Source organism: Spinacia oleracea, chromosome 2, assembly GCF_020520425.1.
Source record: "Spinacia oleracea cultivar Varoflay chromosome 2, BTI_SOV_V1, whole genome shotgun sequence".
Classification (NCBI taxonomy): domain Eukaryota; kingdom Viridiplantae; phylum Streptophyta; class Magnoliopsida; order Caryophyllales; family Amaranthaceae; genus Spinacia; species Spinacia oleracea.
In genome coordinates, this window is record NC_079488.1 from 10,525,311 (window position 1) to 10,669,489 (window position 144,179).

General features: G+C 37.0%; 5 protein-coding genes across 5 annotated transcripts; 4 read left to right on the forward strand and 1 right to left on the reverse strand.

The window, feature by feature from the left end:
- Positions 1-20,199: 20,199 nt before the first annotated feature.
- LOC110804451 (uncharacterized) lies at positions 20,200-24,503 on the reverse strand. Its single transcript, XM_022010044.2, has 6 exons — positions 24,120-24,503; positions 22,780-24,002; positions 22,381-22,672; positions 21,615-22,121; positions 21,190-21,250; positions 20,200-20,534 (listed from the first exon to the last, which is right to left on the reverse strand). Exons 1-6 carry the CDS (start codon positions 24,501-24,503, stop codon positions 20,200-20,202), a joined length of 2,802 nt encoding a protein of 933 aa, XP_021865736.2.
- A 38,799-nt stretch (positions 24,504-63,302) lies between these two features.
- LOC110804447 (auxin-binding protein ABP19a-like) lies at positions 63,303-64,230 on the forward strand. The gene has a single exon (XM_022010039.2). It carries the CDS (start codon positions 63,391-63,393, stop codon positions 64,021-64,023), a length of 633 nt encoding a protein of 210 aa, XP_021865731.1. The 5' UTR covers positions 63,303-63,390; the 3' UTR covers positions 64,024-64,230.
- A 7,514-nt stretch (positions 64,231-71,744) lies between these two features.
- Positions 71,745-72,302, forward strand: LOC110804448 (uncharacterized). Its single transcript, XM_022010040.1, has one exon. It carries the CDS (start codon positions 71,745-71,747, stop codon positions 72,300-72,302), a length of 558 nt encoding a protein of 185 aa, XP_021865732.1.
- A 4,550-nt stretch (positions 72,303-76,852) lies between these two features.
- Positions 76,853-77,767, forward strand: LOC110804445 (auxin-binding protein ABP19b-like). The gene has a single exon (XM_022010038.2). The coding sequence runs from the start codon at positions 76,926-76,928 to the stop codon at positions 77,556-77,558; it is 633 nt and encodes a 210-aa protein (XP_021865730.1). The 5' UTR covers positions 76,853-76,925; the 3' UTR covers positions 77,559-77,767.
- A 20,803-nt stretch (positions 77,768-98,570) lies between these two features.
- Positions 98,571-110,066, forward strand: LOC110804443 (auxin-binding protein ABP19a-like). The gene is made up of 3 exons (XM_022010037.1): positions 98,571-98,751; positions 99,036-99,288; positions 109,868-110,066. The coding sequence occupies exons 1-3, from the start codon at positions 98,571-98,573 to the stop codon at positions 110,064-110,066; spliced, it is 633 nt and encodes a 210-aa protein (XP_021865729.1).
- The last annotated feature ends 34,113 nt before the right edge of the window (positions 110,067-144,179 follow it).

The window sequence follows — 144,179 nt, forward strand, 5'->3', positions numbered from 1 at the left end:
GTACACAAATAATTGTGAGTACATGTTAGTTTTGGTGAAACTCAACGATATAAGTAAGGAGTCCTTTTATGTCGTGGCAAAAATCGATAGGTTTACCTAATAAGTTCTTAGACGTCCCTATCAACCAAGAGTAGTTTCTAGACTATTAGCAAAAGGCTTTTGCTTACCTAAAAGATTTTAGAATTGAGTCTAAATACATAATGTGCTTAATTCTTCAATGGATTTTAGGGTCTTGGAATCATTTTATTCACACCTGCCGGAACACATAACTTGAATAAAATGCTTAATGAACATTGAATTATGCATGTATGCTAGAATTTAAGTTTTATTAAGAGAAACTGTGAATGGTTATTTATTTGTTTATTCTTTTCAATTGTAGTTTTAACTATGGAAAACAACAATCAAAATATCATCATGGGTTCTGAGCTTATGGTCAAGCTGAACCTTACAAATTTTCTTGAATGGGAAGCTAAGCTAGTTGAAATAGTCAGACTCAATGGACTTGAGTATGTACTGTTACATCCCATGCCAAGCTACTATGCCAGAGACATGACCCCTGAAAGATTTTTCGCCTGGGATGCGGATCTCAAAAAGGTTATGAGTCTCATGCTGAACAATATCCCTGATGAATGGGCTAGAAGATTTGTAGCTTATGAACCTTTTACGCTCATCAAGAATCCGAGGGATATCTGTCGTGGAAGCACGGAGGACAGGGACCTGAACGTCCATGAGTTGATTGAATCAATGTCTGGTCTAAAGGTTAGTTCTCCCAACAGGTGTTATAGGATGGAAGTCCAAGAAACACATGTTCAGCTCCTTCGCACTAAACAAAGGGTAGACGTCCCACTAAGGTTCCATGTGGATCTTATGCTTTCATATTTCGATCGCCTAAGTCTTCTAGGAACACCAATAAGCGAAAGGATGGCAGTCTCTATCTTGCTCAATTCACTGCACAGTGGGTTTGGTCGCTTCAAGCAACTATACCTAAGTGAACCAATTAAGAGAAGAAACAGTTGCAGAATGTGTTCACCTTGTCAGAAAGGCTGAGATAATACTGGACTGCGAAGCCAAAGATTTACTCAAGGCTAAAGGGAGACCGTTCAAGAAAAGTGGAAAGTCCAAGGGCAATGCTAAATCAAAGCAGGACAAGTCCACATCAAGCTGTCTCTATTGTGATGGAATAGGCCATTACAAAAGAGAATGTCCAAAGCTAAAGGAAGATCAGAAGAACGGAACAGTCGTTCCATATTCAGGTATTTTCGTTATAGACTGTATACTTGCTAATTCAACTTCTTGGGTATTAGATACAGGTTGTGGCTCACACTTATGTTCCAATCCACAGGGACTAAAAAGAAGTAGAAAGTTAAGCAAGGGTGAAGTCGACCTACGAGTGGGAAATGGAGCACGGATTGCTGCATTAGCTGTAGGAACTTATTATTTGTCGTTGCCCTCTGGGCTAGTTTTGGAACTGGAAGAGTGTTTCCATGTTCCAAGTCTTACTAAAAACATCATTTCTGTTTCTTGCTTAGATGCTAAGGGATTTTCCTTTTTAATAAAAGACAATAGTTGTTCGTTTTATTTTAAAGAGATGTTTTATGGATCTGCTAGATTAGTCAATGGACTTTATTTATTAGATCACGACAAACAAGTTTATAACATAAATACCAAAAAGGCCAAAAGGATGATTCAGATCTCACCTATCTGTGGCATTGTCGATTAGGCCATATTAACTTGAAACGCATGGAAAGACTTCAAAAGGAAGGAATTCTAGAACCATTTGACTTAGAGGATTATGGTAAGTGCGAATCATGTTTACTTGGCAAAATGACAAAGCAACCTTTCTCTAAAGTTGGAGAAAGAGCAACTGAACTATTGGGTTTAATCCATACAGATGTATGTGGACCAATGAGTACAAATGCTAGGGGTGGTTTCAGCTACTTTATCACTTTCACTGATGACTTCAGTAGATATGGTTATGTCTACCTAATGAAGCATAAGTCTGAATCCTTTGACAAATTCAAGGAATTTCAGAGTGAAGTAGAGAATCAATTAGGCAAGAAGATTAAAGCACTGCGGTCTGATAGAGGCGGTGAATATCTGAGCTATGAATTTGATGACCATCTGAAAGAATGTGGAATTCTATCAGAATTGACTCCTCCTAGAACACCACAATGGAACGGTGTGTCGGAACGGAGGAACAGAACCTTGCTAGACATGGTTAGGTCAATGATGGGTCAGGCCGAACTTCCAATAGAATTTTGGGGACATACACTAAATACAGCTGCACTCACTATCAATAGAGCTCCGTCTAAAGCTGTTGAAAAGACTCCATATGAGTTATGGTTTGGAAAGCCTCCAAATGTGTCTTTTCTTAAGATTTGGGGATGTGAAGTATACGTCAAACGATTAATTTCAGACAAACTTCATCCAAAATCTGACAAATGTATCCTTGTGGGCTATCCAAAGGAAACAAAGGGGTATTACTTCTACAATACATCTGAGAACAAGGTGTTTGTTGCTCGAGATGGTATCTTTTTGGAAAAGAATCACATTTCCAAAATGACAAGTGGGAGAAAAGTAGACCTCGAAGAAATTCGAGTCGAACAACAAACTCTAGAGAATGCTCAACATGACATTCAAGATGAAACTCAGAGATCTTTAGAAGTATCTGGTGAGGATCATGGTCAATCTAGAGATGTAACCCCGCGTAGATCGCAGAGATATAGATCTCAACCGGAAAGGTACTTAGGTATTTTGACGAACGAGAGCTATGACGTTCTATTACTTGAAATTGATGAACCTGCGACTTACAAACAAGCTATGACGAGCCCTAACTCCAAGCAATGGCAAGAAGCCATGCAATCTGAATTAGACTCCATGTCAGATTACCAAGTATGGGATTTGGTCGATTTGCCAGATGGCTACCAAGCCATGGGAAGCAAATGGGTTTTCAAACTGAAAAAAGGACAAGGATGGGAAACTTGAAGTTTTCAAAGCTAGATTGGTTGCAAAAGTTTACAGGCAAGTCCACGGTGTGGATTACGATGAAACCTTTTCACCAGTTGCAATGCTAAAGTCTATTCGAATAATGTTAGCAATCGCTGCATATTACGATTACGAAATATGGCAGATGGATGTCAAAACCTCTTTCTTAAACGACGTTTTAACAGAAACTGTGTTTATGACACAGCCTGAGGGTTTTGAGGATCCAAAGAATGCTAAAAAGGTATGCAAGCTAAAGAAATCAATCTACGGATTGAAGCAGGCATCCAGGAGCTGGAATATACGTTTTGATGAAGCAGTCAGTGACTTTGGTTTCATCAAGAACACAGACGAATCTTGTGTATACAAGAAGGTCAGTGGGAGCAAAATTGCTTTCCTAGTATTATATGTCGATGACATATTACTTATCGGAAATGACATTCCTATGTTGAACTCTGTCAAGATTTGGCTTGGGAAATGTTTTTCGATGAAGGATCTAGGAGAAGCACAGTACATATTGGGCATCAAGATTTACAGAGATAGATCTAAAAAGATGATTGGACTTAGTCAAAGAACTTATATCAATAAAGTACTTGATAGGTTCAAGATGGCAGATTCCAAGCGAGGCTACCTACCCATGTCTCATGGAATAACTCTAAGCAAGACTCAGTGCCCAAAAACACTTGATGAACGTAGACGAATGAATGGGATTCCATATGCATCATTGATTGGTTCAATAATGTATGCTATGATATATACACGCCCGGATGTTGCGTACACACTCAGTGCTATGAGCAGATACCAGTCAAACCCAGGAGAGGCACATTGGACTGCTGCCAAGAACATTCTGAAGTACCTGAAAAGGCACAAAGATGACTTCCTAGTCTATGGTGGAGATGATGAATTAATTATTAAAGGCTATACGGACGCAAGTTTCCAAACCGACAAAGATGATTTCAGATCACAGTCTGGGTTTGTCTTCTGCCTCAACGGAGGTGCAGTAAGCTGAAAAAGTGCTAAGCAAAGCACCATTGCGGATTCTACAACTGAAGCGGAGTACATTGCTGCACATGAAGCAGCAAAGGAAGCTATATGGCTAAGAAAGTTCATAGGTGAACTTGGTGTAGTCCCCTCCATTAAAGGACCAATAGCCCTGTATTGTGATAATAACGGAGCTATTGCACAGGCAAAGGAGCCTAGACACCACCAAAGAGTCAAGCATGTACTTCGTAGATTTCACCTTCTACGAGAGTTCGTTGAAAGAAAAGAAGTCGAGATAAGCAAGATTGGAACTGATGACAACATATCAGATCCATTGACTAAACCTCTGTCGTAGGCGAAGCACAACTCGCACACTGCAGCTATGGGAATCAAGCATATTGGAGAATGGCTTTGATGTCCTTGTTTAATGTTTTAAAGTTTTAGAGTTTAGTTCTTTGTAAAACATTATTGGTTAATCATTCACAATAAATGATGAGTCCCTTCAATTTAATTTGTGGTTTATTAAATGATGAGTCCCTTCAATTTGACGATATATTCAAGATAGACTGTCAGGACCAGTCCTGTGACTAAGAAATGTCTATCAAGTGAACTTGAATGTCAAAAGTTGAAAACGGTCCCTGGTCGGAGTTTTCTATAAAATTGGACGCATAGAAAACATTAGACGACTGGAATGCAAGATGACTAGTAGTTCTGTTTCTTGAACTATGTGGACATGGCAATGTCATAATCATTTGCATAGATACTTACTTTGGGAAGACTAGTATCGGACAGACCTATGAAACTTTACTATAAGAGATGAAAATCTGTCATAAGTAAATTTCATTAAAATTATTAGACACTAAATCCTCAATACCTGAGTGATTTGAGATTACTTGTTTGAGAACTGGTTGCTTTGACGTTGACCAACCGTCGCACCGTAAAAGGAGGCTATAAAGGCAACGCTCAGGTAATCACCTATCAAACGAAGTCTAATCTCAAGATCGCAAGATTGGGATTGTTCTCCCATAAATCGGGATGAGATGCTTAAAATTTGTACAAGGCCACTCGGAGAGCTAGAAACTGTGAAATGCATGGCCGTGCTCGGATGAATCATAGGCTATGATTATCTGTTTATTTGATCAGTTGAACTCTGAAACCGAGAAACACCTCTGGACATAATAAGGATGACAACTCTTACCTTATGTTCAAGAGCAAGCATCGAGCGACAAAGGAATTAGGTAATGCACACTTGTCCCCAAGGACAAGTGGGAGACTAAAGGAAATAATGCCCTTGGTCCAAGTATGCATATAATATTAATTCTAATAAATGCGGTTCAGTATTAATTAACAAGTTAATAATTCAGTGAGATCAAGTGAGCTGAATGCCTAGCTAGAGGCTGCTTCAGTTCAAGTGGAATTAATGATATTAATCCACAGCTTACTCTTGACTGAACCCGTAGGGTCACACAAATAGTACGTAAACGGATCAAGTATTTAATGGCATTAAATACTCCATCTATGGATATTCGGAATCGACGGATATTGGTTTCAGTGGGAGCTCAGATCGTCACAAGCAAGAAATGAATACTCCGGAAACGATGATATTACCGGAAACGGAAATATGGATCGTATCGGAAATATAAATATTATCCAAGTCGTAGATGTTGCCGGAAACGGAAACATGGTACGTATCGGAAAATATTAATGGAAATGGAAACATGGTACGTATCGGAAAATATTGATGGAAATGGAAACATGGTGCCCCTCGTGGGCTGCTGTGCGTGCGTGTGTGTGTTTGTGTGCTATACGAATCCTAAAGCTATCAGGTTTCGATATATGATTAAATTCCTAATCCTAAAAGGATAAATTAATTAAATAAGAGTTCTATTAGGATTCTAGTCTAATTAATTCGTATCCTAATAGGATTCCAGTTCCTTTTCCATACCTCTATAAATAGGTGCCTAGGGTCATAATTTATAGACACAATTGAAGTATTCTAAAGGTAAGATTTTGAAGAAAAATCAGTCATACACTTGCACCATATTAGCCGAAATTCCTATGCAACCTTAAGGGCGATTCTAGTTGGTCAAGCTTAAGGTGGATCCGGACGTGCTGTGGACTATCTACGGAGGGACGACACTTGGAGTCCTAAAGACTTGTTCTTGTTCGGTTCGGGAGCAGTTAGGGAGGGCACGCAACAAAGTGTATGCATCTAAACTATGCTAAATGATTATGTGTAAATAATATGCTTTCCTGGCTTTATGGTTTTTCCGCATGATTTATGTTTTGTCATATGAATTATAACCTAACAAAACAGTGACCAGTTGAACTCTGCTCATCCCCCAACCCCACCCACCCTAAAGGAATAAATAATAAAAACTTGCCTTTCATGTCAAAGCTTGGCTAGTTTCAGAATTCTCTCACTAGTAAAGGATAAAGAGTCAAAATCTTAGTCTACCTGACATGAAGAGACACATCATACACAGCCAGACTCCTACTATTCAGTATTAGAAAGCCTACAAGAAGCTTTTAGTTGCAAATATAGAAGACACTATAAAGGAATATAATCCACGACTCCTGTGCAGTATAGAGTTCTATCAATAGCTTAAAGCATGAACCAACTCCCCTGTGATCACCTTATATACAATGATCAGATTAACTTTGCACATGTCCCCTTTCTCCTTACAAAAGTTGGAAAAACCCCACCTACCATGTCGGTTATGAGGAGTGTGGTCACATATCATACCCTGGTTTTATACTAACAGACCAGAAAATGATTTGCTGAATAGGGAATGGATGAGAAAAAGAGGACTTTATAAAGTCCTTCTTGTACATGCACTGATTGAGATTATCTACCCCATTTGGTACTTAGAGTTATGGGCTTTAGGACTGCATGATTACTCTGCAATAGATGTTGCATTGTGCTTTTTTGGTTTCTTCTACACTTTTCAGCTTTAAACTCAGGGAACTGCAATGTCCCAATAGAAAACATTTTCTTATTGTTCAGAACTTTGATTAATTTTTGCGAAGTCAAACTGTTTTGTATTGCAGTATTGTCCAACATTAAACTACAGGACAATTGTTATTATTTTTTTGAAGGAAAGCCTAACAGGCTCACAAATTTTCATTAATAGAGAATCAGACACTAACAAAGAACTAGTACAAGCTGGGAATTCATCTTCCCAAACTTGTCTACCTATCTTCCATGGCATACAGTGAGCTAGCTCATGAGATACTCGATTGCCTTCTCTCTTAATAAAACTCCAAGAAACTACTTCTAGCATAGAACTAACATAAATAATGTCATCAACAATAAGGTGAAACTGAATTATTAAGTACTTATCATTTCAGTAATTTTGTAGGATAATTTTCTAAAATTCTCAAGCTCAAAACTGAATGTGGATGAGAAATGACAGATGAAGAGTATTTATGTTTCAATTTGGCTTAAGATATATTTTAGAGAAAATGGAGTAAACAACTTTCCCACATTTCACCTAAAATACAAGTACCTAAAATTTGTTAAGATAAAAAGGTATAACTGAAGTTACCTCGAGTTGAGAAAGTGATGTATCCTTTGCCATTGTTTCCCGAAGTTCTTCCTATAATATAGCACAAACAAGATTACTGGAACCCTCACTTTCAGTATTGTTAATCATGTATTCAAATATTAGTCTAATACACCCGCTTACTCTCCAGAATCAACATCATTGCAAAAAAAGAAAATTAAACAGCAACATACCTTTGTGACAACCTATTCTCAACAACACCCTCAGTCTTCTTGGTGTTGCCATTTCCAGTTGACATTGCAAGGCCATCAAACCCCTTCAACTTCTTTTATGAAACCTTTGTCGGAAATTTTAGTTGATTTAGCATTCGTGTCCATGCTCAAATGAGTAGCAATCTGCGACACGTTACTTTCAGAGCCATATTCAAATGACAAACCTCATGTGGCTCAATCAGGTACCAGCAAAGACCATATGATATATATGATAATCCTGAATTTACAGAAACATGACTGGAGAGGAACAAGAAGAAAAAAACACATGCCGAATGGAATGAGTTCAAGTCAGACTACTGAAGACCATATCGATAAATCCTGGCCTAGTAAATGTATGAGTTGATGTAATGCCGCTTTTGTCCCATCAGGGGCAGACACGTGCTATTCGGAATTTTCTATACAAGTTCATGTAGGAACAATGACTAGTAATGAACGAATAAACTTATCTTTAACCAAGTCGTGGCGTGTATGAACACTGCCCTAAAGTTGAATTTTCTCCGTTACTACACACGGCCTCTTGACAATCAACCTCCAGGGTTACACGACATCTATCTCGTTGGTGTAGTACAAAAAGATAGATTGAAAACGAAATTGAACGTTGCCAAAAATGAATCACAGAGTATGTGTTTGAGAGGAAAATTTTCGGAGAGAAAATTTTTCTGTCTTTTCTTTGTGAAGGAGGAAGCCAAAATAAATAACAGAAGGCTAAAGAATTATTTCGGGAATGATATAAATTCGGAAATCAATTAGAATCAATCAATGACTCAATTTCCGGAATAAAATCTGTAACCGTTATGGAAATTATTCGGTTACCAAAATACAACAACTAGCCGTTACACGGGATTGATTGACGGCAAAAAGGGCCCCACCCACACCCGCGAACGTGCGGCGCCACTCGCCCGAGCCCGGCCCGGCCCGCGCGCGCGCGCGCGTGTGCGGTGGCCTAGAGCCTCCTCTCAGGTCTTCTAACAAACCTATTAGTGGAGTGAGGATATATAAAGTGGGTAAAACTCTTATTTTTTGTCAATGTGGGACAAGCACAATTTTCATTCTTTTGAAGCATCACTACCTATATTTCCAAGAATCCCCCACATGATTCAAAAGAACAGGAAAAACTAGGAAGGAACGTTTTGGGCAACGGAGACTTTAGTTTTGAAAGTGTCAATGTCTTTTGGACTTGAATTAACACCCAACGCATACAAAAATATCTTACATTCGTTTTAGGTAGATTTCTCTTTGAACCTATCATGAAGTTAGTAAACTACTTTTGCGCGTTTCAACTTTTCTCAAATCAAGACTCGTTTTCGCAATTTGTAATTTTTTAGTGCCCCACAAAATACCCGGATTTTCATGAATGCTCTACTGGTCCTAAGCCTTAAGGACTCTCATAGGGGATTGGGCGTAACCCCCACATTCACATAGGTAAGTTCATCAAGTTTGTACTGTCACAAACAACCTTCTCAAGGCTATGAACTTATTAAGAGCCTTAGCTCAACCTTACGCATATGACAGTTAGAAAAATACTACATCACTTTTATTATTAGGAATGGTAGGAGTAACAAACATGAGTTCTTTTGTGATTTCGTTTGACCCATTGAACTTAGATTTCCTAAGATGGGTGTCCGCCACAATTTACTCCACAATAGGCTTTAAACCCATTCCTTGTGCTGACTCAAGCACCATTTTTCTACAAAGGCCTTTGGTGAGAGGATCTGCAATATTCCTCTCGGACTTTACATACTCGAGTGATATTACATTTTTTCTGATCAGATCTCTAACTATAGCATGCCTTAAGCGAATATGCCTTCACTTTCCATTATAGGCTTGATTTTTCGCTACCCCAATTGCAGCTTGTGAGTCACAATGCATTGAAACTGATGGAGCTGGTTTCCCCCACAATGGAATATCAGCAAGCAAACTCCTTATCCATTCAGCTTCCTGTCCTGCCAATTCTAAAGCAATAAACTCAGATTCCATAGTAGATTTGGCAATACAAGTTTGTTTAGATGATTTCCATGATATAGCTCCTCTAGCAAGAGTAAAAACATAGCCACTAGTAGATTGAATTTCATCACTATCCGACACCCAATTGGCATCACAATATCCCTCAAGAACACAAGGTGCTCTATGATAATGTAAACCCGAATTGATAGTGCCTTTCAAATACTTCAATAATCTAATCAATGCATTCCAGTGATCTTGATTAGGATTATGAGTATATCTACTCAATCTACTAACCGCATATGCTATATCAGGTCTAGTGTAGTTCATCAAAAACATCAAACTTCCAATAATCTTGGCATATTGTTCCTGTGATACAGAATTACCTTTGTTCTTTTTCAAATGAATACTAGAATCATATGGGGTTTGCACTGGAGTGCAGTCAAATTTACCAAATTTCTTTAAAATCTTTTCAATATAATGAGATTGGTTTAAAGACATCCCATATGAAGTTCTAGTAATCTTTATGCCAAGAATCACATCTGCCTCTCCTAAATCCTTCATCTCAAAACAAGAATTTAGGAAAGCCTTGGTTTCGTTCACTATGTCTATATTGGTACCAAAAATTAACATGTCATCCACGTATAGACATATGAAAACGCAACCAAGTTTTGAAAGTTTGGAATACACACAAGCATCAGAATCATTTACCTGAAAGCCATTAGAAATAATAGTTTGATGAAATTTGTCATACCATTGTTTAGGTGCTTGTTTTAATCCATACAATGATCTAATGAGCCTGCATACCTTATCTTCCTGTCCAGGAACAACACATCCCTCTGGTTGCTTCATATAAATTTCTTCATTCAAATCACCATTCAAAAAAGCAGTTTTTACATCCATTTGATGCACAACAAGATCATGAATGGATGCGAGTGCAATTAAGACTCTAATGGTGGCAACTTTAGTGACAGGAGAATATGTATCAAAATAGTCTACACCATGCTTTTGACGATGACCTCCTACCACAATCCTAGCTTTATACTTAATCAAAGATCCTTTTGGAGTGTTTCTTAGTAAAAATCCACTGACTACATAAGGGCTTGCAACCTCTAGGAAGATCAGACAAAATCCAAGTGTTATTACTCATGATAGACTCAATTTCACTATTTATGGCCTCTAACCAAAAACTTAAATCAATTGACCTCATAGCTTCTCCATAGGAACTAGGGTTTTCTTCTAAGAGAAATGCATCAACTTCTTGCTCGTCTAATAACTCTTTCTCAATTAGGAAGGCAGTAATAAAATCGGGTCCAAAGCTAGACTCAGTTCTAGTTCTTTTACTCCTTCTAGGTTCTAGAGTCTCACTAGATGATGCAATGTCATGATGCACAATGGAAGGTGGAGATGCAACAGGTAAGCATGCTTGAACATTAACTTTCATAGGAAAAATATGCTCAAAAAACTCTACATCCCTTGACTCACGAATTGGTCCAAAATCAGATGCATCCTTGAGAATGAATCTATATGCAGCACTGTTGGACGCATAACCTATAAAAATACCATCCACGGTTTTAGGTCCAATCTTACTCCTTTGGAAATCAGGAAGTCTATTTTTCCCAAACACCCCCACACTTTAACGTAACCCAAATTAGGCTTAAACCCTTTCCACAATTCATATGGGATTTTATCTAATTTCTTATGGGGAACACGGTTAAGCACATAGCAAGCAGAAAGAATTGCCTCACCCCACATGTTAGTAGGCATACCAGAACTTATAAGCATAGCATTCATCATATCCTTAAGTGTCCTATTTTTGCGTTCAGCTATTCCATTCTGTTTTGGGGTATAAGGAGCTGTAACCTCATGAATAATCCCATTAGCTTCACAAAATTTCTTTAAAGGAGTTCCATCATATTCACCACCTCTATCTGATCTAACTCTCTTTATTTTCAGGTCTAATTGGTTTTCAACCTCAGCCTTATAAATATGGAATTTCTCTTCTGCCTCATCTTTAGTACTCAATAAATAGACCTTACAATAACGAGAAAAATCATCTACAAAGGTAATATAATAACGTTTTCCTCCTCTACTCATGGAATTCTTAAAGTCGCCTAAGTCACTATGAATTAGTTCTAGTAGGGTAGAAGATCGACATACATTCTTATTAAAGGCTTTTTTCGGGTGCTTAGCTTCTACACAAACTTCACATTTGTCAAAAGAGGTATTACTAAAATCTGGAATAAGACTAAGTTGTTTGAGTCTCTTGACAGATGCAACATTTACATGACCTAGTCTAGAATGCCATAAAGAAACTGACTCAGCAATATAAACAGAAGCAGAAGAATTATTATTATCAGTCACAACATCAAGCACAAATAAACCCCCATTACAAAATCCCTTACCCACAAATTCACCATTTTTGGTAAGTACAACTTTATCAGATTCAAAAGTTAACTTGATACTTGCTTTGTTAAGTAAAGCACCAGAAATGAGGTTCTTGCGGATATCGGGTACATGCAAAACATTTTGCAAAGCAATAGTTTTTCCAGAAGTAAGCTTTAGAAAAACTTTTCCTTTTCCAAGTACACTCACAGTGCTTGAGTTGCCCATGAAGACACATTCTCCTTCAGAAACTTTTTCATAGTCTTGAAAATTTTCCTTGCTCGAACAAATGTGGCGAGTTGCTCCAGTATCAACAACCCATTCAGTCACGTTGCTCACCAGATTCACCTCGGACACAACAGCAGCAATGATGTCTTCAGTGAGATTAGCTTGAGGCTTGTTCTCCTTTGGCTTGTTCCCAGGTCCATGTCCTTGCCTGCATTCCCTAGCTGAATGACCATACTTACCGCAAGTATAGCAATTTCCTTTAAACTGCCTTTTCTCCTTGTTGTTGTTGTTCTGCCTTGTGCCATGGAACTGATTTGGACCCTTGCCTTTCGGTCCCTTATTATAACCTGCATTTCTTTTAGTTTCAACAAGATTAGCAGTAGAGGAAGAATGGTCAGTAGTTTTTCCCTTGGTTTGGATACGGTTCTGCTCTTCAATCTTAATGTGGGAAACGAGTTCTTGAAGGGTAAAGTCTTTTTGTTTGTGTTTCATGGAATGGACATAGGTTTGCCAAGAAGGGGGTAATTTCTCAAGGAGACAGTTGGCTTGGAAAAGCTCACAGATTTTCATACCCTCAGCAACAATATCAGCACATAAATGTTCATACTCATGAACTTGATCAAGGACAGGCTTATCATCAGTCATACGGAAATTTAACCAACGACTACAAGCATATTTCTTAGTACCAAAATCATCAGTTCCATACTTAGTTTTCAGAGCATCCCAAATTTCCATAGCATTCTTAGACTTACTATAAATCATATAAAGAGAAGCAGTCATGTAGTGCAACAACATCCCACGACAGGTTTTGTTATCTTTCTCAAAATCCCTAGTGGAATTTGCAGGGGCAGCAATAATAGTAAGACAATAATCTACCCCAATTTGACCCAAGAAAAACTCCATCTTATCAGACCACATCTTATAATTCTTCCCATCGAAAGGATCTAACTTAGACATATCAGGGATGAAAGGGTTGGGAAGCATGGCAGAAGTGAAAGGGATAGCAGTAGGGATATGACCAGCCATTGCAAAAATAAAACACGGAAGAAAAAATTCAACTTTAGATTGTAGGAACAATGACTAGTAATGAACGAATAAACTTATCTTTAACCAAGTCGTGGCGTGTATGAACACTACCCTAAAGTTGAATTTGCCCCGTTACGTACACACGGCCTCTTGACAATCAACCTCCAGGGTTACACGACATCTATCTCGTTGGTGTAGTACAAAAAGATAGATTGAAAACGAAATTGAACGTTGCCAAAAATGAATCAGAGAGTATGTGTTTGAGAGGAAAATTTTCGGAGAGCAAATTTTTCTGTCTTTTCTTTGTGAAGGAGGAAGCCAAAATAAATAACGGAAGGCTGAAGAATTATTTCGGGAAGGAAATAAATTTGGTAATCAATTAGAATCAATCAATGACTCAATTTCCAGAATAAAATCTGTAATCGTTATGGAAATTATTCGGTTACCAAAATACAACAACTAGCCGTTACACGGGATTGATTGGCGGCAAAAAGGGCCCCACCCACACCCGCGAATGAGCCACTCGCCCGAGCCCGGCCCGGCCCGGCCCACGCGCGCGGTGGCCTAGAGCCTCCTCTCAAGTCTTCTAACAAACCTATTAGTGGAGTGAGGATATATAAAGTGGGTAAAACTCTTATTTTTTGTCAATGTGGGACAAGCACAATTTTCATTCTTTTGAAGCATCACTACCTATACTTCTAACAGTTCATAGACGGGAAGTATTTACAATATTTTGAAGAATTATATTCTCAAGTCTTCGATCAAGAACCTCCCAAAGTCTTCTATATGGAGCCTACTAGAGGTTTTTTATTCACCACGTATCTAAATGCTTACAAAATATGAGTTGTAGTACATGACAAGCTTCTTTGAATTTAGTAGATGGGGCCATGAGGGATAGCATGAAAATAGACTACAATGTTTCATAACAACCATAATGTTCATAGTTAGAGTGCCATACCGTTGCATTCTTCATCACTCTTAACGGTCTAACCCTAACGTTCCTAACCCAACGAGCCTCACCTTGACACTATACAACAAAAGAGCTTCGTTTCTTCTCCCATTGCCTCTGCAAGCCAGATTAACTGGTATCGGAGTTGTCAAGAGCTGCAACAAACAATACAGATCAGATGTCATGTATGTCAAAATTACCTAAAAAGATATTTCTGAAACTTTAAACCCGTTAGGAACTTCAAATTGAGACACAAAACATTACTCAAGTGTGTATTTTAGCACTCTTCACACTCACAAGCCTATTTTCGCACTCTTTACAGTTTACACATCAAAGAATATTTGATATCTTCACTTATTATAGCGGAAGAGTTTCTAATATCCAGTTTCCACATGAGGAAGTTTAGACTTTACACTACTCTAGCTTCAAACAAGAACATATCAGCAAATAAACCCTTTTATTTCTTTCCATGGCAGATTGTCTATCAAAATTAAAATAATCATCAAAATTAGTCAAAACACAAACAAAGTAAATAATTTACTTGTTGAATCTTGTTTGAACTATGCGCATGCAATTCGAATAGATTAGGAGTTACAATACGCCTTCTTTCATAAGCCCAAAAAGGGAAGAGACTTTACAAGACATATTTCATCTATAAACATAGCAATCAAATGGCCAGAAATCGACAAAATTATTAAAACAACATAAATTCAATTACATAGATGAGATATAAAAAAATGAGATATAAAAAAAAACCATTCTTTGAGGTTTTGCTGCAATTAGTAGAAGGTACACCCGGTTGCGTGTAGCTCTACACGCAACCGGGTCAAAACTACGTCGTTTTGATAGTTTTTACCAAAAAAAAATTAAATTAATAACACGAAATTACTTTCCGGATATTTTGGTATCTTTTGGCATTTATTAGGATAGAATTTTTAAATTTAAAAAACTGCCAAATAAAAAGTCAATAGAAAAGGAAAAAGATTTAGAGAATCAATTAGAATCATCGTTGATGTCGTCAAAAGGGGAAAACCAAAATAAAGAACATCTTCATCTCCAAAAATCGCAAATTAGGCGACACAGTTGCTCAAATTCGTAAATTTCGTATGTGTTAATCTTCATTTATTCAAGTAAGTGTGTATTGATGTTCTTTTCATTTGTAATTTAATTGTTAATTTCATTTATTTTGACAGTTTTTGATAATTTTATCTATTATTAATTGGAATTTCATGGGTTTTCTTTACACCCAAGAACAGACGTGCATCTTAATCAATGGCAGACGTAGTGTTTATCAACCAGTAATTAGAATTTGTCCTATTTTGTGTTGATTTCCTTTTCCAATTGAACATGTGTTTTTCTTCCTAGTTATGTGCTTGTAGTTGTAAATATGTACTTTTATGTGAAGTAATGTTTTTTGGGTCATAGTTATGTGCTTGTAGTTGTAAATATGTACTTTTATGTGAAGTAAGATGTACTTTTATATATAGTAATGTGTTTTTGGTCTTAGTTATGTGCTTTTGGTTAAATGTATTTTTTTTTGTCCTATCATGTACTTTTACACCTTGAATGTATTTTTGTTTTACGATTTGTTTTTTTATATGCCTTTACACATGTATTGTATTTCTACTCCATATTAATTTAATACATGATACGAGAAATAAGGAGTACGAATAAACCGCAAATAAAACAATGTAAATTGTTAAAGATTTAAATGCAAATAAAAGTAACTGATTGTTTTTGTAAAGATTTGTTAAAATATTAATAGAATCCTTGACTTTTTTAATCAATAAAAATAACTGATTGTTTTTGTAAAGTAACCATGATATGCGTGGTTTTAGGGGGAAGTTAGTATGTGATTTTTATTTTTTTATTTTTTTTGGCAAAAAATATCAAAACGACGTAGTTTTAACCCGGTTGCGTGTAGAGCTACACGCAACCGGGTGCACCTAATATTTTGCGGTTTTGCTGAAATTGAGGGCTACTGCGATTCAAGAATTAGATTACCAAAGTAAAATTACTAGGATTCAAGAATTTGACAAGCAGATCTGAACCCAACTTCATCAATCAATTGAACCAAAAGCTTGAATCAACTACGATATCCTATTTTGAAAGGAAAGAGTCGCTGAAGTGTAGTGAAATAGATAGGAAAAATTGAAAAATACCGTACTGCGATCTGCTCGCATAAAACTGACAAAGAATTCCAGTTCAAGATTAATAGTGTCCTCATCCATGAAAATGCCATAGCTTGTGAAAGAAAAGGGGGGAAACAAGAGAGGCAGACATAATATGAATTTGAGAATCTACCAATTTAAGGCGAGCTTTAGGCGTCCTTCGGAAACAAGAAATTGCAATTCCAAACCTAAGAATTTTAGGTTAGAGATAAGTGAATCTTGTGCGCCCTTCGAGAAAATACAAGTCGCGCTACTGAAAATGAAAATAACGACAAACAGCTTTATTGTCTTTTAGTTTTTATTTACCTTGTTTACCAATCACGACGAACTTATTTCTTGGTCGTAAAATGGTACCGCGCTAATCCTTTTAACAAAAGAATATTGACTTGGTCGGTAGTATATTGTCGTTAAAAATGCATTTTTTAGTAGTGAAATAATTTACCACAATCAGCATAGGAATCAAGTCAGACTGCTGATTTTCAATCATATTTCAGATTTCCAACCATATTTCAGGTGCTGCTGATTTCCAATCATACTTTGTATTTACTTTTTGTGGGTGAATGATGCATTTCAACGTTGAATAATCTGATGATTTATTGACGTTTATAGGTCTAATTAAGTAAATCGAAACAGATGCATTTCATGGGAGTATCAATTCAGTTTATAGGTCTCTTTTAAGTAAATTGAAGCAGATGATTTCATAAGATTATACTTACATCTATCTCTTGTACCAATTTAGATTTTAGAGCCGCATCGACCTTTTTCCAGTTCTTTTATCCAACTGGATAGTAAGCCTCCATCTTTGCAAGGCTCCCAATGAACCTGACCAAGATCTGTCCACCTTTCCTAAGCGGTTGACACAAGTCATTGAATTCAACAAAGTACTTGATGCCGTTGTTACTCCAGACATCGATTGTCTGAATAGGACCACTGGCCACTCCAATATTACCCTTAGCATCTGCATAAAAAGAGTTCAGACATCTTTAAATAGCCCACGATTAAACCAATCATATAAACTGGTGATAGTCTATGTATACAATGATAATCTCTGCTTGCATTTAACGCGAGAGGTATAATTAGTTTTCTTGCTATCTGACAAGTAATCAGAAAAATGAAAAGAGAACGACTCACAACACCCATCCCAAATCAAAATTTTGCATTGCTTAAGATGTACCAATATCCTATTGCTGCAAAAGGTCCACGATCAAAAAGGAGGAGAAAATTACGAACAACAGAACGCACTGCACGCAGATTAACAAGGAACCAGTATAAAAACTGAAGTTGACAACATTAAGTCCTCAAATTGAGAATGAATAGAATTTAAATCATCAGTTGTTTAAACGCTAAATACACCATCATCAGATGTTAACCTATTTGCAACCTTTCAAAACAGTCACCTAGTCATTACTTTGTCAGAATCCAGCATCGCTTGAAGATGAAATCGGTAAACAAAATCTAGACAATTTCATGAGGCCAAAGAAAAAACGAATTCTGATCTGCAAGAGATTAAGTAAACTACAGGAACAGTAGTAGTCGAAACAACTGTTCAGAAAGGACTCCAAAATCCATCCACTATGCAGATCAAAATCATCTAGCACGAACCTTTCTGCAAATAAGGTTATCGGACAACAGAGTCAACTAACAACCTACTTGATCACCCATTATTCAATCACCGAGAAAGCAACTGTTTGACCATTAAAAACAAAACAAAGAACTCCTCCAGCTAAAATAATGAATAAGTCACCAAACTCCTTAGACCTCTTCACCCAACATAATTTTCCAGACAATTAACCTGATGTATTGGAGACCACTACACTAGCAAATGTTGGCATATAAATGAGCAACGCTGACACTTGTATATGGCACGGAGGACTCCCACTTGAATAAGCAGAAATGTAACAAGCAACACACCAATTCCCAATAGAAATATTTTACAGAAGCAGTCACAACAAATATAACCAACTTCGCATAAAATTTTAGCCGAGCAGAGAAAATCAACGATAACGACCTAGGAGATTCCACCTTTATAAATCATATAAGCAACAGAGTGTGAAGTCAGTAATATATCTGACTAACTAAATAAACGAAGAAGAGAAAATGTAAATTCCCAAAGGTTCAAAATAAAAAGATTCTGAAAGAAAATGAGTCCAAAATCTGTGGTAACATAACCAACTACACTCTGCAGGTCCAGTGTCCAAATGTACAAAAAAATCACCACAAAAAATGTTAGAAAAATCACCACAATGAACAGAAGACTTCTGAAGATACAGTCTTGGAACCATCAAAATCCACAAAATCTTAACCATGGAACAGTTGAACTCCTGAAGTTAAGAGGAATGATTTGTAAGAAGCCAAGAAGTAGAAGGAGCATCAGGAATCACAAAATCAAAATTAACTTGTCATAATGAAGGTCGGAGTTTCATAAGATGGGCATGTTGAAGACCAAGCCGCGAATTGTTCACAAATTCCGTAAGTGAAAGGACACAAAAGTTATAGATCAGATGCGATCACAACCTATAAGTCTGCTAAATAAAATTCTGGTGTTACGTTGCTACCTTATTTCTGTTTATTAGACAACTAAACCAGTTGGATACTGTGCATCATCCTGAATAGCTAAAATACTTTCTGGCATCTGTGCATATTGACAAAAGCAAGACAGATACTAAATACTCCTAACAGAGAAACAAGTTCCATCTATATGCTCTTAATCTTGACATACATACAGTTTGACATGATTTTTAGCGTTTGAACTTTTGACTTCTAGTGCCAAGCCTGTTTGTGTTTGTGCATATGGACATATATAGAAGCAAGTGATTCAATTCTACTCTTCCCTCAAATCTTTCCTTAAAACCTTTTTTAGAGTATCATTTTCTTATATAACTCATTGTTACTTTTTATGAACATTAATGTCTGATCGAGTTCTTGCGACCAACACTTTCCTTCAAGCAGTTTCTCTAATCTGATGTACAAGGTACAACCTATTTCTTCTTTGTTAGTTAAATTTTTTGTTTTACTCAGTGTTTGTATTTTTAATATTTGAATTTGGATCTTGCATATGGGAGCACTTCAATAATTAGCAAACAACAAGAGAATCAACTAATTAAGTAAGGAGGATTTTTAATGTTTACCACATAAATACGGAGTATGTTTTATATGAATTTAAATTGTTTTCTTTTTTGCCCCTGTGTTTCTTTTTTCTTTTGTTCACTTTATTTAAAAATCAAAATTCTTAATCTTGATTCATTCTTTCATACTACGTATCATTTAATATGGACTATTATTAACTTCTAAAAACATTACTCCATGATCGACATGAAAAAGGTTGGTCGTTTTTCGATGCAACTTATCCTTGAATAATGCATTACATAATACACATATGAAAAGGAAAGCTAGGCTGCTAATTCTAAAAGGATTATCATGAGATGCTTTGATTAAACTTTAAGATATAAGGACAAGGGCAACTATATCTAATGGTTAAAAATTGAACTTACCGGTGGTCATAACCTCTTCCTTGTCATCAAAATCTACATTATCACGCCATTCTGGATATTCCAGTAAGGACTTCGATTTTTTTGAGTTCCCTTTTGGTTCTTGAACACCTTCTGCAGGGTATTTCGGTGGTTTTGAAGGTGGGATACTAGGTTGAATATTAGGTGTGTTCTGACCGGAGGAAGGAGAAGGGTATTTCAATGGTTTTGAACGTGGGTTACTAGATTGAATACTAGGTGTTTTCTGACCGGAGGAAGGAGAAGGGTATTTCATTGGTTTTGAAGGAGGGATACTAGGTTGAATTGAAATCTTGGAAGTAATCTTAGGTGGAATTTTATTTCAGTTGATGCCTCGAGTGAATTTGATGTTGATCCAGTAGGTGGTGTTTTCCATATAGCTTGTTGTGCACTTTTTGCAGTACTCGGACATAGAGGTGCAACCATCGATGCAGTGGTACCTGGTGGAGAGAATGGTCCAAATCTAACAGACTTAGGCACCTCATATGGTTGTGATTGAGTAGCATGCTTTTTGGTTGGTTGTGATGCATCTTCACTCAAAGATGAGGTACGTGATGGTAGCGAATTTGATGCTGATCCAGTAGCATCTGTTTGACTCTAACCCTCTTGCAATAAGTCATCCTTACTATGTAGCAACTACAAGACAAGTCACAAAAAAAATAGAATATTAGCAAGCAAGGCAACTGAACTAATGAAAACAACTTAAATGGACAACTGAATGTAACTGAACTAATGGAAACAACTGAAATGAACAAATCAGAACAACGGAAATAATGGAAACAAATGAAATGAACTAATGAAAACAGCTGAAATGAACAAATGAACAAATCAAAACAACTGAACTAAATGAACTAGTGAACACAACTGATATTGCAGTGGAAGTAAACAGGCAGCAGGCAACAGGCACCTAAAATAACCAAGTTAATCTTGAAACCGAGGGAGTGAAAAAAACTGAACAGAACAAATGAACAACTGAATTGGACTCTTATCAATTTATCAACAGTCATTAGTCTGTCAGAATGAACAACTGAATTGGACTCGTATCAATTTATCAACTGCTTTCAACCTGGTAACTGAACAAAACTCCATGGCCCTGGAGCATAAAAGCCTCTCTTATAGAACGTAACCGGTAAACATAACTGAACATAACTCCATACCCATTGTATTAGTCTGATTTCCTAATTCTAGCTAATACAAATATCTGCTACCCTATTTTGTTTGGCTTTCTTTTCAGTCGAATACAATCAGCTAAACACAGAGATTCAAGACCCAAACAATCTTCTGTAGACAGTTTGCTAAAACCCTGAAATTGCAGTGGAATTAAGCAGGCAGCAGGCACCTCAAGTAACCCAATTACTCTTGAAATTGAGGGAGGCCATACAGGATAGATTTCCAAACACAAAGTCAGTTCTTGTAAAATAAAAGCGAGATGAAAAAGGCGACTTGACTCTCATTACTCAACGTACTGTTAGCAGCACAGGTTGAGGATACACATAAAATATTTTTGACTGACATCATTCATCAGATACACATTCTGTGAGATTTGAGGATTTAATTAAAAATTTGGCAACACAGCAGGAACCAATAACAATATCAGTATATAAACTATCATTTAGAAAAAAAATGAACTCTATAAACTATGACAAAAAATTCTATAAATCCAAAACACTATCATTTAGAAGCTCATCATCATTGTCATCATCAGGAATATCAAACAAGTCCCTAGGCTTAGTCTTAATAACACGAAGCCATCCTTTTTGTATCTCATCCTCAATGTAAAAAACTTGTTTTGCTTGAGAAGAGAAAATAAATGGATCATCATCCAAATTTGGACCAGTGTGCATCAACTTTGAGAAATTGACACGAACTCTACCACTCGAGTATGTTTTGACACCCCTCCGTACATCAACCCAGTCACATCGGAACATTAGAACTTTGAAAGAACCATAATAATCAAGTTCTAATATTTCATTAAGTTTTCCGTAATACTCTTGGCCATCATCTTCTACCATAATTCCGGAATTTTGAGTCTTTCGAGATCGCTCACGGTCCACGGTGTTAAACTTATAGCCATTGATAATAACACTTTTCATCCTTTTGCCGCGATTGCTTAAACCATAGGCCAAGGCTTTTCTCAATTTTCCTTCTTTTGTCCTATCATCTAGGTTATTGGCCTATAATTCGAAAAACATAAGTTTTAGATTGGTAAATATAAAAAATAAATAAGGAAATCCCAAATTTAAAAGCATATGACCTTGTTTAGCAACCAATCGGAAAATTCATTGATTATCCACCAACTTTCTTGAACTTCTTCAACTTGATTCTCTTGCCGTTTTTCTTGTAGGAAGGCCCTTTCGAAATAAAAAATTCGAGTTACTAACAGTAATGACCGATACGCTCTAAAATAACCCATGACGCTACTTACTCAAGCACCGGTTTCATCTCATCCGAATGAAGCAAAACATAACAATGTGCTTGCTTTAAACTTTTGTCATCAACACGGACATTCTTTTTCATCCCAACTACACGACCAGCAGAGCCATATAAATAGTTGTTGATGTCTGGAACACCATCTTCATTCCTTTTCGGTCTGTTGAATATGGTCTCTACACATTCTAAATATCTCGAACAAAATGCAATTGTTTCCCATAAAAGGTACCCTTCAGCTATGGATCCTTCTGGTTGCGCTTTATTGCTTACATGAGATTTCAAAAAGGCCAAATACCTTGAAATATAATGAACAGGATTGTGAACGTGAAAGAATAAGACAAGTATTGTGATGTATTATTATTTTAAAATGATTAAAAAAATATTGAAGTTTAAGATATTGACCTCTCCATGGGATACATCCACCTATAATGGACAGGTCCACCGAGTTTGACCTCCTCCGCTAGATGAATTAGTAGATGCACCATGATTGTGAAAAAAGGTTGCATAAACTCTTTCTCCATCTTACAAAGAGTCAACACAAGCTTCGACGGAATGGTATCTAATTCACTTCTTTCAATAGCAGTTGAACATATCTTCTTGAAAAAGTACGACAATTCATCGAGAAAATCAATTACTTTTGTAGCATTAGATGCTCTTAAAGCAACAGGAAGGATATCTTGCATGAGCATATGATTGTTGTGGCTTTTCAGATTAATAAGTTTTCGTTGCTTCAAATTCACACACCTTTGCAAATTAGATCCATGCCCATCAGGAACTTTAAGATTTTGTAGGACTGTAAGAAATCTTTCTTTCTCTTCTTTAGACATGGTGTATGCAGCCGGAGGCAAATAGACGTTAACACGACTTGGATGAGATTGAGGCCAAAGATGAGATTTTATGTTCAGTTTTTTAAGGGCCAATCTAGCATTCTTATCATCTCTACTCTTGCTCATATCTAAGAGAGTTCCTAAGAAATTGTCACATACATTCTTCTCAATGTGCATAACATCTAAGTTGTGTCTAAGAGGATTATGTTCCCAATATTCTAATTCAAAAAGCTTACTTTTCTTTTTCCGCAGAACACGATTAGACTCATCCTGATCATTATCATCATTATCATCATCATCATCATCAAGTTCATCATCTTCTAGTCTCCCTCTTTTTTTCCGAATAACTTTTGACTTTCCATACACATACTTAACTTTTTCTTGTTGCTTCAAAACTTCTGTCCCGCTTACACGAACCGGAGCAAGACCATGTTCCTCTGTCCCATCAAATTCATTTGTTTGAGAACGATAAGGATGGTCAACTGGTAACCATTTTCGACACCCAGGGTAGACAATTTTACCACCAAAACTATAATAATAAGTAGAATCAACACATGAAGGGCAAGCTTTATAACCTCTTGTACTCCAACCCGACAACATAGCATATGCTGGAAAGTCATTTATAGTGGAGTGTAAGGCTGCTCGCATCTTGAAATTTTTTCCGCTATAAGCATCAAAGGCATCTACACCTTCCCACAACAATTTTAACTCATGGATTAATGGTTGCAAGTACACATCAATATCCATACCAAGACCCTGTTTCCCCGGAATAAGCACAGACAAAATAAATGATGTCGACTTCATACAAAGCCACGGTGGCAAATTATAAGGAATCAGGATCATCAGCCATGTACTTTAACTAGTATTCATCAAACGATATGGATTAAAGCCATCACTTGCTAGACCCAATCTAACACTACGAGGATCTTTGGCGAATTCCTCATATCTTTTATCAAACATTTTCCAAGCTTCACCATCCGTCGGGTAAGTTATGATATTTCCATCCTTGCGGTCAAAATGCCATCTCATGTCCTCTGCTGTTTTAGATGACATGTAAAGTCTCTTTAGTCTAGGGATCAGAGGAAAGTACCACATCACTTTAGCTGGAACACCCTTCTTACATGTTCCTTTGTCTTTCACACTACTCTCACCCTCCTTTTCTTTCACATTCTTCCACCTTGATCTGTGGCAGATATGACACTCACTTTTTCCTGCAAATTCTCCCCAATATAACATGCAATCATTCGGACATGCATGGATTTTCTCGTAACCCAATCCCAAATCATTCATTATCTTCATGCCTTCATAATACGACGATGAAAACTCCTTAATATAAGGAAATGCGTCTAATAGAAGCTCAAGCAACTTATTAAATGATGCGGCAGACCAATGGAACATACACTTGAGGTGAAACAAGTGCAATAGAAACGACAGCTTTGAGAAAGTTGTACACCCCTCATATAGACCCTCATCAGAAGCTTCCCTAAGTCATTTATACTTCGCTTCTTCTTCATTGGTGTTGGTTGATGGAAATTCATCATCTTCCTCACATTCAAAATTTAACTCTTCATGCATGTCATACGAATATTCATCTTCAAAATTAGCTTCACTTAATGATGGGTCTTGGGGTTCGTTGGTGGGTTGTGGACTATTGTCAACCTTAAAAGCTGCTCTTAGTAACCCATTCATATCATCTCGACCAACTACATTTTCTTGATCATTATGGATCTCTAAGGTATTACTCTCTTCAACTCTACGATGGAAAATCCATTGCCTATAATTCTTATAAAAACCGTTAAATAAAATGTGTCCTCCTACCTCGCCTAAGTCAAACCATTTATTTAACTTGCATTTATTACACGGGCATCGAGTTTTTCCCTTTAGAAGAGTCTCCTTTGCAACCTCTAAAAATTCCATGCAACCATTATAATAACGGGTATCCCCTTTTCGTAAGTCAATCCAACTAGTATCCATGTCTAAGAAAAAAAACTATAATTATAAATAAACACACTTATAGAAAACAAAGAACCATTAAACCACATTAATCTGCAAATAATTAGCATCGCATTCTCGTTTAGTTTTTTGGGTGATCTGTACATAATATTTCTCTTATTTTCTCATAACATATAACGAACATACAAAACAAAAGTTGTTGACCATGGTTTTTAATTTTGCAACTATAATCTCTATATTTTTTTAAGTATTTTTCCCATGAGATAGGTTAACAAGTTGATATCATGATCATCAAGTATAAATTGTTTAGCAACTTTTCATAAAAGCAACAAGAACGACTAGTTAAACACCACAATTGAATCAACAAAACAAAAATAAATTAAATACTCAACGAACTGAAAATCAAGACACAAAATTATTCTGGCTATTCAGCTGATAATGTAGTTTACGGCTTAATTATTGCAAATGCGGCTGTTTTTATACTGTGGCGGGTTTTCCCTCAGGATTTTATGTACCGAAACTTTACAGCGAGTCTTTGTAAATGTTTGTTTGTTTGTTTGTGTTTCATATCGATTGACAGCACATGTGTATTGAATTTGAATGCTTTCCTATTTTGGTATTTTTAGCAGTTTCTTCTTTATGCATGTAGTTGCAACTTATATTTTTCTTCTTTTTATGTTGATATGCCCTGATTATAACTGCAATGTTCCTAATTAACTGTATTTTTTCGTGCTTTTTTTTACCCCTGCCGCGGCACCCAGATTTCAGTGGACAACTTTAAAAGTGAACGTATATACGCACTGCTTACTTCGGCATTTTGCCATGTGGACATTGGACATATTGGATCCAACATGCTTGGTCTCTACTTCTTTGGCAGCAGTGTAAGAGTGACTGCTCTATAGTCTTGTTAACAACATTGCCTCTTATTTAAGTTTGTGGAGTTGATTTCACTTAATTTTGTTCATTATGCTCTCACTGTAACATAGCTCTTTTCATTTAACAACTCCAACTTGCCATCTTCTTATTGCTGTCAATCTGCCATCTTTTCGTATTGAAAACATGGTTTCTTCTGACATGTTTCACTCAGCAGTAGTTTTAGGAAAATGGTTTAGATTACAAAATGAACTATTTCAAACTTGCTCAGTTGCACATACTTCTTTTTTCAAGGTTAGTAAGTCTGATATTCATGGGCCTTGATCGCATTTCCCCTCCCAATAAGTTCTCTATTAATATCATTTCCAGGTAAATTATTAAACTAGGACACAGGTTAGGGAGCACAAACATACAGCAGGACTAGGGAGCACAAACAGCAACCCAAAACAAAACAAACAAAAAAGCAAAGCTTAAAACACACCAAGCTGCAACAACATACACAGCCTGCACACAATAATAGAGCAGCAACAACCCTCACTCACACCAGTAAACCAACAGACCAGCAACAACGAACACAGAAGAAACTGCACCAACAAGAAGGAGACAGAAGCAGCAACACCAACTCAAAATGCATAAAACAAAATTATCTAAACTAAAAAGAATTTTCTATTTAGTTTTCACATAAGTCAGAAATAACACAAATTATAAATTATCAGATATATACCTTGCAAATTATATATATTGGCAAATTATATATTGGCAAATTAAATATTATCAGATACCTTGCAAATTAAACAAGCCCTGCGAAACTCTCAGCAAATTGAAAATTGAAAAAAAATTGAAAAATAATACAACAATCATAATTATACAACAATCATACTGAAATTTTCAAAGAAATTTGAAAGAACGGTAAAATTTGATGAAGAACAGGGTACATACGTTGGAAATTCAAGCCCACAACACGCAAAACTGATTAGTAACAACACGATTTTCCACCACTGTGACTCGTGAGAGGATGAAGATGAATAAATTAGAAAATTAAGAATTAATTGGAAATATTAGATTAAATTGACAAAAACGAAAAATAAAAGACTGAGCAGATTAATGGCGGAATTGGATTAAAGGTGGACGAACCTGAAGACAATGGCGAGAGGATTAATGGAGGAAGGAATGGCGATTATCAGAGAAGAAGAAGATGACTTAGGGTTTGAAAGTCGTGGGCTTGGAGGGATGAGTCGTGGAGTTAGGCAAGTCAGGCGGTTTCAAAAATAAATTTCTTTTTAGCGCGATTTGATTTCACAAAAATCTCAGCACGTGAGAAGCACGTGGATTAGGGACGTTTTCATCGACGCTTTAAAGCGTCGACAAAGTTTTGGACGGTTAAAAGCGTCGTGGCCACACGAGAATTTTTTCCCCCCCAAAATCACTGCCTTTGGCGTCGAAGACCAAGCGTCCAAAAAGGGCATTTTTTGTAGTAGTGCAAGGTAAAAGGGGCATTCAATTCATTCCAACCTACCTTAAAACTTCTTTGCTCTGCCTTCTCTCTATAATTTACTTCTCTCTGTAGCTTATACTTACTTAGGCATCAGAGGGAATATTCCTACGGGAATATTCTTGTTTCACAGGTTGCCAGGGGATCGTGTCAGCTCATACTTAATACCTCCATGGAACGCGTGACACGTCATCACCGTAAAAGATCCCACAACAGTACCTAATATACAAAGTGTTGCATGTACTATTCAAAATCTATCCTTTAATTAAACAAATGACAAGAGATGAGATAGAAACATGAGAGGCTCCTGTTTTCTAGAGAGAGAGTGAAAACCTAGATCTGTTTCACCATTTTTCCTGCTTTGCTTTGCCTTGCTCTAGTAGATTTGCACTGCAAATTAATCTCTTCGGCTTCCTCTCCCTTGTCCTCTATTTTTGTAATTTCCCAAACCAAGCCTTGCCCCAAATTTATTAGGGGTAATGATGAATCACCTTGCATTTATATTGGTGTCTCGGTTATATCGAAAATAGCTTTTCCTTCCCCGATCTTCGTCCTGCATTCCTCCGTAAGCTATTTGGTAGATCTAAGGGTGGAGAGTGATGCAAAGTCAATAGATCTTGGGTTTTCCAACAGCAATGATGGTTTTTGGAGTTAATCAAGTAGTTTAATCCACTGGGCTTTATTAAATTAGCTGCCTTAATTGGACCAATGGCGATGGAGATTGGTTGGTTAACCCAACACTGGTTCAATTGGAATTCAAAAGAAATCTTATCCTGGCTATTTTGGTGCAGGGAAGTATCTTTTCATGATTTTAATTGTTGTTTTACATTTACTCTGCTTCTTAATTGAATTTTTCGCGTTTTCTCAATGCATGCAATTTGTTTGTTTATAGTTTGCTATTTTCTATGTGATGATTATTATTGTGATGTTATTTTTATAGGTTAGAACTCTAGATCCTTCGTCTCTTAGGTGCCTTCCTCTTAATCTTTTGTGTCCCTAGGCTGCGTCCTTAAATCTTCTATGCTACGCCTTCTGGCACTATAAATATCGGCTTTGTCTGATCATTTTTCCCACGCTCAATTCTCCTCTTACTCTACGTATTTCCCTTTAATTTCTCTCCTATCTCTACTACCTCTACTCCTCTTGTGTTTTCATTCTCTTAATGTCAAAAAAACCTGTCAACAATAGCTATGCATCACTTCTTAAGAAGAACTCAACTTCACTTCCCGGTGAACTTGGACATACCAGCTTACCTGGGGATTCAAGTACTTCCAGCTTTATCAGAAACCCCTCCTCAAGCACCCTTCTCATGGGAAGTAGCAGTGTTGATCATGTTACAAATCCCTCACCTCAGGACGGTGCACATTGTACTGCACCAAATGTTCCTAGTGCAAGTAACGCCACCATAATTGTAGATGCTCCTAGGCTCAACCAAGATCAAGTCAAATTGATGGATGCTACATGTCTCTTTGGGAAAGCATGGGGTGAGTTTGTGCCCCATGCTGCTGTTATTGCTAGGATGAAGAAATATTGGCACTTCATTAGAAGCGAGGTAAGCTTTATATTTTTGGGAAATGGGTGCTTTTATCACTTTTTCTAATCCTCTTGACAAAGAAGAGGTCTGGAGCAACCTTCCTTGGTTTGTTCAATGCCTCAACTTTGTCTTGATTCCTTGGAGGACTTCTTTCAAAGCTCAATACCACTCTATCACTCATGTGGATCAATGGGTGAAAATTCCATTCCTCCCCTCTGGATACTGGACTTGGCATTACCTAAACCAAATTGTTAGTTGTGTTGGCCATCCTATTAAGCTTGATAGATTCTCCTCTTAAAATGCTGAAAAGGGGTCAATTTGCTAGAGTTTGCCTTAACCTCAACATCAGTAAGCCTGTGTCTAGGTCTATCTCTCTCAACTTTGGGTATGACATTCAAGAGTTCTTTATGTACTATGAAGGTGTCTGGGAAGTTTGTCCCCTGTGTGGGGACCCACAACACTTCTTGAATGCCTGTCCTAAATGTCCCCCACCTTGCCTTGAATTAGTTGTGACTCAACTGGATGATGCCAACTTGTCTCTAGATGCTGCTGGTGTAACTGCTGAAGTTGGGTCTACCCCTACTGATTGGGTGTCTGTGGTGCCAAGAAGAAAGGCTAAACCTAGGGCTTCTTCCAAAATAGATCCTTTGAAATTTCAGCCTTTCTCTCCTACTAGCAATGTCAAAACCCTGCACTCTTCTAAATCCAACCTAGGTCCTGGTCTTCCTGTGATCCCCCTTGCCAATAGCTTTCAAGGCTTTCAACAATTTCAGGTGTCTATTTAATTGTGATACTATCACCCTGAATCCTCCTACTGTCCAACCCTTTGAGGATATTCTCCCTGATTTTGATCCCAAGGACTTAACTCCATAGGGCATGGGGGATGTACAAAATGACCATGTCAATGATATGGAGCTTGAGATCTATGATGGTGAGGGTTATGATGATGAGGACCCAATGTTTGCAGATTGTACTCCACCTTCTGATACTAACAAATCTAAAAGCAAGAAGAGAGATGATGGTGATCTCTCTCCTTCATTTTCTGCTGAGTAATTTTGTTTTGTTGGCTTCACTTGCTTTCGGGGAGGGGGTGGTTTTGTGTAGTTTTTTAGCCAGTCTCAGCTGGTGTCTTATGCCTTTAGGGTTTCTTAGTTTTGTATCAGGTTTTTGGTCCCTTTGTAATTGTCACTACAGTCTTTATACTTTTAGTTTTTGTAAGACTGTAGTTAGTTGTACAACCTGGTACTTGATTATGTTAGTTTTTCTACTGCTTACTAGCTCTTCAAGTGTAGCCGTTATTAATGATATTATGATGTTATTTCTGATTTCAGTTTTGGAAGCCTCTCTTGACTTCTCTTTATCTTCTGCAATTAATGCTTTTATATTGTTTGTGATCCTTTTGGTCATGTGTATCAGTTTATGGTACCTGATGAACATTTGTCTTGCCTTGATCAGAGAATTGGTGAATCCTACCATCTATGTTTGGCTCCCAGGTAAATGGAGGTACCCAAGTTATGGGAAGCTCTTTGCTTGGTTGAAGCTAAAATTGGCTAGGACCTTCACCAGGTCTTGCACATATGATGTAGTAAAGAGCTCTAACTGCTTTTTTACTTGAGGGCTTTTGTTTCATTGTTCTTTGGAGTGCTTTTGTTACTCCAATTATTGTTGATGATATGTGCTATAATACTCTGAATAACATATCTTCTCGAAGAAATCTTTCTCTTGCAATACCTGGACTTTCTATGCTTAACAATCACTTATTTTTGTTACGTGGTCTCTACTGCAGGCTATTTATAATCTATGTTGTTGGAGCGGTCAAAGTTGACATTCTGGTCTCTTTGGGGGTTTATATTGGTGTCTCTCTGCAAATTAGTCAATGGGTGTACTTGGTCCTTTACTATTCATTCTTTCTCTGTAATCATTTATGAACTGGATTATTGGGTCACCAAACTTTTAATTTTTGTCTATGCTTTGTTCATCTTGTTAAGAACCAGACTTTTGATCCATTGTGAACTTAATGGCTAAGAGCCTGTTTTTACACCTTAAAGTTATGAAAATCCTTAGTTGGAATATTCAAGAAAGCAAAAAATTACAGGCCGTTGGTGATATAACTCACTATGTCACCAGTTTTCGACCTGATATTCTTTTTGTACTGGAAACTATGACATCAAATGCTACTAGTAAAATAGTTACAAAAGGATTTCGATTTCAAAAAATGTTAATAATAGAGCCGATAAATCATAGTAGGTGGATTTGGGTTTGTTGGAATAATGATAACATTCAAGTACTAAGTCATGTACTTACTGATAGATGCGCGCATTTGAAAGTTCTTTATAAACCTACCACTGAACAAATACTAGTGTTTGGAGCCTATTTAACAGCTCAAACCCAGAATATAGATGAATTTTGGGACGCAATGACGGTTTTTTATGATAATTTCACCATGCCATGGATTCTTTTGGGAGATTTCAGCGAGCTGTTATCTACAAATGATAAATAAGGGGGTAATCCTGTAACTGCGAATCAATGTCAACATTTCCTTAGTTTCCTGACAAACACAAGTGTCATGGACATTAGTTGTTTGCAACAATCCTATTCTTGGAAGCCCAACTCTCATATAGGACTATATCAACGTCTAGATAGAGCAGTAGCAAGTTATTCTTTCAATGACAAATTCCCCCCTTCAATTGTTAGATTTGGAACTTCTACGAAAATCTGATCATGCCCCTTATTTTTTTTATTTCAAATCTTCGTTGGAATCCCCAAATATACTTTTCCTTTTTCAAAACTCATGGACTCTGGAAGAGGGTCCTTTAAAGATTGTGCAAAACAAATGGAACACTAATATACAAGGAACATGATTGTTCAGAATAAGAGAAAAATTGGCGAGCATTAAAATCGATCTAAAATCTTGGGCAAAAGATAATGTACTTTCAAGACTAGGAATCTAGCAAGAAAATGCGGAGAAAATAGTAGATCTTGAATCTAAACTAATGGCACAACCTTTCAACCCCATCCTACAGAATCACTTACTTCGCATGCTCAAACAATGAGAATTCTTTTTTATTTATGGTCAACATACTTTGAAAAACTTAGCAAAGAAAAACTGGCTTTCTCAGGGGCATAGGAATGAAGGAAATAATTTCCTTGGTCCAAGTATGCATATAATATTAAGTCTAATAAATGCGGTTCAGTATTAATTAACAAGTTAATAATTCAGTGAGATCAAATGAGTTGAATGCCTAGCTAGAGGTCGCTTCAGTTCAAGTGGAATTAATTATATTAATCCACAGCTTACTCTTGACTGAACCCGTAGGGTCACACAAATAGTACGTAAACGGATCAAGTATTTAATGGCATTAAATACTCCATCTATGGATATTCGGAATCGACGGATCTTGGTTTCAGTGGGAGCTAAGATCGTCAAAGGCAAGAAATGAATACTCCGGAAACGATGATATTGCCGGAAACGGAAATATGGATCGTATCGGAAATATAAATATTATCCAAGTCGTAGATGTTGTCGGAAACGGAAACATAGTACGTATAGGAAAATATTATTGGAAATGGAAATATTGCCGGAATCGGAAATATTGCCGGAAACGGAAATATTGTCAGAATCGGAAATATTATCGAAATCAGAAAATAATTCCGGAAACGGAAATATTAAATATTTGTTCGAAACGGAAATTAATTCCGGAATCGGAAATATTAAATATTGTTCGTATCGGAAATGAATACCGGAATCGGGAATTTAATCGGAAGCGTATCGTACGAACTAGCATCGGAAGAGGCTCGCTAGACGAAGGCCTAGCACGAAGCCAGACCATCGCCCAACAAGCCAAGCGCAACACGCCAAGCCTCGACCAGGCCCAGCGCTAGGCCAGGCCCAGCCAAGGCCTATGGCGCTCGCGGAGCAGTCGTGGGCTGCGACATGGGCTGCGAGCAAGAGCAGCTCGCGTGGGTCGCGAGGCTTGCGCGGGCTGTGCTCGTGCTCGTGCTCGTGTGCGGTTGTGTGCAATACAAATCCTAAGGCTATTAGAATTTGTTCTATGATTAAATCCTAATCCTAATAAAGATAGAATTTGTTTAATAGAGTTTTAATAAGATTCTAATTAAATAAATTAGTATCCTAAGAGGATTATAATTCCTTTCCATAAACTCTATAAATAGGTGCCTAGGGTCACATATTTACATCGAGATTTGAAGTATTCAAAAGGTAAGATTTTCAAGCAAAAATCAGCCAAACACTTGCAACCCATATTAGCCGAAAATCCTAGAACTTTAAGGGCGATTCTAGTTGGTCAATCTTAAGGCGGATCCGGACGTGCTGTGGACTATCTACGGAGGGACGACACTTGGAGTCCTAAAGACTTGTTCTTGTTCGGTTCGGACGCAGCTAGGGAGGGCACGCTACAAAGTGTATGCATCTGAATTATGCTAAATGATTATGTGTAAATAATATGTTTCCTGGCTTTATCGTTTTTCCGCATGATTTATGTTTATTCATATGTATCATAACCTAACAGTGGTATCACGAGCCTCTTATTATTTTCATAATCTAAATTTTATGAACATGGTTAAATTTTACAAATTTGCAAAAAATTAAAAGGGGTGATTAATTTTCGTAATTGTTAATTAATTGCAAATTGCGTTTATTTAATTATATGTATGCAGTTTTTTGGCAGTTTCTTCGTTACTCATCCAAATTGAGTGATTTTTGTGTCAATTCCGCATGTAAAAGGCATTCTAAAATTTTTGACAAAATATGTATTTTTCGGCCGAACCCAGAATACCCAAATTCGAAGCCTAACTATGACTTTTCGGAGGTTTTAGTTTTTCGAACGCAAAAGTTTGTAAATTTAAGATGTTAAATTAAGTATTTGCGATTCTTGTTGATAAATCTTGAGTTTTTTTATTGACCTACAGTATATGTTTAACAATTATGAATGCCTAGACTTGTTAATTATACAACCTAATTTGTAATTATGATTAATTTGTTGAAATTCGAATAATTTAGAATTCATTTGTTTTTCATAATTAATTAATAATTTAATTAGGTATCCATGATTAAAATCCACCATAAAAATTGTTAATTTATGTTAAATTTTTAATTTTTATGACCTAGATTTGAATCCATGTTAATCGGAAATTAATTGATTAATAAATTTTCGATTTTTCGCCCTAAAATTATGAAATTAATATGATTTATTGATTTGTCGTTAATTTTAAATTAAAAAATATTAATTTTTTATATAATTCGCTCATAAAAGTTGCACGCACAAAGCAAAGGACGCTACGTGTTACCCTTAAGGGGTGTTGTATAGTGCGGGCATGCGACGACGAGCAAGGGAGCTCGTCGCCCATGCGGTACGAATGCAGCGAGCAACGAGCGTGGCATGCACAAGGCAATGGCTGCGTAGGGGTTGTGTGCTACGCGCATGGGGCGATGGGGCGATGGGCAAGCAAGTGCAGCGAGCGAGGCATGCACGCGTGGGCAGCGATGGATGCTGCGCCACAACGTGCGTTGCCTTGCCCAGCAGCACGCCAAGGCAGTAGCCAAGGCAGCGACAAGCGCAGCACAACGTGCACGCGAGCAGCGTTGGCTGGCCTGTCCAGCAAGCGTTGCCCAGCATCGCGCCAAGGCGATGGGCGAGTGGGCTGCGCGCAAGCGTGGCTCGCTGGGCCTGACGCATTGGTGCGTTGTTGCTTGGGCTTTGCGGTACTATCAATCGAGTGACAAGGGGTTTGTTGCTTGTTGGACTTGACGAGGTATGGGCGCAAGCCCATGGCCTTGTCTTGACCCGATTGGTTCGTTTTAATTTTAACTTGAATTTTCAGTTCGGAAATAATTTTAATTAACGTTAAAATTAAAAATTTAAATTGTTTTCTCGGGATTTAATTTTGATTATTATAATTATTATAAATTTTAATTTATACTAATTATTTTACTAAAATTAAACCTTGAATTAATTTAAGTTCGTTTAATTCAACTGAAATAAATTAAATTAATGGATTCGATTATAATTTTATATGAGCTTTAAATTTTAATTAAACTTGTATGTTTTCGGTTAGACTAGAAATACATTTTTATGTTTAAAATTAGTAAAGCATATAAAGTTATTGGTTTAAGTAGGAGCCTTTAGTCATAAACTCTTGATTAGGTCTACAAATCCTTTAAGGTTAAACAACTTGATTAGAATTAATAAGGACTGAATAATTGGTAGATTATTGGTGCCTTTAATTAATTGCTGCAAATATTTATGTGATGCATACAATGTGTTTTAACTAACCAATTATGTGGGCCATTTATGATAATGAATGGATGAATGGTATATATATTGTATATGTACTGTTTTGCAGGTTATGAAGTGACTAGTATGACCCAAATAGGATAGAAAATATGGTCTGCGTACCATTAATTTGAATGTAATTGGTCTAAAGCACCAAATTTGTTTTTCAATTCAAATATGGTCTGCGTACCATCAAATAGTTGTAATTAGTTTAATTATAGCTTATCCTATTTGAAGAAAAATGGCGCCTCCCACGGTGAAATTCAAGATGAAGTTTCCAATCCATTTTCAAGACGGACTTTGAAGTTGAAGCTTCAAAATGAAGTCGGGCCATACTAGATCACATTTATCTTATGCATGCTTTAAGTTATTTATTGCTTTTAAATATGTCTTAAATATGCATGAGATCAAAGCTTGATTATGTTGCATGATTAAGGATTTTAGTTCACTTACAATATAACCAACATAGTAAGAGCCTTAAATTCCAAACTTAAAAATTAAGTTAAAAGGTGTCATGTCAAAATAACACTTACTTGGATATCCTTTACATCGATCTTAGTAATAGGTTTCCGCCATAGCGAGGTGTTACTTATCGATACTAAAGGGGTAAGGCACACAAATAATTGTGAGTACATGTTAGTTTTGGTGAAACTCAACGATACATAATGTGCTTAATTCTTCAATGGTTTTAGGGTCTTGGAATCATTTTATTCACACCTGTCGGAACAATAAATTCGAATAAAATGCCAATAACTTGTTTGAATTGAATGATTGCTTTAATTTTCAAGTTATTATTCATGATAAATGTTTAGACTTTGCATGCTTCATTGTATGTTTTAATTATTGTTTATAATTAAATATCTTGCACTGCAGTAAATCCTTTTAGAAAGGTAACAGTAAATTTCCTCGATTGGTAGTGAATCCAAGAACGATTCACGGAAATGAGAGAAAGTGAGCAATTTAAAATGTACGTTTCTTATATCGACTTTTATGGTTGTTTTCGAATATCAAAATCGAATGGCAAACCAATTGGTGCTTGTGAATTCAAAATACACTGTAGGTTTGAGATCATAAAGCATTGAGTTTAAACGCTCAGCTTTATCAATGGTTAACAACCTAAAATCTTTTTCCCATTTAATTCTCGAATGAGTCTAGTCCCTAGACATTCGAATAGATTGATGCTTAGAGAACTTTAGAAGCTTCTGGTAAGATCATCTAGTTGAAACAGAATATTCCACATAAATGGTAAGAACTTTGTTGGAGTAACATTGGACATGTCTAAACAAAGTATAAAAGTCAACACTAGATAATTCAATTCTTAAGACTATAAGAAAGGGTACAAGAAATAAGAAAACAAAGGAACAAATGAAAGGAATTTATAATTCCGTTTCTACCTATTAGTTTATGTTTAAAGAGCAGTGACCTAGCAATCAAACTTCCTTGGTATCATATACCGCTTGAGGTTCTTACTTCGGTAATAACTCAAACAATGGAAGCTAGGATACACTAATGACCTACAAGTGGGAAATGAAGCATGGAAATGCTACATTAGTTGTAGGGTCATCTAGTTTGTTTTAAGTCCTTTCAAAGGCTGGAACTTAATGGCTATTTTGTTCCATAATCAGCATACCTAAACTTCTGTTTCAAATACATAAAGACTCACATTCAGAAGAACGAAAACAATTCTTGTTTGTTTGTTTATTTGAATGAAATGGTCATTTACGGGTTGAGTCAATATGCTTGATTAAAACAAACAACTCTTTAACAAAAAGAACTTTACTAGGTTCAAATCAATCTCTTGATTTGAGTTCCACAAATCTTTGGCATTGTTGCTTAGACCATATCAACAAGTTAACATTCATAAGCTCTATTTTGATGGACTTTTGAAAGTTTATTGATTTCTAGCAAGACAAGCTAGTCTTACTTGTTGAAAGTAACAAATTAAAAGATATGAACTATTGTTAGAACGCCTAGACGATAGAGTTCAAAGCTAAAGAAAGAGATTTTATGACTTTATTATTTCACCTATATTTGAGTGAATATTGGTTTATTTACTCAAAGTGATATAAGTTTGAATCTGTTTGGCTAGTTCAAAGATTCAGAAGTATAAAATCCACATGGCAAGAAATCATAAAGATCTAGGATAGATCATGTTGATGATTACTTGAGACCAAAAATGGTCATCAATGATTTTGTGTTGTAATTTCACGATCTAGCTCCATAAGATATGGCATATCTAAGTTGGAATGATCGAAGTCGATTAGTACTTGATTCGATCAATGATGGATCATAAAGACTTTTCCTATAATTTCTAAAACAAAATGCTCAACTACCACCAAACTAAACCAAATTTGTCAAAGCTATTGAAAAGTAATTTCAGAATATCTTTTCATAATATATCTAAAGAGTTCCTAAACTCAGTGGGAGCTTAGTGTTTTTTATTCAACAAACTAAGGCCCAAGTATAGATATATGTTTCATTGTGATTTATTCAAATGAGACATTCGTGGTATTATTTCTACCATGAATTTTTGAGAACATAATGTTTGTTTGCTCGAAATAATGTCCTTTTGGAGATTCGTTTCCAAAATGACAAGTTGGAGAAAATAGACCTCGAAAGTTTTCGAGGCGAATAACAAACATAAACAGACATTCCGGAGGCTTTTCGAGGTTCTTCAGAAAATCCGAACACTTATTCTTAAGGACTTTAGAAGTGGCTTTAAAGAATAGACATCTCTTAGAAGACTTTAAAAGTGCTTCAAGGAGAACAGAATATTCAAAGGACTTTCAAGTGACTATTGATATTCTATTTTTTGATGTTCTATATCCAAGTAGGCATAGAATTCAAGTCACTGAAACTATGAGATTCTTCTATTAGATAGTGAAGAAACATGGAGTTCAGGTCACTGAAGCTATGCGATTCTTCTATTAGATAGTAAAGAAACCTACAACTTGCAGTCAAACTATTATCATGTAGATTAATGAGTTTGTGACATGTAAGAAAGCTATGACGATACCCAGATTCCCTAAAATGGTTAGAGGCCATATATAGACTCAATGTTTTAGTTAGTTAAAGGCCATAAAACATAAATCAATGTTTTGATGACAAATTTGACATCTTGTTGATTTGCAAGAATAGTTTACACCTATGGGTTGCAAATTGGTTTTAAGGATAAAAACCATCAAACATGGAATTGTGTTCACACACAAAGCTAGATTAGTTGCTAAAAGGTTACAAGAAAATTCATGGCGTGGATTGTGTTGAAACCTCATGCAAAATCGTAATGCTCAAGTCTATAAATCAAGCAGTGATTGCATATTGGTACATATGGCAATTGGATGACAAAACGTATCCCTCAATCAAATGTTGGAAGAAACTATGTACATGGTATGTCATAGGATTTGTGGATCCAAATAAATTCTTGAAAAGGAAAGCTAGCTTATGAAATATAAGTACAGATTTAAGAAAGCAATTGGGAATTGGAACTGTATTTTAGTGAAGCTAATACGTATTTTAGTTTCATAAAATATACATCATTCTTATAGATGTATAAGAAGTTTAGTGGGAGTACATAAAAACTTAATTGGTCCTATGTGTATCACACACATATCTCTCTATTGTGAAATAACATTCAAATGCTAATGACTTAGATTTGAAATTATTCATCAATGATGGACCAAGGCGAAACTTAGTACATACTGGGTATTAAGATCTATTTACAAAGATCTTATAATATTGTTTTGGATTAAGTAATGGTATTTACTAAATCAAACACGAAAGACTCCTTAGGAGATATTCGACCCATGTGAATAAATCTAAGTAAAGAATGTTTGAATTATGTATAAGCGTTTACTAAGTTAAACATCAAAGGATCTAAATGAGATTCTTCATCTATATTATATGTCAAAGAATTTAGCTGGATTCAGTATCTACTGAAATTGAATGAGCTAAAGTTACATGAGTAGAATTCAATTGGGAATTATTCTGTAAACGAATTTATCATGTATGATATAATATAAGGATCGCCAAAATGTATCGTATGGCTTTAGGCATGACGAACACATACCAATCTCTATTGATCTAAGTGAAGATCAACTAGATTGAGATTAAGAAAAACTTATGGTACTTGAAAAGGTACATAGGAATAGTTCTTGATTCAAGGAAATAAAGATATGCTAAATATTGATGCTACACGCATAAACACTGGCAAAGGATCAAGCAAGACCCTTTGGAGTTAACCATTGGCAAGGACGAGCAATAGAGCATCGTGTTTTGAAATGGCAACATGGATTGGAGACCATGAGTTGTTGCGTGGGAAATTAAAATAATAATTTCTATGTTCTAAGATACAACTGGAAAGTCTTCCACATATCCATGAACTGCTTGGATAAGTAAATCCAAACAAAGCATCACTAGCAACCTATACAGTTGAAGTAAAAGTACTTATTGCCTAAGAAGCAATAAAACATGGTTGTTTATGTTAAAGAGTTCTTCACTTAACTTGGGTAGATCACATGTATGTTGACTTAATGGTTCTTCATTGCAAAAATGCGTAGAACCACTATCGAAGTAAGAAAGACTAGATCACATAATAAACAAACTCAAAAGATCTTATCATCATATCTCGAATATTATTCGATGAAAAGGATATTAAGATTGGCAAAGCATGATAACTAAACCTATGAAACAAGTGAGAGGCAACACTCACATTGTAGCACTGGAAATCAAGCATAGCTTTGAAATTCCATGAACTGTTTTAAAGATGGGTTTGAGGCCCATGGTTGTAAAACATTGGGGTTTAACATTTATCATATATGAAATCTATTTTCATATTCCATTTAATCTTGGTTTAGTATTAAATGATGAGTCCCGTCAAATTTGACGAAATATTCAAGATAGACTGTCAGGACCAGTTCTATGACTAAGAAATGTCTATCAAGTGAACTTGAATGTCAAAAGTTGAAAATGGTCCCTGGTCGGAGTTTTCTATAAAGATGGACGCATAGAAAACGTTAGACGACTAGAATGCAAGATGACTAGTAGTTCTGTTTCTTGAACTATGTGGACATGGCAATGTCATAATCATTTGCATAGATACTTACTTTGGGAATACTAGTATCGGACAGACCTATGAAACTTTACTGTAAGAGATGAAAATCAGTAATAAGTAAATTTCATTAAAATTATTAGACACTAAATCCTCAATACCTGAGTGATTTGAGATTACTTGTTTGAGAACTGGTTACTTTGACGTTGACCAACCGTCGCACCGTAAAAGGAGGCTATAAAGGCAACGCTCAGGTAATCACCTATCAAACGAAGTCTAATCTCAAGATCGCAAGATTGGGATTGTCCTCCCATAAATCGGGATGAGATGCTGAAAGTTGTACAAGGCCACTCGGAGAGCTAGAAACTGTAAAATGCATGGCCGTGCTCGGATGAATCATAGGCTATGATTATATGTTTATTTGATCAGTTGAACTCTGAAACCGAGAAACACCTCTGGACATAATAAGGATAACAACTCTTACCTTATGTTCAAGAGCAGGCATCAAGCGACAAAGGAATAAGGAAATGCACACTTGTCCCTAAGGACAAGTGGGAGACTAAAGGAAATAATGCCCTTGGTCAAAGTATGCATATAATATTAAGTCTAATAAATGCGGTTTAGTATTAATTAACAAGTTAATAATTTAGTGAGATCAAGTGAGTTGAATGCCTAGCTAGAGGCCGCTTCAGTTCAAGCGGAATTAATTATATTAATCCACAGCTTACTCTTGACTGAACCCGTAGGGTCACACAAATAGTACGTAAACGGATCAAGTATTTAATGGCATTAAATACTCCATCTATGGATATTCGGAATCGACAGATCTTGGTTTCAGTGGGAGCTAAGATCGTTAAAGGCAAGAACTGAATACTCCGGAAACGATGATATTGCCGGAAATGGAAATATGGATCGTATCGGAAATATAAATATTATCCAAGTCGTAGATGTTGCCGGAAACGGAAACATGGTACGTATCGGAAAATATTATTGGAAATGGAAATATTACCGGAATCGGAAATATTGCCGGAAACGGAAATATTGTCAGAATCGGAAATATTATCGAAATCGGAAAATAATTCCGGAAACAGAAATATTAAATATTTGTTCGAAACGGAAATTAATTCCGGAATCGGAAATATTAAATATTGTTCGTATCGGAAATGAATTCCGGAATCGGGAATTTAATCGGAAGCGTATCGTACGAATTAGCATCGGACGAGGCTCGCTAGACGAAGGCCTAGCACGAAGCCAGGCCATCGCCCAGGAAGCCAAGCGCAACACGCCAAGCCTCGACCAGGCCCAGCGCAAGGCCAGGCCCAACCAAGGCCTATGGCGCGCGCGGAGTAGTCGTGGGTTGCGACATGGGTTGCGAGCAAGAGCAGCTCGCGTGGGCCGCGAGGCTTGCGCGGGCTGTGCTCGTGCTCGTGCTCGTGTGCGGTTGTGTGCAATACAAATCCTAAGGCTAATTGAATTTGTTCTATGATTAAATCCTAATCCTAATAAAGATAGAATTTGTTTAATAGAGTTTTAATAAGATTCTAATTAAATAAATTAGTATCCTAATAGGATTATAATTCCTTTCCATAAACTTTATAAATAGGTGCCTAGGGTCACATATTTACATCGAGATTTGAAGTATTCAAAAGGTAAGATTTTCAAGCAAAAATCAGCCAAACACTTGCAACCCATATTAGCCGAAAATCCTAGAACCTTAAGGGCGATTCTAGTTGGTCAATCTTAAGGCGGATACGGACGTGCTGTGGACTATCTACGGAGGGACGACACTTGGAGTCCTAAAGACTTGTTCTTGTTCGGTTCGGGCGTAGCTAGGGAGGGCACGCTACAAAGTGTATGCATCTGAATTATGCTAAATGATTATGTGTAAATAATATGTTTCCTGGCTTTATGGTTTTTCCGCATGATTTATGTTTATTCATATGTATCATAACCTAACAAGGAATACAAGATTATTTCATCAACACTTAAAACAACAGTCAGCTAGGAATCACATCTATAGGTTAAAGAATAATCTTAATCAATGGGAAGAAGGAAAAGAACAAGTGCAAGATATCCTCTTTAACTCGTTTAAGGATAGATTCACATCTAATGTGCAACATGGACGTATTTTAAACCTAGATTTCCTACCCCACTAGTATCAAGACAAGAAGCATAATCCCTTGTGGTTCCATTCTCGGACAAAGAAATAAAAGCAAGTCTTTTTTAGCATGAACCCCCTTAAAGTCCCAAAGTCTTATTGATTTGGGACAAAATTTTACCAAACCTATTGGCCAATCATTGGAAAAGAAGTCTCAACAGCGGTTAGAAGTTTGTTCTTCCATGGGAAAATCCCTCCGGCCTTAAACCATACCATTATTGCTTTACTTCCAAAGAATGATAACCCGGAAAGTCCAAATCATTTTAGACCCATTAGCCTTTGTAATACCATATACAAGGTCATTTCTAAATTACTTGTCTCTCGCTTAATCCCCATTTACATTAACATATTAGCCCATTTCAAAACGCTTTTACCCCAGAAAGATCAATTCATGACAATTTACTATTGGTACAGGAGATCCTTAGTGTTTTCAAGAAATATAAATCCATAATATGATGGTGTGCGCTAAAACTGGATATGGAAAAGGCCTATGACATAATAGAATGAGATTTTTTATGGGCCACCCTCCAAAGAATGGGTTTCCCATAAACCTGGATCCAATGGGTTAAAGCTTCTGTCACAACAGTTTCGTACTCCATTAAAGTTAATGGAACTCCAACATAGCACTTTACTCTGACTAGAGGGCTAAGACAAGGGGACCCCCTATCCCCTTACCTGTTCATTATGCTTTACAAATCCAATACAAGAGCTAACTCATGTATTGGCTTCAAAATAGCACCGAAAACTCAAAAAATTCCATGTCTCATGTTCGCTGATGATAGTCTTCTCTTATGTAAAGCTAATTCCACTTGCGATAACCTGTTAAAAGTAATTCAGGAATTTTGTACTTTATCAGGCCAATTGGTTAATTTCCATAAATCAACAATGATCTTCTCGAATGGCAATGTAGGTCTTAAATGATCGAATAATGAGGTATATGAGACGAGTATTAAACGGGTATGACTATTGATTGGAATAGTGGATGAGAATAACTTTATACTTGACACAAGTGATAAATGGAGATATAAAATAATCGTCTATGACCTTTTTTTTTTTAATAAGTAAGACAACGAATGGGGCAATAACAAATTTATATGCTATATCATTAATTTTAATTAGGAGAATATCTATAAGCTCTACTTTGGTAATAATTGGGTATTACTATATTTTAAATTTCATATAAATTTATATCTAAATTAAAAGTCATGCATCGCTCATGTATTATACTACTAACTTATTAATTTAGAAACAACTACTGAGACAAAGAGCATTTAGTGATATATTACTAATAATATCATTGTGTACTATTCACACTAATTTTATGGTCAAGTATGATTCCACCGTCTCTCTCTCTAAAACTTGAGAGCATCTCTCACTAGGTGAGCTAGGTCAAAATTAGAAAAATCGAGTGTTACTGTAGCATGCAAATTTTCTTTTTAGTTCCTCAAAGTCTTCCTGTTTTAGCCAAAAATCTTTCTAAAATATCCTTCTGATCTAGAGCTTTCCTAGTTTTCTGCACCAGTTTTCATCAAGGTTTAGTGGGAACGTTTGGGTTTCTTCTTGATTACTGTTGCATGCATTAATTCTAATTGGTTCTTTCAAGAGTAATCATTATTATTGCTTCTTGAGCCAACCAACTTTCCATTTTTTAGAAGTTTTTGTTCTGGTTTTCTCTCAGTTCCTAAGAAAAGGTGTTTTCTTTATTAGCTTTTTCAATTTGGCCAATTGGTTTCTTGGAGGGTTTCTGGGGTTTTCTAAAAATTTGGGTGGTTTTGAGAAAGGGAAAACCATTTGAGGGGTTTGGCCAAGTGGCTTGCATGCAATCTGAATCCATTCATTTGCCTTGCTTTTCCGGCTATTTATTGAAGGAGGGTTTCAATTCTGCAATTCAATCTACTACATTCTCCCTTCTTTAATTTTCGTAAGTTTCAGTCTTTCTCAGTGTGTTCAGTTGCTTCCTCTTTTCTATCTTAATCATGAGAAATCAAGATCATCCTCACCAACCTTCTCAAAATGGTAACTGTAATAATAGCTCGGCGAATTTGGGAGATAATAGAAGAAATCAAAGGGGCATTTTTCGTATGGGGCCTTTGATTGCGCCGCCCCCAAATTTCTCTCCAGGGGGGAGGATTAATTACAGTAATTGTGTAATTGGGAGGTTTGTGGGAAGGAATCCACCTGTGGTATCTCTGATTCAGCATATTGTAAGGACGAGATGGGTCAGCAGAAGTGAGATTAGGGTTCATCAGTTCGGATCTTTTTTCTTGTTTGAATGTCGAGACAGAGGGGATATGGAAGCAATTATTCGGCAGCACACTGCAGTGGTGGATGGGAGGCTCATCAACTTCAGAAGGTTTGATAGTCTGGATAGTCCAGATTTGATCAATTTCAACACTACTAGCTTGTGGGTAAGGGTGCAAGGCTTACCCCTACCATATCTGACTGAGGGGTGGGCAAGACAAATATTTGAACAGGTGGGGTATATTGATGTGGTGGAAAATTTGAGAATAATCACCAGTTGAATGCTGAATTAAGAGCAAAGGTGTTGGTTGATATTTCTCAACCTTTATTGCCTGGGTGTTACATTCCGTTAAATGGAGATCGGGTACAGTGGGTGTACTTGAAGTATGAGGGTATTTTTAGATTTTGTAAAAGGTGTGGATGTGCAGGCCACTCAACGTCTAGATGCTTGATAGACGAGGGCGTTGCTGAGCGAAGAATTAGGAACTGGATACAGGGAATGGAAAGTAGTGGGTTGAGGGTTCTTTTTGGCCCAACAGACTATCAAGTATACACTAACAATATAGAGGGGCTGGCAGATAAGTTCGGTAATAGGAATACTTGGGTTGATTTGAGGAGATATGAAGAACCAGAGGATATACCGCTAAATCAAAGGCTAGCAAGGTGGAGGAACAATGGGAGCAGCTCAGAAGAAAGTTCAGATAATGATGCGAGGTATTTTATAAACCCTATTAGTTCTGATGAATTATTTTCTGGGAATGAAGACTTTGCTGATGATGAGAATTCGGGAGGAGAAGGAGAGGCAGTTGGGGGCCAACACACTAATGTGAGGAGACAACCTGGGGTAAGGTTTGGGTTGGCAGATGACCCATATGTGGTATTTCTAGGCTCAGGAAATTTGCGACACAATACTGTTCCAAGAGAATCTTCTAGAACAGTGGTTGCAAACCCTAACCCTAACCCTAACCCTAACCCTAATGCATTGAGTGGCAATTTTTAAATTTTGCCGCCAATCTCAAATAATCCACAAAGGCCAGACATGAGGGAGAATAGTGAACAAGGAAAGAGTGTGACTTCTCCTATTAATCAGAACACATTAGATTCAAGTCGCACGATAACTCAGAGCTATTCAACATCTGACTTCATCTCGAGACCAGTCAGAATGAGGAATGGGTGGGTGAGGCCATCTGTGAGTGGCTTTTGTACGAGATTTCCAAATTTGCCAGACGATTTGCCACCGATAACAGTGCCAGGGTTTGCTCGTTCAAATTTTGAAGTTGGGGAATCATCAAGGGCTGATGTTGAAAGAGAGGAAGGGAAGATGACTGGGTCTGGTAATCTGTTTCATACTTTAGGAATCCAAGAGTGGGCTTCTTCTATGTCACAGATGGAAGCATCTATGGAGGATCGTAATACTTGTTTACTGCAAGATGTTACTAGAGGAGGGTGGATAGGTCCGTCAGCAAATTCCTTGCCTCCACCAAGTCAATGGTTGCTAGATGAATCAAGGAGACCTCGGTTTGAGAGGTACAAAGATGGTGGAAATGTGGAGAGGAATTTTTCGAGCAGAATGGTTGAGGTAACTCGAAGGATTGCTTCGACTTTGGGCAGTTGTAGGGGGTCGTTTAGAGGCAATAGGGTGCATCCAGTTCGAGATTTTGAGATTGAAGGAGTTCCAAATGTGCCTTTAACTGAGTATGATCCGCCAAACTCTTCAGTTTCACCAATTGGGTCAATTGATCTAGCAGCATTTGCTGATGTTGCTGGGAAGGGAGGGAAGTATACTTTGGCACCTTGCAAAAAGGAGGTTCAGTCGGACAAGGATGAATCAATCAGGAAATGTGATGATGATTTGGAATGGGTTCAGAGGAAGAGGTTTGCAAAGTTGCATAGATGGGCGGATAGAGGTGGTTTCATAATATGGCAAAAGGGCGACAATGAGGAAGGAATTAGTGGGAGGAAAAGGAAAGTAATCTCAAAGGCTATTACAGATGTTGACTTCTCTAGACAATGGGGAGCTGAAGTTAGTGATGAGTTTGGAGCAAGGATGAAAGGGAAGAGAGTGAAAGTGGATAGTTCTGGCAGTATGCCAAGAATCAAGAAGAGACAAAGAAGTGTGGAAGTTACTTCAAAATTAAGGGATGACATCAATGAAATGGAGGTGGAGATCCAACATGCAATTGAGGAATCTATCAAAGATGTGGAGATGGGTGAGGTGACTGGCCCTAATCAGTCCCCAAAGTTATCATGAAGGTTATTGCGTGGAATTGCAGGGGGTTAAATGATCAGCGTAACCCTGCTTTTCCGTACTTAGTGTGGCTGGCGCGTGTTAAAAATCCTTCTTTTTTGTTTTTATCAGAAACTAAAATGTCAGTTGTAGATTTATCGGCTAAGTTGGGGTTCTTAAACCCGAAAGCTTATTTTGGGGTGGATGCTGTAGGTACAAAAGGGGGGTTGCTTGTTTTGTCCTGGTGTAGTTCAGTTTTTACTTGTGTTTCTTCCTCTCAAAACTATGTACTTTGTAAAATATTAGAAGCTAAGTGAAGTAGTAAGCACGTGCTTTTCCTTTATGGGGATCCTGTGTTGGGAAATAGGAAATTAGTTTGGGATGGAGTAGCTGCTTTGGTTGAGGATTTGCCTGTTTGCTTAATTTTAGGGGATTTTAATCAATTAGATAACATTAATGATAAGTATTGGGGACCAAATTTTATAAGAGAGGTTGATGATTTCTTGGATTTTAGGTTGAGGATGGGGTTGCAAGACGTGGACTTTGTGGGTCCTAGGTTCACTTGGGCTAATAAGAGATCTGATGGTGCTTTGATTATGGAGAGGTTAGATAGGGTATACGCTACAGCGGACTGGGTGGAGAATTTTCCAGAGGGAAAGGTTTTTAATGAACCAATTACAAGTTCGGATCATGCGACTATTATATATGACTTTAACCCAAAAGGTGTGAGATCGAATAGACCGTACCAGCTAGAAAAATGGTCCTTTAAGTTCAAAGAGGTAGAACAATTGGTTAATTCTGAGTGGAATATTACAGTTCGAGGGTCAAGTATGTTTGCTTTGGCTTGTAGAAAAAGGCGGGTAAGAACAAGGTTGCAAAATTGGTGATTGGAAAACAGGAAAATGTGGGGTATAAATTGGAGATTGGTTACTAGATCACTAATTAAGGCTATAGATGAGATGATGGTTTCAAATCAAGGGAAAGTTTATGTGGATCAACTAAATGAGTGGGACTCAAAGTGTAGAATGGGATATGATTATTGGAGACAAAGAACGAAGGAGAAATGGGTGAAGGAGGGGGAGTTAGCTAGTTCGTTGATGTTTAGGAGAATTAAAAGTAGGAAGATTAGAAATGAAATCTACACTATTAAGAATGGAGAGGATGAATGGATTGAAGGACAAGAGGGAGTTTCGAAGGTGATTCTGGACTCTCTTTTGGATGTCTATACTCCACCTGACTTTCCAACTCAAGAGGAAGAAATTGACTTGATATTAAGACTGTTAGGTTATGATTCATATGACAAATCATAAATCATGCGGAAAAACCATTAAGCCAGGAAAACATATTATTTACACATAATCATTTAGCATAGTTTAGATGCATACTCTTTGTTGCGTGCCTTCCCTAGCTGCGCCCGAACCGAACAAGAACAAGTCTTTAGGACTCCAAGTGTCGTCCCTCCGTAGATAGTCCACAGCACGTCCGGATCCGCCTTAAGATTGACCAACTAGAATCGCCCTTAAGGTACTTAGAATTTTCGGCACTTTATAGGCAATTGTATGACTGAATTTTGCTCTCAAAAACTCACTTTGAATACTTGAATGCTCGATGTAAATATGTGACCCTAGGCACCTATTTATAGGGTTATGGAAAAGGATTTGGAATCCTATTAGGATACTAATTTATTTAATTATAATCCTACTAGGACTCTAATTAAATAAACTAAATCTTTTAGGATTAGATTTAATCATATGACAAATCCCGGTAGCTTTAGGATTCGAGTAGCACACAAACACACACGCACGCACAGCAACCCACGAGGGGCACCATGCGCGCGCGCGCAGCCCGCGAGCTCGCAGCCCACTGCCGCAAGCCCACACGCTGTCGTAGCCTTGGCGCGCGCTGGGCCTGCCTTGCGGTGGGCCTGGCGCAGCCTTGGCTGGTGCGTTTGTGGCGCGCTGGCTTGTTGGGCGATGGCCCGGCTTCGTGCTGGGCCTTCGTCTGGCAGGCCTCGTCCGATGCTAATTCGTACGATACGCTTCCGATTAAATTCCCGATTTCGGAATTTATTTCCGATACGAACAATATTTAATGTTTCCGATTCCGGAATTATTTTCCGTTTCGAACAAATATTTAATATTTCCGTTTCCGGAACTATTTTCTGATTCCGATAATATTTCCGATTCTGACAATATTTCCGTTTCCGGCAATATTTCCGATTCCGGCAATATTTCCATTTCCGATAATATTTTCCGATACGTACCATGTTTCCGTTTCCGGCAACATCTACGACTTGGATAATATTTATATTTCCGATACGATCCATATTTCCGTTTCCGGCAATATCATCGTTTCCGGAGTATTCATTTCTTGCCTGTGACGATCTCAGCTCCCACTGAAACCAAGATCCGTCGATTCCGAATATCCATAGATGGAGTATTTAATGCCATTAAATACTTGATCCGTTTACGTACTATTTGTGTGACCCTACGGGTTCAGTCAAGAGTAAGCTGTGGATTAATATCATTAATTCCACTTGAACTGAAGCGGCCTCTAGCTAGGCATTCAGCTCACTTGATCTCACTGAATTATTAACTTGTTAATTAATACTGAACCGCATTTATTAGACTTAACATTGAATGCATACTTGGACCAAGGGCATTATTTCCTTCAGTCTCCCACTTGTCCTTAGGGACAAGTGTGCATTTCCTAATTCCTTTGTCGCTCGATGCTTGCTCTTGAACATAAGGTAAGAGTTGTCATCCTTATTATGTCCAGAGGTGTTCCTCGGTTTCAGAGTTCAACTGATCAAATAAACAGATAATCATAGCCTATGATTCATCCGAGCACGGCCATGCATTTCACAGTTTCTAGCTCTCCGAGTGGCCTTGTACAACTTTTAAGCATCTCATCCCGATTTATGGGAGGACAATCCCAATCTTGCGATCTTGAGATTAGACTTCGTTTGATAGGTGATTACCTGAGCGTTGCCTTTATAGCCTCCTTTTACGGTGCGACGGTTGGTCAACGTCAAAGCAACCAGTTCTCAAACAAGTAATCTCAAATCACTCAGGTATTGAGGATTTAGTGTCTAATAATTTTAATGAAATTTACTTATGACAGATTTTCATCTCTTACAGTAACATTTCATAGGTCTTGTCCGATACTAGTCTTCCCAAAGTAAGTATCTATGCAAATGATTATGACATTTCCATGTCCACATAGTTCAAGAAACAGAACTACTAGTCATCTTGCATTCTAATCGTCTAACGTTTTCTATGCGTCCAATTTTATAGAAAACTCCGACTAGGGACCATTTTCAACCTTTGACATTCAAGTTCACTTGATAGACATTTCTTAGTCACAGGACTGGTCCTGACAGTCTATCTTGAATATATCGTCAAATTGAAGGGACTCATCATTTAATACTAAACCAAGATTAAATGGAATATGAAAATACATTTCATATATGATAAATGTTCAACCCCAATGTTTTACAACCATGGGCCTCAAACCCATCTTTAAAACAGTTCATGGAATTCAAAGCTATGCTTGATTTCCAGTGCTACAATGTGAGTGTTGCTTCTCACTTGTTGCATAGGTTTAGTTATCATGCTTTGCTAATCTTAATATCCTTTTCATCGAATGTTCTTCGAGATAGATGATAAGATATTTTGAGTTTGTTTATTATGTGATCTAGTCTTTCTTACTTCAAGAGTGGTTCTACGCATTTTTCAATGAAGAACCATCAAGCCAGCAGACATGTGATTTACCCAAGTTCAGTGAAGAACTCTTTAACATAAACAACCCTGTTTTATTGCTCCTTAGGCAATAAGTACTTTTACTTCAACTTTATAGGTTGCTAGTGATGCTTTGTTTGGAATTACTTATCCAAGCAGTTCAAAGATATGTGGAATACTTTCCAGCTGTATCTTAGAACATAGAAATTAATATTTTAATATCCCACGCAACAACTCATGGTCTTCAATCCATGTTGCCATTTCAAAACACGATGCTCTATAGCTCGTCCTTATCAATGGTTAACTCCAAAGGGTCTTGCTTGATCCTTTGCCAGTGTTTATGCGTGTAGCATCAATATTTAGCATATCTTTATTTCCTTGAATCAAGAACCATTCCTATGTACCTTTTCAAGTACCATAAGTATTCTTGATCTCAATCTAGTTGATCTTTACTTAGATCAATAGAGATTGGTATATGTTCGTCATGGCTAAAGTCATACGATACGTTTTTGGCGATCCTCATATTATATCATACATGATAAATTCTTTTGCAGAATAATTCCCAATTGAATTCTATTCATGTAACTTTAGCTCATCGAGTTTCAGTAGATACTAAATCCAGCTAAATTCTTTGACATATAATATAGGTTTAAGAATCTTACTTAGATTCTTTGATGTTTAACTTAGTAAATGCTTATACATAGTTCAAACATCCTTTACTCAGATTTATTCATATGGGTCGAATATCTCGAATGGAGTCTTTCGTGTTTGATTTAGTAAATGCCATTACTTAATCCAAAACAATATTATAAGATCTTTGTAAATAGATCTTAATACCCAGTATGTACTAAGTTTCGCCATGGTCCATTATTGATGAATAATTTCAAATCTAAGTCATTAGCATTTGAATGTTATTTCACAATAGAGAGATATGTGTATGATACACATAGGACCAATTAAGTTTTACGTACTCCCACTAAACTTCTTATATATCTATAAGAATTATGTACGTTTTATGAAACTAAAATACTTATTAGCTTCACTAAAATACATTTCTTATTCCCAATTGCTTGCTTAAATCTGTACTTAGATTTCATAAGCTAGCTATTCTTTTTCAAGCATTTATTTGGATCCACAAATCCTATGACATACCATGTACATAGTTTATTCCATCATTTGATTGAGGAATACGTTTTGTCATCCAATTGCCATATATACCAATATGCAATCATTGCTTGATTTATAGACTTAAGCATTACGATTTTGCATGAGGTTTCAACACAATCCACATCGTGAATTTGCTTGTAACCTTTAGCAACTAAACTAGCTTTGTGTGTGAACACAATTTCATGTTTGATGGTTTTTATCCTTAAAACAAACTTGCAACCAATAGGTGTGAAACTATTCTTGCAAATCAACAAAATTTCAATTTTGTCATCAAAACCTTGAGTATGTTTTATGGCCTCTAACCATTTAAAACATTTGAGTCTATATATGGCCTCTAACCATTTTAGGGAATCTGGGTTTCGTCATAGCTTTCTTACAGGTCACAAACTCATTAATAGTTTGACTGCAAGTTGTAGGTTTCTTTACTATCTAATAGAAGAATTGCATAGCTTCAGTGACCTAAACTCCATGTTTCTTCACTATCTATTAGAAGAATCTCATAGTTTCAGTGACTTGAACTCTATGCCTACTTGGGTATAGAACATCAAACAATAGAATATCAATAGCCACTTGAAAGTCCTTTGAATATTCTGTTCTCCTTGAAGCACTTGTAAAGTGTTCTAAGAGATGTCTATTCTTTAAAATCCACTTCTAAAGTCCTCAAAGAATACGTGTTCGGATTTTCTAAAGATCTTCGAAAAGCCTCCGGATTGTCCGTTTATGTTTGTTGTTCGCCTCGAAGACTTCCGAGGTCTATTTTCTCCCACTTGTCATTTTGGAAACGAATCTCCAAAAGGAGATTATTTCGAGCAAACAAACATTATGTTCTAAAAAATTCGTGGTAGAAACAATACCCTTGTGTCTCATTTGAATAAATCACAATGAAACATATATCTATACTTGGGCCTTAGTTTGTCGAATGACAAACACTAAGCTCCCACTGAGTTTTGCAACTCTCTAGATATATTTTATGAAAAGTTATTCTGAAATTACTTTTCAATAGCTTTGACGAATTTGGTTTAGTTTGGTGGTAGTTGAGCATAACGTAGATATGCCATATCTTATGGACCTAGATTGTGAAATTACAACACACAATCATTGATGATCATATTTGGTCTCAAGTAATCATCAACATGATCTAACCTAGATCTTTATGATTTCTTGCCAAGTGGATTTTATACTTCTGAATCTTTGAACTAGCCAAACAGATTCAACTTATATCACATTTGAGTAAATAAACCTATATTCACTCAAATCCATGTGAAATAATAAAGTCATAAAATCTTTCTTTAGCTTTGAACTCTATTGTCTAGGCGTTCTAACAATAGTTCATATCTTTTGTTACTTTCAACAAGTAAGACTAGTTGTCTTAAATTGATTTAGAAATCAATGAACTTTCAAAAGTCCATCAAAATAGAGCTTTTGAATGTTAACTTATTGATATGGTCTAAGCAACAATGCCAAAGATTAGTGGAACTCAAATCAAAGGGTTGATTTGAACCTAGTAAAGTTCTTTAAAGAGTTGTTTGTTTTAATCAAGCATATTGACTCATCCCGTAAATGACCATTTCATTCAAATAAACAAACAAACAAGCATTGTTTTTGTTCTTCTGAATGTGAGTCTTTCTGTGTTTGAAGCAGAAATTTAGGTATGCTGATTATGGAACAAAATAGCCATTTAGTTCCAGCCTTGAAAGGACTTAAAACAAACTAGATGACCCTACAGCTAATGTAGCATTGCCATGCTTCATTTCCCACTTGTAGGCCATTAGTGTAGCCTAGCTTCCATTATTTGAGTTATTACCGAAGTAAGAACCTCAAGCGGTATATGATACCAAGGAAGTTTGATTCCTAGGTCACTTCTCTTTAAACATAAACTTATAGGTAGAAACGGAATTATAAATTCCTTTCATTTGTTCCTTTGTTTTCCTATTTCTTGTACCCTTTCTTATAGTCTTAAGAATTGAATTCTTTAGTGTTGACTTTTATACTTTGTTAGACATGTCCAATGTCACCAACAAGGTTCTTTACCATTTTAATTTATGTTGAATATTTTGTTTCAACTAGATGATCTTACCAGAAGCTTCTAAAGTTCTCTAAGTATCGATCTATTCGAATGTCTAGGGACTAGACTCATTCGAGAATTAAATGGAAAAAATATTTTAGGTTGTTAACCATTGGTAAAGCTGAGCGTTTAAACTCAATGCTTTATGATCTCAAAACTACATTGTATTTTGAATTCACAAGCACCAATTGGTTTGCCATTCGATTTTGATATTCGAAAACAACCATAAAAGTCGCTAAAAGAAACGTACATTTTAAATTGCTCATTTTCTCTCATTTCCGTGAATCGTTCTTGGATTCACTACCAATCGAGGAAATTTACTGTTACCTTTCTAAAAGGATTTATTGCAGTGCAAGATATTTAATTATAAACAATAATTAAAACATTCATTGAAGCATGCAAAGTCTAAACATTTATCATGAATAATAACTTGAAATGAAAGCAATCATGCAATTTAAACAAGTCATTAGCATTTTATTCGAATTATGTGTTCCGACAGGTGTGAATAAAATGATTCCAAGACCCTAAAACCATTGAAGAATTAAGCACAGTTTGTCGACTCAATTCTAAAACATTTTAGGTAAGCAAAAGCCTTTTGCTAATAGTCTAGAAACTACTCTTGGTTGATAGGTACGTCTAAGAACTTATTAGGTAAACCTATCGATTTTGCCACGACGTAAAAGGACTCCTTACTTATATCGTTGAGTTTCACCAAAACTAACGTGTACTCATAGTTATTTGTGTACCTTGCCCCTTTAGGACCAATAAGTAACACCTCGCTGAGCGAAAACTATTACTAGATTGATGTAAAGGATATCCAAGCAAGTGTATATTTTGGCATGGCACCTTTTAACTCAATTTTTTAGTTTGGAACTTAAGGCTCTTACTATGTTGGTTAGATTTTAAGTGAACTAAAATCCTTAATCATGCAACATAATCAAGCTTTGATCTCATGCATTTTAAGACATATTTAAAAGCAATAAATAACTTAAAACATGCATAAGATAAATGTGATCTAGTATGGCCCGACTTCATCTTGAAGCTTTAACTTCAAAGTCCGTCTTGAAAATCTCCGTGGGAGGCACCATTTTCTTCAAATAGGATAAGCTATAATTAAAACTAATTACAACTATTTGATGGTACGCAGACCATATTTGAATTGAAAAACAACTTTGGTACTTTAGACCAATTACATTCAAATTAATGGTTCGCAGACCATATTTTCTATCCTATTTGGGCCATACTAGTCACTTCATAACCTGCAAAACAGTACATATACAATATATACCATTCACCCATTCATTATCATGAATGGCCCACATAGCTGGTTAGTAAAACACATTATGCATCACATAAACATTTGCAGCAATTAATCAAGGGCACCAATAATCTACAAATTATTCAGTCCTTATTAATTCCAATCAAGTTGTTTTAACCTTAAGGATTTGTAGACCTAATCAAGAGTTTATGACTAAAAAAGGCTCCCACTTAAACCAATAAATTCATATGCTTTACTAATTTTAAACATAAAAATGTATTTCTAGTCTAACCGGAAACATACAAATTTAATTAAAATTTAAAGCTCATATAAATTTATAATTGAATCCATAAATTTAATTTAATTTCAGTCGTATTTAAATTAATTCATGATTTTAATTTTAGTAAAATAATTAGAATAAATAAAATTTATTATAATTACAATATTCAAAATTAAAATCCAAGAAAATAATTTAAATTATTAATTTTAAAATTAAATAAAATTACGTAAACTGAAAATTTCAAATTAAAATTTCAAAACGATCTAATCGCAACGCAACAATTCCACGCAACGCACGCCCATGGGCCACACGCACACAGCCATCGCTGGCCATGTGCGCGCAGCCCATGCGCTGCGTCGCATCGCTGCTGCTCCCCATCGCAAGGCATCAATCGAACACGCGAGCCAGTGCTCGCTGCGCGCGCCAGCGGTCGATGCACGCGAGCCATCGCTCGCTGCGCGCCCCAGTGCTCGATTCATGCGAGCCATCGCTCGCTGCGCTCGCTTGCCAGCGCTCGATCCATGCGAGCCATCGCTCGCTGCGCGCCTGCCTTTCTCGCACGTGAGCTTGCGCTCATCGCACGAGGTAGCGGCACGCGAGCTGGCGCTCGCTGCGCGCGAGCGATCGACGCTGGGCGTAGCGCTCGTGGCACGCGAGCTTGCGCTCGCTGCTCGCGAGGCTCCGCACGCTTGCGCGAGGCAGTGCGCGCTGTGGCGCAGCTCGCTTGCTGCCCACACGCGACTGCTCGTGCCTTGCTTTCGCCCTTGCCCATGCGCCCATAGCACACAGCCCACGACACAAGGCAGGGCTGCTGCCTTGTGCTCGTGCACCGTGGCCTTGCTCATTGCATTCGTGCCGCATGGGCGACGAGCTCCCTTGCCCGTCGTCACATGCCCGCACTATATAACACCCCTTAAGGGTAACACGTAGCGTCCATTGCTTTGTGCGTGCAAGTTATATGAGCGAATCGCATAAATTTAAAAATTTATATTTAAAATTAATGACAAATTAATAAATAATATTAATTTCATAATTTTAGGGCGAAAAATCGAAAATTTATTATTCAATTGATTTTTGATTAACATGGATTCAAGTTTAGGTCATCAAAATTTAAAATTTAACACAAATTTACAATTTTTATGGTGGTTTTTAATCATAGGTATCTAATTAAATTATTAATTAATTATGAAAATCAAATTAATTCTAAATTATTCCAATTTTCAACAAATTAATCATAATTACAAATTAGATTGCATAATTAATAAGGCTAGGCATTCAAACTTGTTAGACATATACAGTAGGTCAATCAAAAATTCAAGATTTATCAACAAGAATCGCAAATATTTAATTTAACATCTTAAATTTACGAAATTTTGCATTCGAAAAACTAAAACCTCCGAAAAGTCATAGTTAGGCTTGGAATTTGAGAATTCTGGGTTCGGCAGAAAAATATTCTTTTTGTCAAAATTTTAGAATGCCTTTTACATGCGGAATTGACACAAAAATCACTCGATTTGGATGAGTAACGAAGAAACTGCCGAAAAACTGCGTACGTATAATTAAATAAACGCAATTTGCAATTAATTAACAATTACAAAAATTAATCACCCCTTTTAATTCTTGCAAATTTGTAATATTTAACCATGTTCATGCAATTTAGATTATGAAAATAATAAGAGGCTCGTGATACCACTGTTAGGTTATGATTCATATGACAATTCATAAATCATGCGGAAAAACCATTAAGCCAGGAAAACATATTATTTACACATAATCATTTAGCATAGTTTAGATGCATACTCTTTGTTGCGTGCCTTCCCTAGCTGCGCCCGAACCGAACAAGAACAAGTCTTTAGGACTCCAAGTGTCGTCCCTCCGTAGATAGTCCACAGCACGTCCGGATCCGCCTTAAGATTGACCAACTAGAATCGCCCTTAAGGTACTTAGAATTTTCGGCACTTTATAGGCAATTGTATGACTGAATTTTGCTCTCAAAAACTCACTTTGAATAGTTGAATGCTCGATGTAAATATGTGACCCTAGGCACCTATTTATAGAGTTATGGAAAAGGATTTGGAATCCTATTAGGATACTAATTTATTTAATTATAATCCTACTAGGACTCTAATTAAATAAACTAAATCTTTTAGGATTAGATTTAATCATATGACAAATCCCGGTAGCTTTAGGATTCGAGTAGCACACAAACACACACGCACGCAAAGCAGCCCACGAGGGGCGCCATGCGCGCGCGCGCAGCCCTCGAGCTCGCAGCCCACTGCCGCAAGCCCACACGCTGCCGTAGCCTTAGCGCGCGCTGGGCCTGCCTTGCGGTGGGCCTGGCGCAGCCTTGGCTGGTGCGTTTGTGGCGCGCTGGTATGCTGGGCGATGGCCCGGCTTCGTGCTGGGCCTTCGTCTGGCAGGCCTCGTCCGATGCTAATTCGTACGATACGCTTCCGATTAATTTCCCGATTCTGGAATTCATTTCCGATACGAACAATATTCAATATTTCCGATTCCGAAATCAATTTCCGTTTCGAACAAATATTTAATATTTCCGTTTCCGGAATTATTTTCCGATTCCGATAATATTTCCGATTCTGACAATATTTCCGTTTCCGGCAATATTTCCGATTCCGGCAATATTTCCATTTCCGATAATATTTTCCGATACGTACCATGTTTCCGTTTCCGGCAACATCTACGACTTGGATAATATTTATATTTCCGATACGATCCATATTTCCGTTTCCGGCAATATCATCGTTTCCGGAGTATTCATTTCTTGCCTGTGACGATCTCAGCTCCCACTGAAACCAAGATCCGTCGATTCCGAATATCCATAGATGGAGTATTTAATGCCATTAAATACTTGATCCGTTTACGTACTATTTGTGTGACCCTACGGGTTCAGTCAAGAGTAAGCTGTGGATTAATATCATTAATTCCACTTGAACTGAAGCGGCCTCTAGCTAGGCATTCAGCTCACTTGATCTCACTGAATTATTAACTTGTTAATTAATACTGAACCGCATTTATTAGACTTAACATTGAATGCATACTTGGACCAAGGGCATTATTTCCTTCAAAGACAACTTCATTGCCCGAAAATCTCTTCTGTAGAGTCAGGAAGATTATATGCTCCAATAACAAATGAAGAGATTAGGGAGGCGATGTTTGCAATTGGGAAGGACAAGTCCCCAGGACCAGATGGAATGATTGCTGAATTTTTCCATCAGTTTTGGGGCAAAGTGGGGGATAAAGTGATTGAAGGAGTGAGAAGTTTTTTTTTAACAGGACTAATCTTAAAAGAATGGAACCAAGCGTTGTTGATTATGATCCCGAAAGTTGCTACTCTAGAGGTAGCTTCGCACTTTCGACCGATCGGATTATGTAATACGATTTATAAATGTGTTTCTAAGTGCATGGTCAAAAGGCTGAAGAATGTCCTCCCCACTCTGATTTCGGATTACCAACATGCCTTCATTCCAGGTCGAAATATAGAAGACAACATTTTGCTTAGCCATGAACTGTTAAATTCGATTAACACCAATAAAAGGAGAGAGATGGCTGTTCTTAAACTGGACATGTCAAAGGCGTATGATAGGGTAAATTGGCTGTTTCTGTTGAAGGTGTTAAAGAATTATGGGTTTTCGGATTGGTGGGTAGGTCTGATTTCGGAATGTGTCACAACGGTTTAATATAAAGTTCTTATTAATGGAAGAGCTTCAAAGGGATTTAAACCTAAATGCGGTCTTCGACAAGGAGACCCTCTCTCCCCTTATCTTTTCCTGTTTTGCATGGATATTCTCTCTCGTATGCTTCTGTTGGGAGAAAGCATTGGGCTTTTCAAAGGGATAAAAGTATGTAGGCGGGCTCCGTCGATAAATCATCTGTTCTTTGCATACGATGCCAAGTTGTTTTTTAGAGCAAATGAGGATTCGTGCGTTAATCTAATGAAAATAATCCATGATTTTGGGAAAATTTTGGGTCAGCGTTTGAATGAGAGGAAATCCTATGTTAAATTTTCGACTCATATGAAGGAGGAGCAAAAGAGGAAACTTAGGAATGTATTAGCAATTGCGGAGGTGGGAAAGTTAGGAGGCCATTTAGGAGCACCAATTGACCTAGGAAGAAGGAAGAAGGTAGAATTTCAGTTTCTCATTGATAAAATCCAAAACAGGATACTATCTTGGTCTTCCCTACATCTTTCACAAGCAACAAATGTTATTCTTATTCAATCGATTCTTCTTAGTGTTTCTTCTCATGTAATGAGATGTTTTAAAGTCCCTGCAGCAGTGACAAATAAAATAGACTCTCTTGTTACGAAATTCCTATGGGCAGGTAAGGGTGAGAAAGGAGTGCACTGGGTAGGACGCGGAATTGTTCAACGGCCAAAGAAGGAGGGTGGTTTGGGTGTTAGGGCGGCAGGTTTGTTAAATGATGCGATGTTATTTAAACAAGTACAACGGTTGATTAATAATCCGCAATTGTTAGCAACTAGGGTAATTACTAGTTTTGAAGGGGAATAATATTTTGGGTAGTAAAGAAGGGAAGAGGGTGGGAGTCTCATGGGGAAGAAGGGGGCTGTATCAGACTCATGGTAAATTCAAGGAAGGGTTGGCATGGAAAATAGGCAAGGGAACTAAAGTTTTAGCTTCTAGTATGGCTTGGGTGGGAGGCAAAGTACCTGAGGTTCGTTCGAATCAACTGATAGGTCCTTCTTCTAAATGGCGGGTGAGTGAATTTATTGAGAGTGAGTCCTCTTCATGGAAGCCAGAGTTGATTAGACAAAGGTTTGTTTGGAAAGATGCTTGTTCCATCTTGGCCATGGAAACTCCGAAGGGGGAGGTGGAGGATTTTAGATATTGGAAATACACCAAATCAGGTAGATTCTCGATAAGCTCAGGATATGAGTTTTTGTACAATAAAGTTTCGGAGGATACACAATATTTAGATGATCATGATTTGCGAGTTCTTCGTTTGGTATGGAGGATGAACATTTTGCCCAAATGGAGGTATTTTGTGTGGAAAGTGTTTTATGATGGCCTGGCGGTAAGGGTCAATTTGGCAAGTAGGGGCATGAATTGTGAGATAATTTGTAGCTATTGTGGCTCACGAGAGAAGGACTTACATCATGTTTTGAGGTTTTGCTCGGTGGCATACTTGAGTTGGATGTGTAGTCCGCTGCGAGTTGACCCTTTAAAAAATGAAGCGTGGCCATTAAAAGAATGGGTACGTAGCTATATCCTGCTCTATCATAGCGAGGATGGATGGAATGGGGGATGTGTCGAAAGCTTTATTGCATTGCTTTGGAGTCTGTGGAAAATGAGGAATTCAAGAATCTTTAGAGGAGAGGGGGGACACCCTGGTGCGGTTTTGAATGCAATGCATGGACATCTACAGGAAGTGAGTACCTTTAGAGCGCGGAATGAGAAGACATCTATTGATGGACCAAAGGAGCCCCCGGGTTACAATATGGTTCATATTGGGCGAGAAAAGGAGTTCCATAACAACTTTGTTGTCCAAGTGGATGGTTCTTGGGACAAGAAGTCTGGAAAGGCAGGTTGGGGAATGATTGTCACTACTAGCTGCTTGTTAGAAGGGGAGGAGTCGGCAGGTCAACATGGCCGAGCAGTTTCTTCAGATCACGCAGAAGCGAAAGCTTGTCTTCTAGCCCTAACTTGGGCCGCAGATAGGCGGATTGACCAAATTCGAATTAATACGGACTCGGCTGCTCTGGTTTCGTATCTTCGTAAGGAAAAGGTAAGTGATATTTCGATATTGGGTACGATTGGAGAAATCAAAACCTTGGGATCCACCTTCCGTCAATGCACAATTCTAAAGGTTCCAAGGGACGAAGTGCTGACTGCTCACAATTTGGCCAATTCTTGTAGGAATTTTGGATTTTCTGTTTTTTAATGTTGTTTGTTTTGTTTTGTAGCTATTGTCAAAAAAATAAAAAAAAATAAAAAAATTTATGGTCAAGTCAACTTATGGAATCCTTAAAAAATGTTGGTATTATGAGATAGAATATTTTTCATAATTTTTTGAAGGAATTAGGAATTAGAGTTGACTTTTACATGGCTTTGTTTAAGTTTAATTTATTTTTATTCGGTCAAATCGTGTACTCTCCAATTCTCAATTTTGATTTAGTTTGCTGCTGGTTCAAGCATCTGGATATTATGACAATATAATTTCATAATTTGTTTTCAACTTTCAAACAACATTATTTAGATTTGTTAACTTTTGTTCAAAGAATCAAAGATGATAATTTGTTATTATCCCCTTCTAATTCTAGCTGACACAATCGTTATTGATAGGTTAATATATGGCTTACGTACGTTAAAGTACAGGTTTAAAATTAAGAACAAAAGTCATAAACTTCTCAATAAACTAGCTAATTAGTCATTTTGATCTTATATCTCTAATTTATAAGCCGACTCATAAGCAGTTTAGCGTCACCATGAAATGTCAGAATGATCATTATTGACTTATTATTTAAATTGCTAAAAGAATGGTAAATAGTCTCAAAGAAAAGGGTTGAGGATAACGTAATTATCCAACCTGATAGAATGTCAGAAACCTACGAATTATATGATATCTAGTTTGTAAATAATACATCTCAGATATCACATAACTATACCACATATGCTATTCTATCATCTAGGAGGTCAAGTCCTCAACAGAAAGTTTTAAATAAGAAATTAGTATGAACAAATGACACAAATGTACCCGGCCCGGATCAATTCAATTCAATTCACAACTATATCTCTAATATAAACGTACAACGTAACAAGTCGGTCAAAATTTAGTATTACAACCATAATTGATTACCTTACATGGGAGCAAAACTCAACAAAATTGAAAATTTACAACCATAGTTTTTTTTGGAAAGAACTCATCTCAATCTATACCTAGTATTTAAAAAGGAAGACCATAGATTATTAGATGACATGTGTCATCCCCATCTTTCATCTATTAATTTGTTATTTTTTATATTTTATATTTTTTTCATTTTGTTATTTGTTATACAGAGTATTTTACAGTTTCAACACCTCTTCCACTTCATCTTCCTCATCAATTCACCATTTAATTCATATTTTTTTCAACTTTTAAATTCCAGCTTTATACAAATCATATATTCCCACTAAAATCACAAACTCTCAACAAAATTAGCACTTTAAAATATTGTGTATCAAATACTATATAATTGCCCGTTCATTGAACGGGCTCAGAAGCTAGTTCATATAAACAAGCAAGGGCATCAACATGCGAGGTTGAAATAGTCATTCCAATTGCTTGTAGCGCTTCTCATAGCAAAATCCAACTGATCTATAATTGAATAGAGGGCCCGACCACTCCAAACCTGGTTTACGACACCTCTTCTTCGGAGCTGTCTAACCTTCATATGTCTGCCAATATTAACACGCAGAAAACCAGAAAGATATGCTTGCTTTGGAAAAAGCGAACTTGGTGAATCCGAATCCCTTAAATAAACCTAAAATTGATGGATAGCGACCAACATATGAGAAAAATCTTTCCTACATTATCCATTTGAGCAAGAAAACAATATTGTTCCCTGTAATCCAAAGGCTCCATAAGATTGCTGTAAAATAAGTGTAACTATATTTTTTGTCATTTTTAACTAACTATAAGTCTATAAGGAACAACAAATTTTTATTTCATATAGTGGCTTAAAAAAAGGCTAGTCAAATGGTGTATTCAGAGTTCCACGCTCTTTCCACTCATTTATATAAAGGAACACAAATCCTACAAAAAATACCAACAAACCAAAACATCAAAAATATTCATCAACTCATACAAACAACCCTTTCAAAAATATTTCAAGTTAGTTATGGAATTCCCAAAAATAATATTCTTTTTATCTCTCCTTGTTTCCCTCTCATCCGCCACAAGTGTCGTTGACTTTTGTGTGGCGGATTTGAGATATCCCGGTACACCAGCAGGATATCCGTGTAGAAATCCTGCTAACCTAACAGCCGATGACTTTGTTTACTCTGGTCTTGCTGTTGAAGGCAACACATCAAACATCTTCAGTGTTGCTATAACTGGAGCGTTTGATGTCACGTTCCCAGCTCTAAACGGCCTAGGACTTTCCATTGTGAGGTTAGATATCGGAGTAAATGGAGTTGTACCGATCCACTCACATAGGGTATCAGAGGTTATACTGATGATTGAAGGGACAATAATCGCGGGGTTTATAGGCTCAGATAACACTGCTTACTATAGAACATTAACTCGAGGGGATATCATGATTTTTCCTGCATCGTTACTTCACTTCCAAGTTAATATAGGTGAGGCACCCGCTCTAGCGTTCGTTAGCTTAAATAGCCCTAATCCCGGATTCCAAACCTTTTCCACTTCTATAGCTGCAAATAATCTACCAACTGAAATAATTCGAAGGATCACTTTGATTGACGCGGCACAAGTGCGGAGGTTGAAGACCATCTTTAGTGGAACTAATTAATAAGATTATTTGAATGTCATTAATTTGGATTTGTGTGTTACCAAATAAAATAGTACAATTTGTATATACTTCATTACTTCTTATGTTTTTAGTGTGCCTTTGAATAATATATGCATGATATCATGCATATGTACTTTACTTGTAAAGTTGTAACTCATATATCTTTAAACCTCGTCAATGAAAGAATTTGTATTGCTTTGTGTGGAACATTGTTAATTTGTTAACATAAAAAAAACGCTTAAACTAGAAAATATAATCTCTTTTATTGTTCTTATTCCAAAAATTGACTCTCCGGAGCTTGCTTCACAATGCCGCCCTATTGGCCTATGTAATGTAGCTTACAATATTATTACGGAGGTAATCATCAACCGCATCAAGCCTATCCTTCGAATTCTTATCTCGAATACACAGGCAAGCTTTGTGCGCGGGAGACAAATCACCGAAAACATTGTGATAGTTTAAGAGGTGTTCCACACAATGAGAAAATTGATTTTGAGAAGGCTTATGACCGACTCCGTTGGACTTTCATTCGAGACACCTTATTGCAAATGAATTTGCCTCTACTGCTTATCAATGTGATTTTGCAATGCATATCCTCTGCCTCGATGCAAGTTCTTTGGAACGGAGAACCAACACAAAGCTTCAATCTCAGTAGGGGAATCCGCCAAGGCGATCCCTTGTCTCCCTACGTACTTATTTGTGATTTGTATGGAGTGCGACAATAGAGGATGTTATTGTGAAGGGAGATGGAAGCCAATAAGGGCAAGCAGAGATGGTCCATTACTCTCTTACCTGTTCTTTGCAGACGACATAATCTTATTTGCAGAAGCAAGCTTGGACCAACTCATTCGTACGTTGTCCCGACTCTCTATGGTTTAGGGTCATGAGATACAAATATTGTAAAGGGAGATGCGATGTGGATATGTTTGAACCTAGAGCAGGTATGTCAAATGTGTGGGCTAGCATTACAATTTACAACGAATGCTAAATTCCTAAGCGAAAGTATACATTCAGTAGTAGGCAATGGAGCAACTACCTTGTTTTAGGATCATCGTTGGTGCGACGGTTAGTGAAATGTGGTAGGATACCATAGGCTGGAAATTTGATACGTTGGCACACTACTTGCCAAAATATGCACTGAAACAAATTCAGTCATATGAGCTAAAGGATGATGCTGATGTTGGTGATTCACTTTACTATAGAGATGCCTCCAAGGGAAAGTTCACAATCAAGTCAACTCCACTGAAAATGATGAGTTAGATTATGAATATTATTTGGGACACATTATGGCACGCACCAGTCCAACAACGGATCCTGACTTTTATTTGGCTAGCCTCCCACGACAAACTAATGGGAAATGCTAATCGATTCAAACATAACATGACTGATAATTAGGGGTGTTCATAAAAAATCGTAACCGCGTACCGTACCGAAAACCGAAAAAACCGACCTAAATGGGCGGTAAACCGAACCGAAAAAATAATATAAACGGTTACGGTAACCGAACCGGCAAAATTAACGGTTAAACGGGTCGGTTACGGTTACAATTTTTGACAAAACGGTTAATCGAATAAACCGAAACTTATTTTTTCAAAAAAATTATTCAATTTGATTTAGTTGAAGGTGACAAAATCACAAAATTATAGGTGAAGTATTTTAGTAAAAAAATGTTTGTTTGTGCACAACTAGCCCAATTAGTGTACTTACTTCTTAGGCTCTTAGCCCATTAGTCCGTTCTTGAAACAATAAGTACGTTACTTCGTAATTTTGTTTGAATTTGATGAAATTGTGTAATTTTAGACGTTGTTTAGACTTATTTTTCTTTGACTTGATCTTCTATTACAAATTGTTGTTTTTTGTAAAAAAAAATAATACGATAAATGTGATCCAAAATAAAAATAAATAATTTAATAGCGGTTTATGGTTAACCGGGTAACCGTACCGAAACCGCGGTTAACCGTTTAAACGGTAACCGGTTTAAACGGTACGGTTACGGTTCATGAAAATGCCGAACCGAAATTTTCGGTTACCGAACCGAATCCAATTTCGGGACGGTTAACCACCCATGAACACCCCTACTGATAATCCCCCCTTAATTTGTGTCGGTTTGTGGTGTTTTACTTATGTACTTTTTATCAATTGAAGCTAGGCTTCCTCCTCTGAATCACAAAAAAGAAAAACAATTCCTAAAACCCCCTATTTCTAAGAAATGAACCCCCAAAAAAAATAAGTTCTTAAAACCCCCTATTTCTAAGAAATGAACCATTTACTTCTATTAAGAAACCAAGAGGATCCTGGTTCATCCCTTTGTCGATATATTTTGGGTTGGCGGCCCAATTTTCTTAATCAATCTTTTTATTCTTTATGCTTCACTCAACTCATATGAGCCATGTCCATACATTTGGACCATACCGGCCTAGAAATATCTACAAATTCTTGCTGATATGATACCATAGTTTCTACTCCCTCCTTCAATTTCTTTATTATTTTTTACGTTTAGTATTATACGCGCCGTTTAAGGACTAATTAAAATAAATTGAGAGTTCTTTTATTTTTATTTAAACAATATAAATTAAATAACGTTTATTTATAATGTTTTCACTTTTATCTAAAATTCGACATTGAGAAAGATTGAAAGATTTAAAGACCCAATGAAAAAGTGTAAGGGATTAAATATTCCAACAAATTATTGGTTAAAATAATCACTTCACACTATACATTTACTTTTAACCCTTTAATGGGTTATCTAATAATCTACCCTGGGTAGTTCTCGATTATGGATGTATGGCTTACAAATAATTAGTGGAAATGTTCTTTTCACCTGATTTTCACTTAATTGAACTCTCTAAACTTATTTGTAATTAATTAGAATTTATCAAAACTTATTTTAGTGGTATTGCACTTAAACAAAGTTTATCTTGTCGATACTTATCTGAACTTATTTTTCTTCATATAAGCTAGTGGAAATAAGTTGAATAGAGTAAAGGGGCTAAAGATTAAATTAAATATATGATCTTCTTGATCTAAAGTTTATGTTAATCACACACGTACAAAGCTTATTGACCGAAGACTAAGCTAATAGCTAATAGTAAACCTCCCTAAAAAAAAGTTAATAGTAAACCAAAATTGTTACTTCGTATTAAAAATGTAAATAAGGAATTTAACATATACAAAGCTTATTGACCGAAGACTAAGCTAATAGTAAACATTCAATCCACAAAGGCTCTATTTCAAGTGTGATCCATGCAACAAGTGGAGATGGTGTAAGGAAGAAGTTAAGTAAGAAAACATGCGGCAGTAACAAAATTGTTATTATATATTAAAAGAGACACCAGAAATGATACGTGTCAATTTCTGGTGCGATTTTTTCCCGCCAATAACCACTTTCCCAAAAAGGTGTATCTGTTTTATTTTATTTTTATTCTCTACCTTTTTTATAAACTATTTATGTATGGAAACAAAATTTAGTTCATAAATTATGGCAATAATAGATACGAAATAATAATTATTCTAATTTGGTAATATTTTAGTCAAATCGTTGTATTAATAATGGAAAATATATCACTCAATATTTTGGTCAAATTACCATATTAGCATTTTAAATATGCATATTAGATGAATAAATTTAAACGAGTATGTTAAAAATGTTATAACTATGCAGTAGTTTGGTAGATATTCAGTTAAATATTTTGTGAGAAAAATGATCAAAATCCGTGCGTGCACAGGATCTTGTCTAGTTGTTAACTGAAGTGTGCCTCTTCCTCTTCTTAGCTTCATTCACGCCCCTTTTTCTCTGTTTAGAGGGTCTACCAACACTCCTCTTGATCCCAGGGGGGTTAATGGTGGGAAGTCTGAACTCAGGCCACTGAGTGGGGTTAGGCATTGGGTGCAAATGCTGTGCATATGTTTGTTTATAAACAACCCCCTTTAAAAAAATCACCTTTAAACCATGTTTGAGAGGAATTCTCCACTCCAACCTCCTTACTTGCAGTTCATGCACACGTGTTGACTACATACCCTTCTAGTGGCCCTTAGCTTGTGAAGAAAACTCATAACAAAAATGATATAAAAAATTTTTAAAAAAATCTAAATTACAATAACCATTCAGAAAAGGGGTACTTATAAGCAAACAATAAGCAACAGCTACTTTTCAAACAAAAACTAGTCGTTGAGCATCAAACTGGATAATTTTAAGTTATGAATATTTAGTGAATTATGTTTCAGAATAGAGGTATTTGGTGAAATAAGTATCAAAATAGGTGTATTTGGTGAATTATGAAACTAGACTAACAGATGACTAACGGCGCCGTCAATAGTAAGGGTATCTTGGATATTAAGTCATTTGTGAAGGGCATTTGGTGTATTCTGAAAGTTGATGGACATTTGGTGAATTATTCTAAAACTAATTATAACACTACAAGAATTTGTATCTTTAACGACAACCTAATTACGACGGGTCAAAAATCCCGTCGCAAAAGCCTTTTTCGACGGGGCTAACAACCAAACAATGACGGGAATAACCGTCACAAATGTTTTTTACGACGGGTTTACGACGAATTTACGACGGAATTTCTATTAACGACGGCCCCCTTTTATGACGGGTTCGCGACAGGAAATCCCGTCGTTAATCAACGATTATTGGTCTTTCGCGACGGGATTTCCCGTCGTTAATAGTACAATTTCTTGTAGTGTAAAATTAATTAAATCCTAGGTAAATTAACATTTTCTTGAAATAACTGATTATAAAATTAATTAAATCCTAGGTTCATTAACTGAATGTGATTGTTTGTTTGTTAGAGACTACGATGTCATTGACTAATTATCTAATTACATCGAAATTATTAGTGTTATAGATTACGTGTATCGCTCCTTCCCCGAACCCATAAGCTGGAGTAATTGAGTTAAAATATTTAGTATGAACATTCAACATTTCAACGTTCAACATTCAACAGTCTTTAGCTTTGAATCAAGTTGTTAAAATGATTTATTTTAGTTAATTAACGAGCAAGACTCCTAAACCATCTCGTATACGCAATATATTTAGTACCATACCTTAAATATTTTGCCATTTGTTTTCTCTCTATCTCTCTCCTGGGCCCACTTTATCAACTTATGTGCATATTTTGTAACCCACTTTTTAATAAAGTAACTAGTGTGTGGTCCGGACGATATCCCGATTGCTACTTTGAATAATTAAAATTCGACATTATTCTCAGCTCAATATTTGACCAAAATGCATGTACGTAGTCCATTAAAGTGAAAAGATTAATTAAATTCATCAGCTACAAATGTGCATTACGTCATTTATCATGCCAAGTGATTTTTCAATTAGATCATCTCACAATTCGTCTAATTTATTTTCTAATGGAACTAAGTGATTCAAATTAATAAATACCAAAATTAGATATATGCAGGGTATGTCTATAGTTGATGTTTATGAGACATATAGTATCATGTTTAATTTGTGGTTTTCCTAATATTTTAATTATTATTTTATTCCAATACAGTTCATAAGAAATAAAGGTAACATAAAGAAATTGTTGTTTTCAACTTCACGTTATATGTATTTATAAGTTAAAGTACATGAATTAACACCAATTAGTGGTTGGTTAAGATGGTAATGAGAGTTAATCTCCAAACTTGAGGTCTTGTGTTCAAATCTTATTGTAATGATTTTTGTTGTCAATAACATCACACAACCTTGGTGAATGGATGATGTGGCGTAAATAGGAGAGTTATACGTGGCACATAAACTTTTCTCGCAATGCCTTTTAATATATTAGTATAGACTAGTGTGTGATCAGGGCGATGCCTCGATCGCTACATTGAATAGTTAAAATTTTAGATTTTTCTTGAGCTTAATATTTGACGAAATGCATGTATACCTTAAAGTGAAAAACATCAATTAAGTTTGTCAACTACACAGACACACTACGTCATTTATCATGCCAGGTAATTTTTGAATTAGATCATCTTACAATTGTATAATTTGTTTTCTAGTGGAACTAAGTGCTTCAAATTAATAACACCAAATTAGATATAAGCAGCCATGCAAGGTATTTCTATAGTTGATGCTTATGAGATTCATGACATCATGTTTCTTCATAGTTGTTCAAATTATTATTATTATTATTTTCAAAATATTCCATAGAAAATAAAAAATCAAATAAAAATTTAGTTGGTTTAGGCTTCATGTTAACATTTATTTATAAATTAATGTGAAGAAATAAACCACAATTGGTGGTTGGTTAAGATGGTAATGAGAATTATCATTTAGACATGATCTAGAGTTTAAACCTCGTTGTATTGATTTTTGGTTATCCATGACATGACATACCACTTGGTGAGTGAATTATGTGGCGCAAAGGGAAGAGTACTACGTGACACATAAATCATACAGTCATAACTTTAATTCCTAAAACTAAATGCCCTAAAGATGTGAGTGAATTTAGGCCTATTTCTTGTTGTAATACTTTATATAAATGAATTACAAAGGTTTTATGTGGGAGGCTCGGGCAGGTGCTGCCTGATCTCATTCTTGAAAATCAAGGTGGGTTTGTACATGGTAGATTCATTGTGCATAACATCATGGTTGTTCAGGATTTGGTGAGGCAATATGGAAGGAAGGGTGTGAAGCCTAGTTGTCGATCTCATGAAAATTGATTTGCAAAAAGCATATGATATTGTTGATTGGCAGTTTCTTCAGGAATTAAATGTTAGAATATTTGGATTTTCCTCAACAGTTTGTGGATCTAGTCATGCAGTGTGTTTCCACCCCTATGTTCTCATTGATGTTCAATGGCTCTATGCTTGGTTTCTTTAAATCCAAGACGGGTTTGAGGCAAGGAGATCCTATTTTCACCCTCTTATTTGTCATTTGTATGGAATATTTGTCCAGAATCTTGCACAAAATGTGTGACTTGTCTTTATTCAGATTTCATCCAAGGTGTAAAGAGATTAAGCTTACCCATTTGTGCTTTGCTGAGGACTTGATACTCTGCTGCAAGGGTGATTATCCTTCTACCTTGTTACTGCTGCAAGCCTTTAAGCTATTCTCTAATTCTTCTGGTCTTAAAGCTAACCAAAGGAAGTCCTCCATCTATTGTCATGGTATGCCAGAAAGAGATGTTCAGAGAGTAGTAGATGTGTCTATTTTTACCAGAAGTTTGCTTCCTTTTAAGTATTTGGGTGTTCCAATTTGTTCCAAAAAGATCTCAGTTGCTCAATGTAGTCATCTAGTGGATAAAATCATAGCCAGAATCAAGATATGGAGTTCCGAAAACCTCTCCTACTCTGCAAGAATGCAGCTGTTTAATTTTGTGCTGCTGAGTTTGCATATATACTGGGCTCAGATTTATGTGTTGCCAAAGAGTGTGTTGCAGGAAATTGTTAAGATTTGTAGGGCTTTTTTGTGGAGTGGTCAAACTTATAGTCAGAAACCTAGTAATATTGCTTGGGAGAAAACTTGTTGTGGGAAACAAGCTAGTGGATTGGGGTTTAGGGATGTCATCTTGTGGAATACTGCAGCAATGGGTAAGTATGTATGGGAAATAGTTACTAAGCAAGATAATGTGTGGATTAAGTGGGTTTCTTCTGTGTATCTCAAGGATGGGGATTGGTGGGAGTACCAACCTCCTGTTTCTGCAAGTTGGTATTGGAAGCAAATATGTAAGACAAAAGATTAGTTGAAACAATTTTTCACTGAAACAGAATTAGGGGCAATGACTACTTATTATGTGAAACAGTTTTATGAGAAACTAGTTGGGACTAAGCCTAGAGTGCACTGGGATAAAGTGGTGTGGAATAGACTGAACATCCCCAAGCACAGATTTATTGGTTGGTTAGCCATACAGTCAAGACTTCAGACCACTTCAAAGCTAGCCAGAATTGGTGTTAGTCAGTCAGCTAATTATTTGATCTGTAGCCAGGTTGATGAAACCCATCAGCATTTGTTTTTTCAATGCATTTACAGTAATGAGTGTCTCAGAGCAGTCAAAGAATGGCTAGGTGTTTCAGTTGCCAGCAGCAGCTTGATTCATTTGGTTAGACAAGTTGGGCATAGTAGAATTTCCAAGTTCAGGAAACAGGTTTGTTATGCAGCCATTGTAGCAGCAGTGTATCTGATTTGGCAATGTAGGAATACTCGTTTCTGGGAGAGCTGTGTTCCTACTGTGAGTCACATTGTGACTAAGTTGAAGCAAATGGTGAGAGGTAGAATTCAAACCGTTATGCCTAAGAGTGTCAGTAGAAAGGATAGTGATTGGTTTATGTCTTTGTAATGCCCATCAGTTTGCTTTGTTTTGGCAGCCTTGTATAGCTTGTTTTTTGCTGACTCCTTGTAGGCAGGGTCCAACTTAGTTGGTTCGTATTGCTTGGAGTTAGCCTAGGTTGTATTCTTGTCTGATCATTAATATTATCTCTCACTTTCTTAGCAAAAAAAAGAAGACTTCAATGCTACAAACTAATATGTCTGATCTTAATCTTAGGTGAATCACATGCCATGTCAGCAAAATTCAAGTTTTAATACTTAGCTCTAATGTTGCTCTTAATGGGTTGTACTACGTAAGTTAATTAGCTTAATTACCTATTATTTCATATTAATTACGCCGGCCAATACATACTCCCTCCGTTTCTTTTTGTTTGTTACGTATTCCTTTTAGGGTGTTTCACGATGTTTGTTATGTGGAAGAATCTTTCCTTTTATAAATTTATTATACTGTCATTTTTTGTGTCAGCTTTTAATTTTAATTGGTCCAATTTTTTCAACTTATTAATTTTTTTTACAATTTCCTAAGTATGTTAAGTTAGCAATCTGTGTGCTTTTCCATTATTGGTTCATTCTGATAAATAAAACAATCTTATTGTTTATTGTAATGATTAGTGGATTGATATTCTACTTGAGTTTATTTTTTAATAAAAATAAAAAATCTTTATTATATGTTAATAAACGTGTAAAAGTACAAACCTAACAAATAAAAAGAAACGAAGGGAGTAGCGTAATTTCCATTCCGTTATTCAAAGCTTAATTCCAATACATCCACAGATTAAGGTTGTCCGTGTGTATAGGGAAAACAGGAAGAAAACTAAAGAAATTAATAAATTTACGTATTATTAAGTCATTACTTTATCAAAAGGTCTTGTGCGCACAAGGTGTACAATAAATTTATTGTACACCAAGATAACTTTTACTCATTTTTGTGTAACTTTAATCTAGTTTTGATTAACTTTTATATTAGTAAAAAAAATTTGATAGATAAATATTTTAAAGTGTTAAATGATTATTTTTATACATTATTAGTGATTTAGAAGAAATAAGTTTTATTAAAATGAAAAAAAAAAATACTTAAAAATAGATAACTTTTACATATATAAGCTTAACTTTTAAGCATTTTGAGTTAACTTTTACTCTGGTGTACAATATTTATTGTACAACCTTTGTAAATAAGAATTTGTGTTACCTTATTATGTCTTGGAGATACACCTGTAGAACTGAAATGTCCGTTATTTGTCCCATTACTGCGTAGTAGAGCTGTCAAATCTCAACCCGAATCGTTGAACCCGCTGGGTTAATCCGATTCGTTAAGAACCCGAACCGTTAATAACCCGTTAGTTGGAACCCGAAAACTAACCGAACCGATAACATTCAACCCGAACCCGAACCGTCTCGAAAATATTAAACCGATTAAGACCCGATACCCGATAACAAACCGTCCGCGTCAACCCGAAACCGTTTCTACCCGAACCGAATGGACCCGAAAACCGTTAATGACCCGATTTATTTCAACCCGAACCGTTTCGACCCGGGAAAAACCCGTTCACAACCCGAATTGTTTCAACCCGAACCGTTTACAACCCGAATCGTTTCAACCCGGACCGTTTACAACCCGGAATGTTTCAACCCGAACCGTTTAAAACCCGAACCGTTTACAACCCCTAACCCGTTTACACCCCGTTTAATTCAAACCGTTCATAACCCGCCTCAAAAAAAAGTTTTTACTTGAAATATTTTCCGTCAAACCAAACAGAGCCGAAATGCTAAGATATCAAATGATATACTCCGTAATTCGTAAGTAATTGTACTTCTTAAACCTTTATAAATCAAGGATATAATTCAATGTGCGTTGTTCAACCGAGTATTCGAACTGTTGTTTATCAACCGACTAAGTAACTAAACATGTTATCATTTAACATATTGTTCTGTATTAGATGTATTTCCAATATAGATATATTATTGTATAGTTATAGTCTTGTAGAATTGAATGTGCACTCTTTTTATTGACTCGTATTCAACTGACAAATTGTCTAATCGATCATTAAACTAAATTGATCTAATTCAATACCTTATAAGCTTATAAGCTTTTAACCTAAGAACTAATCGAAAAACTATGCTATTTTAATTGAATCGACTTAATTCATTAACAATTGAACTTGTTTGTCTCGTTTCGTTAATGAACATGTTAGTCTCGTTGTTGTTTAAACCAATATGAATATATGACAAACTTGTATTTACAAACTTAACAAATCAATTACGTATTAATTCATCATTATCGATTATTAACTACTACGTTATTAGTATTTAGTTCATCAATACATGTTTCATGATACTCTGGCATGGTGGGAGAGGGCATAGATGATTTTGATTCCATTTGTATCATTTGATTGATAAATATTACATGACATAATAAAAGACATTGACTGACTTTTCTTAATTAAGTTTATGAAATTAATTGGATAGTGAACATTAATACATTAGTTGTTCGTCAAAAAAGAAAATAACATTAGTTATAAATCATGTAATCAAATTATATGGCCTCTTTTACGTGTCACTTTGCTTTAATAATGTAGATATTATAGTATAAACGTATTAAAAATTGTGACTTTAGTAATATCTCGACATTGTTTGTAATTTGTATCCGAATTGATCTAACTAAACATGAAACCGACCCGATATGAACCCGACCCGACTACAATCCGGCTAAACCCGTTAACAAACCGAACCGAATTGACCCGGCCCAACATGACTCGACCCGGTATGAACCCGGCCCGATATGAAACCGACCCGTTATGAACCCGACCCGTTATGAACCCGACCCGATATGAACCTGAACCAATATGAACCCGACTTAACCCGGTTATGACCCGACCAAATATGAACCGACCCGATATGAACCCGACCGATACGAACCCGACCCGTTATGAACCGGACTTGATATGAACCCGACCCGATATGAACCCGTAACACATAACCCGAACCCGAACCGAACCGTTAAAATTTCAACCCGACCCGAACCGAACCGATAACAAAATGAACCGGTTTCAACCCGAACCGAAACCGAACCGATGACCCGATTTGACACCCCTACTGCGTAGGCTTGCTGTAATTTAAGTTAGGATCGTTAAAAAGTGACCTGATTCGAAAAATTGATCGAAATAAGTTACTCCTTCCGTTTCATTTTGTTTGTTACGTTTGGACTTTTGCACGTTTATTAATGTATAATATAGATTCTTTTCTTTTTTATTAAAAAATTAACCCAAATAAAACCTCAATCCACTAATCACTACAACAACCAATAAGATTGTTTTATTTATCAAAATGAACCAATAATGAAAAAGCACAAAGATTGCTAACTTAACATACTTGGGAAATGGTAAATAAATTTAATGAGTTGAAAAAGTTGACCAATTAAAATTAAGAGTGGGCACAAAAAATAACACTATAATAAGTTTATAAATAGAAAGATTCTTCCATGTAACAAACAAAATGAAACACCCTAAAAGGAATACGTAACAAACAAAAAGAAACGGAGGGAGTAATTGACGTTTGAACCGACTATGCCCGAGAGGCCGAGAAATAGGGATCTCAAAACCGAACAAAACGCGATTTCGATTTAACCTGTGAAGTTAAGATCCCAATTTGGACTGTTAGCAAACCAAGAAGACTTATAACTCGATTTCCACTTCTAATGAGTAGATTCCATATCCGATCTGATAGCAATCCAAAAATCGATGTTATCTGATAACAATGTGATCGACCCGGCCCGATATAACCCAGTATCTTATTTAACCCTACACACGTCAACCTGAGTCCAAATTCACACACTTTCTATATTTTGTTAATTGGGACTTGGGAGGGTATTAATTTCTATATGAAAAACAATAGTAATTCCTCCGTTTCTTTTTTTTCTTTTTTTTTTTTTTTTTGTTTTTTTACGTTTGGCTTTTTACACGTTTATTAACTACTAATTAATGTACATTGAAATTCCTCCATTATTTTTATTAAAACAAGACAATTATGTTTATTTATAATGTTTTCACTATATCAAAATTCTGGATATTAGAAAAATGAGAAAAAATTAATCTCTCAATGGAAAAGTGTAAAAAATTAAATGACCCAATGAATTTAATTGGTTAAAATAATTATTGGACACAAATTTTTATAGAACATTAAAGAATTTACATGATAATATAAAAGAAAATATAAAGAATATTTTAAAACACCCAAAAAGGAAAACGTAAAGAACAAAAAGAAACGGAGGAAGTACAATGTAGTAGTTAGTCTAATTAACTTTTAGTTGTTTTCACAAACTATTCAAAGAACAAATTTTATTTGAAAGGGATCATACACTAATGATTAAAAAATCATAAGTCATAAGTCGATTAAAAATTTAGTAACTAATCGATTAAAAAATTGAAGGGGTCGGAAAGCCAATCCATATAAGCAATGACGACAATGAAATTAAATCATAATTCCTTGCATGGCAAGATAACACAAAATTAAGAACACTTCCACACGACCTTCTCCTTCTATATAAAGGAAACCAAATTCCAACAATGAAATTCAACATACAAACTACAAACAACTACACAACTCACACTCATTTTCAAAAACATTTCAATTAAGCATGGACCTTTCCAAAATTTTCATTATCTTCTCTCTCATGGTTTCTTTCACGTCCGCCACCAGTGTTATCGACTTTTGTGTGGCGGACTTCAACTTTCCTGTTACACCAGCAGGATATCCTTGCAGGAATCCTGCTAACCTAACAGTGGATGACTTTGTTTTTTCAGGTTTGAGTGTCGCTGGTAACACATCAAACATATTCAATGTTGGTGTAACTGCAGCATTCGACCTTACTTTCCCTGCCTTGAACGGTCTAGGCATTTCATTGGCACGGTTAGATATAGGAGTGGGCGGAGTTGTTCCAATCCACTCACACAGAGTATCAGAAGTTATCCTGATGATTGAAGGAACTATTATTGCCGGGTTTATAGGTTCAGATAACACTGCGTACTATAAAACGTTGAACAAGGGAGATATTATGATATTCCCACATACGTTACTTCACTTCCAAGTTAACGTAGGCGATGCTCCGGCTCTTGCATTTGTTAGCTTAAACAGTGCAAACCCTGGTTTCCAATTTATTACCACTTCTATTGGAGCAAATGATCTACCAACTGAAATAGTTCAAAGGATCACTTTGTTTGATGCTGCACAAGTGCGCAGGGTCAAGAGACTCTTTGGTGGCACTAATTAAAAATATATATTTCATATTCATATATTTGAATGTCACTTGATTATGTGTGTTACCTTTCTAGTTTCTACTACTTGTCATGTCATGTTAAAATTTATGAAAATGTATGTTGTATAATTGAATAATAATAGGTACGATGTCGATTATTGATCATAATTGTACTAGTTTTATTTTCCTCGTCAATATATAAATAAAATTGTTAGTATTTGTGATATGGTTGTACGTACAAATATATGTCAATATATTGTATTTTAACTAGCATTTTGACCTGTGCAATGCACGAGAGTATTTTGTAAAGTTTTATAAGAACTTACATAGTTACACTGCTCTACATACAATAACTTAGATATTATCAAATTTTAGATTATTTATGTGTATTCGTAATTTTTTGCTTAATGTAAGTTATAAATAAATAAATAAATAAATAAAATCACATTATGTATGTGTTAAGGTTATTACTAAGTTAATCTAACAACATTTAGTGAGAACAATTAATCAAAGGTGATGAAAATGTAACATATAATATAATGTCTATAAAAACAAACGTACGGCTATTAAAATAATCATAATAAATTGACGAAAATTGATATTTTTTCATAGAAAAAAAAAGAATAGACACATAAAGTAAAACACACATTACCTCAGAAAATGTGTGATGATATATAGTTGATTGTGCAAGTGATGTAACGAAAATGGTACGTACGTGGTTAGTCAATTTATTTATAAGGAGTGCATTGAAGATGGGAAGTTGATGGTTCATCCTAGCAAGATGTTTAGCTTCTTATGCCTTCTATTTAGTAAGAACTAATGTTTATTAATGTTATTGTTATGAAATATTAATAACAATTTAACTTAGCTCATCAAATTATGATTATTTATTTGTATGAATGTCTTTTAGTTTTTTCAGGTTTTTATTTTTCTTGGAGGGGAAGTCTTTTGAGTTTTCCCTCTTTAAACACAAAGACATGTACATTAATGATGTATTTGTTTTTTGTCTTTTTTTTTTTAAAAAAAAGAGAAGATTGTGTTGTGAAGACACATGTCACACTATAACATATGATTACATGTCACATTCTAACCTATGGTTTCAGTTTTTAAACACTAGGTATAGATTTTTTTTATTCTGAGTCAGCATTGGCGGAACCAACGCATACTAAGTGGGGTCACTTGACACCACTTGACGTTTCTAAGAAAGTATGTCATGACTCGTGGCACTTTCCTCCTTCAATTCGACACATGTCATTCCATTTCATCCAATACATAACGTAGTTAATAAAAGATTCGAACCCAAGACCTCATGATTTGTGCAATAATGACTTATCTACTTGGTTATATCACTACAAGAATTTGTATCTTTGATGACAACCTAATAACGACGGGTCAAAATTCCCGTCGGAAAAGCCTTTTGTGACGGGGGTAACAACCAAACAAAGACGGGAACAACCGTCGCAAATGTCTTTTACGACGGTTTAATTAACGACAGGATTTTCCATTAACGACGGCCCCGTTTTATGACGGGTTCGCGACAGGAAATCCCGTCATTAATCAACGATTATTGGTCTTTTGCAACGGGATTCCCCGTCATTAATGGTACAATTTCTTGTAGTGTATCATGTTACATGTTATCTTCTATAAATGAAAAATAGTAAATTACAATAAAATAAAGAAAAAGTTATTTTTTTACAACAGATACAATTATATTTATCAAATTAATGACTCTAGACATCGCCCGATCACAAAAGCTAGTTCATATTAAAAACTATTTCGTTTAATTAATTTTTCTATTTACTTTTTAAACCTGGGACTCCATTTAGTACAACTTATGAGTTTGCCACTAGTCATGAGTCCTGATTGTTAAGAATATTATTTCCTAAGTGGGATATTCTACAGCTAAGTAGACCAAGCAGGAAAAGTCTACTACGTGTTGGAAATAATGCAAAGAAAGTATTTTACCATTTGTGAAAATGTCCCACATTGATAGAAATTAAATGTATGGTTTTCAAGGGAAGTATTTAAAGTAAAGGGGATTGTCCCACATGGGAAGAAAATGAACTCTTCCTTTTGTTTAAATATAGGGAATGAATGTTTATACTTTGAAGTGCTTCCCCTAGTGGTTTGGGCTAGAAACGGAATCCCCACACGCGCGCCGCCACCGTCCGTCCGGCCAGTTCGTGTTCGTGGCACGTGCGCGAGACCGTTCAGTTACGTAGCCCATTCCGTAACGGTCGCATTAATTCTGATTTTCAGTTTAATTGGCAGTTAATTGCATGATCAATTTTGATTGGCAGTTACAAGTGTTTAATTGCCCAATTTAATTCTAATTTCGGTTACAAACCCTTGCTTGCTTTATAATAAGTTTTGGGGAATCAGTTTTTGATACCGAAAAATTTCAACTCTCTTCTCCTATTCTTCTGAGCATATTATGAGTTCCTAGTTCGTTTTATTCGAGTGCACGTTAAAACGAATTGCTGTGTAAAATCTTGGGGGGGCAACGCCTATTACGATTGCACCATAGTCGGGGCGAATTTTGCTTCTAAGACAGTGTTTGCATAATACGTCACAGCTTTATATACATCAAATATTCGGCCCACATTTCATTTACATTTTCGGATTTTACAGTATTCTTTCCTACAATTTAGAAGCAAAATTTTCCTACTGTGAAATCTGATTATGGATTCATCTCTCATCAAGACTCTTCCTGATCTCTCCAAATTGCAACCTCTCAATGGTACCAATTACAAACGTTGGTCTCAAATATTACTGATTTTTTTTGAGCAGTTGGAGGTTGATTACGTCCTTCTTCAAGACTGTCCTCAACAATCCGATGCTGCTACTGCCACACCAAATGTTGATGAACGGATCGCTAAGTATGAGAAGCACAACAAGTTCGTTAGAGGTCACCTTCTCAGTCATATGGGTAACTCTCTTTTTGATCTTTTCATCAATAACAAATCTGCTAAATCTGTTTGGGAGACGTTGGAAAAGAAATATGGTACAGATGATGCTGGAAAAAAGAAGTATGCTACGGGAAAATGGCTACAGTTCAAAATCGTTGATGACAAGCCAATCATGGATCAAGTCCATGAGTACGAGAATCTGGTTGCTGACATTCTGGCAGAAGGTATGAAGATGTGTGAGGTGCTGCAAGCCAATGTTCTGATCGAGAAGCTTCCTGATTCATGGTCCAATTACCGCAATCATCTCAAACACAAGAAGAAAGATATGTCCCTTGAAGAACTGGTCAGCCACATGAAGATCGAAGAAGCCAACCGATTGAAGGATAAGGACTCTTCTCCTTATGAACTTTCTGTTAAAGCTAACATTGTGGAATCTTCTTTCCCAAAATCTGACAGGTTTAATAAACAAAACAAGAATTCTGGAAACTTCAAGAAGAAGAATCAGAATTCAAAACAACTTGGTGTTCGAAGCAAGAAAGGTTGAGACTTCAAGAAAAATGGGAAGTCAGAGAAAGGATCTGGTGGCTGTTATGTTTGTGGTAAGTCAGGCCATAAGGCTTGGCAATGCTACAACCGCAAGGATGTTGCAGGCAATGGCCAGAAACCGGATCAAACCAAGAATCAAGCTCATATTGCAGAAGATACTAATGAAATTATTGCTGCTGTAATTTCTGAAATTAATTTAGTTGATAATACAACTGAATGGATTGTTGATACAGGTGCAACTAAGCACTTCTGTTCAGATAAGGAACTGTTTGCAGAATTCAAAGAAGTTACGGGAGGTGAACAGGTCTTTATGGGAAATTCAAGCAGTTCTGAGGTGCTTGGCAAAGGGAAAATTCTCCTAAAGCTGAATTCTGGAAAATCTTTATCTTTGCAAAATGTACTGTATGTCCCTTCTCTTCGCAGGAACTTAATTTCTGGTGCTCTCCTAAACAAAGCTGGTGTGAAACTTGTTTTTGAGGGTGACAAACTTGTTTTATCTCGTAATGGGGAATTTGTGGGGAAGGGATATTTGTCTGGTGGTTTTTTTATTTTAGAGACTGTATCTGTTATTGATGTTATGAATAAGACTACTTCTTCTGCTTACTTGCGTGAGTCTGTTGATCTTTGGCATGTAGATTAGGACATGTTAATTATGGCTCTTTAAAACGTTTGCAAACAATGTCTCTAATTCCTAATCTGAATAGCAATGGTCATAATAAGTGTGAAATTTGTGTTGAAGCTAAGCATTCTAGAACTCACTTTAGACTAGTTACTTCTAGACAAACTGAATTGTTTGAATTAATTCACTCATACTTAGCTGATTTTAAGAATACCGAAAGCAGAGGCGGCAAACGGTATTATATCACCTTTGTAGATGACCATTCTAGATATACCAAAGTGTACCTTTTAAGGACCAAAGATGAGGCAGAACAAAAGTTTTTAATTTGTAAGGCAGAAGTTGAAAATCAATTAGACCGTAAGATTAAAAGGTTTAGGTCTGATAGAGGTGGTGAGTATGGTACAACCTTTTTAAAGGAACTTTGTGAGCAAAATGGAATTATTCATGAATTGAGTGCTCCCTATACTCCTCAACAAAACAACATTGCTGAAAGGAAAAATAGAACCCTTAAGGAAATGATGAATGCAATGTTGATTAGTTCTGGCTTACCTGATAACATGTGGGGGGAGGCCATACTTTCTGCTAATTATGTGTTGAACAAAGTACCCCATAAGAAGTTAGACAAAACCCCTTATGAATTGTGGAAAGGTCATGGACCCAACCTAAAATACTTGAAAGTGTGGGGGTGTTTAGCTAAAGTTGGTTACCTTCCTTTAAACGGGAAAACATTGGTCTAAAAACTTTTCATGCAGTGTTTGTTGGTTATGCTGAAAATAGTGCAGCTTATAGGTTCATGTGTTTGAGTGATAGGTCAATGTGTGAATCTAGAGATGCTGAATTTTTTGAGCATATTTTCCCTTTAAAGAATAATGTTGTTTCACATAACAATTCCCATGATGCTTCACATGATGTTTCTACTTTTGTTCCCTCTTCTTCTTCTATACCTTCATCTTCTCCTATTGTTCAAACTGATGTTGTAGAACCTAGGAAAAGCAAAAGGCGTCGAACTGAAACTAGCTATGGTCCTGATTTTTTGACTGTGTTTTTGTCTGAACTCAATAATGTGGATGAAATAGATGAGTTAGTTGTATTTCTTAACTTGTTTGATGATGAGCCTAAAACTTTTGATGAGGCCATGAGTTCAATTGATGCTAGTTTTTGGAAAGAGGCGGTTAATAGTGAAATAGAGTCCATCATGTCTAATCATACATGGGAATTAGTTGAATTACCTAAAGGTAGTAAAGCCATTGGTTGTAAATGGATTTTTAAAAGGAAAAGAAAAACTGATGGTGCAGTTGACAGGTACAAAGCAAGACTTGTAATTAAAGGTTTCACACAAAAATTTGGTGTTGATTTCTTTTATACTTACTCACCAGTAACTAAGATCGCGACTATTCGTGCTTTACTTGCTTTAGCTTCAAGTTATAAGTTAATTGTGCATCAAATGGATGTAAAAACTACTTTCTTGAATGGCGACTTAGAAGAAGAAATTTATATGATTCAACCTCCTGGTTTTGTAGTTCCAGGACAGGAACATAAAGTTTGTAAGTTAAAGAAGTCTTTATATGGTTTGAAACAAGCTCCAAAACATTGGTACGAAAAGTTTCATAAAACTATTTTAAGTTTTGGATTTATTGTGAACCGTGCTGATGCTTGTGTGTACTAAAAAATGTTTGGTTCTGATTTAGTTATTGTCTGCTTATATGTAGATGATATGTTGATTTTCGGTACACATATTGATGCTATTAATGAAACCAAAAGGTTTCTATCCTCTCAATTTGAAATGAAAGACATGGGTGAAACTGATGTGATCTTGGGTGTTAAAGTCACCAAAACTAGTAATGGTTTCTCTTTGTCTCAATCTCACTATGTGGAAAAAGTGTTAAAGAAATTTAACATTTTTGATGTTGTGCCTGTTAAAACTCCTTATGATGCTAGCATACACTTGAAAAAGAATAAAGGCAATAGTGTGTCTCAATCTAAATATGCTAAAATAATTGGGAGTTTAATGTTTCTCATGAATTACACTCGGCCTGACATAGCCTATGCAGTTAGTAGACTTAGTCGGTATACCCATAACCCCGGTAGAGACCATTGGAATGCTCTTAGGAGGTTATTAAAGTACCTTAGGGGCACGATGGATTGGGGTTTGCATTATGTTGGATTTCCTGCTGTTTTAGAAGGTTATTGTGATGCAAACTGGGTATCTGATAATGATGAGGTAAGTTCCACTAGTGGATATGTTTTTACTTTATGTGGAGCAGCTATCTCTTGGAAGTCTTCTAAACAGACTTGTATTGCCCGGTCAACTATGGAGTCCGAATTTATTGTATTGGACTTGGCCGGGCAAGAGGCGGAGTGGTTGAGAAATTTATTGGCCGATATTCCATTGTGGGGGCGTCCTGCTCCACCTGTATCTCTACATTGTGATTCTCAAGCTGCTATTTGTGTTGCTAAAAACAGCGCTTATAATGGCAAAAAGAGACATATTCATGTGAGGCATGAATCTGTGAGAACACTAATAGAGAGTGGTGTAATTATTATGGAATTTGTGAGATCCGAGAGGAATATAGCAGATCCTTTAACCAAGGGACTAAATAGAAGATTAGTCCTTGATACGTTGAGGGGAATGGGGCTTAAGCCTGTTAGTTGAGGAATTCATGGTGGACACCCGACCTTGTTCACACAAGGTTTCTTGTGGTCTAACGAAGCCATGGAAAGACTCATTTGTGTACACTTCCCATTTCTATGACTTGTACATTTTATGTGAGGTTAAGCTTCTTAGCTTTTAATGAAGTTCATATCCCAGGGTCTGGGTGGTCCTAATGAGAAGGACTTGATGAATTCACCGCATGTATATTGAGAGGTTGAGGAACAACTCTTAATGGTTTCATATCCCAAGATATGGGTGGTCTATGTGATAGACTTGATGAAATCACCTACTTGAGTGTGAAGGTTTGGCCACCTTATATGGAAAACTTGGGCAAGTTTTTCTAGAGCACTCATGAGCATCCCAAGTATAATGACCGTTGTTGCTTGGCTATCGCGGAACTCATAATAATCTAAGGTATGGTATGTGTTATTGGGTTTTATTTCTTGATTGGGATAGTTCCAGATTTGTTCACTTTCTCAATAATGAAATTGCCTAATCTTCACTATGTGTTGGTTCAATCGAAAGACACCAACATTTAAGTATCAAACCTTCATAAAAAGTGCTCAGATTTCTTTTTCTTCTTTTCTTTTAAACAAAATGGGTCTTTGCATTTGTGGGGGATTGTTGGAAATAATGCAAAGAAAGTATTTTACCATTTGTGAAAATGTCCCACATTGCTAGAAATTAAATGTATGGTTTTCAAGGGAAGTATTTAAAGTAAAGGGGATTGTCCCACATGGGAAGAAAATGAACTCTTCCTTTTGTTTAAATATAGGGAATGAATGTTTATACTTTGAAGTGCTTCCCCTAGTGGTTTGGGCTAGAAAGGGAATGAAGGAAATAATGCCCTTGGTCCAAGTATGCATTCAATATTAAGTCTAATAAAAGCGGTTCAGTATTAATTAACAAGTTAATAATTCAGTGAGATCAAGTGAGCTGAATGCCTAGCTAGAGGCCGCTTCAGTTCAATTGGAATTAATGATATTAATCCACAGCTTACTCTTGACTGAACCCGTAGGGTCACACAAATAGTACATAAACGGATCAAGTATTTAATGGCATTAAATACTCCATCTATGGATATTCGGAATCGACGGATCTTGGTTTCAGTGGGAGCTGAGATCGTCACAGGCAAGAAATGAATACTCCGGAAACGATGATATTGCCGGAAACGGAAATATGGATCGTATCGGAAATATAAATATTATCCAAGTCGTAGATGTTGCTGGAAACGGAAACATGGTACGTATCGGAAAATATTACCGGAAATGGAAATATTGCCGGAATCAGAAATATTGCCGGAAACGGAAATATTGTTAGAATCGGAAATATTATCGGAATCGGAAAATAATTCCGGAAACGGAAATATTAAATATTTGTTTGAAACGGAAATTAATTCCGGAATCGGAAATATTAAATATTGTTCGTATCGGAAATGAATTTCGGAACCGGGAATTTAATCGGAAGCGTATCGTACGAATTAGCATCGGACGAGGCCTGCAAGACGAAGGCCCAGCACGAAGCCGGGCCATCGCCCAGCAAGCCAAGCGCAACAACCACACGCCAAGCATACGACCAGGCCCAGCGCAAAAGCCAGGCCCAGCCGAAGCTTGGGCGCGCGCGCGGACAAGGCTGCGACAGTGGGCATTGCGCTGTGCGCTCGGCGTGGGCCGCAAGGCCTGCGTGCGGGTGTGCGGTGCTTGTGCGCCACTCGTGTGTGCTACTCGAATCCTAAGGCTACCGGGATTCGTAATATGATTAAATCTAATCCTAATAGATAAAGTTTGTTTAATTAGAGTACTATTAGGATTATAATTAAATAGATTTGTATTCTAACAGGATTATAATTCCTTTCCATAAACTCTATAAATAAGTGCCTAGGGTCACATATTTACAGAGAGAATTCAAGTATTCAAAGTGAGTTTTTGAGAGAAAAATTCAGTCACACATTTGCCTATAAAGTGCCGAAAATAATAGTACCTTAAGGGCGATTCTAGTTGGTCAATCTTAAGGCGGATTCGGACGTGCTGTGGACTATCTACGGAGGGACGACACTTGGAGTCCTAAAGACTTGTTCTTGTTCGGTTCGGGCGCAGCTAGGGAAGGCACGCAACAAAGAGTATGCATCTAAACTATGCTAAATGATTATGTGTAAATAATATGTTTTCCTGGCTTTATGGTTTTTTCGCATGATTTATGAATTGTCATATGTATCATAACCTAACAGGGAATCCCCACACGCGCGCCGCCACCGTCCGTCCGGCCAGTTCGTGTTCGTGGCACGTGCGCGAGACCGTTCAGTTACGTAGCCCATTCCGTAACGGTCGCATCAATTCTGATTTTCAGTTTAATTGGCAGTTAATTGCATGATCAATTTTGATTGGCAGTTACAAGTGTTTAATTGCCCAATTTAATTCTAATTTCGGTTACAAACCCTTGCTTGCTTTATAATAAGTTTTGGGGAATCAGTTTTTGATACCGAAAAATTTCAACTCTCTTCTCCTATTCTTCTGAGCATATTATGAGTTCCTAGTTCGTTTTATTCGAGTGCACGTTAAAACGAATTGGTGTGTAAAATCTTGGGGGGGCAACGCCTATTACGATTGCACCATAGTCGGGGCGAATTTTGCTTCTAAGACAGTGTTTGCATAACACGTCACAGCTTTATATACATCAAATATTCGGCCCACATTTCATTTACATTTTCGGATTTTACAGTATTCTTTCCTACAATTTAGAAGCAAAATTTTCCTACTGTGAAATCTGATTATGGATTCATCTCTCATCAAGACTCTTCCTGATCTCTCCAAATTGGAACCTCTCAATGGTACCAATTACAAACGTTGGTCTCAAAAATTACTGATTTTTTTTGAGCAGTTGGAGGTTGATTACGTCCTTCTTCAAGACTGTCCTCAACAATCCGATGCTGCTACTGCCACACCAAATGTTGATGAATGGATCGCTAAGTATGAGAAGCACAACAAGTTCGTTAGAGGTCACCTTCTCAGTCATATGGGTAACTCTCTTTTTGATCTTTTCATCAATAACAAATCTGCTAAATCTGTTTGGGAGACGTTGGAAAAGAAATATGGTACAGATGATGCTGGAAAAAAGAAGTATGCTACGGGAAAGTGGCTACAGTTCAAGATCGTTGATGACAAGCCAATCATGGATCAAGTCCATGAGTACGAGAATCTGGTTGCTGACATTCTGGCAGAAGGTATGAAGATGTGTGAGGTGCTGCAAGCCAATGTTTTGATCGAGAAGCTTCCTGATTCATGGTCCAATTACCGCAATCATCTCAAACACAAGAAGAAATATATGTCCCTTGAAGAACTGGTCAGCCACATGAAGATCGAAGAAGCCAACCGATTGAAGGATAAGGACTCTTCTCCTTATGAACTTTCTGTTAAAGCTAACATTGTGGAATCTTCTTTACCAAAATCTGACAGGTTTAATAAACAAAATAAGAATTCTGGAAACTTCAAGAAGAAGAATCAGAATTCAAAACAACTTGGTGTTCAAAGCAAGAAAGGTGGAGACTTCAAGAAAAATGGGAAGTCAGAGAAAGGATCTGGTGGCTGTTATGTTTATGGTAAGTCAGGCCATAAGGCTTGGCAATGCTACAACCGCAAGGATGTTGCAGGCAATGGCCAGAAACCGGATCAAACCAAGAATCAAGCTCATATTGCAGAAGATACTAATGAAATTATTGCTGCTGTAATTTCTGAAATTAATTTAGTTGATAATAAAACTGAATGGATTGTTGATACAGGTGCAACTAAGCACTTCTGTTCAGATAAGGAACTGTTTGCAGAATTCAAAGAAGTTACGGGAGGTGAACAGGTCTTTATGGGAAATTCAAGCAGTTCTGAGGTGCTTGGCAAAGGGAAAATTCTACTAAAGCTGAATTCTGGAAAATCTTTATCTTTGCAAAATGTACTGTATGTCCCTTCTCTTCGCAGGAACTTAATTTCTGGTGCTCTCCTAAACAAAGCTGGTGTGAAACTTGTTTTTGAGGGTGACAAACTTGTTTTATCTCGTAATGGGGAATTTGTGGGGAAGGGATATTTGTCTGGTGGTTTGTTTATTTTAGAGACTGTATCTGTTATTGATGTTATGAATAAGACTACTTCTTCTGCTTACTTGCTTGAGTCTGTTGATCTTTGGCATGGTAGATTAGGACATGTTAATTATGGCTCTTTAAAACGTTTGCAAACAATGTCTCTAATTCCTAATCTGAATAGCAATGGTCATAATAAGTGTGAAATTTGTGTTGAAGCTAAGCATTCTAGAACTCACTTTAGACCAGTTACTTCTAGACAAACTGAATTGCTTGAATTAATTCACTCAGACTTAGCTGATTTTAAGAATACCGAAAGCAGAGGCGGCAAACGGTATTATATCACCTTTGTAGATGACCATTCTAGATATACCAAAGTGTACCTTTTAAGGACCAAAGATGAGGCAGAACAAAAGTTTTTAATTTGTAAGGCAGAAGTTGAAAATCAATTAGACCGTAAGATTAAAAGGTTTAGGTCTGATAGAGGTGGTGAGTATGGTACAACCTTTTTAAAGGAACTTTGTGAGCAAAATGGAATTATTCATGAATTGAGTGCTCCCTATACTCCTCAACAAAACAGCATTGCTGAAAGGAAAAATAGAACCCTTAAGGAAATGATGAATGCAATGTTGATTAGTTCTGGCTTACCTGATAACATGTGGGGGGAGGCCGTACTTTCTGCTAATTATATGTTGAACAAAGTACCCCATAAGAAGTTAGACAAAACCCCTTATGAATTGTGGAAAGGTCATGGACCCAACCTAAAATACTTGAAAGTGTGGGGGTGTTTAGCTAAAGTTGGTTACCTTCCTTTAAACGGGAAAACATTGGTCTAAAAACTTTTGATGCAGTGTTTGTTGGTTATGCTGAAAATAGTGCAGCTTATAGGTTCATGTGTTTGAGTGATAGGTCAATGTGTGAATCTAGAGATGCTGAACTTTTTGAGCATATTTTCCCTTTAAAGAATAATGTTGTTTCACATAACAATTCCCATGATGCTTCACATGATGTTTCTACTTTTGTTCCCTCTTCTTCTTCTATACCTTCATCTTCTCCTATTGTTCAAACTGATGTTGTAGAACCTAGGAAAAGCAAAAGGCGTCGAACTGAAACTAGCTATGGTCCTGATTTTTTGACTGTGTTTTTGTCTGAACTCAATAATGTGGATGAAATAGATGAGTTAGTTGTATTTCTTCACTTGTTTGATGATGAGCCTAAAACTTTTGATGAGGCCATGAGTTCAATTGATGCTAGTTTTTGGAAAGAGGCGGTTAATAGTGAAATAGAGTCCATCATGTCTAATCATACATGGGAATTAGTTAAATTACCTAAAGGTAGTAAAGCCATTGGTTGTAAATGGATTTTTAAAAGGAAAAGAAAAACTGATGGTGCAGTTGACAGGTACAAAGCAAGACTTGTAATTAAAGGTTTCACACAAAAATTTGGTGTTGATTTCTTTTATACTTACTCACCAGTAACTAAGATCGCGACTATTCGTGCTTTACTTGCTTTAGCTTCAAGTTATAAGTTAATTGTGCATCAAATGGATGTAAAAACTGCTTTCTTGAATGGCGACTTAGAGAAGAAATTTATATGGTTCAACCTCCTGGTTTTGTAGTTCCGGGACAGGAACATAAAGTTTGTAAGTTAAAGAAGTCTTTATATGGTTTGAAACAAGCTCCAAAACAATGGTACGAAAAGTTTCATAAAACTATTTTAAGTTTTGGATTTATTGTGAACCGTGCTGATGCTTGTGTGTACTAAAAAATGTTTGGTTCTGATTTTGTTATTGTCTGCTTATATGTAGATGATATGTTGATTTTTGGTACACATATTGATGCTATTAATGAAACCAAAAGGTTTCTATCCTCTCAATTTGAAATGAAAGACATGGGTGAAACTGATGTGATCTTGGGTGTTAAAGTCACCAAAACTAGTAATGGTTTCTCTTTGTCTCAATCTCACTATGTGGAAAAAGTGTTAAAGAAATTTAACAGTTTTGATGTTGTGCCTGTTAAAACTCCTTATGATGCTAGCATACACTTGAAAAAGAATAAAGGCAATAGTGTGTCTCAATCTAAATATGCTAAAATAATTGGGAGTTTAATGTTTCTCATGAATTACACTCGGCCTGACATAGCCTATGCAGTTAGTAGACTTAGTCGGTATACCCATAACCCCGGTAGAGACCATTGGAATGCTCTTAGGAGGTTATTAAAGTACCTTAGGGGCACGATGGATTGGGGTTTGCATTATGTTGGATTTCCTGCTGTTTTAGAAGGTTATTGTGATGCAAACTGGGTATCTGATAATGATGAGGTAAGTTCCACTAGTGGATATGTTTTTACTTTATGTGGAGCAGCTATCTCTTGGAAGTCTTCTAAACAGACTTGTATTGCCCGGTCAACTATGGAGTCCGAATTTATTGTATTGGACTTGGCCGGGCAAGAGGCGGAGTGGTTGAGAAATTTATTGGCCGATATTCCATTGTGGGAGCGTCCTGCTCCACCTGTATCTCTACATTGTGATTCTCAAGCTGCTATTTGTGTTGCTAAAAACAGCGCTTATAATGGCAAAAAGAGACATATTCATGTGAGGCATGAATCTGTGAGAACACTAATAGAGAGTGGTGTAATTATTATGGAATTTGTGAGATCCGAGAGGAATATAGCAGATCCTTTAACCAAGGGACTAAATAGAAGATTAGTCCTTGATACGTCGAGGGGAATGGGGCTTAAGCCTGTTAGTTGAGGAATTCATGGTGGACACCCGACCTTGTTCACACAAGGTTTCTTGTGGTCTAACGAAGCCATGGAAAGACTCATTTGTGTACACTTCCCATTTCTATGACTTGTACATTTTATGTGAGGTTAAGCTTCTTAGCTTTTAATGAAGTTCATATCCCAGGGTCTGGGTGGTCCTAATGAGAAGGACTTGATGAATTCACCGCATGTATATTGAGAGGTTGAGGAACAACTCTTAATGGTTTCATATCCCAGGATATGGGTGGTCTATGTGATAGACTTGATGAAATCACCTACTTGAGTGTGAAGGTTTGACCACCTTCTATGGAAAACTTGGGCAAGTTTTTCTAGAGCACTCATGAGAATCCCAAGTATAATGGCCGTTGTTGCTTGGCTATCGCGGAACTCATAATAATCTAAGGTATGGTATGTGTTATTGGGTTTTATTTCTTGATTGGGATAGTTCCAGATTTGTTCACTTTCTCAATAAAGAAATTGCCTAATCTTCACTATGTGTTGGTTCAATCGAAAGACACCAACATTTAAGTATCAAACCTTCATAAAAAGTGCTCAGATTTCTTTTTCTTCTTTTCTTTTAAACAAAATGGGTCTTTGTATTTGTGGGGGATTGTTGGAAATAATGCAAAGAAAGTATTTTACCATTTGTGAAAATGTCCCACATTGATAGAAATTAAATGTATGGTTTTCAAGGGAAGTATTTAAAGTAAAGGGGATTGTCCCACATGGGAAGAAAATGAACTCTTCCTTTTGTTTAAATATAGGGAATGAATGTTTATACTTTGAAGTGCTTTCCCTAGTGGTTTGGGCTAGAAAGGGAATCCCCACACGCGCGCCGCCGCCGTCCGTCCGGCCGGTTCGTGGCACGTGGCACGTGGCACGTGGCGGTGTGGTGGGGCCTCTTTTTGGGCCATGTCGTAACTGACGGTCCAGATATTATGAGACCGTTCAGTTAAGTAGCCCATTCCGTAACGGTCGCATCAATTCTGATTTTCAGTTTAATTGGCAGTTAATTGCATGATCAATTCTGATTGGCAGTTACAAGTGTTTAATTGCCCAATTTAATTCTAATTTCGGTTACAAACCCTTGCTTGCTTTATAATCAGTTTTTGATACCGAAAAATTTCAACTCTCTTCTCCTATTCTTCTGAGCATATTATGAGTTCCTAGTTCGTTTTATTCGAGTGCACGTTAAAACGAATTGCTGTGTAAAATCTTGGGGGGGCAACGCCTATTACGATTGCACCATAGTCGGGGCGAATTTTGCTTCTAAGACAGTGTTTGCATAACACGTCACAGCTTTATATACATCAAATATTCGGCCCACATTTCATTTACATTTTCGGATTTTACAGTATTCTTTCCTACACTACGTACCTTTTTTTATTAAAAGGAAAAGTCTACATGAACACCTAGTGTATAAGATTCTTTTGTACAAAACCATTAATTTGTTGACACATCATCAAACCCACTAAAAAATGAGAATGAAAAACAATAAATATGTCATTTCAACCAATAGAAAAACATGGTACCTTATACACTAGGTGTACATGTAGTACGTAGGATCTTTATTAGAAACTTACAATGACTGTTAACACTAATTAACTCGCAAAATGATGTAGATACTCTTTCTAACTTTAAGGTTTCGTTTGTTTCAACGATAACACTTTTTGGAAATGATTTTTCAATTTTTCTTTGTTTATTTTGTCGATGATGGCCGGAAAATAATTTTTCCAAAGGTGAAAAATAACTTTTTATAGGGAAAAACAACTTTTCTTTTGAAAAGAAAAAAGTCATATTTTTCTCTCTAATCTCTTATGTTTCTTTTTTCTGTTTTTTTCCTTATAAATTTTATTGTAAGGATACAAACAAAGGAAAACTATTTCCCTTGATAAACGAGTACAATGATATTAACAAAATTTGATAGAATTAAACAAGTTTTGCCGTAACTTCCCGGCCATTTCCTTAATTTTCATTGGCGTAACCAGGAAGTCATTGTTGATGTGGCGCGTGATACATGGCGGCGTGACATGCTTTTCTTTAGAGATTTAATAATAGTGTAGATATAAATAGAAATGAACATCAAAACCTCAATGAATGAAATTTTTTCAATAATTAGTGTTTTTATATCTTACTCCCTCTATCCCTTTTACTCCATCCGTTTCTTTTTGTTCCTTACGTTTGACCTTTTGTACGTTTATTAACGACTAATTAATGGGCATTGAGATTCTCTATTTTTTTTATTTAAACAAAGAAAAATTACGTTTATTTATAATGTTTTCACTCTTATCAAAATTCTGATATTGGGAAAATGGGAAAAATTTAATATCCCAATAGAAAAATGTGAGATATTAAATGACCCATTGAATGTAATTGATTAAAATAATAATTTGACACAAATTTGGATAGAATATTAAATCATTTATGAGATAATATAAAAGAAAATGTGAAGAACATTTTGAGACACCCAAAAAGAAAAACGTAAAGAACAAAAAGAAACGGATGGAGTAATTATTTACGTATTCTATTTGGGGTGTCTATTTTTAATCTTTACGTTTAGAATATTTTATTTATATCTATACTATTATTAAAACTCAACGGCATTTCATGCCATTCCGCCACATGTCACCATCATTAGATGGCAAGTGACATGGCACCAAGTCATAGTCATATTGACATATAGCATTTTCTTATAAAAACATGAAGAAATGCAAATGTCAATGCTTGAACCCATGATCTCGTGTTCATGAGCTAGAACTTTAACCACTAATCCCATTACACAACTTATGATATTTAAGAAATTCAAAACATATAAGTTATGTTTATTAATAACTTGTATTAAAATTTTAATTACTACCATAATTAATACATTTTAATTTTTTTTATGAAACTAAATTATACTTACATTTTTTTCATTTATATTTTCATTTAGGTTCATTTACAATTACGTTTTGTTAGCATGCAAATTCATTTACATTTACTTAGACCTATAAAAAAGAGTAATTGCAATTTACACATAGAAAAAGATTACTCTATGTTTAATTTAAATTTAGTTTACTAAGATATTTAAACAAATTCTATATTGAATCACCCTTACATAAATAAAGTATAAAGATGAATTATGCGCACAAATACTTAACTCATATTATATGTAAGTATTTAAATATCAAACTATTGTAATTATTTTCCTTTAACTCAAATTTTATCAATATCAATTCTCAAATTACGTACAATCACCGGGGCATCGCTCGGGTGGCAATAACTAGTTATAACATAAATGTCCCTTATATCTGTCAAAAGCCGTGCTAAATAATTATTTTAAAAAATTAATTGGGGCATTAAATATCTCATACTTTCCCATCAATCAATTACTATATACTAAAAGAGAAACCAGGGATGACACATATCAATTCCTGATGCGATTTTTTGTTAGGTTATGATACATATAAACGAATATAAATCATGCGGAAATAACCATAAATGCCAGGATTCCAAATTAATTGCCACATAACAATTAGCATAATTTAGATGCATACACTTTGTAGCGTGCCCTCCCTTGCTGCGCCCGAACCGAACAAGAACAAGTCTTTAGGGCTCCAAGTGTCGTCCCTCCGTAGAAAGTCCACAGCACGTCCGGATCCGCCTTAAGATTGACCAACTAGAATCGCCCTTAAGGTACTAATAATACTCGGCTATATGGGCAAGTGTTTGGCTGAATTTTTTCTCAAATTCTTACCTTTGAATACTTGAAACTCGTTATAATTTATGAGCCCTAAACTCATATTTATAGGCCATGGAATAAGTAATCGAATCCTACTAGGATACGAATTAATTAAATTAGAATCCTAGCTGAACTCTAAATTAATTAATCTATCTTTTAGGATTAGGAAATTCAATCAACAAACGAATCCTATACGCTTTAGGTTTCTTAAGTGAACACAAACACACACGCAAGCACAGCAGCCCACGAGGGGCGCCATGCGCACGCGCGCAGCCCGAGCAATCGCAGCCCACTGCCACGAAGCCCACACGCTGCCGCAGCCTTGGGCGCGTGCTGGGCTTGCCTTGCGGTGGGCCTGGCGCAGCCTTGGGCTGGCGTGTTGTGGCGCGCGTTTCCCTTGCTGGACGTGGGCCTGGCTTCGTGCTGGGCCTTCGTCTAGCAAGCTCGTCCGATGCTAATTCGTACGACGCGCTTTCCGATTAATTTCCCGATTTCGGAATTCATTTCCGATACGAACAATATTTAACATTTCCGATTCCGGAATTAATTTCCGTCTTGAACAAATATTTAATATTTCCATTTCCGGAATTATTTTCCGATTCCGATAATATTTCCGATTCGGACAATATTTCCGTTTCCGGCAATATTTCCGATTCCGGCAATATTTCCATTTCCGATAATATTTTCCGATACGTACCATGTTTCCGTTTCCGGCAACATCTACGACTTGGATAATATTTATATTTCCGATATGATCCATATTTCCGTTTCCAGCAATATCATCGTTTCCGGAGTATTCATTTACTTGCCTTTGACGATCTCAGCTCCCACTGAAACCAAGATCCGTCGATTCCGAATATTGATTAGATAGAGTATTTAATGCCATTAAATACTTGATCCGTTTACGTACTATTTGTGTGACCCTACGGGTTCAGTCAAGAGTAAGCTGTGGATTAATATCATTAATCCACATGAACTGAAGCGGCCTCTAGCTAGGCATACAGTTCACTTGATCTCACTGAATTATTAACTTGCATACTGAACCGCATTTATTAGACTTATCATTAAATGTATACTTGGACCAAGGACATTTTTTCCTTCATTTTTTTTCCAGCCAAAAACCACTTTCCCAAAAAAGTGTGTATGTTTTTTTTTGTTTTTATTGTATACTTTTTTTATAAACTATTTATGTATGAAAACAAAATTTAGTTTGTAAATTATGTCAATAATAGATACGACGAATAATAATTATTCTAAATTGGTACTCCCTCTGTTCCTATTTGTTCTTCCCATTTGAGGTTTGGGGTGAAAATTAAGAAAATGAAATCTTGTAATGATTGGGTGTAAGAGTAATGATTGAGTGTAAGAGAAAGTAATAAAGTAGTGAAGGAAAGTAATAAATAAATGAAGGAGAGAGAAGATATTTTTAATAAAGTAATAAAAAATCATAAAAGTGGGGGTGGGTAGGTGAATGGGAAAATGTGAATGAATTAAATAAAGGATGGTGGGGAAATTTATGGTAAAAAGTCATGTCCAAAAATAGAAACTGGAAGAACATATAGAAACGCCCGAAATAGAAACGGGAAAAATATTTAGGAATGTAGGGAGTAATATTTTAGTCAAATCTCTATATTAATAATGGAAAATATAAACACCCCATATTTTGGACAAATTATCATATTTGCATTTTAAATATGCATATTAGATGAATAAATTTAAACGAGTATGTTAAAAATGTTATAACTACGCAGTAGTTTGGAAGATATTTTGTTAAATATTTTGTCCTTACATTTTTTCAAAAAATAAAATTTTAATTAAAGCATCTTTTAAAATATCTAATTTTCTGATTTTTTTTATTATTTTTTTTGCCAAAATTACTATTTATTTTGGGATTATGGCAAGTTTTTAACATAATACATTAATACTAATTTGAAAAATATATGTCTGGAATAGGAAAATCACAATTTTTATGATATTATTGTATTTATAGTATACATAGTAAGTTGCTACTCCGTAATAGCAAGATAGTAATTTGATATCATAAACCTTTTTCAAAAAAAAAAATTATATTCTTAGCTTACATGCAATAGTTTTAAAAAATAATGTGTAATTATATGTCCATACCCAAACAAATATTTATTATTATTATTTTCTTCCATTTTATGTAGCGGAAACGGGTATGGTTACAGTTATGGATATCATTCAATTTTAAAAGAAAACGGTTACCTGATAAAGGTATGCATATGATAAGTGTTTTTATTTTCCCAACTTAAGTATTTTTGTCGAAACCCTAAACACCTAAGATTGCACTAATCACTTTATAATTCGAATAAATAATAATTTTCTCTAATTTTCTAACAACCCATGATAAAATTTGATATGATTTTGTTTTAAATAAATTAGTCAAAATAGAGAAAAACAATTATTTAGTCTCATCCGTGCGTTGCACGGGACCTAACCTAATTGATACATTAAATGTCTCTCATACTTTCCCATTGATACATTAAATGTCTCTCATTTTTCCAATTTTAGATTAGGGTAAAAGTGAAAATATTATATATAAATATGATTTGCATTATTAATTCAAATAAAAAAAGTAAATTTTTATTCCCGTTAATTATTTGTTTATCACGTGTGTGATACCAAACATAAAGAGTAAAAAGAGACAGGGGAATATCAGGTTGCACAAAAGAAGAATAATGAGTAATAATAACTCATAGATATCTTCTTTGATTCTTTCAGACAAAAGGGTAGTCAAATTACATTGATTGAACATTTTTCTCACAATTATTTGGCAAAGCATATGCTGCTCCATTACTGGTTTTTCTTTCAAAATTATTAACCTTCTGAAAATGAAATATTATTGGCCGGTCCGTATATAACATTTATACGATTAATTTAAATGTAATTTGAGACCAGTTTTAGGTCGACATTCAAAGTAATACATACGAGAAGATTCAAAGTTTGAATCGCATGTAACTGTCATAGTGTCATGTACATCAAACTAAGTAGCTGAAACCTTAGTTATGTATAATTAAACAAAATTACTTTTAATTAATCATTCATGTCACTTATTAGGGATATACGTAGTATATGCAAACTCATCAAATTTGATACCGAGTAGTGAAGACCGGAGAATGTGCAAAGTTTGATTTGGTGCATCAGGTCAGCTTATTGGTTAAGACTGAGTGTCTGTATATGATAGGTCTCATATTCGAATTTCACTCATATTTGTCATTTGTATTGCCCTTAGGGCTCATTTGCACCAAAAAGAAAAAATATTCTTTTTATTCGAATGAGTCAATCACACGATAGACCCGTACAAATTACAAATTAGAGAAAAATAATTGAACTTGTAACCTATCATACCCGTGCATTCCGTCATAATCATAGACCAACTCTAATTCATTGATATTAGATAGCAAATGTGCCATTACTTTATATCTTATACACTGAAATTTGACATTCCGGCATCCACATAAGCAATGAATTTATGGGAATTGAAGCCAAATGACATGAATCCCATATTCTTGCAAACTTGTACGATTTCAAACCCTAGAACAAAGCAACACGAAATATTCAACAAAAGTTACATGCATGACATGAATATATACCATCAAATGCTATATATAGGAACTTAATTTCATAGCCAGAAGTAACACAAAACAAAGTAAGAGAAACAAACACAACCACACTGCTTAACTTTATCCCTATCTGTTTATCCCACATACATTTCGAAATTTTATCGACGAACATGGATTCTCTTAAAATTATCTTATCTTTTACTCTCCTTGTATCTCTCTCATCAGCGACGAGTGTAGTTGACTTTTGTGTGGCGGATTTCAGATTCCCGGTTACTCCAGCGGGATACCCTTGCAAAAATACGGCTAACCTTACAGTGAACGACTTTGTTTTCTCATCTTTGGGTGTTCCAGGTAACACGTCAAATATCTTCACTACAAGAAAAACGTGTTTAGTTTAGCTATTTTTACGGCAACCAAAAATTCCAGTCGCAGTTTTTTGCAACTGAAGGAGACTAGTACGAACGTAATCGCAAAACTTGCGACTACTTTGCAATAGTCGCTAGTATATAGTCGCAATTTTGCAACGGCCATGTGGTTTTTGCGATTAAGTTGTTGTCGCAAAGCTGAAAACTTATTTAATTTTACTTTTAAAGATTTGGCGACATTGTTTAATTTCTCTTCTTTGGATGTTCCAGGTAACACGTCAAATATCTTCAATCTCGGTGTGGTCCCAGCTTTCGACGTGACATTCCCTGCCTTGAATGGTCTAGGCCTTTCCATGGTACGATTAGACCTTGGTGTGGGTGGAGTTGTTCCAATCCACTCACACAGGGCGTCTGAACTTATCCTTGTAATCGAGGGGACGATAATTGCTGGATTTATTGGATCCGACAACACCCCTTATTACAAAACATTGAATAAGGGGGATATTATGATCTTTCCCGCCTCATTACTGAAGGAAATAATTCCCTTGGTCCAAGTATGCATTCTATGTTAAGTCTAATAAATGCGGTTCAGTATTAATTAACAAGTTAATAATTCAGTGAGATCAAGTGAGCTGAATGCCTAGCTAGAGGCCGCTTCAGTTCAAGTGGAATTAATGATATTAATCCACAGCTTACTCTTGACTGAACCCGTAGGGTCACACAAATAGTACGTAAACGGATCAAGTATTTAATGGCATTAAATACTCCATCTATGAATATTCGGAACCGACGGATCTTGGTTTCAATGGGAGCTAAGATCGTCACAGGCAAGAAATGAATACTCCGGAAACGATGATATTGCCGGAAACGGAAATATGGATCGTATCGGAAATATAAATATTATCCAAGTCGTAGATGTTGCCGGAAACGGAAACATGGTATGTATCGGAAAATATTATCGGAAATGGAAATATTGCCAGAATCGGAAATATTGCCGGAAACGGAAATATTGTCAGAATCGGAAATATTACCGGTATCGGAAAATAATTCCGGAAACGGAAATATTAAATATTTGTTCGAAACGGAAATTAATTCCGGAATCGGAAATATTAAATATTGTTCGTATCGGAAATGAATTCCGGAATCGGAAAATTTAATCGGAAGCGCATCGTACGAATAAGCATCGGACGAGGCCTGCCGGACGAGGCCCAGCACGAAGCCAGGGCATCGCCCAGCAAGCCAAGCGCGCCGCACAAACAGCCACGCCAGGCCCAGCGCAAGGCCAGGCCCAGCAGGCTGCGCAGCGCGCACAGCGCGCACAGCACGCGCAGCGCGCAGCGCGCGCGGGCGCTGCATGGGCTGCTGCTCGCGCGCACGCATGGGGGCCCATCGTGGCTGCCGTGCGTGTGTGTGCAAGTGTTTGTGTTCGTGCACGTTTCCTAAAACATGCAGAGTTCGGTTAATGATTAAATTCCTAATTCTATTTGATAAATTAATTAAATTAGAGTTCTGGTAGGATTCTAGGTTTAATTAATTTGTATCTGAATAGGATTTCGATTCCCTTTCCATACCCCTATAAATATGAGGCTAGGGCTCACAATTTATAACAAGTTTAAAGTATTCAAAAGTGAGTTTTTTGAGAGAAAATTAAAACACACATCTTGCTCATAAAGTGCCAAAATTTTCTAGTACCTTAAGGGCGATTCTAGTTGGTCAATCTTAAGGCGGATCCGGACGTGCTGTGGACTATCTACGGAGGGACGACACTTGGAGTCCTAAAGACTTGTTCTTGTTCGGTTCGGGCGCAGCTAGGGAGGGCACGCAACAAAGAGTATGCATCTAAATTATGCTATATGATTATGTGTAAATAATATGTTGTCCTGGGTTAATGGTTGTTTCCGCATGATCTATGTAATGTCATATGTATCATAACATAACAGTGGTATCACGAGCCGCTTATTATTTTCATAATCTAAATTGCATGAACATGGTTAAATATTACAAATTTGCAAGAATTAAAAGGGGTGATTAATTTTCGTAATTGTTAATTAATTGCAAATTGCGTTTATTTAATTATACGTACGCAGTTTTTCGGCAGTTTCTTCGTTACTCATCCGAATTGAGTGATTTTTGTGTCAATTCCGCATGTAAAAGGCATTCTAAAATTTTGACAAAAATAGTCTTTTTCTGCCGAACCCAGAATTCTCACATTCGAAGCCTAACTATGACTTTTCGAAGGTTTTAGTTTTTCGAATGCAAAATTTCGTAAATTTAAGATGTTAAATTAAATATTTGCGATTCTTGTTGATAAATCTTGAATTTTTGATTGACCTACTGCATATGTTTAACAAGTTTGAATGCCTAGTCTTGTTAATTATGCAATCTAATTTGTAATTATGATTAATTTGTTGAAAATTAGAATAATTTAGAATTAATTTGATTTTCATAATTAATTGTAATTTAATTAGAAACCTATGATTAAAAACCACCATAAAAATTGTAAATTTATGATAAATTTTAAATTTTTATGACCTAGACTTGAATCCATAACAATCGGAAATCAATTGGATAATAAATTTTCGATTTTTTCGCCCTAAAATTATGAAATTAATATTATTTATTAATTTGTCATTAATTTTAAATATAAATTTTAAATTTTTATGCGATTCGTTCATAAAACTTGCACACACGAAGCAATGGACGCTTCGTGTTACCCTTAAGGGGTGTTGTATAATGCGGGCATGCGACGACGAGCAAGGGAGCTCGTCGCCCGTGCGGCACGAATGCAATGAGCAAGGGCGTAGTGCACGAGCACAAGGCAGCAGCCCTGCCTTGTGTCGTGTGCCACGAGCAATGGACGAATGGGCATGGGCGAAGGGCGAGCCAAGGCAGTCGCGTGTGGGCAGCAAGCGAGCTGCGCCACAACGCGCGCTGCCTCGCACAAGAGCGCGCAGCCTCGCGCGCAGCGAGCGCAAGCTCGCGTGCCACGAGCGCTGCGCCCAGCATTGCTCGCGCGCACAACGAGCGAGGACTCGCGCGCACAGCCAGCATTGCTCGCGCGCACAGCGAGCGATGTCGCCCGCCCAGCGAGCGATGTCGCGCGCCCAGCGAGCGATGGCTCGCGCGCACAGCGAGCGATGTCGCCCGCCCAGCGAGCGATGTCGCGTGCCCAGCGAGCGATGGCTCGCGCGCCCAGCGAGCGATGTCGCGCGCCCAGCGAGCGATGTCGCGCGCGCACTGCGAGCGATAGCTCGCGTGCGATGAGCGCTGGCGCGCGCAGCAAGCACCAATGCGTGCGGAGGCTTGCGATGGGGATGCAGCAGCTATGCGACGAGCGCATGGGGCTGCGCGCACATGGCCAGCAATGGCTGTGTGCGTGCGGCCCATGGGCGTGCAACGCGTAGGGTGTTTGCGTTACGATTAAAGATCGTTTTGAATGTTTAATTTGAAAATTCCAGTTCACGTAATTTTAATTAATTTTAAAATTAATAATTTAAATTATTTTCTTGGATTTTAATTTTGAATATTGTAATTATAATAAATTTTATTTATTCTAATTATTTTACTAAAATTAAAATCATGAATTAATTTAAATACGACTGAAATTAAATTAAACTTTTGGATTCAATTATAAATTTATATGAGCTTTAAATTTTAATTAAATTTGTATGTTTCCGGTTAGACTAGAAATACATTTTTATGTTTAAAATTAGTAAAGCATATGAATTTATTGGTTTAAGTGGGAGCGTATTTTAGTCATAAACTCTTGATTAGGTCTACAAATCCTTAAGGTTAAAACAACTTGATTAGAATTAATAAGGACTGAATAATTGGTAGATTATTGGTGCCCTTGATTAATTGCTGCAAATGTTTACGTGATGCATAATGTGTTTTACTAACCAGCTATGTGGGCCATTCATGATAATGAATGGGTGAATGGTATATATTGTATATGTACTGTTTTGCAGGTTATGAAGTGACTAGTATGGCCCAAATAGGATAGAAAATATGGTCTGCGTACCATTAATTTGAATGTAATTGGTCTAAAGTACCAAAGTTGTTTTTCAATTCAAATATGGTCTGCGAACCATCAAATAGTTGTAATTAGTTATAGCTTATCCTATTTGAAGAAAATGGTGCCTCCCACGGAGATTTTCAAGACGGACTTTGAAGTCAAAGCTTCAAGATGAAGTCGGGCCATACTAGATCACATTTATCTTATGCATGCTTTAAGTTATTTATTGTTTTAAATATGTCTTAAAATGCATGAGATCAAAAGCTTGATTATGTTGCATGATTAAGGATTTTAGTTCACTTAAAATCTAACCAACATAGTAAGAGCCTTAAGTTCCAAACTTAAAAAATTGAGTTAAAAGGTGCCATGCCAAAATATACACTTGCTTGGATATCCTTTACATCAATCTAGTAATAGTTTTCGCTCAGCGAGGTGTTACTTATTGGTCCTAAAGGGGTAAGGTACACAAATAATTGTGAGTACATGTTAGTTTTGGTGAAACTCAACGATATAAGTAAGGAGTCCTTTTATGTCGTGGCAAATTCGATAGGTTTACCTAATAAGTTCTTAGACGTACCTATCAACCAAGAATAGTTTCTAGACTATTAGCAAAAGGCTTTTGCTTACCTAAGATGTTCTAGGATTAAGTCGACAAACTGTGCTTAGTTCTTCAATGATTTTAGGATCTTGGAATCATTTTATTCACACCTGCCGGAACACATAATTTGAATAAAATGCTTAATAAACATTGAATTATGCATGTATGCTAGAATTTAAGTTTATTAAGAGAAACTGTGAATGGTTATTTATTTGTTTATTCTTTTCAATTGTAGTTTTTAATATGGCAAACAACAATCAAAACATCATCATGGGTTCTGAGCTTATGGTCAAGCTGAACCTGACAAATTTTCTTGAATGGGAAGCTAAGCTAGTTGAAATAGTCAAACTCAATGGACTTGAGTATGTACTGTCACATCCCATGCCAAGCTACTATGCCAGAGACATGACCCCTGAGAGATTTTACGCCTGGGATGCGGATCTCAAAAAGGTTATGAGTCTCATGCTGAACAATATCCCTGATGATTGGGCTAAAAGGTTTGTAGCCTATGAACCTTTTACGCTCATCAAGAATCTGAGGGATATCTGTCGTGGAAGTACGGAGGACAGGGACCTGAACGTCCATGAGTTGATTGAATCAATGTCTGGTCTAAAGGTTAGTTCTCCCAACAGGTGTTATAGGATGGAGGTCCAAGAAACACATGTTCAGCTCCTTCGCACTAAACAGAGGGTAGGCGTCCCACTGAGGTTCCATGTGGATCTTATGTGTTCATATTTTGATCGCCTAAGTCTACTAGGAACACCAATAAGCGAAAGGATGGCAGTCTCTGTCTTGCTCAATTCACTACACAGTGGGTTTGGTCGCTTCAAGCAACTATACCTAAGTAAACCAAGAGAAGAAACAGTTGCAGAATTTATTCACCTTGTCAGAAAGGCTGAAATAGTACTGGACTGTGAAGCCAAAGATTTACTCAAGGCTAGAAAGAGACCATTCAAGAAAGGTGGAAAGTCCAAGGGCAATGCTAAATCAAAGCAGGACAAGTCCACATCAAGCTGTCTTTATTGTGATGGAATAGGCCATTACAAAAGAGAATGTCCAAAGCTAAAGGAAGATCAGAAGAACGGAACAGTCGTTCCATCTTCAGGTATTTTCGTTATAGACTGTATACTTGCTAATTCAACTTCTTGGGTATTAGATACAGGTTGTGGCTCACACTTATGTTCCAATCCACAGGGACTAAGAAGAAGTAGAAAGTTAAGCAAAGGTGAAGTCGACCTACGAGTGGGAAATGGAGCACGGATTGCTGCATTAGCCGTAGGAACTTACTATTTGTCGTTGCCCTCCGGGCTAGTTTTGGAACTGGAAGAATGTTTCCATGTTCCAAGTCTTACTAAAAACATCATTTCAGTTTCTTGCTTAGATGCTAAGGGATTTTCCTTTTTAATAAAAGACAATAGTTGTTCGTTTTATTTTAAAGAGATGTTTTATGGATCTGCTAGATTAGTCAATGGACTTTATTTATTAGATCACGACAAACAAGTATATAACATAAATACCAAAAAGGCCAAAAAGGATGATTCAGATCTCACCTATCTGTGGCATTGTCGATTAGGCCATATAAACTTGAAACGCTTAGAAAGACTTCAAAGGGAAGGAATTCTAGAACCATTTGACTTAGAGGATTATGGTAAATGCGAATCATGTTTACTTGGCAAAATGACAAAGCAACCTTTCTCTAAAGTAGGAGAAAGAGCAAATGAACTATTGGGTTTAATCCATACAGATGTATGTGGACCAATGAGTACAAATGCTAGAGGTGGTTTCAGCTACTTTATCACTTTCACTGATGACTTCAGTAGGTATGGTTATGTCTACCTAATGAAGCATAAGTCTGAATCCTTTGACAAATTCAAGGAATTTCAGAGTGAAGTAGAGAATCAATTAGGCAAGAAGATTAAGGCACTGCGGTCTGATAGAGGCGGTGAATATCTGAGCTATGAATTTGATGACCATCTGAAAGAATGTGGAATTCTATGAGAATTGACTCCTCCTGGAACACCACAATGGAACGGTGTGTCAGAACGGAGGAACAGAACCTTGCTAGACATGGTCAGGTCAATGATGGGTCAGGCCGAACTTCCATTAGAATTTTGGGGACATGCACTAAATACAGCTGCACTCACTATAAATAGAGCTCCGTCTAAAGCTGTCGAAAAGACTCCATACGAATTATGGTTTGGAAAGCCTCCAAATGTGTCTTTTCTTAAGATTTGGGGATGTGAAGTATACGTCAAACGATTAATTTCAGACAAACTTCATCCAAAATCTGACAAATGTATCCTTGTGGGCCATCCAAAGGAAACAAAGGGGTATTACTTCTACAATACATCTGAGAACAAAGTGTTTGTTGCTCGAGATGGTGTCTTTTTGGAGAAGGATCACATTTCCAAAATGACAAGTGGGAGAAAAGTAGACCTCGAAGAAATTCGAGTCGAACAACAAACTCTAGAGAATGCTCAAGATGACATTCAGGATGAAACTCAGAGATCTTTAGAAGAATCTGGTGAGAATCATGGTCAATCTAGAAATGTTACCCCGCGTAGATCGCAAAGATATAGATCTCAACCGGAAAGATACTTAGGTATTTTGACGAACGAGAGCTATGACGTTCTATTACTTGAAAGTGATGAACCTGCGACTTACAAACAAGCTATGACGAGCCCTAGCTCCAAGCAATGGCAAGAAGCCATGCAATCTGAATTAGACTCCATGTCTGAAAACCAAGTGTGGGATTTGGTCGATTTGCCAGATGGCTACCAAGCCATTGGAAGCAAATGGGTTTTCAAACTGAAAAAGGACAAGGATGGGAAACTTGAAGTTTTCAAAGCTAGATTGGTTGCAAAAGGTTACAGGCAAGTCCACGGTGTGGATTACGATGAAACCTTTTCACCAGTTGCAATGCTAAAGTCTATTCGAATAATGTTAGCAATCGCTGCATATTACGATTACGAAATATGGCAGATGGATGTCAAAACTGCTTTCTTAAACGGCGTTTTAACAGAAACTGTGTTTATGACACAGCCTGAAGGTTTTGAGGATCCAAAGAATGCTAAGAAGGTATGCAAGCTAAAGAAATCAATCTACGGATTGAAGCAGGCATCCAGGAGCTGAAATATACGTTTTGATGAAGCAGTCAGTGACTTTGGTTTCATCAAGAACGCAGACGAATCTTGTGTATACAAGAAGGTCAGTGGGAGCAAAATTGCTTTCCTAGTATTATATGTCGACGACATATTGCTTATCGGAAATGACATTCCTATGTTGAACTCTGTCAAGATTTGGCTTGGGAAATGTTTTTCGATGAAGGATCTAGGAGAAGCACAGTACATATTGGGCATCAAGATTTACAGAGATAGATCTAAAAAGATGATTGGCCTTAGTCAAAGCACTTATATCAATAAGGTGCTTGATAGGTTCAAGATGGCGGACTCCAAGCGAGGCTACCTACCCATGTCTCATGGAATGACTCTAAGCAAGACTCAGTGCCCAAAAACACTTGATGAGCGTAGACGAATGAATGGGATTCCATATGCATCATTGATTGGTTCAATAATGTATGCTATGATATGTACACGCCCGGATGTTGCGTACGCACTCAGTGCTACGAGCAGATACCAGTCAGACCCAGGAGAGGCGCATTGGACTGCTGCCAAGAATATTCTGAAGTACCTGAAAAGGCACAAAGATGACTTCCTGGTCTATGGTGGAGATGATGAATTAATTGTTAAAGGCTATACGGACGCAAGTTTCCAAACCGACAAAGATGATTTTAGATCACAGTCTGGGTTTGTCTTCTGCCTCAACGGAGGAGCAGTAAGCTGGAAAAGTGCTAAGCAAAGCACCATTGCGGATTCTACAACTGAAGCGGAGTACATTGCTGCACATGAAGCAGCAAAAGAAGCTATATGGCTAAGGAAGTTCATAGGAGAACTTGGTGTAGTCCCCTCCATTAAAGGACCAATAGCCCTGTATTGTGATAATAACGGAGCTATTGCACAGGCAAAAGAGCCTAGACGCCACCAGAGAGTCAAGCATGTACTTCGTAGATTTCACCTTCTACGAGAGTTCGTTGAAAGAAAAGAAGTCGAGATAAGCAAAATTGGAACTGATGACAACATATCAGATCCATTAACTAAATCTCTGCCGCAGGCGAAGCACAACTCGCACACTGCAGCTATGGGAATCAAGCATATTGGAGAATGGCTTTGATGTCTCTGTTTAATGTTTTAAAGTTTTAGAGTTTAAATCTTTGTAAAACATTATTGGTTAATCATTCACAATAAATGAAATGAATTCATTTTTCCATTTAATTTGTGGTTTATTAAATGATGAGTCCCTTCAATTTGACGATATATTCAAGATAGACTGTCAGGACCAGTCCTGTGACTAAGAAATGTCTATCAAGTGAACTTGAATGTCAAAGGTTGAAAATGGTCCCTAATCGGAGTTTTCTATAAAATTGGACGCATAGAAAACGTTAGACGATTAGAATGCAAGATGACTAGTAGTTCTGTTTCTTGAACTATGTGGACATGGCAATGTCATAATCATTTGCATAGATACTTACTTTGGGAAGACTAGTATCAAACAAGACCTATGAAACTTTACTGTAAGAGATGAAAGTCTGTCATAAGTAAATTTCATTAAATTATTAGACACTAAATCCTCAATACCTGAGTGATTTGAGATTACTTGTTTGAGAACTGGTTGCTTTGACGTTGACCAACCGTCGCACCGTAAAAGGAGGCTATAAAGGCAACGCTCAGGTAATCACCTATCAAACGAAGTCTAATCTCAAGATCGCAAGATTGGGATTGTCCTCCCATAAATCGGGATGAGATGCTTAAAAGTTGTACAAGGCCACTCGGAGAGCTAGAAACTGTGAAATGCATGGCCGTGCTCGGATGAATCATAGGCTATGATTATCTGTTTATTTGATCAGTTGAACTCTGAAACCGAGGAACACCTCTGGACATAATAAGGATGACAACTCTTACCTTATGTTCAAGAGCAAGCATCGAGCGACAAAGGAATTAGGAAATGCACACTTGTCCCTAAGGACAAGTGGGAGACTGAAGGAAATAATGCCCTTGGTCCAAGTATGCATTCTATGTTAAGTCTAATAAATGCGGTTCAGTATTAATTAACAAGTTAATAATTCAGTGAGATCAAGTGAGCTGAATGCCTAGCTAGAGGCCGCTTCAGTTCAAGTGGAATTAATGATATTAATCCACAGCTTACTCTTGACTGAACCCGTAGGGTCACACAAATAGTACGTAAACGGATCAAGTATTTAATGGCATTAAATACTCCATCTATGAATATTCGGAACCGACGGATCTTGGTTTCAATGGGAGCTAAGATCGTCACAGGCAAGAAATGAATACTCCGGAAACGATGATATTGCCGGAAACGGAAATATGGATCGTATCGGAAATATAAATATTATCCAAGTCGTAGATGTTGCCGGAAACGGAAACATGGTACGTATCGGAAAATATTATCGGAAATGGAAATATTGCCAGAATCGGAAATATTGCCGGAAACGGAAATATTGTCAGAATCGGAAATATTACCGGAATCGGAAAATAATTCCGGAAACGGAAATATTAAATATTTGTTTGAAACGGAAATTAATTCCGGAATCGGAAATATTAAATATTGTTCGTATCGGAAATGAATTCCGGAATCGGAAAATTTAATCGGAAGCGCATCGTACGAATAAGCATCGGACGAGGCCTGCCGGACGAGGCCCAACACGAAGCCAGGGCATCGCCCAGCAAGCCAAGCGCGCCGCACAAACAGCCACGCCAGGCCCAGCAGGCTGCGCAGCGCGCACAGCGCGCACAGCACGCGCAGCGCGCAGCGCGCGCGGGCGCTGCGTGGGCTGCTGCTCGCGCGCACGCATGGGGGCCCATCGTGGCTGCCGTGCGTGTGTGTGCAAGTGTTTGTGTTCGTGCACGTTTCCTAAAACATGCAGAGTTCGGTTAATGATTAAATTCCTAATTCTATTTGATAAATTAATTAAATTAGAGTTCTTGTAGGATTCTAGGTTTAATTAATTTGTATCTGAATAGGATTTCGATTCCCTTTCCATACCCCTATAAATATGAGGCTAGGGCTCACAATTTATAACAAGTTTCAAAGTATTCAAAAGTGAGTTTTTTGAGAGAAAATTAAAACACACATCTTGCTCATAAAGTGCCGAAATTTTCTAGTACCTTAAGGGCGATTCTAGTTGGTCAATCTTAAGGCGGATCCGGACGTGCTGTGGACTATCTACGGAGGGACGACACTTGGAGTCCTAAAGACTTGTTCTTGTTCGGTTCGGGCGCAGCTAGGGAGGGCACGCAACAAAGAGTATGCATCTAAATTATGCTATATGATTATGTGTAAATAATATGTTGTCCTGGGTTAATGGTTGTTTCCGCATGATCTATGTAATGTCATATGTATCATAACCTATCAATTACTTCACTTCCAAGTTAATACTGGTAATTCTCCTGCTACTGCATTTGTTAGCTTGAACAGCGCGAGCCCCGGTTTTCAAACCACAACCTTTGCTCTAGCTGCAAATGACCTTCCTACTGATGTAATTCAGCAGATAACTTTGTTGGATGCAACGCAGGTGAAGAAGTTGAAGACCGTGTTTGGCGGCACAAATTAATTAATACTCCGATAACAAAATGATCCAATTATATACTTACGTAAATCTATATGTGTTTATGTAAATGTAAAATGTAATCCTAATATAAAATATTTGTATATTAGTTTACATGAACGCACTACACATGAGTGATTATTGTATATGTACATTGATTTTTTTTCTTTTAATATGCCATCGCTATGAAACGGAGTTAGTATAATCATCTTCTGGTTTGACATTAATAAATATATATGATAACCGATAAGCTTAAGCCGAAGGGTTAAAGCCCACGATATGTTATACTCTATCAATAACAATCCTCTCGTAATCTCGTGAAAGAAAACAAAAAGTAATATACCATCGTTATGAAACGGAGGTAGCTATATATCATCTTATGGCTTGATATTAATATGATAACAAATTTAATTTTATTGATTGGTGCTTGATTATACATTTTACCCGTACGTGTCTAGAGTCGTTTTAATCTTTGTTCTTATAGCTTTCGCATTATATTAAAGGTCAAATTGATATAATTAATTAACATAAATGTAGCTTAAGATGACCATTCTTTCATATCATTAATAAGAAGTCATGTGTTCAAATTTTGCTATAGACATTTGTTTTTAAGGTGAATTGAGTTCGGCTAAAAGCAGGGACGATGTTACATTGGGGCCGAAGGGGTCCCGACCCCTGTCACAAATCAGAGAGTGTGTATATAGATATATTAGGGTGAGTTTATCCACAGACTCACCTCCAATCTTCAGATATATAATTACTAGTCTTATATGCACGCGATGCGTGCGAGATAATATGCACGCGATGTGGCATATTAACCCTTTTTCCATGCCTACAAATATGATATCTAGATGACAAAATCAAGACTTAAGAGAACTTGAATTTTTTCCTTTGAAGATAGACAGTATTCTGCAAATATTGAGCACTCATTTTTGTCCTTTATACAGTTTTCTGCAAATATTAAGCACTCATTTTCTGGGAAACAAATCTGTAACGGGAATAACACGCTGCACCTATAAAGTTCAAAAAGTGATGAATATTGGAGTATAGTATACTTTGAACTGACTTTACCAAATACCACAGTTATTTTACATAACTGCAACCAAAAGATGTTCATCTTCAAGTATAGAAATTATGGCAATGCCATAAAATCCTGCAACTAAGCGCCTTAGTTCCATAGTTGACTATCTCAATTGTATCAAGATTCAAAATTTTCTATAAATATAACAAAATACGAACGAATGACCAATGTGCAAATCTATTTCTATTCTATTTACAAATAACAACTACACATTCTTGACACTCTCTACCTGAAGTGTCAGATCCTTTAACCCAGCTGTAGACACCTACTTTTGTCCCCATTTCCGAAAGGGAAAGGTTCGATGATGAAAGCATAAATCTCCACTTGACAACGCATCTCCTATAAAATAAACGAATCTCAATTCCCCTTTTCCTTTCACCCGAAACCTGATATTTATAGAAAACTGCTATTTATGGAAACCTGCTAAAAATAGTAACTCCCGTAAAAGGTAGCTTCTAAAAGTGGCAAATCATAAAGGATAGAAACCTGTCAGAATTAGGTGTTGCATTCCAACATAAATCCTAAATGAGATAGAAAACTGCGAGAATCCTATTCCTAATATGATTCGGAAATAAGAGTTACGTATTAATTAAAATCCTAACGAGCCTAGAGTTCGTAACGGGCCCAGACGCATTCCGTCATGAAATTGATACGCACTAAAAAGACTCGATTAAGTCTCAAACACTACGGATTTCAGGAATCCGAATCTGACTAAGAAAACAGCCCAGACCCTATTTTCAACGCCTGGCTCTGGGCGCCGAAATCTTCGGCGCCCAGGCCTGGGCGCTGAAAATACCTGGGTACGTGTTTTTTCCTAATTCTTTGTGGATTAGAACTCTGCAATTCTATCTTTCCACGAACTCTTCCCTATAAATACAGCCCCAAATTCGACGTGAAAAGAACACACACAACACACAATTATATTCTGAGTATTGACTCCAACCCTTAGCCTAAGCCTCACGCTGCGAAACTGTTCACGCGTTCTGTCGCAATCGATCCATAAATCGAACAGAACGTATCCTGTCCCATAATTGAGATTCGTTAAATAAAAAGGAGAAATAGCAAAGTCAAAGTGGTTAGTTTTCTGAGAACCGTGACGCACCTCTCAAGTGTGCGTCGTAATGTGTCCCTTTTCGATGATTTAACTGCTTTCCTCACCCTTTTTATGAACTGTTAAACTAACTAAATCTGATTGTTCTATCACGCCTAACAAAATATAATATTTTCGGGAAATTGGATTATCATGCTAGGTCCCTTAATACTATTTAAATCAGATAATCACGATCGATCCAGTATTATATGTTGCATATTGCTAAAATCAACTCAGATTAGTTTAATAGTTAACGCATGTCCCTTCAATAATTTATGCTGAGCTAGTAAGGATATCCTGCCTCTGGAGTTATCGACGAGCGAAGTACTCCTCTCGGTAGTTACAGTCCCCCGAACCCTCAATCTCTACCTTGCGGGTGTATGTTGAGAGATCCCCACACCAGGATCACAAGGGAACCTACGGCCGTCGTGGTCAAACATAATTGCACTCCCTTTATGTCACGATAACCGAGTTTTTTCAGTTTTTCTCATTGTCGTTAAAAACTGAATGGCGACTCCTATATTACTAGTCAATTGGGTGTAAACTCACAGGAAATCCAATTACACTTGATTGAATAAAAGAATCGTCACACCCACGAGGGACGAGGTCATGCATTAGCCTCGTGCTTTTTCGACCCCCTCACAGTGGCGACTCCACTTGGGATAGTGAAGGAAATACTCGTGCTTGTAGGTAATCAAAATATCCGAAGGGTGAAACGATCCTACCCCGCGTTTATTTCCCCATCAAGTTGGGACGACCTGAAAATCAGCATATTAATGTGAACGGGCAGAACCGCATAACGAATCTCGGATCCCTCGGGAGTTGGGACTAAGGATACCTTTTTCCGCCAATAGGGAGGTGCATACGCCGCGCATGTTGCCCACTCGGTACTTGTGCAGGTAGTACACCTATCCCGAACCCAATCGCTCGCTCATTAGGTCCCTCTCGCCTGCATGCCCCCTTGGCTTGCACTTGCGGGTTGGCCTCTTGGGCGAAATTCGTCTGTTGAAGACACTACCTCGACCGGGGCATGTGTTGGATCTACTATAGAAGCGGTACCAAGCCAGGCGCAAATAACTACCCATAGAAGCCTATCATAAACTACATGACATGTTATTATCGCCTCATGATGAATGTTAGTTATGTGTAGCGAAATATGTGATTGTGTGTGACAAACTATCCTAGAAAATCAACGACCTTAAAAATTGCCCAAACATTCATAGACTAATTTGCAAAAGAGTTATACCGAAACACGTGTTCCGCAAACCCGAATGATCGCCACAAAAATAAGCGACGCTCGGGATGGCCTGTAACGAATCCCACAAACGCTGCTACGCGTAAAGGACGTTATTAGGCAAGCACGCAAATCGAAGTCCCATAAGCAGAAGACGGAAAACGAGAACCAGCCAGGGACGCATTTTCAACGCCCCTGGCTGGGCGCCAGAATTTCTCACGCCCCTCGCTGGGCGCTGAAGTTGCTGCTTGGCCTTCCGGTCAGGCGCAGCAGCCTCGGTGCCCGCGCGAAAGGAAAATACGTAGCGCAAAAAATGTTCATAAAAAGAATTGCTACGAGGGCGTAAGAAAAGCACTCGATTTTAAAAGCGACTCGTGAAAAAATTAATAACTCTTTGTGTCGTTGTTAGGCCTCCTACGACGACAATGCTCGACACCAAAACCGAACATGCTAATAACTATGAATGTCACACGGGCAAGTGTTTCGAAAATCCAAAGAATGACCAAAATAAATAAAAAAACCAAAAAGTGTACCGACAAAAGAAAGAGTGAAAAACCAATTTAGAGAGTCGAAGTCTAGACTAAGTAATGCTTGAAACTTTGGGAACCTAAACTTTAGCTTATCTTATGCCTAGGACTGGTCCTGCCACTTGGTGCCGATCAGGGAATCAACGGTTAGTGCGTCTCGAAGATACATCGCCAACATCAGGTTTAGTGACTCCAAGCTCCGTCCGTCATCCCTCATTTCAAGGATCTCCGCTTCCCCAACCTCGATTCGCACCTTCAAACTGAAGGAAATAGTGCCCTTGGTCCAAGTATGCATATAATATTAAGTCTAATAAATGCGGTTCAGTATTAATTAACAAGTTAATAATTCAGTGAGATCAAGTGAGCTGAATGCCTAGCTAGAGGCCGCTTCAGTTCAAGTGGAATTAATGATATTAATCCACAGCTTACTCTTGACTGAACCCGTAGGGTCACACAAATAGTACGTAAACGGATCAAGTATTTAATGGCATTAAATACTCCATCTATGGATATTCAGAATCGACGGATCTTGGTTTCAGTGGGAGCTGAGATCATCACAAGGCAAGAAATGAATACTCCGGAAACGATGATATTGCCGGAAACGGAAATATGGATCGTATCGGAAATATAAATATTATCCAAGTCGTAGATGTTGCCGGAAACGGAAACATGGTACGTATCGGAAAATATTATCGGAAATGGAAATATTGCCGGAATCGGAAATATTGCCAGAAACGGAAATATTGTCAGAATCGGAAATATTATCGGAATCGAAAAATAATTCCGGAAACGGAAATATTAAATATTTGTTCGAAACGGAAATTAATTCCGGAATCGGAAATATTAAATATTGTTCGTATCGGAAATGAATTCCGGAATCGGGAAATTAATCAGAAGCGTATCGTACGAATTAGCATCGGACGAGGCCTGCCAGACGAAGGCCCAGCACGAAGCCGGGCCATCGCCCAGCAAGCCAGCGCGCCACAACGCACCAGCCAAGGCTGCGCCAGGCCCACCGCAAGGCAGGCCCAGCGCGCGCCAAGGCTGTTGCAGCGTGTGGGCCTCGTGGCAATGGGTTGCGAGCTCGCGGGCTGCGCGCGCGCGCATGGCGCCCCTCGTGGGCTGCTGTGCGTGCGTGTGTGTGTTTGTGTGCTATACGAATCCTAAAGCTATCAGGTTTCGACATATGATTAAATTCCTAAACCTAAAAGGATGAATTAATTAAATAAGAATTCTATTAGGATTCTAGATTAATTAATTCGTATCCTAATAGGATTCCAGTTCCTTTTCCATACCTCTATAAATAGGTGCCTAGGGTCATAATTTATAGATACACAATTCAAGTATTCAAAGTGATTTTTGAGAGCAAAAATTCAGTCATACAATTGCCTACAATAGCCGAAAATTCTAAGTACCTTAAGGGCGATCCTAATTGGTCAAGCTTAAGGCGGATCCGGACGTGCTGTGGACTATCTACGGAGGGACGACATTTGGAGTCCTAAAGATTTGTTCTTGTTCGGTTCGGGCGCAGCTAGGGAAGGCACGCAACAAAGTGTATGCATCTAAACTATGCTAAATGATTATGTGTAAATAATATGCTTTCCTGGATTTATGGTTTTTCCGCATGATTTATGTTTTGTCATATGAATCATAACCTAACAGTGGTATCAGAGCCTCTTATTATTTTCATAATCTAAATTGCATGAGCATGGTTAAATATTACAAATTTGCAAGAATTAAAAGGGGTGATTAATTTTCGTAATTGTTAATTAATTGCAAATTGCGTTTATTTAATTATACGTACGCAGTTTTTCGGCAGTTTCTTCGTTACTCATCCAAATCGAGTGATTTTTGTGTCAATTCGGCCGAACCCAGAATTCTCAAATTCGAAGCCTAACTATGACTTTTCGGAGGTTTTAGTTTTTCGAATGCCTAGCCTTGTTAATTATGCAATCTAATTTGTAATTATGATTAATTTGTTGAAAATTGGAATAATTTAGAATTAATTTGATTTTCATAATTAGTTATAATTTAATTAGATACCTATGATTAAAAACCACCATAAAAATTGTAAATTTATGTTAAATTTTAAATTTTTATGACCTAGACTTGAATCCATGTTAATCGGAAATCAATTAAATAATAAATTTTCGATTTTTCGCCATAAAAATTATGAAAATAATATTATTTATTAATTTGTCATTAATTTTGAATATAAAATTTTAATTTTTATGCGACTCGCTCATATAACTTGCACGCACAAAGCAATGGACGCTACGTGTTACCCTTAAGGGGTGTTGTATAGTACGGGCATGCGACGACGAGCAAGGGAGCTCGTCGCCCATGCGGTACGAATGCAGCGAGCAAGGGCATGGTGCACGAGCACAAGGCAGCAGCCCTGCCTTGTGTCGTGGGCTGTGAGCAATGGGCGTGTGGGCAGGGGCGAAAGCAAGGCACAGCAGTCGCGTGTGGGCAGCAAGCGTGCTGCGCCACAGCGCGCACTGCCTCGCGCAAGCATGCAAAGCCTCGCGCGCAGCGAGCGCAAGCTCGCGTGCCACGAGTGCTACGCACAGCGTCGATGCCTGGCGCGCAGCGAGCGCCAGCTCGCATACTGCTGCCTCGTGCGATGAGCGCAAGCTCGCGTGTGGGAAAGGCAGGCGCGCAGCGAGCGATGGCTCGCATGGATCGAGCGCTGGCGAGCAAGCGCAGCGAGCGATGGCTCGCGTGCATCGAGCGCTGGCGCGCGCAGCGAGCACCAGCTCGCGTGATGCCTTGCGATGGTGAGCAGCAGCGATGCGACGCAGCGCATGGGCTGCGCGCACATGGCCAGCGATGGTTGTGTGCGTGTGGCCCATGGGCGTGCGTTGCGTGGGATTGTTGCATTGCGATTAGATCGTTTTAAAATTTTAATTTAAGATTTTCAGTTTACGTAATTTTAATTAATTTTAAAATTAATAATTTAAATTATTTTCTTGGATTTTAATTTTGAATATTGTAATTATAATAAATTTTATTTATTCTAATTATTTTACTAAAATTAAAATCATGAATTAATTTAAATACGACTGAAATTAAATTAAATTTATGGATTCTATTATAAATTTATATGAGCTTTAAATTTTAATTAAATTTGTATGTTTCCGGTTAGACTAGAAATACATTTTTATGTTTAAAATTAGTAAAGCATATAAATTTATTGGTTTAAGTGGGAGCCCTTTTAGTCATATACTCTTGATTAGGTTTACAAATCCTTAAGGTTAAAACAACTTGATTAGAATTAATAAGGACTGAATAATTTGTAGATTATTGGTGCCCTTGATTAATTGCTGCAAATGTTTATGTGATGCATAATGTGTTTTACTAACCAGCTATGTGGGCCATTCATGATAATGAATGGGTGAATGGTATATATTGTATATGTACTGTTTTGCAGGTTATGAAGTGACTAGTATGGCCCAAATAGGATAGAAAATATTGTCTGCGTACCATTAATTTGAATGTAATTGGTCTAAAGTACCAAAATTGTTTTTCAATTCAAATATGGTCTGCGTGCCATCAAATAGTTGTAATTAGTTTTAATTATAGCTTATCCTATTTGAAGAAAATGGTGCCTCCCACGGAGATTTTCAAGACGGACTTTGAAGTTGATGCTTCAAGATGAAGTCGGGCCATACTAGATCACATTTATCTTATGCATGCTTTAAGTTATTTATTGCTTTAAATATGTATTAATTATGCATGAGATTGTGGCTTGATTATGTTGCATGATTAAGGATTTTAGTTCACTTAAAATCTAACCAACATAGTAAGAGCCTTAAGTTCCAAACTTAAAAATTGAGTTAAAAGGTGCCATGCCAAAATATACACTTGCTTGGATATCCTTTACATCAATCTAGTAATAGTTTTCGCTCAGCGAGGTGTTACTTATTGGTCCTAAAGGGGCAAGGTACACAAATAATTGTGAGTACATGTTAGTTTTGGTGAAACTCAACGATATAAGTAAGGAGTCCTTTTATGTCGTGGCAAAATCGATAGGTTTACCTAATAAGTTCTTAGACGGACCTATCAACCAAGAATAGTTTCTAGACTATTAGCAAAAGGCTTTTGCTTACCTAAAATGTTTTAGAATTGAGTCCACAAACTGTGCTTAATTCTTCAATGGTTTTAGGGTCTTGGAATCATTTTATTCACACCTGCCGGAACACATAATTCGAATAAAATGCTAATGACTTGTTTAAATTGCATGATTGCTTTCATTTTCAAGTTATTATTCATGATAAATGTTTAGACTTTGCATGCTTCAATGTATGTTTTAATTATTGTTTATAATTAAATATCTTGCACTGCAATAAATCCTTTTAGAAAGGTAACAGTAAATTTCCTCGATTGGTAGTGAATTCAAGAACGATTCACGGAAATGAGAGAAAATGAGCAATTTAAAATGTACGTTTCTTTTAGCGACTTTTATGGTTGTTTTCGAATATCAAAATCGAATGGCAAACCAATTGGTGCTTGTGAATTCAAAATACACTTTAGTTTTGAGATCATAAAGCATTGAGTTTAAACGCTCAGCTTTACCAATGGTTAACAACCTAAAATATTTTTTCCATTTAATTCTCGAATGAGTCTATTCCCTAGACATTCGAGTAGATCGATGCTTAGAGAAATTTAGAAGCTTCTAGTAAGATCATCTAGTTGAAACAAAATATTCAACATAAATTAAAATGGTAAAGAACCTTGTTGGTGACATTGGACATGTCTAACAAAGTATAAAAGTCAACACTAAAGAATTCAATTCTTAAGACTATAAGAAAGGGTACAAGAAATAGGAAAACAAAGGAACAGATGACAGGAATTTACAATTCCGTTTCTACCTACAAGTTTATGTTTAAAGAGAAGTGACCTAGGAATCAAACTTCCGTGGTATCATATACCGCTTGAGGTTCTTACTTCGGTAATAACTCAAATAATGGAAGCTAGGCTACACTAATGGCCTACAAGTGGGAAATGAAGCATGGCAATGCTACATTAGTTGTAGGGTCATCTAGTTTGTTTTAAGTACTTTCAAAGGCTGGAACTTAATGGATATTTTGTTCCATAATCAGCATACCTAAATTTCTGTTTCAAACACAGAAAGACTCACATTCAGAAGAACAAAAACAATGTTTGTTTGTTTATTTGAATTAAATGGTCATTTACGGGTTGAGTCAATATGCTTGATTAAAACAAACAACTCTTTAAAAATAAAAACTTTACTAGGTTCAAATCAAACCCTTGATTTGAGTTCCACTAATCTTTGGCATTGTTGCTTAGACCATGTCAACAAGTTAACATTCACAAGCTCTATTTTAATGGACTTTTGAAAGTTGGTTGATTTCTAGATCAACTTAAGACAAGCTAGTCTTACTTGTTGAAAGTAACAAAAGATATGAACTATTGTTAGAACGCCTAGACAATAGAGTTCAAAGCTAAAGAAAGATTTTATGACTTTATTATTTCACATGGATTTGAGTGAATATAGGTTTATTGACTCAAATGTGATATAAGTTGAATCTGTTTGGGTTGTTCCAAGATTCAGAAATATAAAATCCACTTGGCAAGAAATCATAAAGATCTAGGTTAGATCATGTTGATGATTACTTGAGACCAAATATGATCATCAATGGTTGTGTGTTGTAATTTCACAATCTAGGTCCATAAGATATCGCATATCCTAGTTGGAATAATCGAAGTCAATTAGTACTTGATTCGATTAATGATGAATCATAAAGACTTTTCCTATAATTTCTAAAACAAAATGCTCAACTACCACCAAACTAAACCAAATTCGTCAAAGCTATTGAAAAGTAATTTCAGAATAACTTTTCATAAAATATATCTAGAGAGTTGCAAAACTCAGTGGGAGCTTAGTGTTTGTCATTCGACAAACTAAGGCCCAAGTATAGATATATGTTTCATTGTGATTTATTCAAATGAGACACAAGGGTATTGTTTCTACCACGAATTTTTGAGAACATAATGTTTGTTTGCTCGAAATAATGTCCTTTTGGAGATTCGTTTCCAAAATGACAAGTGGGAGAAAATAGACCTCGAAAGTTTTCGAGGCGAACAACAAACATAAACGGACATTCTGGAGGATTTTCGAAGTGCTTCAGAAAATCCGAACTTATTTTTAAGGACTTTAGAAGTGGCTTTAAAGAATAGACATCTCTTAGAAGACTTTACAAGTGCTTCAAGGAGAACAGAATATTCAAAGGACTTTCAAGTGGCTATTGATATTCTATTCACTAGTGGAAAAAATACCTGTTGAGGGGGGCATTTTGGGCTTATTGAGGCGAACAAGGCCCGCTTCGACAGACGTGGCTTCAACAGCTCACATAGCTGTTGAGGCGGGCTTTGTTCGCCTCAACAGGTAGTCTGTTGTGGGGGGCTTTCAAAAGCCCGCCTCAACAGCCCAAAACCAAAGCGAAAAATAAGGACCTGTTGTGGGGGGCTTTACAAAAGCCCGCCTCAACAGACACCTCTGTTGAGGCTCACTTCTTAAATGCCCCCCTCAACAGACCTGTATTTTTGCGTCAATACCTGTATTTTTGCGCCAATACCACCACTAATATTCTGCTTTAATTTTCTTTGTTAGGTAATAGAAGAACCATAATACTCATAAAATAGACAATTGTAAACAATAAATACTTCATTCACATTAATATTGAAATAATATTGTTTAATGTAATTTTATAATATAAATTCACACAAAAATAATATTTGAATCTACAATTCGATTATTCTGCCTACGCTTCCCTTGACCATTACCAAAATTACTCTTCCTTGTAAATGAACAACCACTCAATTTTGCAAGTTGTCCAACCAGTTGGCCAACACCACCAAACGCAACAGAGACAAAGACACGATCTCCTTTCTTAGCACCTCCAATCTCGTACAACCCAACATAGGCTATCATGCGTGCCTGGCATACCTACATATGATACAAGCGAAAAAAATAAAACGACAATTATTTTTTAAACAAGACACTGGATTCATGAATTCATATTGGATTCATGAATAATTTTTTAAACAAGAGATCAGAAAGCTGTAGTTATAACTTAAAACCATCCCATTTTTAATTATTTACAGAATAACCCAACTTATTATACCACTTGATAAAACGGCCGCCTTTCTTTTCCTTCTCTCACCACCTCCCCTTAAGGTTGGATTTATATTTTCAATTTTTCCTAATTTTAATTGAAATATGATTTCCTCCTCACTATTACAACAACCTAAAAAAGTAAACCTAAATAACTGCACAAAAAGGAGCACTTAAGGCACTACATTACACGGTGAAAAGGAGGTGATTGTCTTAAAGGCTCTTGGCAAGGCGAATGTCTAAGGAACATTTGAGGCATTTTAGGGCATTTGATGCTCATAGCAGACCTTTGTAAACACAAATTAGTGCAGTAAAGTATTAAAGTGCTAAAGTACAATATCAATCCTGCAACAGTAGGGAAAATAAGAACTGCATACATCTACCATATACATCTAAAAGCAGTTTTAAAACACAATCTCAGCATCAAGCTTAACCAACAAAACGATTTCTTTTTTTTCCCAGCAATGGTTCATAGTTTCATACACACAGATGCCCCAATTCACAGAATATTAATTCTTAAAGCCATACACCAGCAATCCAGAAAGTGAACATACCTTGATGTCTGGATGAGTTAAAATATGGAGCTTTGTATGGAGCTTATGGCTGCTTGCCCTCCTGTTGCTGCAATGTACTGCTGTGTTTGCTGCATTTTGAACCACAAAATGTTACTAATCATACATGAGAATCCAAGATAAAGCAAGGTATGATATATGAATGGTAAAAATTTATCAGTTAAACAACAAAGTAATGCCCGAAGTTCACCAAAATGGCAAAATGACAGTTCAGTTTTACTGAACTTTAAGAAAATATACATTGTAGTTGATGTTTGTTGCATGTGGAACCAAAAACCATTACTAATCATACATGAGAATCCAATATCAAAATATCTGATGGTAAAAATTTCTCAGGAGAACACTGAAAGACGCTTAATAGGAAAAGAAATGGAAGAAGATCATCAAAATTACAGTTCAGTTTTACTGGAGTTCAAGCAGGTATATTTTGCAGTTGATGTTTTGGTGCATTCGGAGATGACAAATATTAGATTCTTTTCCTGCCCGTTCTCTATGTCTCAAGGGAGAAAATAGATCACAGATCAATAAGCATTAGATGTATTACAGAACACTTGATAAGCATCGGAAAACTACCTATTCCCAGTCTCTATCTCATACAAAAGTGAACAAAGTTAAAAATAATTAACAATAAGAAACTGAAATGAGGGAGAAGAAAAACAACCTTTACGACAGTTGCTTGAAATCAGGCCACGATTATGGTATTCTGTATATTTTGCTACTAGCTAGAAACAAGATTGTAATCAGTAATCAAAACAAAAGTTTTAATACTAACATAAAATTAATAGAAAAATAGAAAATACCTTTTCTAGCATCTGTGATTTGTTATGATTTATAATTTATCAACATGTTTGATAGTTGACACTTGACAGAGCAGTAGTAACTATTAAGCATATGGACAAGGGACTGACTGCAGATATTCAGTTCAGTCTGATCTCCACTAGAGTACTAGACAGCCATAACATATTTTCTATTAGCATAAACATGATCCTTAACAACAACTTGTTGTGCAGTTAGTAGGCTTAAATTGCTAGATGAATCATTAAGTAATAACCCAAGACACGAGCACTGAGCCAATGAGCAATGAGCAATGAGCCAATGATGATGATCGTTTGGCATCATAAGCTGCACCTTCCATATCCCTCTACACTTCCTAACTTAATGTTACAACCTTAAAATGTTTCACCTTTACCACCCTATATATTATATAATCTATTCTACATCTCATCTAACTACACTTGTATTGTTCCACAACAACTAAACCAATCAACCATCTAGTAAATCAACAAGGATTGCCAAAACAACCTCAAATAGACCCTCGTAACATTCATATTCAACATTTTAGCAATTTAGACTTGACAAGTATTAACAATGAAATAATCAACTTCGTAATGAATTCAATGTAACTGCCGTTTCTTCTTGTAATGTGTAATGTAATGTACTCCGTAGTATTCAATTTCAAATCAATTAGAACAAAGCAGATTTTGATACTTTATACAATGACCTTAAAAACCACACAAAAGAATTAAACTTAGGAATATATTTGAAACTAAACAATTACATGACATCCAATACTAAGTATCATGCCCTTCTTCTCTAGCTTTTCTTAATTGGCTCATCATCATCTTCAATATCCCAACTCAAATATTCATCACCATCTTCAGCAACACTCAACCTCTTTCGCAATTCTTCCTTGTTACTAGGACTACTTAGAATACAATGAAAAACTGAATAAAAAGTAAGAACGTTCAGGTTCAGAAATCAACAGCAATTCCTACCAACTAAAAACATGTTTTGCTAATCATGGAAGAGCAATATGCTTTTTTTCCCAACCTCATACCCACATATTCTACTCCGTACTGTCTTCTTCCCTATCTTCCGAACAAATTAATCATGCATCCAAACTCATCAATGAATTCAGATTACAAACCACCACCACCGCAACTAATTTGAGACAAAAAACCTAAAATAAAAAACCTAAATTCACCACAATTGTAAATCATTAATTGGAATTGATGAGAGTAATTCCAAGAAGAAGAAGAAGATCTCTTTACCACCGCAAGATCAGAGCCACCAGCAAGCCATCACCTTGCTTGCGTCGCCTCATCCGACCACCCACGACCTACCTAAACCCGAGCCGCACCTCCACCACCGCCACCTCCCGTTAGAGAATAAAAAATCGTTAAAATCAACAAAAATAATCAAAAACCTAAATTATAAATCAAAAGAGTTAATAAAAAATAATATGAAAAATCAAAAACCTAAAAGAATTGAAGAATGCAGGAGAGATGGAGAGAGATGAAAGAGTTACCTCATTTGGAGAACGACGCTGTCTTCCTCGAGAATACGAAGTAGATGACGGTCGAATCGATATACCCTAGCTTGAGGAGGGAGACAAATCGACGAGTTTGAAGAGTCGAGGGAGAGAGGTCGCGGAGATACCCTAGCTTTGTAACTCTTCCATGGAAGGCGGAGGAAAAGCTTCCATGGAAGCCAACGACTGTGAGGAGAGCGAGAGGGAGCCCGATTTGTTGACGAAATAGCGGGTTTGAGGAGTTTTGAACCAGGAGAGAGGAAAGGAGAGAGGAGAGTGAAGAGAAGAGAGAGAAATGAAACAGATGAAATGAGGAGGTTTAAATGTTGCGAAGACCTGTTGAAGCGAACAAAAATAAGCCCGCCCCTTTAGACTAGTGTCTATTGAGGCGGGCAATCAAAAGCCCCCTTCAACAGTATCTATAGAAGCGAACACCACAAAAGCCCGCCCCAATCTGTTAGTAAAACATTTGACCCGCGTTGACTGAGTGGTTATTGAGGCTCACTTATGTATGCCCCCCTCAACAAGGGGGCTACAACAGGCATTTTTTCCACTAGTGATTGTTTGATGTTCTATACCCAAGTAGGCATAGAACTCAAATCACTGAAACTATAAGATTCTTCTATTAGATAGTGAAGAAACATGGAGTTCAGGTCACTGAAACTATGCAATTCTTCTATTAGATAGTGAAGAAACCTACAACTTACAGTCAAACTATTATCATGTAGATTAATGAGTTTGTGACCTGTAAGAAAGCTATGACGAAACCCAGATTCCCTAAAATGGTTAGAGGCCATATATAGACTCAAATGTTTTAAATGGTTAGAGGCTATAAAACATACTCAATGTTTTGATGACAAAATTGAAATTTTGTTGATTTACAAGAATAGTTTCACACCTATTGGTTGCAAGTTTGTTTTAAGGATAAAAACCATCAAACATGAAATTGTGTTCACAACACAAAGCTAGATTAGTTGCTAAAAGGTTACAAGAAAATTCACGGTGTGGATTGTGTTGAAACCTCATGCATAATCGTAATGCTCAAGTCTATAATTCAAGCAATGATTGCATATTGGTACATATAGCAATTGGATGACAAAACGTATTCCTCAATCAAATGTTGGAATAAACTATGTACATGGTATGTCATAGGATTTGTGGATCCAAATAAATGCTTGAAAAGGAAAGCTAGCTTATAAAATCTAAGTACAGATTTAAGCAAGCAATTGGGAATTGGAATTGTATTTTAGTGAAGCTAATAAGTATTTTAGTTTCATAAAATGTACATAATTCTTATAGATTTATAAGAAGTTTAGTGGTAGTACGGAAAACTTAATTGGTCCTATGTGTATCACACACATATCTCTCTATTGAGAAATAACATTCAAATGCTAATGACTTAGATTTGAGATTATTCATCAATGATGGACCATGGCGGAACTTAGTACATACTGGGTATTAAGATCTATTTACAAAGATTTTATATTATTGTTTTGGATTAAGTAATGGCATTTACTAAATCAAACACGAAATACTCCATTGGAGATATTCGACATGTGAATAAATCTAAGTAAAGAATGTTTGAACTATGTATTAGCATTTACTAAGTTAAACATCAAAGGATCTAAGTAAGATTCTTAACCTATATTATATGTCAAATAATTTAGCTAGATTTAGTATCTACTGAAACTAGATGAGCTAAACTTACATGAATAGAATTCAATTGGGAATTATTCTGCAAAAGAATTTATCATGTAGATATAATATGAGGATCGCCAAAAACGTATCGTATGACTTTAGGCATGACGAACATATACCAATCTCTATTGATCTAAGTGAAGATCAACTAGATTGAAATCAAGAATACTTATGATACTTAAAAAGGTACATAGGAATAGTTCTTGATTCAAGGAAATAAAGATATGCTAAACTTTGATGCTACACGCATAAACACTGGCAAAGGATCAAGCAAGATCCCTTTGGAGTTAACCATTGGCAAGGACGAGCTATAGAGCATCGTGTTTTGAAAATGGCAACATGGGTTGGAGACCATGAGTTGTTGCGTGGGAAATTAAAATATTAATTTCTATGTTCTAAGATACAGCTGGAAAGTCTTCCACATATCTGTGAACTGCTTGGATAAGCAAATCCAAACAAAGCATCACTAGCAACCTAAACAGTTGAAGTAAAAGTACTTATTGCCTAAGAAACAATAAAACAGAGTTGTTTATATTAATGAGTTCTTCATTGAACTTGGAAAGATCACATGTCTGTTGACTTAAATGGTTCTTCAATGCAAAATGCGTAGTACCACTAATGTAGCAAGAAAGACTAGATCACAAAATAAACATACTCAAAAGATCTTATCATCATATCTCGAAGAACATTCGATGAAAAGGGTATTAAGATTGGCAAAGCATGATAACTAAACCTATGCAACAAGTAAGAAGCCACACTTACATTGTAGCACTGGAAATCAAGCATAGCTTTGAAATTCCATGAACTGTTTTAGAAGATGGGTTTGAGGCCCATGGTTGTAAAACATTGGGGTTGAACATTTATCATATATGAAATGTATTTTCATATTCCATTTAATCTTGGTTTAGTATTAAATGATGAGTCCCTTCAATTTGACGATATATTCAAGATAGACCGTCAGGACCAGTCCTGTGACTAAGAAATGTCTATCAAGTGAACTTGAATGTCAAAGGTTGAAAATGGTCCCTAGTCGGAGTTTTCTATAAAATTGGACGCATAGAAAACGTTAGACGATTAGAATGCAAGATGACTAGTAGTTCTGTTTCTTGAACTATGTGGACATGGCAATGTCATAATCATTTGCATAGATACTTACTTTGGGAAGACTAGTATCGGACAAGACCTATGAAACTTTACTGTAAGAGATGAAAATCTGTCATAAGTAAATTTCATTAAAATTATTAGACACTAAATCCTCAATACCTGAGTGATTTGAGATTACTTGTTTGAGAACTGGTTGCTTTGACGTTGACCAACCGTCGCACCGTAAAAGGAGGCTATAAAGGCAACGCTAAGGTAATCACCTATCAAACGAAGTCTAATCTCAATATCGCAAGATTGGGATTGTCCTCCCATAAATCGGGATGAGATGCTTAAAAGTTGTACAAGGCCACTCGGAGAGCAAGAAACTGTGAAATGCATGGCCGTGCTCGGATGAATCATAGGCTATGATTATCTGTTTATTTGATCAGTTGAACTCTGAAACCGAGGAACACCTCTGGACATAATAAGGATGACAACTCTTACCTTATGTTCAAGAGCAAGCATCGAGCGACAAAGGAATTAGGAAATGCACACTTGTCCCTAAGGACAAGTGGGAGACTGAAGGAAATAGTGCCCTTGGTCCAAGTATGCATATAATATTAAGTCTAATAAATGCGGTTCAGTATTAATTAACAAGTTAATAATTCAGTGAGATCAAGTGAGCTGAATGCCTAGCTAGAGGCCGCTTCAGTTCAAGTGGAATTAATGATATCACTAGTGGAAAAAGGGTCATTTGCATCGCACTTTTAAGCACATTTGCGTCGCACATCGTGCGTGGCAAAAGCTCTCGACGCAAATGACTAAAAGTTATTTGCGTCGCACATTTAGCTAATGTGCGACGCAAATAACTTTTCAGGCATGGTGCTGAAAGTCATTTGCAACGCACATTAGCTAAATGTGCGACGCAAATAAGGTTCATTTGCAACGCACATTTTAGCTAATGTGCGTTGCAAATGACTTTTCAGCACCATGCCTGAAAAGTTATTTGCGTCGCACATTAGCTAAATGTGCGACGCAAATAACTTTTTAGGCATGGTGCTGAAAAGTCATTTGCAACGCACATTAGCTAAATGTGCGTTGCAAATGACAATTTTAGCGCCAAAAATTTAAGTCATTTGCCTCGCACATTGAGCTAACGTGCGTTGCAAATGACTTATTTTTTTAAAAAAAATATTCGTTTTTTAATATTTTAGTTGGAAATTCCGACATGATCGTCTTTGAAATTAGACGCTTCATTCCCAATACCGGGAATACATTTATAATTAATACCTGTCACTAAAGTTTACAACGTAATTAACGTTCCCAATAAAAGGCAATTAAATTCGTCATAGATCGATCAACCAACATGTTACAACAAACATAAAATTATTACAACAAAGGTACGTAGCTAGCTAGAGATCAAGTTCATATTACAAATTAAGCTAAAAATTCGACATTGTTCATGAAGTAATCTGCCCAAAAATCTTTCACCTCATTAATCTCCTCCGGTGAATAGGGCAATGTTCTTGAAAAATCCTAAAAAAGTGTAAATAATTCAATTTATCAACGATTGATCAATATAATAGTTTTGTGTACTTCAATTTATTATATAAAGTACGTAGTTTATGAGAACATACCTTAGTAAGATCTTGACTATTACCATGATTCATTATTATGTCGTACATAAAACGCATGACGTAGTAGCCACAATCTAGTGATCCCGGTTGTTGAGCACACTAAATGCATTAAAATAAATAACACAAGTAAAATTTCTATCACATTGTATGTTATAATTTTGAAAAACTTATTTCTTAGGTAAATAATAAACTAATTATATATATATATACCTGTGCTGGAATCCATGTTAATTTAGTTCCCTTAGATTGTCCACCTAGTCTCTTGTAACTCCGAAAAGCACTACACATTCGATAAAATATGCAATTATATATACTTTGTTTACACATGTAAATGCAAAGAATATTTTACATGTAAGTGCAATTATATACTTTATTTACACATGTAAATGCAATTATATACGTAGTAGTCACATTTAAGGCTAATTGGGTCGTTCTAGGTCATTTTTAGGCAAAAATGATGTTTTCGAACCCAACTTTGAACCAAAGAACCTAAGGAATGTTTTCAAACTTATTACACGTCTCATATGCATAGTTATAACTTTCTAAGGCCCTTTACAATCTATTATTTCACATTTAAGGCTATTTGGGTCGTCCTAGGTCATTTTTAGGCAAAAATGATGTTTTCGAACCCAACTTTGAACCAAAGAACCTAAGGAATGTTTTCAAACTTATTACACGTCTCATATGCATAGTTATAACTTTCTAAGGCCCTTTACAATCTATTATTTCACATTCAAGGCTATTTGGGTCGTCCTAGGTCATTTTTAGGCAAAAATGATGTTTTCGAACCCAACTTTGAACCAAAGAACCTAAGGAATGTTTTCAAACTTATTACACGTCTCATATGCATAGTTATAACTTTCTAAGGCCCTTTACAATCTATTATTTCACATTTAAGGCTAATTGGGTCGTCCTAGGTCATTTTTAGGCAAAAATGATGTTTTCGAACCCAACTTTGAACCAAAGAACCTAAGGAATGTTTTCAAACTTATTACACGTCTCATATGCATAGTTATAACTTTCTAAGGCCCTTTACAATCTATTATTTCACATTTAAGGCTATTTGGGTCGTCCTAGGTCATTTTTAGGCAAAAATGATATTTTCGAACCCAACTTTGAACCAAAGAACGTAAGGAATGTTTTCAAACTTATTACACGTCTCATATGCATAGTTATAACTTTCTAAGGCCCTTTACAACCTATTATTTCACATTCAAGGCTATTTGGGTCGTCCTAGGTCATTTTTAGGCAAAAATGATGTTTTCGAACCCAACTTTGAACCAAAGAACCTAAGGAATGTTTTCAAACTTATTACACGTCTCATATGCATAGTTATAACTTTCTAAGGCCCTTTACAATCTATTATTTCACATTTAAGGCTATTTGGGTCGTCCTAGGTCATTTTTAGGCAAAAATGATGTTTTCGAACCCAACTTTGAACCAAAGAACCTAAGGAATGTTTTCAAACTTATTACACGTCCCATATGCATAGTTATAACTTTCTAAGTCCCTTTACAATCTATTATTTCACATTTAAGGCTAATTGGGTCGTCCTAGGTCATTTTTAGGCAAAAATGATGTTTTCGAACCCAACTTTGAACCAAAGAACCTAAGGAATGTTTTCAAACTTATTACACGTCTCATATGCATAGTTATAACTTTCTAAGTCCCTTTACAATCTATTATTTCACATTTAAGGCTAATTGGGTCGTCCTAGGTCATTTTTAGGCAAAAATGATGTTTTCGAACCCAACTTTGAACTAAAGAACCTAAGGCAAAAATTTTGGCAAAAATGGCATTTTCATATGCATACTTTACTTACTTGTTTAGTGGCTCCTTAATCATCAAATTTCTCTTCTTCTGTTGAGAATCAAATATGTAGACCTCACGTTTAGACAAACAAAGAACTAAAAGCATCCAGTGACTCCTACATACAAACAATAAACGTATGTAGTTAGAAAAAAAAAAGTTAAATTTATAACAATCAATTAAAAACGAAGTTCAAAGTAATTTTCATACTTTTCGTAGTATGGACATAAGATGAATGTCTTAGAACTAAGTGCACTCATGGACCTCGTCATGTACAATAGAATTCGATCTGCATCGGACTTTAACATGGTGGCCGAGATCATCTCCGGGCACATGAATCCAATACTATTGGGGTGACAATCATCGTGAAAACACAACTCACTCAAAGCCCTATAATATAGAGTGTAAGAACGTTAAGACAATCATAAAAATCAAATTTAGGGGCAAAATATGAATTTAGGTAACTCACGTAGCAAAAACTTGTATTATTGATATATTGAGCCATGCTCCCGAGAGAAGTTGATCGGTGTCTTCAACGGTGACACTAATTTCAAAGTCCTTTTCCATATTGAATGTCCTTTTAGTGAAATGTACCTTAACGTGCTCCCCTTCTTTTAATCCCAACATCATAGTTTTCATCACATTGCACTTACCACTCAAATTTTGCACTTTATAATTTTCAAGGAAATAGGTTTTTGATTTAGTGTTGGACGCTTTTGTTCCACTTCCCCCAACCACTATCTCTTTCCCTTTGTTCCCTTTCCCTTTAGGCTCTTTACTTGTAGGCTTGTTTACCTGAGGTATGATTTTCAAATAACGATATACATATTAGTGAGCATACATGGTATAATACTTCTACTTCAAATTATCATGCATATGTTAGTTACCTCCTCATTCGTAAGCGACACCAAATGTTTTGGCCACTGAGTGAAGGTACCATGAGCTTGAGCAAGTTTCTTAATATATTGAGAAGGCACGGGGACGGGAGCTTCTTTGTACGCGGGCTCAAAATCATCAACGCTCACTTTCACGTTATCGGACGTGACGTCGTTGTGGTGATCAAGGAGCAACTCTGGACATATGGTACCATAGGCAACAAAGACTTTCTCCGAGCCTATGTTCAGGTATAGATGGCACGGGACAGGTTCCTTATTATTTATTTTGAACAATAACGCAAATACAATGTAACATGTTAGAAAAGTTCAATAGAATTAACTAGAAACAAAGTACTTGAAAAACACAAATTATCATACCGTAATGTCGGCAAATGGATCTAAACCCCCGGAACGACAACTACTATGAACATTTGCGTCTATCCTCATATGGCTTGGTATTTGGACACCAAGTTCTTTAGCAAATGTGATAAATTTCTCCATGACCATGGCATCCATCTTAGAGTTCATCTCTTGTATTGTCTCATCTTTGACCCTTTTGGTCACTCTTGCTTCCATTTCCTCCATCTCCGCATCTCCATACCGTCGAAAGCTACGCCGCTCTCCGGTCCCCCACACAGCTTTGATGCCTACTCCACCACCAAATGTTAGTGGTCTCCCTTCTTTAGTCTTACCAAGTGCACGAGATAAGACATCATCTCGTGCACTTTTGGGAACAAATTCCCCTTCATCTTGTTTCCTTTTCCATTCATCCTACATGAAATCAAATGGTTTTGAGAAAAGTTCAACACTTGGTTTCATATTTAAGAACATATATGAAATTAGAGGAATCACAACATTACGCAAAATTGTTAAATGAACTTACAATATTTTCTTTGACCTTTTGTGTGCCCTCATCCGGCAAGTAAGGATTTCCTTTCTCATCTGGTTTCGATCTTGCAAGAAGCCATAAACATGTCCTACTCGGCAAACTTGAAGAAATTGTAGACGCAGAGGAACCTTCAGATGACGAAGAAACTGAGGGAATGTACCCTTTTCTCTGCCATTCACTTGTCATTTCAGCATATGATTTCTGTCCCATATGATGAGGATATATGTTGAAAGATTGACTTTGTCTTGCTTTCTCACTTATTTCCTAATTTTAGGGGGGTAAAAGAAATTATTACAACAAAATAAAACTTAGATTATAACAAGACTTTAAATAAGAATAATTTTTATACCTCAGCTTCTTCGGAGGTACGTATCTTCACAAATTCCTTCCATATATCCTTAGTTATATAACTATACAAATCATATGGCATCTTTTCATCTTTTGGCCTTTTCCTTGTACCCCGAATCCAACCAGTCGTCAATCTTGATTTGAATTCCCTCCAACGCTTATCACAACTCTTTAAGACAACTTCTTTCTTAGTTTCATCTGTGATATGAAATTCTCTCTAAATGAAAGAAAAAGAAAAGGAACAAGAAAGTCTTTTAGCACATGAAAAAGACACGTAGATATGTACAACTGAATTTCCAAAATAAAACCGGTTACCTTGACGTCTTCCCACAAAGTGTCTTTTATTCCTTGTGAAACATCTTCCCAGGTTCTGATCAATATTGAAACCTTTGCGCGACTTATCTCGCCAATGTGATTCTTGTAATCCGTTGCCCATTTCCCTGTGGGTCGGTCCAAGTGATCCCATTCAATTTTTCTTGGAACCCCGGGCATGGATTTTATTCCTTTTGTAGGGCCTCTTGGCTTCTTTTTTTGCTTTTGGGGCACTTGATTTGGTGATTTGTTAGAAGGACCTGAATTTGCGTGTTGATCTTCATCCATGCCTGACGCTACTGCATTGGAAAATCATCAAAATTACATACCTTCAAAAGCAGGATTTTAAAATAAAAATAAAGAACTGACCAGTTCTGTGCACTGATCTGCACAGCTCAGATCAGAACTGTGCAGATCAGTGCACAGAACTGGTCAGAACTGATCAGTTCTGTGCACTGATCTGCACAGCTCAGATCAGAACTGTGCAGATCAGTGCACAGAACTGATCAGAGCTGACCAGTTCTGTGCACTGATCTGCACAGCTCAGATCAGAACTGTGCAGATCAGTGCACAGAACTGATCAGAGCTGACCAGTTCTGTGCACTGATCTGCACAGCTCAGATCAGAACTGTGAAGATCAGTGCACAGAACTGATCAGAGCTGATCAGTTCTGTGCACTGATCTGCACAGCTCAGATCAGAAATGTGCAGATCAGTGCACAGAACTGATCGGAACTGACCAGTTCTGTGCACTGATCTGCATAGTTCTGATCTGAGCTGTGCAGATCAGTGCACAGAACTGATCAGAGCTGACCAGTTCTGTGCACTGATCTGCACAGCTCAGATCAGAACTATGCAGATCAGTGCACAGAACTGATCAGTTCTGACCAGTTCTGTGCACTGATCTGCACAGTTCTGATCTGAGCTGTGCAGATCAGTGCATAGAACTGGTCAGTTCTGATCAGTTCTGTACAAATGCTGGGGAATGAATTTGAATATGCAAAATTTTGGTCCACAAACCCACCCAAAAACAGACTGTTCTTTAAAGATTAAGCAACAAAGAAAGCACAACCAAGCTCCTGAAATAACCTTCAGATACTAACAACCAGCAATTAGATGGTACACAGGAACTTAGCAGACACTTAAATCCAAATAAGATGTTTTTTTTCCGGGTTGGGAGGTAGTTTGGGAGTGCAAACATGGATGACATAATATCCAGCTCCATGAGCATAATATAGAGACCAGTTGCATAAGAATTCAAGGAGTATGGAAATTCCCTGAATAAAGAAGTATCAGGTGTAACCATCCATCATCCTTTGAACAACCACCACTATCCTAAAGCCTCGTACTAATCTATTATTCCACATTTAAGGGTAATTGGGTCGTTATAGTACATATTTAGGCAAAAATGACATTTTCGAACCCAACTTTGAACCAAAGAACCTAAGGAATGTTTTCAAACTTATTACATGTCTCATATGCATAGTTATAACTTTCTAAGGCTCGTAATAATCTATTATTCCACATTTAAGGGTAATTGGGTCGTTATAATACATATTTAGGCAAAAATGACATTTTCGAACCCAACTTTGAACCAAAGAACCTAAGGAATGTTTTCAAACTTATTACATGTCTCATATGCATAGTTATAACTTTCTAAGCCTCGTAATAATCTATTATTCCACATTTAAGGGTAATTGGGTCGTTATAATACATATTTAGGCAAAAATGACATTTTCGAACCCAACTTTGAACCAAAGAACCTAAGGAATGTTTTCAAACTTATTACATGTCTCATATGCATAGTTATAACTTTCTAAGCCTCGTACTAATCTATTATTCCACATTTAAGGGTAATTGGGTCGTTATAGTACATATTTAGGCAAAAATGACATTTTCGAACCCAACTTTTAACTAATCTACAAATTAACTTGGTGAAAAAATAGTTGCCAAAATAGTACCTATCTCACTATTTCTCTTTTTCAACATAAAATCCTTCATCATGATCTCGGCGTGTATAACTCATGTCAACATCGTCAATCATTTGAGGGATATGCCAGGAGGAAGGTGGAATCTCATTAAACTGCTCATCATACTCTTCTTCATCATCTACATCCTCAACGCCAAGTATTCTTCTTTTGCCTTCCAGAACAACTGACCAACTACGATCGGCAGGGTCAACCATGTAAAAGATTTGTTTTGCCTGTGATGCTAATATGAAAGGATCTGCAAGATGCCCAACTCGACTAAAGTTTACAAGTGTCAGGTACCCATGTTCATCCTTTTTGACACCGCGACTAATATCAACCCACTTGCACCGGAATAGAGGAATCTTAAAATACTTATATTCCAACTCTAATATTTCTTCAATGACTCCATAGTAAGAGTTCGTCTTATCTACAAGTGTTCTATCTTTTACACTAGCATACTCTGAAGACAAACATATTGCCGTAACACCACTATTTTGCATCGTCGTTTTGTCATCTTGTCGCTTCGTGTAAAAAGAATAGCCATTGATGTCGTACCCCTCATAAGATATGACTTGACATTTAAGACCATATGCCAACCATCTCACCATGTCAGATACCTCATTAGGCGTGTCGGAAAATTGATCCATCACTCGACGCTTGAACCATGTGAGGAATGAACGATTATGCTCTTTTATCAGTTGAGGACCATTTTTTGAAGGATATTGCTCTCTAAGAAAGTTCATGTGCTCAGCCACGTATGGATGGACTTCACTAAGACTTTGCACCACAAACAGCTCAACCTTACACATCATTTCAGAACTGATTGATATCCTTTTCTTGCCAATTGTACCTTGACCCCCAAGTCTCCCATCATGTCTAGACTTTGGTACTCCGACTTCTTTCAAACGTGCCATATATTGAGAAACCCATGCAGCAACTTCCTCCGCGACGGTTCGTTGGACAATACTAGCTTCAGGTTTGGCCGGATTCATCACTCTATTTTTCAAGGTACCCATTTCCCGTTCAAAGGGATACATGTACCTCATACAAACTGGCCCACAAAGCTTAATTTCACGAACAAGATGAATAATCAAATGAGGCATCATGTCAAAGAATGATGGCGGAAAATACTTTTCAAACCGACACATGGTCTCAAGTACATCAGCCTGCAAATCATCCAGTATTGTTGGATTGATCACCTTGCTACAAATTGTGTTGAAAAAGAAACACAATCTTGTAATGGTATACCTCACTTGTGGCGGCAATATCCCTCGAATTGCAACCGGCAGCAATTGTTGCATCAACACGTGACAATCATGAGATTTCATTCCAACTAATTTCAAGTCAGACATGGACACAAGTCTACGAAAATTTGAAGAGTAACCGGCAGGGACCTTTAAGCCATGCAAAGACTCACAAAAGCTAACTTTCTCCTTTTTAGACAAGGTGAAACAAGCTGGGGGAAGGTACCAGCGTTTTCCCCTTTCTTGAGGTGCCAACTCGGAGCGACCCATAGCATCCATATCTTGTCTAACTTTAGGCCCATCCTTCGTTTTCCCTTGCATATTCAACAATGTCCCAACAATGGCATCACAAACATTTTTCTCAATATGCATTACATCCAAACAATGCCTAACTTCCAAATCTCTCCAATATGGGAGATCCCAAAAGATAGACCTCTTCTTGTAACCACCACTTGGCTGACCTTTATAAGGCTTACCAAACTCTGTCTCAATGTCTTTAACCCGTTCATAAACCTCACACGCACATAAGGGGGCAGGAGCTTCTCTCATCTCCAATTCTCCATTAAAAGCATCCTTCTCTTTTCGAAATGGATGATCTTCAGGAAGATACATCCGGTAATCCATGTACACATCTTTCCCACAAAATTTTAGGCGCCTCGAGACCAAATCATCATGACAAACTGGACATGCCTTCTTTCCCTTTACAGAATACCCTGACAAATTTCCATAAGCCGGGAAATCATTTATCGTACAAAAAATCATGGCACGTAAAGTGAAATTGGTTTTGGTGTATGCATCAAACATCAACACCCCTTCATCCCACAACAATTTCAAATCTTCAATGAGTGGCTCTAGATACACATCTATGTCATTTCCGGGTTGTTTAGGCCCAGAGATTAAGAGCGACAACATGATGTATCTACGCTTCATGCATAACCAAGGAGGCAAATTGTATATGGTGAGAAGAACCGGCCAAGTGCTATATTGGGTACTAAGTGTCCCAAATGGGTTCATTCCATCCGTGCAAAGACCAAGCCTGAGATTCCGAACTTCTTCCCTAAAGACCTTGTACTTTCGATCAATGTTCCTCCATTGTGGAGAATCAGCAGGATGCCTCATTAACCCATCTTTCTTCCTCCCCTCGGCATGCCACCTCAAGAGTTTTGCAGTTTTCTCTTCTGAGAAAAGGCGCTTAAATCTTGGTATAATTGGAAGATACCAAAGCACCTTAGCCGGAGAAGGTTTCTTCTTAGTTGATGTTGCATCATTCTCCACGATCTTGTAACGGGACAATCCGCATCTTGGACACTCATGCAGATTTGCATACTGCTTTCGATACAACACGCAATCATTTGGACACGCGTGTATCTTCTCATAATCCATACCCAAAGGACACATAAGCTTCTGGGCCTCATAGTTAGACCTTGGAAGTTTGTTTCCTTCAGGAAGATTACCAGACGTGGCCTCCAAAAACTGTGAAAAACTCTTGTTGGTCCAACCGTTTTCCACCTTTAAGTTGAAATATTCGATGACGGCACCAAGTACAGTTTGTGTAGAACCAGGATATAATGGTGTTGCGGAAGCTTTGATTATACTATCATACATATGGGGACGCTCAACGAAATGATGGTCTTCCACATCATGCATCATATCATCTATCCTATCTTTCTCCTCTTCTTCCTCACTTTCAACACCAATATCATCCTCAATTTCATTATCATCACCATTATCACAATGATTATGCTGACTCGAGCTCGGCATACTAGAACTTGCCCTATGATCTATGCTCTCACCATGCCATGTCCACGTCGTGTAGTTACCCTTAAAACCGCGACGAACTATGTGATCAACAATATCATCAATATCCCGATACCCCCTTGAATTATTGCAATCACAACACGGACACAGAATTAAACTTGATTCATGTTCTGATTGATGTTTCAAGGCAACCTTAATGAACTCTTGAATCCCTTGTAAGAACCTTGTAGAAAATCGTTTACTACCATACATCCAACTCCGATCCATTTTCAACCACTAAAGATAAAACAATATGACCAAATTTTGTCAAAGGTTAGAATATAAACTAGGCTATTCATATCATTATAAATCCATGGCTTCCAACAAAACCTACCATAACTAATAACAAGTTCCCATACTACAATTCATTTCACATCACAAATTCACAAACCCGAATTTTGTAGCAAACCCAAAACATCATTTCATAACCTACACAAACCATCTCATAAACCTACACAAACCCAAAAATTCATTTCATAACCTTAATTCAACAAAACCTAATTGTAATAAACAAATAATTTCAACAAAACCAACTATTACAATTCACCAAAAACTACAATTAAAATTCAACAAAACCTAAATCTTAAATGTGCACAATTAAAATTCAATTAAATAATATCCACAATTAAAATTCAATCTTAAAATTCAACTAAAATGTACCATTAAAATTCAAACATAATATCCACAATTATAATTAAAATGCACAATTAAAATTCAATTAAATAATATCCACAAAATAAAATTTAAATGTACCTAATTAATCGATGGAGCAATTGAAGAGAGGAGGGCCAGCGGCGTGGCAGCCGACGGCGTTAGCAAGCAGCGGCGACAGTGACCTGTGAAGAGGCCGGGGGTTGAACGACGATCAGGGGGCGGCGACGAGCAGGAAGTTGGAGGACAATGAGCTGTGCGAAGAGGAGGTTGACGCGGCAGGAAGACGAACAGCAGGTCGAGGAAGACGGAGGTTGACGGCGGAGGACGAGGTTGACGGCGGAGGACGAGGAAGGCCGAGGAAGTTGGAGGAAGGAATTGAAGCAGTGAGGGGTGAAGCTTTTGCAATTGGGTTTCAATTTAGGTCGCTGTGGAATATCGCATTGGAGAGCTAGCTAGCGCCAACAAAATTAAATTTTAGAAAAAATTCAAAACATCATTTGCGTCGCAGAATTACTAAACTGCGACGCAAATGACTCTAGGATGCCCCCCAGAGTCATTTGCGTCGCAGATTAGTAAATCTGCGACGCACTTGATTGAGTTAATTGCGTCGCAGTTTTACTAATCTGCGACGCAAATGACTCTGGGGGGCATCCTAGAGTCATTTGCGTCGCAGTTTAACAAAGCTGCGACGCAAATGACTAAATTTTATGCTAAAATTTGTCATTTGCGTCACATGTTTAGAATGGCGTGGCAAATGCGGGGATGCAAATAAGCCTTTTTCCACTAGTGTATTAATCCACAGCTTACTCTTGACTGAACCCGTAGGGTCACACAAATAGTACGTAAACGGATCAAGTATTTAATGGCATTAAATACTCCATCTATGGATATTCGGAATCGACGGATCTTGGTTTCAGTGGGAGCTGAGATCGTCACAAGGCAAGAAATGAATACTCCGGAAACGATGATATTGCCGGAAACGGAAATATGGATCGTATCGGAAATATAAATATTATCCAAGTCGTAGATGTTGCCGGAAATGGAAACATGGTACGTATCGGAAAATATTATCGGAAATGGAAATATTGCCGGAATCGGAAATATTGCCGGAAACGGAAATATTGTCAGAATCGGAAATATTATCGGAATCGGAAAATAATTCCGGAAACGGAAATATTAAATATTTGTTCGAAAAGGAAATTAATTCCGGAATCGGAAATATTAAATATTGTTCGTATCGGAAATGAATTCCGGAATCGGGAAATTAATCAGAAGCGTATCGTACGAATTAGCATTGGACGAGGCCTGCCAGACGAAGGCCCAGCACGAAGCCGGGCCATCACCCAGCAAGCCAGCGCGCCACAACGCACCAGCCAAGGCTGCGCCAGGCCCACCGCAAGTCAGGCCCAGCGCGCGCCAAGGCTGCTGCAGCGTGTGGGCCTCGTGGAAATGGGCTGCGAGCTCGCGGGCTGCGCGCGCGCATGGCGCCCCTCGTGGGCTGCTGTGCTTGCGTGTGTGTGTTTGTGTGCTATACGAATCCTAAAGCTATCAGGTTTCGACATATGATTAAATTCCTAAACCTAAAAGGATGAATTAATTAAATAAGAATTCTATTAGGATTCTAGTTTAATTAATTCGTATCCTAATAGGATTCCAGTTCCTTTTCCATACCTCTATAAATAGGTGCCTAGGGTCATAATTTATAGATACACAATTCAAGTATTCAAAGTGATTTTTGAGAGCAAAAATTCAGTCATACAATTGCCTACAATAGCCGAAAATTCTAAGTACCTTAAGGGCGATCCTAGTTGGTCAAGCTTAAGGCGGATCTGGACGTGCTGTGGACTATCTACGGAGGGACGACATTTGGAGTCCTAAAGACTTGTTCTTGTTCGGTTTGGGCGCAGCTAGGGAAGGCACGCAACAAAGTGTATGCATCTAAACTATGCTAAATGATTATGTGTAAATAATATGCTTTCCTGGATTTATGGTTTTTCCGCATGATTTATGTTTTGTCATATGAATCATAACCTAACACAAACATGTCCATCGAAGATTTGCAAGAGCAGATGGCTCAAATGACCCGACTCATGGGCCAACTGAAAATGGAAAATGAAGCTTTAGCGGCTGCGCAAGCCAAAAATGACCTTGATAACGAGAAGAGGATTGAAAAAATGGTCCTACAGCAAACCATGGGGAGCAAATACTTCTCCCTCGATCCTGAACCTTTTCCTGGCAAACTACCAGAAAAGTTCAGTTCATCTGACTTACCAAAGTTCAAGGCCACGGACAACCCCCGTGATCATCTACTGAGCTTTGTGAATGCCATGAACTTGAAAGGCGTGGACAAGTCCATGTATTTACCTACCTTTCCTTTGTCCTTGGAACCTGTGCCGCTCAAATGGTACTATCACCAGGACCCTAAGCTCTTCCCCACTTGGGAAGACTTTGTCAATGTCTTCATCAAGCAATACTCCTCGAACATGGATTTCCAAGTCACCATGCGCGAGCTAGAAGTTCTCTTCCAAAAGAAAAATGAGGGTTTCACGACCTACTTTGCTAGATGGAGGGACCAGGCGGCCCAGCTAATCAATAGGCCTCCCGAAACAGAATTGGTCCAAAAATTCATTGACAACCTGGACCCGGCTTACAGACAACACCTTAGGTACCTGGGACTTTGACACTTTCAAAAGAGTTTATGATGTGGGAATAAAGATCGAGGACGACCTCGCCAAAACCATACAAAGCAAACCCACATATAAAAACAACACCTATAATCGGGGTAACACGTCCCAAGCCCAAGAAGTCCATGCTGTCGAAGAGACTCCCGCCCGAAGAAGCCCTGGAAGATGGGTCCGAGACCGAAAGTTTGCCCCACTCGGGTCGACTTTGGTACAAGCCTTTGAAAGACTAACCAATCAAGGAAAGTTGAGACCTATAGGCCCAACCCGTGACCCTCCTGTCAAAAGCAAATATTGGGTTGAAGGTATTTATGTTAGGTTATGATACATATGACAATTCATAAATCATGCGGAAAAACCATAAACCCAGGAAAACATATTATTTACACATAATCATTTAGCATAGATTAGATGCATACTCTTTGTTGCGTGCCTTCCCTAGCTGCGCCCGAACCGAACAAGAACAAGTCTTTAGGACTCCAAGTGTCGTCCCTCCGTAGATAGTCCACAGCACGTCCGGATCCGCCTTAAGATTGACCAACTAGAATCGCCCTTAAGGTACTATTATTTTCGGTACTTTATAGGCAAATGTGTGACTGAATTTTTCTCTCAAAAACTCACTTTGAATACTTTGAAACTTGTGTTATAAATTGTGAGCCCTAGCCTCATATTTATAGCGGTATGGAAAGGGAATCGAAATCCTATTCAGATACAAATTAATCAAACCTAGAATCCTACAAGAACTCTAATTTAATTAATTTATCAAATAGAATTAGGAATTTAATCATTAACCGAACTCTGCATGTTTTAGGAAACGTGCACGAACACAAACACTTGCACACACACGCACGGCAGCCACGATGGGCCCCATGCGTGCGCGCGAGCAGCAGCCCACTCAGCGCCCGCGCGCGCTGCGCGCTGCGCGTGCTGCGCGTGCTGTGCGCGCTGTGCGCGCTGCGCGCTGCGCGCAGCCTGCTGGGCCTGGCCTTGCGCTGGGCCTGGCGTGGCTGTTTGTGCGGCGCGCTTGGCTTGCTGGGCGATGGCCTGGCTTCGTGCTGGGCCTCGTCCGGCAGGCCTCGTCCGATGCTTATTCGTACGACGCGCTTCCGATTAAATTTTCCGATTCCGGAATTCATTTCCGATACGAACAATATTTAATATTTCCGATTCCGGAATTAATTTCCGTTTCGAACAAATATTTAATATTTCCGTTTCCGGAATTATTTTCCGATTCCGGTAATATTTCCGATTCTGACAATATTTCCGTTTCCGGCAATATTTCCGATTCTGGCAATATTTCCATTTCCGATAATATTTTCCGACACGTACCATGTTTCCGTTTCCGGCAACATCTACGACTTGGATAATATTTATATTTCCGATACGATCCATATTTCCGTTTCCGGCAATATCATCGTTTCGGAGTATTCATTCCTTGCCTGTGACGATCTTAGCTCCCACTGAAACCAAGATCCGTCGGTTCCGAATATTCATAGATGGAGTATTTAATGCTATTAAATACTTGATCCGTTTACGTACTATTTGTGTGACCCTACGGGTTCAGTCAAGAGTAAGCTGTGGATTAATATCATTAATTCCACTTGAACTGAAGCGGCCTCTAGCTAGGCATTCAGCTCACTTGATCTCACTGAATTATTAACTTGTTAATTAATACTGAACCGCATTTATTAGACTTAACATAGAATGCATACTTGGACCAAGGGCATTATTTCCTTCAGTCTCCCACTTGTCCTTAGGGACAAGTGTGCATTTCCTAATTCCTTTGTCGCTCGATGCTTGCTCTTGAACATAAGGTAAGAGTTGTCATCCTTATTATGTCCAGAGGTGTTCCTCGGTTTCAGAGTTCAACTGATCAAATAAACAGATAATCATAGCCTATGATTCATCCGAGCACGGCCATGCATTTCACAGTTCCTAGCTCTCCGAGTGGCCTTGTACAACTTTTAAGCATCTCATCCCGATTTATGGGAGGACAATCCCAATCTTGCGATCTTGAGATTAGACTTCGTTTGATAGGTGATTACCTGAGCGTTGCCTTTATAGCCTCCTTTTACGGTGCGACGGTTGGTCAACGTCAAAGCAACCAGTTCTCAAACAAGTAATCTCAAATCACTCAGGTATTGAGGATTTAGTGTCTAATAATTTAATGAAATTTACTCATGACAGATTTTCATCTCTTACAGTAAAGTTTCATAGGTCTTGTCCGATACTAGTCTTCCCAAAGTAAGTATCTATGCAAATGATTATGACATTGCCATGTCCACATAGTTCAAGAAACAGCACTACTAGTCATCTTGCATTCTAGTCGTCTAACGTTTTCTATGCGTCCAATTTTATAGAAAACTCCGATTAGGGACCATTTTCAACCTTTGACATTCAAGTTCACTTGATAGACATTTCTTAGTCACAGGACTGGTCCTGACAGTCTATCTTGAATATATTGTCAAATTGAAGGGACTCATCATTTAATACTAAACCAAGATTAAATGGAATATGAAAACACATTTCATATATGATAAATGTTCAACCCCAATGTTTTACAACCATGGGCCTCTAACCCATCTTTAAAACATTTCATGGAATTCAAAGCTATGCTTGATTTCCAGTGCTACAACGTGAGTGTTGCTTCTCACTTGTTGCATAGGTTTAGTTACCATGCTTTGCCAATTTAATATCATTTTCATCGAATGTTCTTCGAGATATGATGATAAGATCTTTTCGAGTTTGTTTATTATGTGATCTAGTCTTTCTTACTTTGATGGTGGTTTTACTCATTTTGCAATGAAGAACCATCAAGTTAGCAGACGTTTTTCTTGCTTCAAGAGTGGTTCCACGCATTTTTCAATGAAGAACCATCAAGCCAGCAGATAGGTGATCTACCCAAGTTCAGTGAAGAACTTTAAACAACCCTGTTTTATTGCTTCTTAGGCAATAATCACTTTTACTTCAACTGTATAGGTTGCTAGTGATGCTTTGTTTGGATTTACCTATCCAAGCAGTTCATAGATATGTGGAAGACTCTCCAACTATATCTTAGAACATAGAAATTATTATTTTAATTTCCCACGCAACAACTCATGATCTCCAATCCATGTTGTCATTTCAAAACCCGATGCTCTATAGCTCGTCCTTATCAATGGTTAACT

Bases quoted from the DNA above. Each gene is read 5' to 3' on its own strand.
- LOC110804451 (XM_022010044.2), bottom strand. From the start codon at position 24,503: ATGAAGATAATGAATGATTTGGGATTGGGTTACGAGAAAATCCATGCA. The intron at 21,251-21,614 runs GTTTTGGATTTA...CTGCAATTTCAG, and splicing joins ATGAGCTTCTAAATGATAGT to GGTTTTAGCAAACTGTCTAC. The intron at 20,535-21,189 runs GTATTCGACTGA...AGAGTCAAACAG, and splicing joins ATCTCTGTGTTTAGCTGATT to ATGCTACTGGATCAGCATCA.
- LOC110804447 (XM_022010039.2), top strand. From the start codon at position 63,391: ATGGAATTCCCAAAAATAATATTCTTTTTATCTCTCCTTGTTTCCCTC.
- LOC110804448 (XM_022010040.1), top strand. From the start codon at position 71,745: ATGACTACTTATTATGTGAAACAGTTTTATGAGAAACTAGTTGGGACT.
- LOC110804445 (XM_022010038.2), top strand. From the start codon at position 76,926: ATGGACCTTTCCAAAATTTTCATTATCTTCTCTCTCATGGTTTCTTTC.
- LOC110804443 (XM_022010037.1), top strand. From the start codon at position 98,571: ATGGATTCTCTTAAAATTATCTTATCTTTTACTCTCCTTGTATCTCTC. The intron at 98,752-99,035 runs GTAACACGTCAA...TGGATGTTCCAG, and splicing joins CTCATCTTTGGGTGTTCCAG to GTAACACGTCAAATATCTTC. The intron at 99,289-109,867 runs ATTACTGAAGGA...CATAACCTATCA, and splicing joins ATTATGATCTTTCCCGCCTC to ATTACTTCACTTCCAAGTTA.